General features: G+C 42.7%; 1 protein-coding gene across 2 annotated transcripts; it reads left to right on the top strand.

Annotated features, from left to right (window-relative positions):
* The first annotated feature begins 29,648 nt into the window (after positions 1-29,648).
* KIF26A (kinesin family member 26A) lies at positions 29,649-135,220 on the top strand. Of its 2 annotated transcripts, XM_030484458.1 has the most exons (17): positions 29,649-29,764; positions 30,055-30,216; positions 32,604-32,849; positions 65,326-65,826; positions 84,042-84,208; positions 103,377-103,560; positions 118,507-118,716; positions 120,703-120,796; positions 121,269-121,531; positions 121,783-121,966; positions 122,263-122,422; positions 124,441-124,603; positions 125,153-128,537; positions 131,983-132,173; positions 132,625-132,645; positions 133,046-133,196; positions 133,740-135,220. In XM_030484458.1, exons 2-17 carry the CDS (start codon positions 30,082-30,084, stop codon positions 133,913-133,915), a joined length of 6,231 nt encoding a protein of 2,076 aa, XP_030340318.1. In that variant the 5' UTR covers positions 29,649-29,764; positions 30,055-30,081; the 3' UTR covers positions 133,916-135,220. The 2 variants fall into 2 exon arrangements, with proteins under 2 accessions (XP_030340318.1, XP_030340319.1); XM_030484459.1 differs by lacking the exon at positions 132,625-132,645.
* Positions 135,221-144,179: the final 8,959 nt, after the last annotated feature.

The following is a 144,179-nucleotide window of genomic DNA, read 5'->3' as shown; positions in this document are numbered from 1 at the left end:
ATATGCTCCATTTAAAAACAAAACAATAACATAAAACTGCCTGATTTTTTTAATGTGAAGAGTAGTGTACCTCTTCACTACGGACACAAAAATTACAACTATACTGTCTCGTTATTAAATAATTGATGTTACATAGCAATAAACATGCTTTAGATTGAATAAAATTAATACGGTATTAAGTCAATGAGATCTAACATCAAAAATCAGGCTTCAAATTCATCACCTTTTGCGTGTCTTATCTGTAAATACATAAAGGTGATGTAGGTAACAAAGTAGTGTTTGTGAAAACTTTTACGATCAGCAGAAAAACCAGGCACAGACTCTTCTTCATGTGGAGTTTAGATCTACTGTCTTAACTCTTGCCTAGTCAGTAGTATAAAAGCTGATACACTGAACTAGTAAATCCCTTAATAAACTTCTCTGCAAGTGACTTTCTTGGGATTGGAATATTTTCTTCTTTTTTAATGATTCTCAAATGCAATCACTTGTCCATTCTTTATTTCTGTACCAGAATGACTGACTGTAACATATGTAGAAGCATCAATATTTTCCTTATACTTTCAATAAAGGCTCATCTGATCTACAGAAATTTTTCTAACAAACAATAACATTCTTATATTTCTAAGATATGACATCCATCTAAAGTACAAAATATACTTTCTTTTTTATTTAAAGAGAGAATGGTATTCTGGTATGAATTACTGAAATATAGGTCTCAACAGTAAAACTGAAGGAGAGGGAAGAAAACAGGCAACCATTTTCTTCCTGCATATGAGCCAGGTAAAGACAGGAAGGATGACATTTAGAAATGTGATCCATTAAGACGACTTTTAGTTAGAAGCTCATAAAGCTAAAATGAACTGGTGTGGGTCCTGTTTACAGTGAGAATAAAGCAGTATTAGCTTCTTTCTGACAAACCTTTACAGAAATACATATCCTTTTCGTATGTTATCTTGCGTAAGTTAGTGTTCCTGCAACTTTCTGGAAAATTTACAATTTGCCTTATAAATAGACCAATATCAAACAAATGTTTTAATAGCAAATGCATGAATGCAAATTCAGCATATATCTGAGAAAGAATTGGATTTCTTTTACACGTCAAAATTCCATTCAAGAACTGTTAACAGTCTACAAGTGTTAAGAGAAACTGTGTATAGGGTGCTGTGATTTAAGAAGTGACAAGAATCACTCAGTCAAGGCCAGAAACTTCAGCTCTTGATTCAGTGTTGGGGACAAATGTCAATAATGCTTTTGACATCCTGTGTTTGTCTTGTTCATCTATTACACACTTTGCTCCATGCAGTGGATTTAATAATCATAATTATACTCTTGATGATAACTTCCAGTCTTATGATGAATCTATTTGTGTGTAGTAATCCTTAATCTTTACATAGTCACTGGTCAAAACAAAATCTTAATGTTAGTAAGGAATGAAAATTGTACCTATTTGTTTCTACCCATTTGTTTCAGTTACTGTAAGCAGCTGAGTGTCTTTCATTGAAGTATGCTAGACATTCCAGGGGCAGCTTAATTTTTTTAAACATTCTGATTTTTCTCCTTCAGATTATTCCTGAAAAGATGAAATACACTCTTCTTTTTATCCAGCAATCTTCTGCTTAGTAAAGGCTTGCAGGTTAAGCAGCCATACAGAGCCATTACTGTTGCTGGAACTAGCTGTGGGTCCATTTCATAACTTCTGTAACAGCTTTAACTCCAGTCACCCATGATGTCCATGTACCCTTTCATAGCTACATCCAATTATAGTTTGTTAGGTCTAGCACATACGTGCAAGGATCATCTGCAGGTCTGTGCTTGGTATTTTACATACAGTACACACTGGTATAGCATGGTAGAAGCTGGATAAAGTGAGTTTTGCTTTTTTTTTTTTGGTGCAGAAAAGTTTGTGATATTTTTTAGTATCAGTTTTTAATACTTATTAGAACATAAAGATGACATTTCAGTTTCTGTTAGGGAACAGCAGTAGCTCCCATTCTTTTCCAGCCTCAGTCTAGTAATGCAAGTGTTCAGGCTGTAGCTTTCCTTGCCCTGCAAAGTCCCCATCATGTGAAACGCTATGCCAGGAGAGTGCACAAGCTCCTGAGAGCCTGCTAGTGTGTGAGTGTCGGAGAGGCTGCTGCAGGTCCATGACCATCCAGTTATATGCAATTTTCGCAGTGACTACAGAACAGCATAAAGGCAAAATCAGTAATATGAGATTCGTAGCTGCTGCACAAATGTTGGATTTGTTTCCAGTGTTGAATGTTTAAAATTGCAGTGATGTTCTGGGAATAAATGCTGGTTCTGGAACCTCTGCTGCCTCTCCATGGAGGAGATGCTATGAATGCCTCCTGTAAAAGTCAAACATTACATCAATTCTACAGCTTTCTTCAGTTGAAAGACAACACCCAGCTTCCACTTTGTTTCTTTTTCCTAATGATCCAGCTAATACTGCCAAGGGATAGGGACTACTTGGCCTATGTCAGCACTTCTCCAACAATGCAGAAAGCAGAGATTTCCACAACTAACATGTCCAAGTTCCTGTCTGATTTGAGTTACAGCTTTTCTTTCCTGAATGCAACCACTTTCTTTTTTACTGATGTCTGAAAACATTGAGTTGCTATTTGGAGATTCTCTTACAAAACTTTTGTCATGGAACGGCATTCTTAATTATTTGAAAAATCAGCATGTGCTTGCTTTCTTATTGTATGCCATCTTGGTAAACTGCTAACATCTGTCAAGGCTGGCTGACCCACTGATAGATTGACTGTGTATGACCAGTACTTGCTGAATTAAATCAGCTGTTCAGCAAGGTTTCAGTATCTGCTCATCCTTCTTAAATTGCTAATAACTCCAGTTCTGCTAGATCTTAACTTAGAATTACTATATTATGGTATATATTAGTTGTCTCATACAAGGATTTTGGTGTTCATTAATGAGTGATAATGAAATCTCTCATCTGGAACTAAACCCCTCCTTGAATCAAAGTTTCTTTATTTGCAGTCTTCCGAATGGTGTGATCTACTGGGCTTCTTCCAAAAAGATTGTGATCTAGTTGGAAGATTCCTCCATTTTTAAGGTGGGTTCAAGTAATGAAATTACTAAGGAGGGAAGTGTATCCCTTGTACGTAGAAGACAAAGCGCACCCAGTTGCACTTATACACAAAACATTAATGGACCCATAACACGATCGAATTCAACCATAGGTATAATCCCCTTCTCCAGGTGCCTATGCCAGTCCCTGCACAAGACCTACCACAGCAGTGTAGGAAATAAAATGCTTTTAGTTTCCAGCATCACAATTTGTTAGATCACCAAGATAAACCTGAAGTAATTGTATGATGATGGGTGAAAACAAGAAATTATAAAGAACCGATCAAATGTGCTCGGCATATGTCTTCACAAGTATTGCTGATACATTTGTGTCTCTTCCAAGTGGACTCTATCAGCAGTATAATCATCTTCTAGACTTGTAAGACTAGTCTTTCCATGATTCTTTAACAATGCTTTATGACACTGCGGTACTTGATTGCATGGTTGTAAAAACACTTTAATTTTAGTGACTCTCTTAGAAAAGCTACTAATGTAGAAAGCTTGTAACATATGTAAAATACTTCACTAAACCATACAAATGAATCTGTGGGACTCAAATGTTGCCATCTTAGATAGTTCATGAGTCAGAATAAGATCTGGTACCACCACATTTATTATTTGTGCAAAGTGTCTACCTGAAAATTACTTTAGAAACTTCATTATACATATATTTGTTTACCTGTGATCAGCTGAATGGGAAGAAGCAGGAGCCTGCATCTCAGAAGTGTAGCTGAGACAAGTATCATGAATCATAGCATCAAAATGATATGTCAAGCATAAATCACACAAAATAGCACTACTTAATGTGGCTCTGTTTGGAAGAGTTGATACAAATCTCATGGTCAAAGGATTTGGGCCTTGATGTCCAAATCTATGTTGACATTTGACCAAAATTGCCACTGACAGGAGCCAATAAGGAGGATACCAGTAACAGGAGGATATAACAAATGAGGATCATGACTCCTTGCAGGCTGCGTTGGCAAGGAAGGGGCAGTGCCCCTTTCCCCCTCACCAGCTCTGCCAAGGCTTGCCTGTTTGGGCATGCTTAGCTGGTGCATATCTTGTGCACTCCCACCAGAGTTTTGAGCTCCACACTAGCACCTCCCTCATTCTGGGATGCTGCACACCTTGAGGAAGATGTCAGCCAAATCCATGGGAAGGTGCCAGCCAACAACATCCTGGAGCTTCGCTCTGCAGCCTCCTCCATGCACAGGCACTGCCAGGCTTTGGCAACACGCGACCTGATGCGTGGCTTGTTGCACAATGAGCCAGGAAAAGGCTGAGATCATTTTCTGTCTTGCAGCAGCAATAAATATCACAACAGTAAATAATCACTCTCTCAAGTCAAAATGTTCCTTCACATGTTCTCAGCTTCAAAATGGGACCAGGAGAATGGTGGCCAAGGGAGATGTTACCTGGCCAGAACTGCCTGTTAAGTAGTGTATGCAGCATTTCCAAGTACAGCTAAGCTCCATTAATTACATGTTTATGTGCACAATAAATGTGTTTCTTCTCTAGTGCCACTGTCATAGATGCTATTAGGCTCTTGTGCTTGGAGTTCAACAGTCACAGACCCTGGTTTTAAGAGCTTACAAGTGAAATTAGATGAGACTCCACACAATGAAAGGTGATAAGAAAGAGACAAGAGAATGACAATAATGTTTCTTTACATCAGGTAGTTATTTCTACACCTTGATTTCCTATTATTTGATATAAATGATCATTTATTAGCATAGAAGGGTAATGACAATCCTGGCAATTCAGTAGCAATAGCCACATTATAGCAAAGAAAAGAATTTCAGGGTAAAGAAAAAGGAATCTTAATGGCAATCTTTTGCTGAGAGATAAGGAGTTATCACAATTGGAACAGAGAGTTGTAAATTAATCCTGTCATATGCAGGAAGCTGCTGTGCTGGGAAGATTCTCTGATGCTGATGCCTGTGCATGAATAACTACACTTGCATCTTTCAGGGTGTGTGGCTTCCTAGATACGTTTTGCTGTGGATCTTTGCGACTAGGGCTCAGTAGAAGTGGTATTTCAATGCATCAAATTCTTTCTGTAGCACCTCTGGACTTCTGATTCCCACTTAAGGGTCAGTGAGGGTGACATGATTCCTAGCACTGTAGAGGCAAGACATCCACGTCCAGCAGAGATCTCTACTGAATCCCGTAGAGCTCCGGAGCTTCAGGACAAAGATGAGTGCCTGTTACCTCTGCTGACTGACAAGAGTGTGATGTGAAATAAGTCAGTTTAATTTACTTGGACCACTTTGACCGAGCTCTCTGCCCACAACTATGTCACCATTCACCAATTGTTTGGAAAGTTCTACATTCAAGGACACAAAACCAGAAATATGAGATGTTGCTAAAAATTACCATGTCACTTCAGTGCAAAGTCACACTTTGTATCTTCAATGGCTTGAACCAGCAAATACCTAGGAAGTCTCAAAAGATGGCTAAATCATTAGTAATTACTTCCTTTCTGATGGCTTTATGGGTCAGGACATGTAATCCTGCTGACTCTGAAAAAACAGCTGGTTGGTGAATGTGAAAAATAAAGTCGGTACAAGATTTGTGATGGCTATCACAATTAAGCATTGCAATTACAAAGACATTAAAGCACACTTAGTGCACAGCAGCTAATCTTACATTCGAATTGGCTTGGCAAATGTTCAGAAAAAACTAGTGATTTCAAGCATCAGCTTCCAGGGTCTAACCTGAAACTTAATGGTAGAATAAATGGTGGCGGGCATTTTGTGAAAGTCAGGTCTTTTTATAGCGTCAGGCACTTGGGAAGTGAGGCATTCAAAATTATTGGTGAGGTCAAAATTGTGTTTGCTGGCTATTTAATTTGTATTTTTATTAAAAAAAGAGGAAAGAGGAGAAAGGAGAATTGGTTGTGAGGAGATAAAAAGCAAGTAATCATGAGACCAAACTTCCCTGAAATTTGGTAAAAATGATACAGAGATTGTTTATCCAGAGTTGATTGCAAAACAGGACTCAGTGGATTCCATTTCTCACACACACATCTCCAACTGTCATCTCGACGGCACTGCTGTGGCTCCTAAGCTTCCAGTGGAGTGTCATGGCAAAGTATAATCTACACTGGGACTGCAGAAGTACCTCCTCATTGTTTGCAATATGCTTCTCCTAAGGTTTTTTAGGGCTCCTACAGTCAGAGTTGAAGCTTCTCCTTAGTATCAAGCTCTCGATGCGGAGTCTGACAGATCTCCCAGTACGATCTGCTTGACATCTCATGTGCCATCTCTGCAACACAAGGATTGTTTTTCATGCCTTTATTTTGTTTTGAACAACTGCTGATGCACAGGTAATTGTATCCACTGATCCAGCCTGCAAAGCCCTGAGGTCCCCTTATTCTAGACCTGTAATTAAAAGAACTGAGATGTTCAACAATTAAATAAAAAATTTGAGGTAGAAACCAGAAAATTTGTACTGTTATTTACTGCTAGCTGTATACAGACACAGCTTCACTTGGAAAATTCTCCCAAAAGGGAAGAAAGTACATTAATTTGTATAATCTAATTTACACAGTTAACTTCTGGAGTGAACAAGATGTTAAATCAGAACAAGGAAAATGACGAAGAGTAGTATTACACACTAAATAGGTAGGTAACCTCTGTGGTGCTCAGGGACGATGAACTGTCTGTTTAGATAAAACACATGAAATGATAGATACAAACTCCTCTCCTGCTAAACTGATAATTCTGGATTTAATCAAAATTTTGTGCATACATTGGTGGCATTTTCCAATAAAATGTGAATTCATAGCTTCACGTGAAGCTGTTATCCATATTTAATTTCTAGCATGTCTATATTAATTTAACTACTGGATGACAAACCTCCAATCTTTCTAAAAGTTCTTAGTTGGAAAAACATCCCAACCCATCTATTTTCTCTATAAATCCTTGATGTTATTTAGGCAATAATCTTTATTTATGAGGAAGCATTAGGCCATCTCTCAAGGTGTTTATTACTGCAAAACAAGTCACTATAAAGTTGTTATTATGCTCACATGTGACATGTAGTGGGCAGCTATATTGACAAATGAGTTTGAACCAACTAAAGTAAACAAGAAGTTGCCCCATCAGTGTTTGCTATGAACATATGGAATGCTGATTTCCCAGTGTGGGAGAAAATCCACTTGCATAGGGTTTTTTCTGTTTACCAGGCCCAATAATACGACAGGTACTTTACAGAATATGCTGAACCCCAGCTCTTTGCTTAAGAAATTTCCAACTGAATTTTAGGTGAGAAAGAATTGCAGATTGGTAGGGAAATGGTGAGGAAGATAAAAACAATAAGCTGAGAAACCGTAAGCTCCATATCCAGGCTTACTTTGTGTATTGGATTTAAGCTTAGAATTATCCGATAAAACATGTTGTTGTATCCGATAAAACATGCAAGGAACAGTACTTCAGGTTGTCCCATGCCCTTGCATGATATTACCTGTCGAACAAGGTATTGGCAGGAAAGTACTGGGGCTTTTCCCCCAAAGAAATGTGGGGATATTGATAGAGATAATAATGATGGCACTTCCCAGTCATTTTTCACCAACATCATTTTTTCAAAACAGAGCCTCCTTGAAATACTATCTTCCTGTAATTGCCAGAATGTTCATGATCTTCCATGTTCTGCCATGCAAACAGCACATCCTTTTATGTTCTCCCACAAGCTTGCCCTTTATCTTTCCTTCCTCCCAGGCCAGCTCTTTGTCTCTTACAGTCATCCCTGGCTTTACGTCTCCTTTTGTGCTATCCTCTGACATTATCAGCTGATTAGTGTTTGCCTCCCCCTTCCAAGAAAACTCCGCCTGCTGTACAAGGTGCTCAAGCCACCACGTTCCATGTTACAGTGTGCTGCTCCTCTAGGTTTCACGAGTGTCATTGCAAACAGAGAGCTCTCAACATCCAGTGCGTTGAGTCCATGCCCGTGGGTAGCATATTCCTTTTGTGTTTGTGCTCCTGGACTGCAAATGCATGGGAGATATACCCGCTGCTTGCCTAACAGGGCCATTTATTGCACCATGATGCCTTAAAAACCAAGCACAGAACTACTGTAGTCACATATATGCAGCTGAAAAGAGGAGGATATAAACAATACTACTTTAACCATTAATAGAAATTAAGGACTAATTATTATTCCTTCTAATACAACTAAATTTTCCCCTCTCTACAATTCAGAACTAATTCTAATATTTTAATTCTTCAATCACCTTTTGTACCTTCACAGAGGAGAACAATTAATACATGGCTTATCCCTTGCATAGTGCTATCCGTCCATGTCTGCCTTCCGTCAGGCACCTCTGCTCTTCTGCCTTTTAAAGCCTTCAGCGTACTCTCTGAGACTCTACCTAGCTAAGGCAGGTAGCAGATGTTAACTTTCTTGCTTTTATAACTGGGAGTACATGAGTGAGAAACAGACCTTAAGATAATTACACAAATAAATTAAATGTACATTAATGTTAAATGAACATTTTTCATGCTAGTGAAATTCTAAGGGAATTATTTATACATTGAGTAGGTGGATCCCTTTAAGCCAATGAAGTTCACTCTAGCCATCCCTTACACACCCCTTAGAAAGAAACACAAGAGACTTGTATTCTATTATATTCTTCCCTGGAAAGAAAAACCAAACAAACAAACAAAAACAATAATCCCTTAAATATTCAATCAGTAAAACCACCAACATCTATTTTAAAAAAAAAATCCAAAGTAGAAGATGATTCATCCTGCCTAAACCTCACACAGGTTCTCGCACCTCAGTTCCCCTTGGCTGCCTCAATCAGTTCCCCACTTAGGGCTCAGAGTCCCTCTCTGGGGCCATCAGCCATCTGTGTCTGAACCTGGATGGGAACAGCGATGGGATGCCGGGGTTTATATATCTCACCAGTGCAGCAGTAGGTTCTGACTGGTTTGGCTGGAAAGAGCTTTTGCACCCAGTTAGTATGGACAGACAGGTTATTATTCAGCTGAGTGGTATTGTGGAGCCATGGGTGTGGGTTTGTGTTCGTCAGGGGCAGGTAAGAGTTGGCAGTATAGTTAGTGAGGGATTATATATAAAACACAGCTCATGCGATCATGCAGAGCATGTTGTGTACACCGCTGGCAGGAGTGGGAGACCTAGGACACTGTGTCATAAACCAATGACTTCTTACAGGGAGTAGAGAGCAGCCTTGCTTCCACAGATTTCCACTGATGCCAATGACAGAGGTCCCCTTTGAATTAACTCACAAATAGTGCACCCTCCTCTACCCAAGGCAAGCAAATATCCTTTTGGGAGAATGAGAAGGTTCAGAAAATCCCTATGGATTGCATTATCTGGAGGAAGGCACAAAATTAACTTCTGGGTTTGAGTCTGAGAGGGCAGAGCAGAAGAGCCAGAGCTGGTTTTACCAAAGGACTGAAATGCCTCCAGCCTATATCCGGGGAGCTTCCTCAGCATGAGTTTTGCATAGGCTCCTAGAGCAACCTGTCTGCTCCTGCTTCTGGTGCAAGCACTACATTCACACAAGCCGTGCTGGATCAGCTGCTGCACAGCCACGAGGGCTTCTCCTTCCCTGCTCCTCTGTGACGCCTTTATGGGCATTTCCTTGGGACCAGCTTGAGTCTCCTATATATTTTTAAAGAGCCAAAGATCATAGGATCTGGAGCACCAAAATTCATACACAGCATTTAGACAGTTCTTTAAACATTCAAAGCACTATATAAACATTAGTGAAGCCTCATAAGATGAGGTAGGTAAGCATTATCTCTCCTTCTCAAGGTGTGGTAAAGTGACTTGGCCAAGGCCGTAAGCTGAATCACTGGCAGAGGAGGGTTTACCATCCACATCTTTTTGAATGGTGTCTCCTGGTCAAAAGCAGCATATGGTCAGCTAACACAGGCAGCCCGGCACCACCACTGACCAGTGTCCCCACTGCCACCACGGGGAAGCCTGCTGTTAGGTTACCATAAACCTCATCCTGAGATGGCAGGGTGTGAAGGCCTTCCAGCTCACCCAACAACACAGCTTGGAAGCCTTGGTGAATAAGGTTTCATTGCTATTCTGTCAATGAAGAGAGTAAAATTGAGACTAAAACTGAAGAAGCCCAAACTCAGCGATGGTTGCTCCCTGAGTCACAGCTAAGGGTGTGATGAGCAAGTGGCCTGATTTTTGGAAGTTCAGGGCATCCTCCCTGTTGGCTGCCCAACACCTCCGAAAATCAGGCCCTTCTTCACATTTCACAGTCCTGGTTTCTTAGTCCTGCCTTTCTGAAACCAAGTAGCGTGATCTTCTCAAGGTCGGGAACATTTGGTAGCAGAAAGCAAGGCCTGAAGAGGCACAGTGCTCCCCAACAGTGGCTCCTCAGGTGCCCCACTTGGGGAAAGTGCAGAAGAGCTGTGGGGAGAGTGGGGGAAGATGGGGCAAACCCAGCCCCCTGCACACTGTGGGTGGTTTGTCACCCCATTTCTGAGAAGAAAACCCCGATCAAACCACACTCAGGGGAGCAAAGCTGCACTGAATGCTTCTGGGCTTGGGGAAGGCTACACTGCGTTACTTTCTGGAGGGCACGGCAGCACATGCCAATGCTGCCAGCCCATGCAGGAATGTCGGGTGGCTTTTGCACTTCGCCTTCTGCAGGCAACCCCCCCGCCTCTCGGAGAATACTGCCCGGTGGGGAAGGAGGAGAGCCCCGGCTCGGGGCGCCGTGGTGGAAGGCTGGACACCCGACCTCTCCGCCCCAGGCCTGCCCCGCGGCAGGCAAGGAGGGGGAGGCGGTCTCCCTCGCCAGGCGCGACACCATAACAAGCACGGAGCCCGGGCCAAGGCAGGCGTTCACACTGCGGCGACGAAATCCCCCAGAGAACGTGACGCGCCGGTTTAGGCCCTTTTTTGTGTTGTTTTGTTTTGTTGTTTTGTTTTTTTTTTACGGCTGGCAGCCAGGCGAGGGGAGCCGGGAGGGTGCCGAGGGCAGGCTGCTCCTGTCAGGAGGGCGCAGGGTGGAGCCTCTTACTCACCTCCTGGAGCCACCTCCAGCTTCGGCGAAACCTGTCGAGCAGTTTCCCCCCGGTGACAGGGCGGAGGGCAGGAGGGCGGGCGGGAGGAAACGCGCCGCCTTGGAACAGGTTTGTCCTTTTCTACCTGCTGACGTTTGGCCGCCCCAGATGATGGCTGGAAACAAAACCGCCCCGTCAGTGCGAAGGCAGCCCGGAAAAACTGGTCGTGTCAGGGGCGAGGGCTGCATTCCTGGCTGCCGCGGCAGGGGACGGCTCATCCACCGCGAGGTACCCGCGCGGGTATAAAAGGGCCCCGCACGGCGAGCCGCGGCAGAGGGGTGGCCGCAGCGGGGGCTGGCCATGGGGTGCACGGCCCGCCTGCCCCGAGCGGAGTCCCTGAGGAGAATGGCCGGGGGTTTTCTTTTTTTTTTTTTTTTTTTTTTTTTTTTTGTTCTTTTTAGACTTTTTTCTTTTATTATTTGTATTTTTCCTTTTAAAGAAAGCTTGTTGCCTTCAAGCTTTCAAAACCTCAGCGCAAGGCCAGGGGGATGTTCGCGGGACGGTGGCCATGAGTAAGTGGCGGCGCTGAGTGAGGAGCGAGCGTTCGAGGGCGGCCGGGCTGGCGGGCAGGGCGCTCTCCCCGCGGCGCAGAGGCCGCCCACCCGCCAGTCGCGCTTGTTTTGTCTCGTCCGCAGGTCCGCCGTGGCGAAAGGAAGAGCCAAGCCCGGGCCAGAAGCGAGCGGGAAGCGCGTCCCCCGACCCGCTCCCCCGCGGACCGCGGCTTCTCAGCCTCCTTGGTGCAGTGGTTCTTAACAGTTCAACAGTTCTCTATCATAATTGTGAAATGTTTAGGACCACTTGACCAGGGAGGTCCCGGCATCGGGCCGGCAGCGGCGGACAAGCGAGCCCCCTGGCGCCGCCGGAGACCTGCAGCGCCGGCGGTAGAGACGGGCCCGGCCACAAGCCACCCGCCGGAGCGGGGAACCCGCCGGGCCGGGCGCGGGGAGAGGGGCGGCCCCGGGGCCGGCGAGAGCTGCCGGGGCCGGGAGGCGAGGTGGGGGGGGGCGGCCGGGCCGGGCTGTCGGACCCGTCACTTGCATTGGTGCCCGCGCAGGGGACGGCACTGGAGTAGTGTCAGTGCAAGTACTTAAAGTTACTTCATGTACTGTGGGAACTGAGGAGTTCAGTATCTTGAAAGGAACAGGTAGGATAACTTCTGCTGGCTGTGTTTGTGGCAGGCTGCAACGCTTACTGCGTAACCCATTTATTCTCTCCTTTATTCACCACATACATTCATATGCACAGATTAAAAAAAGGAAAAAAAAAAAAAACGGATTGCCTTTGACTCTCCAGGCTGCATTCTCCAGAGGCTTCCCACCTCTCCACTGGTCATATATGCAACATACTCAGTAACAGCATGTTTTTTCTTGTTTTGAGTGCCCTCATATTTAGGACAGTGTATCCTTTATGCTGTGGTGTTTTATACTGCATTTTCCATGTATATGCTTACTGCAGGCAGTTAAAGGATTATCCGGAAGTTCTGTCCTGCGTTCATCAGAAGGATGTCAGTGGGTGTCTGGTTTTAAGACTGTTGCATTGATGGCCTGGTTTGGAGGCCCGTGGACTTAATCAAATTGGATGGACCTTATCTAAAATACTGTATTTTTCAGAATACAGCTGAAGAATTTAGGGTCTCTAAAAAGAGAAGGAAAAAAAAATCTGGAAATGGCAATTCCAAAAATTTATTTTGCTTGTAGAAGTATAGCTTTGTAAATGAGAAGTTCTTCCTACTTTGTGCTCATTCTTCTTACCCCAAGTATCAAACGGAACTGGAAAAGTGGTGGTTTAAGAAAATAAGCAAAAAACCAGTCTTGCATAGAACAGGCAACAGACTAATTCATAAAATGGAATTTTACTGCTTTAAATTTGAACAGGAAAACTTAATGAGTCTGCATGTGTGTATGTTTTAAACCTTAAAAACCCAACAAGGTGTGTATGTGTTTTCTTACCATCACTTCTGTGGTATTGTGTTTGCTTAAAAAAATATACCATCTGGCATGAACACAGGGTGCATGAGTATATTTGCAGGTAACTCTAGCCTCACTGAAGTCAAGAAGAGTTTTAATGTTGCTTGCAGTCAAGCTGTGATCTTCAGAAGAAGAGCTTACAGGAGAAATATTTGAAGAGTAGGCAAAACTGATATGTAAAAATGATTCTCGGAGACAGCCTAGGAAAAGCATAATTTTTACCTACTGCTGTAACTCAGAACAAGTTAGGCAAGGTTAATTACAGCATAATAGGGTTTAATTTAGCTGGGAATGAGGGTATGGTGGCTGCTAGCAGTGTTTCTCAAACTGCAAGGCTGGCCTCCTTAGGCAAGCTTACACAAGCCCAAGGCAAATGGAAAAACACATTTTGTCTGGGACTTGGCAAAGGTAGAACCCCCACATCTATTAATGATGATTCCTCATTTGCCAAGGCAAAAATTGAAATGCTCTCCCAAGGAAAAGATTAACAACCTGTCCCACTTAAGGGTCTGATGATTCAATACCATTCTGTCTGGGTTCTAATACATGGCACTCATTATCGCAGTCTGAGCACCTCCCAAATATTTAAAAAGAAATAGCAGTAGCGTTCTGCAGACACAGTTCTCATTAATTTTGGTGGGTGTTTTGAATCTTAAACAGAGCACAGCCCTGAAGAGTTGAAAAACTTGCAAAACACACTGTGAGTTAGATCTGCAGCTGGCTTGAATCGGCACAACCCTGCTGGCTTGAGTGGAGTTACACTGATTTACACCAGCTGGGATATGACCCAGTGTTTTTCTGTCCTGCCCCATCTCCGCTTGATAAGCCTGATCTTCTCTGGTTGCATCTAAGCTGTCCATGGGCATCAGTGGGAGCATGAACTGTATGAAGTAGGGTTTCCTATTTCCAGAGAATCATTTTTTTCATCTTAGTGCAGCTCAAGATGATGTAAATGTTGTCTTTTTTTCCCCTGTGTTTGAGTGCAGTGTGTGCTGAAAAAGTTTGAAAGAAACCTGTCTGATAGGGATAAGAAAGGAGTTCTGTTTTTTTAAGGAATAGCATCAGTCATTCTGGAAGAGCAAATCTGCGGGGGAGGTTCTGCTTACACAAAGACAAGACCTTGATGTTCTTGTACTAGGTTGTCCATGTCAAGACAAACCTCTACCAATTACTTGTAGAAACTGATGCTTCATTATAATCCATGGCTGAAACTGGGGAGTGTCATAATGTTACTGGAAGGACTCTTGTTATGTGTGTTCTATTCTGTGACATTTTAAAGGTATGGAATCAGGTTGACTTCTAACCATTGTTTTTCCTCTCAGACTGGGTGAACTCCTGATGACAGGCTTGTAGTTTTCATAAGCTGGCAGTAAGCCATATGAATGAACAAACAAACAAACAAAAATCCCCAACAAATACGCAGTGAAAACCTCTGGGCAAACAGCCCTTCCTTGTGATATTGTCTAAGTTAAGCAAAAGCCTGAGGGAAAAAAGGGAGGAGGCTCTACTGCCAAACTTAGTAAAATGTTGCCCCACAGTTGCAGAGCATGTATTTAGCTCTTACTATTAACATCTCAGATAATATTTAATATTTTGGTTTGTTATCACTGGAATCTTGGCCTTTGAATAATAACCTTTTTTTTTTTTTTTTTTTTTAAACTCCCTTTTTGAAATAAAAAGCAAAGTTTTTATGGCCAGGCTGGAAGCATAGGTAGATTAAACCTTCTGGTTCTGGACTAACCCCTGGACTAAGAAGGTGTTTCTCATTGTCTGCTCTGCCCAAGAACAGGAAGTAGAAGCACATTCCTCCCTCCCCGCCCTTTTCTGTAGGCTGCTTAATGCTTTGACAGTATCTCCTAGTTTCAGTATGCACATGAGTATGTTGTGTGGGATGCTGATTGGTCAGAGATTCGGGTGACAACAGCTAGTAAAGTACGCATTCAAATCAAATCCATGTTTGAATTAAAAAAGGTGTGTTTTGGGTTGCTTTTTCTTCATCATCTACTGAATAATGCCCCTCTGTGTAGGAGCAATCTAGATGTTGGTACTTCTCAGCTATTGAGTAATGCTGACATCACCCTTAGACATAATACTTAGGTTCTTGAACAAAAAGTAGTTGCATCTCTAGAAGCCCTTAAAATATCAGTTAAAAGCTGTTCTATGAAAAGCTAATACCAAAAAAAAAAAAAGTGTTTCTGGACATCAGTAGTGACCATTCACAGAGGGTTTATGCTTTCCTTCTGGGCTGGTACTTGCAATGTTGTTCACACAATTAACTTCCATGCCAAGAAACCAGACATCCACCACTTCAAGCATCAGAAATTCTTAGGCCTGATCTGGCCATTTGCTGTATTGACCTGGGGAGGAGGAGAAGAGGCTCACCCGCTGCTGGCAGCTTCCAATCCTATGGAGATGAATTAATGGGCATACTTTTAGCCCATGTAAATTGGCAAATGGTCTTCCGTTTCTGTGTAGCTATACCAGTTTATGCCAACTCAGGTGTGGGTCTTGAAAGTATTTCTGTCTGGAAGTGAGTTTGTGCTCAAAACTGATGATGGAGAATGCAGATAATTTTTGAAAAATATATTTTCCAAATACAGTTAATTGTCCATATCAGCAGTAGCGGCATCCCCATGAGATAAATGGGGTGACAAAGTCCGTGCTTGATAACATGCATGATTTTTTTGCTAGCTCATTTGTTTCTGGTTCCCTTATTTGACAAAGATTTAGCTGACAACCTGTGATTTTAGACTTTGCACAACTTTCATTTTAAAGTTGTTCGTAGCATACAGCAATTTATAATGGTAGCCAATGAGTGATGGTGATCATCTCATTAAGTAGTTTTTGTTCTATCTCTGTCTCATACAGAGATCAGTGATTTATATCTTGTTTTAGTTTACATGGCTTCATGTCGTGTTTTTGATAAGCTTAGGCAGACCCGTCTCTCAGATTATGTTTTCTATTGGTATCTGGGAATACCAGTAAAGGTAATACCTTTTGGAAGCACTAACTTGTACAAGCATGTCTGGGAAATTTGTGTGATCTACTGTTTGAGATTGTTTCTTTCTCTTTTTTGTGACAAATTTGGGTCCCAGGGTTGGGGGATGTAACAGTGTCTGAAGCTGGAGTAGTGTTCTGCCAGTTTACCTTTTATTGGACACCTGGATATGATTCACTTGAAAAAATGTAAAAAAAAAAAAAAAAAAAAAAGTTGCCTGGACTAACTATGGTTAGTGCAGACAAATGGCCATTCTCCAGTGTGATTCATCTCGTCACCTTAAACTGGATGGCTGAAATAAGTGAGACTCATTCTACCCTAAAAGAACCTGTTTCTCCTAGTTTGCTAGAAAGTGGGGCAGGATCACTAAATCAGCCACAAGATTTACACATTGTGGACTATGGTTACTTGAGCCCCCTTGTGAGTCCCTGCAGTCTTAGACAATGCAACCCTTCTAGTTGTACATAGCTGCTCTGCTCCATTGGTTATATCCATGCTGTTTCTCAGCTGCTAAGTTTATGTGAATCACCTTTTTTCTCGCTTCCTGGAGTGCAGCGGGAAGCAATTTTTAGAATAACGGGCACTAAAATTAGAAATAATTCTGTGACACTTTTATAGTAGCTGCATGCAGGAGTACTTGTTCTGTAGTAGTTTAACCTTCATAGTATCATAAAACAGCTGTAGAGCTGTTTTGGTGTCAAGATGAAATAAATTTATAATAATGTTTAGTTACCACATTTCATGAGTCTTACAGAGAGATATTTTTGCCAGTAGCTTTTTTCGTGACTCCATAAGAAATCAGGACTGGGAGAACTGGCTTCAAATCAAAAGCCCCAACTGGTTTTTTTGGGTGAGGGGTTTTGTTTGGTTATTTTTTTCACAGGAACATTGTGTATAGTTCATCTGGATTAATACCCAAAGTGTAATGTATCGACCCTTTTTAAATTGTAGGCAGTTTTAATCTGTTCTAGCAAATGTACATTTTGAGTTTTTTTGTTTTTCCGGGTCTTGCATCATAGCCATCCTTATGAACCTGCTTGGTGTCGATGGTTCATTAATTGCTCTGGTATTTTCATCCCAACTACCTTGTTAGCTGTTTTTGTTCCTTGCTAGCTTGTTTTGTTAGATGCTTTTTGCCCTGAAGGCTCCAGCTTCAGGATTTGTGTGATTTAGGGATAGCTGAGAATCTTTATTTAAGACAGTTCCTAGCTCTCATTGTGGAGAAGGGTTTGAAATAGTAATCTCATGACACAGAAATGCTCAGAAACTGGTAAACAAATGGAATCAAAGCCATTTTTACTCGTGATTTTTGTTGTAGGGTGGAGATTCATTATGTCCTCTTCTTTTTTTCTTCATTTTCTTAGTGCTTGGAATTGGCAATATTGCATTGTAATAAGCCTCTAAAGATGTTCTCTATTAATAGTATGACATCCAAACAGAAAGCTAAATATTTTCTCTTTCACATGGGCTCAAACTCAGGAAAACACCAGTTATTTGTGTACACTGATGGAACAGAATAAACAATAAGAAGATACTAAAACTGCTACAATGATCCGTGCGTTTGTCATTTCAGGTAAAACCAGCAATTCCTAATCCCCAGTGCTGTCTGGCCCAACCTGTGTTTTGCTAATCTTATTACCGGGTCAGAAGGCTTGTGAAGCTCAATTGGTGCATAGGAAAATTACTTTTGGTGGGCTGTTGAGAAGGGCCATTAAATTCTGACAGCAAGAGATCTGGAAAGACCTCTCCTTAATGCCTCTATTGCCTGGGGGACAGAATTCATAAGCAACTAGCTCCAGGCAATGAGGATCTGGAGAACGAAGAGGATCTTTGCATCATAGCCTTTCTCTTTGCAGTGTCTTGAGCTTCCTCCTGAATTTTTCATCTCAAAATAAGCAGCTTCCTGTGGTGTATGCACACTTCTGTGGATCATGTTCCTGGGCACCTTAATCTCTCCCATGGATGGATGGGATCTAAAAAGTGATTGAGAATTAGAAGGAGAAAGTCTGACAGGATTTTTATTCTGACTTGATCCTTCCACTCTCACTGCAGCCTGTATGTAAACTTGCCTCATGAGGCCGTGCTTGCCCTTTCACATTCACACAGCTTGATGTGGACTCAGCTGAGCTGTGCAGGTTTCTTTGGGGACCACTGTTGGCTTCATACCGCAGTAGCACATTGTCAAATACTCAAGAACAAAATGGTGGCATCCCAGGCTCCTTCTAACCAGATTCAGATTTAAAATTGTAAAAGGCAGTTGTGATCATGTCAAATTAAAGAATAGTGGTTTATTGTTTTCATAGACCCAAAGTTTCTAAGGCCAGAAGAGGGTATTCACATGACACTAATTTTAGATGGCGTATGTGAGAGGCTTATCTTCCCAGACATGTCCAAAGGGAGGACAGGACTATAGTGAGGCTCCTGGGCAGAATACCCTTTACTATAGAGGGAGTGTGGAAGACAGGCTTAAATCAAATTTGTGTCAGGAGGCAGTGTGAATGCCTTCCATTGGGATAAGCTAGTTCCCTCTCTTGCATAACACTACTAATATGATGTCCCTGGAATATTTATGGTTTGGAATGGAACACATCTTTTACAAAGACATGTGGTCCGATTGAAAAAATAAGGCAATTTCCAGACTCTCTAAAATAAACAGGAGATTCATCACATATAATAATGTTGTTCATGTCCTCCCTCCCTATTTTTCTTTCCCTAGTAAATACAAACATATTTTTCCTGGCTCTTCTTATGCATTCCATTTTGTAATAAGGGTTTAAAGAAAAAAACAGAGTGACCACACTACTTCAAAAACAAGCACTGGATTTTTACGAGTGTGCAGACTGTGTATTAAACATTTACTAGAAGAGGCCAGCATCTTGCAAAGACATGCCTTTCCAGCCCCAAAACCTAAACGTAGCTCCAAAATCCGTATTTAGACTTAATTGTAAGCCGTCTAGATACCGTATCTGTCGTGGTGTAAGATACTGCATCTTTCAGCCTGTTGGCATCCAGGAGCATGGGCATTGCCGGTATTCACTTGCTGCCCAATACTTAACTACATCTGGGCTGGTGTCAGTCTGAACCCATACAGCCATGACTTCAGATGCTATTTAGTAATACTGTAGTGATCAGGGAACAGTGTTTCTATCACTGAAGTTTCAGCCTATGAATATGGCTCCATGAAGCTATGAATTATTATTACTTGTTATGTATTGATCAATAAAAACAAATGCAGAATGTGTTTGCATAGGTCTGTATTTTTTGACAGAGAGAGAACTAACCTGGCTTCAGGCGGTTTCCTATGGAGAGCAAGTATCAATAGTCTTCCATGTACCATGAATTCCAGAAAAAGCATAGATTAAGTTATAGTTCACTTTTTATATAATGTCTCTTGAGAAAATTTCTGATTGTAATAGAAATAATAAACAAGTTGTTGCCCACCTACCTTTAAAAGCTGACTTTTCAGCAGGGCTAAGTATTAGCCCAAGAGACATTCTTTACTGCTGGTAGCAACTGTTCTGTCCTGGGACAGAAGATCATTCAGAGACATGAGAAGCGACCTCTGGGACCTGCATGCCTGTAACTGTTTTGCCACATTTAGTTATACCAGCATTAATGTAACTAAGGTAGTTAACAAAAAAATAATACTATGAGCTGACATAATTGTAATGGTGAACCATCCTCTCCTGTGCTCCTCGTCCTGTGTGAGTGGTTAGTTAGGAGAAAAAAAGGCAAAGGGCCATTTGTTTGGTGGCAGCATGTGCTATGTCACCCTCTGTGTCCAAGCTGTAGAGAACTGTTTAAGTCCTGGTGGTGTAGGCTCTAAGCCTGGTGGCTTAGCTCTTTGATTTGGGTGCTTTCAATCATGACTTTTGTGTCACTGGTGTTGACAAAATGGGAACTATCATCTTCGCAAGGATAAGTTCCAACAATATAACTGAAGACTTTTCTGCTGCTGTCACCCTCCCTGTAGCTGTGGATTTGACTTCAGAGTGGTTGGGAGTTGGCACTGAGTACATGCAGCTTTGTATAAACTGGGGTTATTCCTGACTGTCTGCTGGGAACTTAGCAAGATCTATTAAGGAGCTGAAAATAATAGGCTATGATAGGGCCAGAAGAGCTGTCATGTTGCCAGAGGAGCTGGGACCTCTTGCTGTTCATGGATAGATGGTGGATCAGCAGTGGATGGGTGGTATATCTTGCTGCAGGTCAACACGGTGAGGCACTGGCCTAGGAAAGCATCCCATCAGTGTGTTCATTGTGCTGTACTAAGGTCATGTTTCTGGGTGAGTTTGATTAAAGAGGTGAGTTGAAATGAAGGCAAGAAGGGGATGGGCATCCTGGTGGGGGAAGGAGAAGGATTAGGATGAATGTGTTAGGAAAAGGGTAGAAAAAAGAGTGCCTTAGATATTCATTTACTTTGGGGGCTATTTCAGTGAAGTTTTGACTCCTCATCTACCTGTGGGGTGTCTGCCTCTGCATGGGATTGCTACTTTTTCTGGCCTTTTCTTAGCCTTCCTTTGCCATCTATGTTTCCCTTTATTTTCCGTCGTTTCCCTTCATCTTCATCATCATCTTCCTGACTGCATTTCCAAAATCCTGTTTCATTCTGACCTCTTCCTCCACTCCCACCTGCCAGAAGGAGAAAGTAACCTTTGTTGCTCAAAGTTGTTCTATTTTTTGAGGTAACTCCCTGTTAAGGTTTAGATAGCAGAATCAGTGACCCAGGGAGCTGCATCTCCCAGTTATTGTTTTAGTCTTCTGAAGAAGATGTTTCTGAATTCTTTCCTCCCCCACTGGAAACAAACTTTTCCTTTGTTCGAATGATCAATTTGCATCTGGTGTGTGATGAATGTTTTGGCTTGATATGTTCAGCAGAGTGGCTGAAGGCTTCTCAACCGTGCAGGCAAAACAGCCAATATTTGATACAGTGCTGTATAAATAAGGGCATAGGCGAGGTGTCTTCTGCAATTAGGAGGGAAAAAAAAGGGGGAGAGATTTTGGCTTGGTGTCCCTACTGTTGTGGGGAAGATGTGCCTGTATGAAAGCGCCAGAGAGATCTTTCCTTTTTCCACATCAGGGTCCGTAGCTTCCAGCCTGGCTTTCTAGAGCTCTGGCAAAGGGAATAGGGGCATTGGAGCTTATGGTCATTCTGCCATGTCTGGTTGCTGCTGCTCTAGACAACTGCTTACTCTGCCAGTAGCTGGAGCTGGTCTTGCTCTTCATTTTCTTCGTGATGTTGAACCATCCTGGTTCAGGATGGCCCAGGAATACAAATGCAAGAACGTTGGTAAGCCCATAGCAGCTTCATGTGTAAGTGAAGTGTTTGTAGCCTGAGAATGTCTGGGTCTGAATGGGTACAGAGGGAGTGATTTTCCAGTTTAGTGAAGCATTTGTAGTTTTAAGTGTCATATTATGCAAGAACCTGTCATCACTCTTTGTGTCATAGGCTCTCCAGCAATGTTTTCCATGTGCCAGACTGATGCTCTCACACCCCCTTTCTTCCTTGTTTCACAGAAAACTGCATTAATTCTCCTTTGCCCTCTCAGGCTGTCAGCACCCTGACACTGGTTCAGGTCTTCATCCTTTCTATCTTACGACTGAGAATAAACAATATACAGCCAAACTTTGGCACAGAAGTCAAATAACTCGAAAAATACGGTTTTCTGAAGAGGTCCAGCAGATGAATTGGTTGGTCTAGCAACTTGATTTTAAAACTGCCTTTATAAAGCACTCTCATGCAGGATGGAGAGGAAGAAAAAGGAGGATAGAAAGGAGAACCGTTGATTGTCTGCTGATTCATTAGTCTGTTGTGCTACATGGTTTATTGGGACTTTATCTAAGATAATGTGCAAAAGACATGGCTGAATTCCAGACGTTGCCATGCAAGTGTTCCCCGGCCCACTCGACTTCGCTCCTTCTCGTCAGCTCTCTTGCCGTCGGTGCCTCTCCCCACTCACCGCCCGGTCCCGGTGCCGCCGGGGAAGGGGCGGGGCGGGCACCCGGCTCCCGGGCGGTTCCTGGCGGAGCAGTGCCATCTGCCGAGAGAGAGAAGCGCAGACCGGGAACCGCTGCGCTCCGCGGGCGCCCTGGGCCGCCCTGGGACCGCTGCTGCTGCTCGAAGGCTGATAAATACTTCTTGTCCTGTGTATACCTGAGGTTCGGTATTCCAGCTCAGTTTTCAGGATTACCGGTATTTTTCAATCAAAAAGTTCCTGCCTGTTGCTGTGAGTGAAATCTGCTTCGAGGAGCCACTCAGCTGCTGACAGATAATTGCCTGCTCTGTTCTTTGTCTCTTGGGGCTACTGACAAAGTAGCCCCATGTTATTTGAGATACACAATTTTCTCATTGCAATCAAATATATTTTTAAAATTGAATTTAGAAAATGGAGTCTTTCTGCTTGGTTAAAGGATTTAGCTTTGGCCAGGGCAGTAAGAAGAATGCACTCAAGATCCAATGTGGTGAAGGAAATAAAGCAGCAACTTCTCCAGTAAGGCAAGATGTTGGATGAGCTGAGATGGGATACAAGAAGAGGCCCCACTGAGCTCTCCAGAATATGTTTTCTGACTTTGTTCCTTACAATGTAACCTTCACTCTGTAGTGGGGGGTGAGGGAGGGGAGGAGGCTGTATTTCCAGGGCTGTGCTCGATATGTTCTCAAGCCACAAATTGTAAATCACAGATTCACAGAATGGTTTGGGTTGGACCTTAAAGATCATCCAGTTCCAATCCCCCTACCATGGGCAGGCACCTTCCACTAAACCAGGTTGCTAAAAACCACATCCGGCTTGGCCTTGAACACTTTCAGGGATGGGGCATCCACAATGCCAGCAAAGTGTGTGGCCAGCAAAGCTGATTCTTTCTGCTGCAACTTCCTAGATATTTCCATTTTTGTTGTGATGCAGTTTTCACTTTGACGAAAATATGGTTATGTAGAACGTGATGTTTGGTTTTTAAACTAGCTGTTTGTCACAAGAGTGCCTCGGGGCTAAACTTCGTGTGCTCCATACTGGGGAGACGGGGGGGAGGTGCCTGATGAGGGCTGGAAGCCAGGGCTGGTCTGCTCCCTCTCTCCTTGCCCTCGCACGAAGCCTTCCTTGTGCCCCGTTTGCTGTGCAGGGCACTCGCAGCCCCACCAGCCGGAGTCACTCTGGTAACGCGAGGAGGAGGAGGACACCCGGTTAATCCTCGTTTGCACCCCGCAGCAGAGTGAGGATCTGCCCACGGGCAGCGGTGGGCATCGAGGGCCTGCCACCTGGTTTAAGGCACGGGTGACTTTTATAGTTTCTCACGCTGTCTGTGTGGGCTTGGTAATGCAAACCTGTCACGGGAGAGAGCAGAACAGTCCAGAGCACTCGCTCTGCGAGACCTGTCTGGTCTGCCACCACCCATCCCTTGCAGTCCGTGGAATCCCTCTGTCAAAAACACAACCCCAGCTGATGCTGCAAGCTCTTTTGTTTTTAACATCACATACACACGCTTGCTGAGGCGCAGCGGGCCGGGGCATCTTCTCCAGAGTCCTGCTTCTCCGCAGGAGGAGCGGGAGGGGCGGCGGGGGACCGTGCTGGAGCGGGACCGCTGTCCGCGGTGCTGAACCGCCGCTCCCGACGCCCGGCTCGGCCTGCTCCGACCCAGGGAGGCGCTGCGGGGTCCCCGACCCTAGCATCACGGCAAGGGGACCGGGCTTTGCGCCTCCCCCCTGCCCTGCACAGCCTTGCAAGGGACTCTCCGGATGCGTGTCCTCGCACCGAGGGAAAAGGTGGTTCTAGACAGGCGGACAGAGCTCAGAAAAAGTAATCCTCACTCCCACTACCTCCTGAAAAAACATCCAACCAAACATTATCAAGGAGGCAGGGTGTTGGGATTTGTTTTTTCTCACTCTTCCTGTGGGCTGCTGCTACATCTGGGCAGAGGTCACTGAAATAGTCTTAGAACCACAGATCTATAGTGCAAGCAGGATACTAATGTGTCCGGGTAGGCTGTTTCGCAGAGGAGATGGTAGCTAGGGCTGAGCATAAAAGCACCTAGGGAAGTGAGTGAGGGTTAAACTGGCATGATTAGCGTGACAAGAAATTAGACAGGAGACCATGGACTGCATACTGTCTCTCTTTATGACTTGCAAATTAGAATGGAAATTAAAAAGCTTGAACACAGAGATCCCCACGCCTCCCAGACACGCACAACTGAGCAAAAGATTGTCTGCAACCGTCTTTCATTAAGTGGTGTCAGGCTTTCCTTCCCCTGACCTTCACTAGTTGTTTACCGGAGGGCTTTTGATCTCCCCTTGGAGAGCAGGGTCACGGAGAGGCAGGGGACCAAGCCAGAGCAGGCCCGAGATCAGCTCTGGGCTGCCGAGGCCAGGCAGTGACAGGAGAGTCCTTGCATCCAGCCCTCCCCTACAAGGCAGGTCATGACCTGGGGATTGCTTAAGCCGCTGCTTTGCTCGAGACTGAGAGCCACCTGAATTGCCCCAAGCACAGGTGGGACATGGTCTTGGCATTACAGGTAGCGCCGTTACTGTGATGGGAACTGAAAAGGGGTCCTGCAGGCTGGGCTGGATCCCACAGGACCACAGGGGTGGCAAGGAAGCACCAGACAAGTGAGAGCCCCAGTGTTGTGGGAAGGAGGCATCCGGGCACAGAGCTGCCTGGAGGCAGGACTGGGTTGGCCAGCCTAGCTCACCTCGGGGACAGAGAGGAAATCTGTGTCAGGGGGGTGGGGTGGGTGGGTGTGAATTTGGCCACTCTTTTCCATGAGTCCTTCCCAGCCCTTCTGGTGCAGGTGCATCCCGCCAGCTTCTTCCCTCTTGCAGCCCTCAGGCTGCAGCGGGCAACTGGGTGACACTGGGGGCTCCTCTGGGGCCCCCCGGGTCCCGAGGGTGTCCCAGGCAGCCGGCCCGGCCCTGCAGCTTCACCTGGGCACCCTCGGATCTCTGGGGTGGCCCCAGCCCCATCTGCCTGTGAACATACGCGGGGGGAGAGGCTGTGTTTGCTCTTCGCACCGGTTTCACCGATACGATCGTTATTTTCTGCACTGTCTGGAAGGGCTGAAGTTTCCCTTGATGGTCTCAACTGCCCGCCCGCAAATCAATTAAACCCCGTGCCGGCAACCAGCCCCGATCAAGATAAAGGAGAGGCCACAAGGCAAACAAACAAACAACCCAACCCCAAACAAACAGGCGCCCCCGCCGCTCCCAGCCCCCCTCCACGCTCCTCTCCCCACCTTGGCCGCGGTGGGGAGCGCCCGGGAACGCCCCGAAACCTGCAGCGCCCTGCGGGAAAACCGGCTTCTCTTCACCCCTCCGGGGAGCGGCTCCGGACACCCCCGGACTCCCCCCGCCGGCTCCCCACCGCCGCTGCCCCGCGTGCCCCGGGCGGGATGCGGCCGGCGGGAGCCGCCTCCCGGACGGCGGGGCGGGGAGGCTCCGCGGGGTCCTGGCGAGCGGCGGCCCCGGGGCTTTCCCGTCCTCCCTCCGAGGTTTGGGCTCCGCTTCGGTTGCTCTCGGGGCTGGCTTTGAAACGGGACGTGCCCGCCTGCCCTGGCCGCGCTCCCAGCCCGCTCCACCATCTACCTCTTTAAAGAACCACTAATTTTTCGTGTTTTCCAAATTACGTTTTATTTAGCTATTCATGAGCGATTCGGTGTTCCAGTGACTAGGGCTATTCCTGCTCTGCTTCCCTCCCCCTCTTCCCTCGCTTTGATGTCCTTTTGCATATTATACAAACAAGATCAAAAGCTACTTTTACCACCTCCGCCCACCTCACACAATATTTGTTAGGGGAGAAAGTGTGCTTCGGGTCAAACCACCGCCTGTTAAAGAGAGAGCTGCTACCCAGCTGAAACTGGGACGGGGGGTGGGGGGGGCACGACACCGAGTACACGAACTTTAAAGTGAGCCCTATTACCACGTTAAAGGTCTGATCGTGTCAGGTATAATACCGAAGAAAAATGTTATGTCGGACAAAATGCTTATATTTTCCTGCGGTATTAATGAGAAGCTTGCCCCGGGCTATTTCCCCATCTCAGAGGGCAGCAGATGCAGGAAGTCCTTGGGGAGCAGATCTTTGAAATTTCATCAGCATTCATGGGTGACCTAGCCTTTTCAAGCACAATGATAGACATGATAAATCATCTTTACAACGAATTCTAATTATCCTTTATGTGGCTGGGTTGCCTCTTGAAAAGCAGAAATCTAACACTTTTCCATATTGCTTCCAGATTTCTGTGAGGGTGTCAAAAGTCTTGTGCCGTCCTCCTTCCCCAGTGTGGAGTGCATTACGTGACGTTAGCCCTAAACCTGTGAGTGTGCAGGAGTCAAACTACTCTATTAAGTTACACGCTTGTCTGTATTGAACTAAATTTAATTCCTTTCCTCTCTTACCCAATGAAATTATGTGGTGCAGTGTAAGATAGGATTAGAAGTATATCATTATAGCAATTAATACTATAATGCCTCCATGATTAGTGTGCTACATTGAATTTCATGGATTTTTGCTCACTGTTGCCTAGATTTCCCTTGGGTCCTCTAGCCCAAACCATTGTATTCTTAGTAAATTAAATGTGAAATCACAGCAATATATTTAATAAATCCACTATCACCTGTATGGTGCATTAATAAAGTGCAACCTGTATGGCATCACCTTACAACCTGGGAGGTGCACACTGGGAAGGCCTTTTCCCATGAGGAGATGGAAGCTGCCTGCTGTGTCCCTGCTTTCCTGCCCAACTTTCTCTATGCTTGCAGAGCGCGCCCAGGGGAGCAGAACTGTGGGAGCCCAGCACCATTCACCCCAATGCAGAGCATGGTGGGGATGGATGTAGGCTTTTGGCTCACAGCAGGAACGTCTTGCTCTGTGGTTACTTGTGGAAGGGAACGCATTGCAATGCAGCAACCCTCCTCCCCTGCTTGGGGACTTGGATTAAATCCCCTGTCCCTTGCTGGCTCGCCCACCCAGGGAGGTTCAAGCCTTCCCCACCTCCTCTCAGCGAGGAGCGGGGAGTCTTTAAAGAGGAGCCTGTTTGAAGTGTCCCTGATGGAAATGGGGTTATTTCAGAAGTACAGTAATGGCTGTCTGGTTATCTGCAGCCAGGGCTCTGTGGCAGGGAGATAAGGTATTTATTAAGAGACCCATTTTAATGCTTGGGGATCGGTTTCAGAGGGCCCAAGAAAAATGGACTTTATCTAGTCCATTATTATGTACACTCCCTCTGCTGATGTCTTACTTCAGTTTAGACGCCATGAATAAAAGGTAATAACTTTCCCTTCAGCTCATTTATTGGCAAGACACCTGAGGGTGGTGGGGTAGGGAGATATTTGCTTTAATAGGGGTGACTGAAGAGAGACTCTCCAGGATTAGGGGTGAGGTTGGGGTTGCACAGGGACCCTCTGCTCTGTGCCTGACATTCCGGGGTATTTTAGACCCAGACCTTCCTAAGGTCCTTGCCAAGAGCCAGGGAACAGGAGTGAACTGTGGTGGGGAAGGGAGACCTGGTAGGCTGGAGGTAGCCTGGGGGCAGGGATGAGCAGGACTCTCCGTGGGGCCAGCCCAGCACGGTGTGAGTGCTTAAACTTGGGTTGGGCTGAAGATATGGCAGATGGGGACAGGGTCCTCAGGCCTCCTCCAAACTGGGCAACAAGACTTCCTGGCCTGGCCATGTTTGTCTCTGCCCTTGGATGTTTCCAAGCCTCTATCCCCAGTGCATGGGAAATAACATTTCATGCTTTGGATTCTGGTGGCAGGCACTGTTCTACCTCATGCTGAGCATGTGGGCTGAGAGCCTGTGTGAGACACTCTTTACATGAACAGCTGATGTCCACACCACTGTTTTGCTTGAACAGTTTTTCCTTCTGCCCTCCTCTTCACCCTCTTCTTCCCACCTTCTTGGTAAAGTGGCACCTTCCAAGCATGGGGATATTCTGGGGCAGGACAATGTCCCACTTGTGCAGGGGAGGGTGGTGGAAGACTTTGCATGCATAGTGCATGCAAAGACAGAAGGCTGGGATTGGGCTGGCAGGGGGTGAGAGGATGAGTCTGCGCAAGGTGGCACAAGGGCTGGGGCCCTGCATCCTCCATTCCCAGGTAGGTTCAGGAACCAGCTCATACATGGGCACATCTCTGCACTGAGAAGCCTACATCAGGAAGGGATGCAATAAAGAGTCAAACAAATCCTGGCACCTTTGCTGTAAGCATCTCACCATTCCCATCCTTCTTTCCTCCCTCCAGCAACCATCCTGTGCCTGCCTGTGACACCTGTATTCCACCTCCATCATACAGAGCCGCTTATTAATGCACCTCTGCCCTCTAACACATAAGCTCACCATTAGCTGGAAGCCCAGGTGACCTGATAAATTCAGAATAAAGGTAAGCTATGGTGTCCTTTTGTGGCAATAGCAACTTAAGACCTTCCCTTCCCTTCCCTTCCCTTCCCTTCCCTTCCCTTCCCTTCCCTTCCCTTCCCTTCCCTTCCCTTCCCTTCCCTTCCCTTCCCTTCCCTTCCCTTCCCTTCCCTTCCCTTCCCCTTCCTCTGTCACTCCCTCCCTCCCCACCCCGCAGCTCCCTCTCGACGTGCCGGCCGTGGCCGGGCAGCGGGGCAGGACCTCGGCCCAGCCCGGAGTGCAGTTGCGGAGGAAAGAGAGGGACCGGCCGCGGCGTTGCTCCCCGTATCCCCCCCCCACAGCAGCGCCCAGTGCCGATGCGGAGCCCGCGGGGGGTCGCGCTGCCCCGTGGAGCCCAGCTAAACCGATCGTTCAACTCCCTTCCACGGCGGGCGTTACCAAGCGATATAACGCTTTTGTTAGGGGGCGAAGTACTTGTTTAGCGGGAAAGTGCCCGGGCGGGGATTAGCGCTATGCTCAGAGCCCCCGGGGAGTCCGATGCATCCCGCCCGCCCCGACGGGAGGGGCCGCGCCTCGGCTGACGGCCCCGAGCCGAGAGCTCTGCGCCGGTCCCCAGGCTGGGACACGCGTGGGGGCACGCAGTGCCGCGGCGGCGAGGGGCGGCCGGGGAGGCAACCGGGGGGATGTGTGTGTGCGGCCTCTCCCTGGGGCCGCATCAGGGACCTGCTTCTGGACCCCCTGGGGGAGGAGGAACTCGCTCCCTCCCTGTTGCCCTCACCCACCACAAATAAAATCAAGCAGAGGGGAAAAAAGAGGGCGAAGCTTTTCAGAAGAGTGAAAGGCCGGATCCCTTCGGGAAAGTGCTTCACTTCTGCTCCCGCAAGCTTTGTGGTTTTATTGTTTTGGTTTTTTCCTTCCCTTTTTTTTGTTGTTTCCTTCCTATTTTTTTCTTTCCTTCTCCCCCATGTCCCCCCTCATTCTCTTTGTGCGTGTCTTTTTCCCCTCCTAAACTGACTTCACTGGCAGCTTTTCCCTCCTTGCGCTCACCCCGGAGGAGGAGGAGAAGGAGGAGGGAAAAAAAACCCCACCAACCCAGCCACTAAACCCACCCAGCAGTGGATGGGGGGAGGCAGGAAGCTCGCGGGGCGGGCTCCTGGCCAGCGGGCGGTGGAAGCCCCCTCGGTCGGCGAGCTGATGGCCGGCGGCGGGGGAGCAGGGCGCTGTCGGCCCCGCGCACCCAGCGCACCGGCGGCCCCGGCCGCGGCGCCGGGTGGGCGCTGAGCGGGGCCCGCACCGCGCCCGCTCGTCAGGCAAGGTGCGCTGGAGGGGGGGTAAAACGGGAGGGAGAGCGGCGGGGAGAGGCGGAGAGAGGCGGGAGTCTGGTGGGTCTGCCCGGCTGCTGGCTACCTCACCCCGGCAGCGCGCATCCCGGCGGGTGACAGAGTAACTCACCCGTGTCTAGCTTCTTTTCTTTTTTTTCCTCCTTTTTTAAGGGGTGGGAAGTGTTTGCTATTTTATCCTTTTATTTTTTTCTTTTTATTTTTTTCTTTTTTCTTCTCCCCCCTCCCCCCCGCTTGTGTATACAAATACATCGCCTCCGCTCAGGGAGCTGGATATTTCCAACCCCAAACTATGGCTTTTCAAAAATCGCCCGATGCCTCCAACGCCACGAGGAAAAACCCCAGCCTCCTGGAGATAGGAGCCTTGTGCTTGGACTCGGAGATCATCTTCGGCTTCACCAGCCACCTCCTGCGGCGGAAAGCCAAGGTAACGGGACCTTGCCCCGGCCGCGGGGGGCTGGGGACTGGGAGGAGATCCGGGGAGGGGCGGCTGCTTGCCTTGCCCCGGCCCGGCTCACGGGAAGGGGGCGGCCAACTTGGCGGTGCGAAGTTGTCGGCGGCCGTGCCGGGGCGGGTTTCAGCACCACGAACAGTCCTGGCGCCTCCGCGGAGCGGCGCGGGGCGGCGCGGGGGGACCGCACTGCCGGGCCCGCTCCCGCGGCTCCACCCGCGCACGGCGGCGCCCTGCGTGCCCCCGGCCTCGGGCGGGGCGTGGGGGCACCGCGTCCTGCTGTTTCCAGGAAGGTTTTATTTTACTTAGTAAGAAAAGGAGGAGGTTCAGCCGCGCAGCGCGGCTCAGCCCCAGCGCCGGCCCGGGAGCACAGCCTCTCGCCCCCCGCCCCATCCAGCCTGACACCTGGGGCCGCGGAAGCATTGTGCTGCCGTTATTCGGACACATGAAATTTTGGAGGAAGTTCCCGGACACCTTCAGAGTCCCGAGCGGGCGGGAGAAGGGAGCTATGCGCGACGCCCGGGTGCCTGTATCTGTGCCAGTCCCACTACCCGCCCCGAGGAGTGGGACGGGGCAGCCCTGGGCGTCAGCCTGCGCTCCCCTGTCTCTCTTCTTCACCTCCCCACCAAAACTTTGTTCGGGCTCTATGCGGGCAGCCCGGGCGGGCGGGGGCAGCTGCCGGAGCGTCCGGGGCTCTGCCCGCGGTGCGGGGCCCCTCTTTGCGCTCCGGCTCTCGTTGGGGCACCCACCCATTTTGGGGTGGGGGGGACGACGCCTTAGACGTGCTCGGGAGAGCCAGGGACGTTGAAGCGGCTGGGGAAGGTGCCTCTTGGAGGGGGGAGGATTTTTTACCCCCACATATATATGTTTTCCCCACTCTTTGTGCTCGGCGCTGCTCACATCCCCTCAGACCCCACCCCGCGGTCCAGTGCCACCATTACCTACCCTCGCGGTGGCGGGCAAGGAGACCAGGAGCCGTGTTTGGCATCGCTGGGGGAAGCCTCCGCCGCCGCCATCTCCCGGCGCGGCTCCCACGCGAGGTTGCCGGGTCCGGCTCCGGGTCCGTCCCGGGTGGGACCGGGGGCTCCCGTGTGCAGCCGCGCGGCGGCGCCGGCAGGTGGCGCTCTGGTCACAAGCACGGGGCGGCGGCACCGGGCTGCGGCGCCCGGGCTAGTCCCGGCGCTGCTCCTGCCCACCGCCGCCAGCCTGGGGCAACGGGACCGGGCAGCGGGGCGACAATGAGAGACAGTGGCGCATGTTCCTCTCTCTGGGGAGACAAACAGGAAAAAAAAGTCCTAAATATACGAGCCGCAGCGGCAGCCAAGTAGACAATTAGCTGAGAACGTTAATTTCTCCATCTGTCAGGTCAATTTTCACATGTAGGAACATCCCATCACGCCCACCGAGCGGCTGGGGAGTCGGCCCGGCCCCGGCGGGGCTGAACCCCGCAGCATCGCGCATCTGCCCGCGGAGGGGCGTAGGGCGCCCCCAAGCCCGCGCCGGAGAGCATCGGCCGCGGGAGCGGACCCCACCGGTCCCCTAGACCCCATTTGCAGCTGGTCTGCATCCACCGCTCCCGCGCAAAGGGCCGATGCCTGCGCGGCTTTCCCGCCCCCTGCGCTCGCCAGCAGGACCGGTACCCTCAGCCTAGCCCTTTTATTCCTCACTCCCGGGGAACTTGGGTGTTGGAGCATGAAGGAGACAACTGCAGGAGTATCCGCACTTTAGTCACACCGGTTTGGGGCTATCAGGGTCACTATGAAACGGCACCTCCCCGACCAGCAATCCCAAACCTATGCCCCAGCCCGTCCTGGCCGAGCCCCGCCGCCCCCGCCCAGCCCCTCCTCCCTGCCCTACAAGCACTTTTCCAGCTTTTTTTGCCGACGTGCTCCCGTGCTCTGGGTCCTTCCCCGTGCCGTCGTGGGGAGTTCACTCCGCCTCCCTCTTGCAACCCAAACTTCACTCCCTCCTCAACATGGGAGGCAACATCACCTAGAGCCGCAGTCCGGACGGCGGGGAACCAGCGAGCTCACTGTTGGCACCTCCGCCCCCCCCCGGCCATGGACGCTGCGGGCCGCCCGCGCCTCTGGGCACCACACCGCCCGCACTAGCGGAGCGGAGCGGGGCGCGGGGCAGGGGCGCATCCCCCGCTACCATGATCGCCGGCAGGAAGGGTCTGGGCCCTGAGCCCCGGTCGCCGGGGGTAAGTTGTTACAGCACTCCTATCCTCCGTGTTAGGGCTTCTTTTTCTTTTTCTTTTTTTTTTTAATTTTCCTTCCCCCCCCCTTTTTTTTTCCCCGCGAGGGTGGTGGGAGCTGCGTTGTCTCCGCGATCTGCGGCGCTGAGCTCTGTTCTCTCCGCAGGTGGCGGAGGGGAGCGCGGTGCGGGAGCTCTCCCCGAGGAAGAGGCCGTCGGCCGCCGCCGAGGAGGAGCGCTGCGCCAGCCGCCCGCCACCCGAGGGAGCGGGGGCCGCCGCGGGCGCCGAGCCGCGGCCGCTGGAGCGGGCGGCGGCCGGGGGCTGGTGCCGGAGCTGCCAGGCCCAGCTGGCCGAGCTGAGGAGGCAGGCGGCGCGGCTGGCCGCCGGCGGCTGCCTGCCCAACGCTCCGCCGGTAAGTGCGCCCAGGCCGTCCGTACAGCGCCGAGCAACTCTGGCCGGTCGCGGGAGGTGGTGGTGGTGAGGGCCGCGGGGGCCTGGTCCCCAGCCCAGGCGGGATCAGGTGTGTATCCCCGCGAGTTTGGGAGGACAGCGTGACGGCAAAGCCGACGATTCCCAACCCATGTGCGTTCTTCAAAAGTTCAAGGATTTCCCGTCCCAGCCTTTCTGATAAAGTGAACCTGTGCAGCTGAGTGCTCGCTCTCTGTTACAGCCGTCGGCTGCCAGAAACAGTTAAAACCCGAAGAATAGTAGCGAGTTGGGCGAGTGGAGCGGACAGCAGGCGAGCGCCGTGTGGGTGCCTCAGAGCCGCTTCAGGGGAGCCGCCTCTGCCTCCCAGCCCTGGTGACACTCTTTCGGGGATGCCGGCTCGATGCTGCGGGTGGGCTTTGCTTTCATCCTTCCCAGGAGAAGCTGCCGGTAGCAGCGGTTCAGCTCCTCCTTCCGAGGAGCCCATAAAATGCAGCTGGAAGTCACCCACTGGTGTTTGTGGCACTGGAGGAAACTTTAAGCGGTATGGTTTTGCTGGACTTTTGCGGTCTGGGTGGTTGGATATGCGTCCCTGGCTGATGGGCTCGTTCTTGCTCTTAGTGTCGCTCAGGCAAGCCAGGGCTGTGTCGTTTTCTTCCAGTTTGTGCTTCTCGATGGCCCTTTGTGTCTGGTAATGAATGGAGAAAGTGTATGGGGACGCCAGAGGTTTCCTTTAACACGTGTGTTCTAGTTGTCTGCAGTTTTTCCTTTCCTTGTTTGTTTTCTGTATATCAGAGGTCTTTATTATTCTTGACTCTTTTCCTTTAGTCAGGGCACATGAAAAAAAACTTCAAAGCTGGTACAGGTGAAAAAAAGTCTTGATAGAGTCATGCCTAGACACCTGAGGAGATACTAAGGGTTAGCTGATAGGGCAAAATGCAACGAGGACTTTGCGATTCTGTTTCAGGGCTCACAAAATGTGTGTTGGGGTTTTGATAACATTTGGAAGTAAGGTATTGTTTTCTAAACAATGCTTATCTGGATGTTTGCAAGAATGGGGGGGGTAGGGTCTGAAGAGGAAGCCAAACCCTACTGACCTTCATTTTCATTCAAAGAGTTCCTGTATGATCTACAGAATTCCCATTGAATCTAAATATAGTTTTGTTTGGAAGTGCATTGTGGAGCAGTGTCTGAATGCACAGTGAGGTTTGCATTTTCAGGCCAGATCCAAAGCCCTTTGAAATCAACAGGAGTCTCTGTTAGCTTGCTGGGTTTGGAGTGGGCTCTTATTTCTGTGGTGTAAAAGGTCACGTATCTTATCTCATTGAATTCAGGACTGCTGGACCTTTTGTTTTCTGGATTGCTGTTGAGTGGTGGGAAGAAGTTTAATTTCCCTTTGTAAAGTGCCTGTGATAGGCTGCTTCAGTGAGAAGCACAAGAACCCCTGTTGATGATGTTGGGGTGGGCCTCAGCTGTAAGGAATGGTGTCCTATCTGGGAGCAAATCTCCATCATGGGGGGAAAAAAAAAAAGCTGCCAGTGCAGGAGAGTCAGGGGGCCTTGGCCAGGTGTTCAGGTGATGAGACCTGTGAGCAAAGGCCTGTTTGTGTGGTCTCCTTCCTGCAAGTCTCAGGGGTCTTCCTTGATAAGCACTTGATGATGGGTAAATTAATCCCCCTTTTCTGCGGGGTTTCAAAGCATGTCTAGGAACATAATAAAATAGTAGTCATCACAGTGTCAGAACCTTGACAGACTTTATCGCAGAGTAACAGATACCTGGAGTTTACTTACTGAGTAGCATACGGTAGTGTTAGGTGTTTCAAATTTGTTAAAAAAATACATTTTCTAATGCTTGTGAGACCTCAAGCCTAATTGCAAGCTCAAACCCCCGCTAATCCTGGTGTAGTGGGCAGCTCCTCAGGAAGGAAGATGCAATAAACAGTCCTACTTACTGCCTTCTGAGTGTGAAGTAGGTTAGCGGGAGATAACAGTCAGGGGTTCGGCTACTCAGCTGCTGTGAATTGGCCTTGCAGTGGGAATCTGATGCAATATACTGGCAGGTTGAGCACTGTGTAAGGCTTGTGCCAGAAAGGGAGCTTGCTGCTGCTGCTGCTTATTTTTTTTCCTCTTTCTTGTTTAATTATATAACGACATCTGAAAAAGCAGCTCCTCTCTGTAGGAGTTTCATGCCTATACAATAGAATTCCAAAGAATTTCTTACAAGCTCTTCTAATGCACTGTCAAACTAAGCAACTACTGGATGAGTAAACATCAGAAGACTGCTGCTTGGAGCATGCTGCTCTCAAAGGATTTACCTCCTTTGCCATAATAATTAAGGGATCTTTCAGCACAGATTCAGGAAGATTTCCACACCTGGTTGAAAAGCCTTTGGAAAGGTGGGTGGGTGCCTCAGAGATGAAAGAAGGGCTAGTTTCCTGCTGTTGATATCTTTCCTGATGAAAGAGAGGAGGTGTATTCTCATGCGTGGGGCAGCTGACAAGGGATTGAATTCACATTAGAATAAAAAGCCAACGTACTGTTTGCAGTCTGCAGGGATAACAAATCTAATTGCTTGAGAGAGCTATGATTCATACAGTTTATGTGTTGTTGTCCTTTCAATTAGATGTATTAAAAATATATAAATAATAGAAAGTTTCGGTGCTGAGATGATGTGCATTGATTAGAGAATACTGTTAGTTGTTTGTGTCTCTTTAAAGTCCTCCAAATCTCTGTGGGCAGCTGATAACAAGATATACCTCTTTGCTTATGTTAAAACTCTTTTAACAGTTCTCCCAAGTACAAGATTTACTGCACCCTACACTGACAATTCCCTTCGTTTTAGTGCTGCCTTTACAGTTTGCCACCACAGTGAGGCCTATGTGTGAATCAGAATGTGATTTTCATCAAGCATGAATGGAAATGAGTAAAGTTTAAAATGAAATTATGCCAGATGAGCATCTTAGTATTGCAGTATCAGCATCAGTTGCTGGGTCATGTACTGAACTAGTGTAGGAGGAAAAAACCAAAACGAAACCTAAACCAAAAAGGTGCCTTGGTTTATCCCTAGTTAAAAGTTTTGTATGTGCCTTGCAGGCTGTGTCCCTGAGGAGCTGTAATGGGACAACTGTAATAGGATACAGTATCTCCTACTGCCAGGATTCTGGCTGGAGTGGTGAGCAGGTTGTTGTGCCTGGAAGTTGTTGCTGTTGGCAGCTGTGGGGCAATTCACGGGAAATGAGTTGGTGGTCTGTGTCTCACTCCCAGTTGGCAAATAGCCTTGTCACAAAACCACCACAACAATTACTGCTAATTGGCATCACTGTTGGCAGTTTCACAGGAGAGGCTGAGGACTGAATGGGGATGTAGATTAAATTAGTAATAATAATACTTAGCACCTAAAATCTTCACAGTGCTTCACAAATCCTCATTAATTAATTTGTGAGATGCCCCTATTTGATAAACCCAAACTGTAATTTCTAGAGGTATGTGTCAGAGTGAGTTGTGTGTCTCTGAAAGGAAGGGGACAGGCAGGGGCTGTCCAACATGAGAGATGGGCTCCTGCAGCTGGAAGTAAACTCTGTGCTCCCTTCTACTGCAGGCAATAGCCTTAAGCATCTACAGCCACTGTAAAATGGTTTTAGGTAATCCATTATAAGCAGAGGAAGAAAGCTCTCTGAGGAACGCACACACTGGTACAGCTACATCCACAGAAGTGTTTTATACTCGTATAAATATTTTGGTTATAGAAATAATTGTACCCAGTTATACTGGAATAAAATAATTTTTGTATCAGTACTGAAAGGAGGCCAAGTCCAGAGAAGTTCACTTTGCAAGTGATTAGCTTTGAGGATTGTGTTTCTCCCAGCGCAGGGATTCAGACACCCCATTTTACCTCTGCCCATCCACCCTCACCCCTGATCCTCCCAGTCTGAGCAGGTTATATTGTACCTACTGCCAGTGCAGGTGAGTGTCAGAGGCAGCATTAAGGGGGGCAGAAATGTGCACGTTGTCGCTTGAATTCAGCCAAGTTCTTGCTGTCCTCGTTTTTAAGAGCTTCTTTTCTTCCCTGTGGTTCCCCCTTCCCGCCCTTGCATTATCTGCACTGCATGTCACACGAGGCACACCACTGAACAGCATGCAGGGGTTCTGAAGGACAAAGGAGTGACTGTGTGCTCTTCATTGCTGGTGGAGTGGACAGTGCTTTTTCTCTGATGCCTTCAAAAATTGTCTTCCTAGTTGATTGGGTAAGCTGTGGCTGGGTGCAAAAAGGCACACAGCCCTGGTCTGCAGAGAGCCTTGGTGACCAGGACAGGTCATGCCAGGAATCATTGGAGAGAGCTAAGTAAATCCTAGCCTGACATGTCCTTGGCAGGGCTCTGAGTTACACCAGCTAGAGCGGGAGAAAGCCTGTCTTCTCTGAAAGAAAGGGGAGGACAGCAGTGGCTTTAGACTACGCCCATGAGTCAGTCTCAGCTGTGCAGATGCTGAGTGGTGCTGCTGGATTGCACTCCCACCACACCTGCTTCTGATCAAAGCCGTGGTCTCTTCGTACACCTGTATGTGTTGCATCACCTGAAGGGGAGATGAAGAACAAAGTTTTGGGAAGGGCATGCTCTTTCCTGTGGGTTTCCCCTGTATGCTAAATAACCCCCATGTGTTTCCACGAGGAGCACAACTGAGGAAGGGTGGTTTGGTAGGATGGATGCTTTCCTCACCTCCTTTGCTTGCCCCATCTCTCTATGTTAATCCCGGCTGTTCCCTCCTTGTCCATGATGACTCGATAAGAAGCAGCACAGTCTGCATCTGCAGCTGTACATGTACTGTTTGGTTGACAGCCCTGTAATACTTGGACATCTGGCTGCTGCTAGACAATTAATAACAGGTGGGTCCTGCACAGTTTCCCTCATGGACAGTTTGTGGAAGTTGTAGGAGCTTGAAGTGGGCCTTCTACCTTGATTTCAGGTGATCTGACCTGCTGATCACCTGTCAGCAGGTCAGATCACCTGGCAGCAGGTCAGATCACTGTTCAAATGCTGTTAAGGAGGGCTGGCAGTGAGGAGGATGGAAAGAAGGGTACTGTAGCAGTTTTTACTGCTTTGGAAAACCAGGCCAAGAGGACAGACATGGAATTGAGGACTGTGGTCTTGATGTGTGAGAGCCTGGTACACTTTGTTATTCGCACCTTGGCCACTCTGATGGCATGGTATCAGCAGGACTAGTAGCAAGGAGAGCTTGTGTAATCCCTGGCTGCCAGTACCTGTCTCCTCACTGTGTGTGCACTGTTGGGTCTTTCAGGAGCCTGTGCTGCACGTGGAGCAGCCTGGGAGAAAGCTGTATCCTTAGCATTTGTCTGCAGGCTCATGCTTCCCTGACAGAGCAAGGGTTCAAAGCACCTGGAGACTTCTTGCAACATTTGAGGTGCATGTGAACGGATCTAAGCTTTTAGAAGCAACCCCTGGCCTCTTGTGGAGTTTTTCTTCCTGTGCCTATTTTTTTCTATTAATGTGTCCGCTTTCTACTAAGTGGCATGGTCACCTGGAATTTGAGCGTCCTGGTGATAAGGTTGCTGAGTCTTGGATAAGTTTGGGGTCCTCTGAGGGGCTGTTATTCTTTTCATAGAAGGCCTTTCTTTTCATAGAAGGCCTTTTTGCAACTGGGTTGACATGGTTCAGGGGAATGGAATGGGAGAACTTTGTCTTTTACAGATTGCTCTCTAGAGGAATACAGTTTTCAGGGCTCTTTACAAGCACTAAATGCACCTTAAAATGTTCTATATTTAACATTTCAAAAATGCATAAGTGGAAAAGTAGTGTCTTCATAAATATGAAACTGGGCCATTTTTTGAGGTGCACATTTAATATTTAACTTTATGAGAGAGTCTCTTGCAGAGACTTGGCTGTGGAGTGCTTCAGGCTATGAGCTCAGATGTGGATTTCAGGTACGTGTGCAGTCTAATAACAGGGTTAGTGACAACACCATGTCAAACGTGTTGACATGAGCAGTTCCCTTGTTTCGGTCAGTGCAGTAGTCCCCATGCTATATGATAGGCCGCGGAAACAAATCCTAATGAGTTTGCTTTAGACATTTAGGATTTTCAAGCGTGCCCTTTTAAAATACAGGTGAGTGGGATTATTTTGCAGTTCAGATGCCGGGGGCAAGAGGCCCTCTCACTGGGGGATCTGAAGTGGGGGAGCGGTGATTGCGCAATTAGCTGAAGGTACTGCGGTCTCCTGGGTAGCTGAGGGTAATTAGTATTGCGCTGGCTCTTTCTCCAGCTAATTCCGTCAGCACCCTGCCCTCTTAGGGAAAAGGGAGGAAACACATAAACCATTTCAAAATCCCAGGGGGTGGAAAGGAGCATCTGCTCCTAACATCTGAGGTTACTTTGAACCTGTTGAAATATGTAGTAGCTGCTTTATTGTTTTTGCCAAGAGTTTCCACCTGCAGTGATCCCACTCTGATTTGTTGATATTGAGGTTGTAGGAGGCAGTAGTCATCCTCCTCTTCCCTGGCCCACAGCAGCTAATAGTGGTTGCAGCTTTGGACCTGGCACTGCAGGGTATTGGAGTGGGGATGGCTGAAACCACCAAGAGATTTTCCTTTCCCAGGACTGGGATCACCCACGATATACACAGTTGCTGCATGGGTTTCCTGCTGCTTGCTTGCCCAACCATAACTGCACTCTGTGGGTCTGAATCTTTCTTCCCACAGTGAAGCTTCACCATGGCTAGAGCAGGTGAATCTATCTGGAAATGTGTGCATGTCTTCTAGAAGATTTTTTCATGATGATGCTCTTGCCTTTTTCAAAATTGGATTACCTTCAGGAACTAGATGTATTTGGATATTGCTCACGCTGAGTATGGTAGACAGCCATATGTCCTTTTCGGAGTATTGCATCCTCTTTTTCTTTTTTTCTTTTTAAATTTACTGGACATCAATGGAATTTAATTTGTCTGATTTGTCTTCCTGTCCTCTGACTTCAGACCTGAAGTACTGGAATAACTATTTTATATTTAAGTGTCCAGCATATCCCCAAATGGAAGGCATCTTTAGGAAGGTGGAAGTTCTGTCTGTTGCTGGCTGTGCTCATGATCGGTAGCAGGCTGACTTCTTTTACAAGTGTCTACTAACTTTGTGTAGTCTTTCAGATGAGTGGCTTATAGGAGAAAACTTGGGCCTTACTTTCAGGAGAATCATGCCTCCTGCTGTCTTTGTTAATAGGAGGAATTGCATCCTATTGCAAGGGTGCAAGACTGGAATTTAATCCCTACATTTGTCACTGACTTTGTGGATGTGGCGAGGCTGCTTGATATCCATGTGCTTAATTTCTCCTTTGCCCAGCAGAGAGAAAATGCTTCCATCCTTTGTCCATTCTGAGTAAAAACTTTTTTTCTGTGGTGAGGGCTCTTTTGCTTGTATGGCATCTAGTATCACTGATTGCTGTTCCTAGTAGAGCTGACTGCTCCTGTAATATGCATAATAAGGAAGAACATATAGTAACATATAAGGGACACAGAAAACAGTGGACTCTCTGAGTTGCAACTGAACTTTCAGGTCAGGTATCGGAAACAAGGTTCTGGGCCTGGGGTTTCTGCAACAGCAGAATCAGCAAACAAAGCCGGGACTTCAGCTAAACTGTGAAGATAGCAACCGGTAGTCCTGGAGATCTGCCAGTTCACCAGGAGGGGAGTGTTGAGGCTGTGGAAGGAGACTGAAGGGGCTGTGGCATATGTCCAGGTGAAGTGGAGCTTGATTAAGTAGCAGGTATCAGGTCAGCTCAGAGAGCAGAGATTAGAGCTGTGCTGATGCTATCAGAAAGGTTTACCTGCATGCTGTGCTGTGCCTCCTTGTGATGAAACCAGACAGCTGCCTTGTGGAAATGTGGTGTGGCTTTGTGAATCGGGAACTCTTCAGTGGCTTCAGTCCCTCATACTGCTGTTGAAGTTTATGCCAAAGTGTGTTACTTATTAGTTTTTCCTTAAAAATATTTTATTTTTAAATGGAAAAAATGAAAACTTAGCAGAGGAACCTAAGAGCAAAGCTTCAAATGATTATTCCAAGCAAGGGTGGTGATGGCTATATGTCACTTTGCAGGAGTAATGTATTCTTCTCTACGTTAAGTTAAAGTGAATGTAAACTTTTGGTGTATAGTTCTTTGGACTGACTTCTTTGCTTTGAAGCTGCATGAGCTTTTAAGGTGTAGCTGGCAGATGTTCATTTTCATGTTGGGAAAGAATGTTTAACTGGATAAAAATATATCCACCTATTTTAGGCAGCATAATGCTATTGTTGCATGTTTGTTTTATCACAAAAAGTCTGACTGTTGTATATATCACCCCAATGTACAGTGAATCAGTGAAATCTCAGCTCTTGCTCACCAAAAACAAGGCTTAGGTGTGCACAATTATCCTTATTTCTGAGTCAAGTCTTAAAATCAGTCTTTGATCAGCATTCCTGGAGTTTGGCAGGCTGCTCCAAGTTTTGGCTGGGGCTGGGCCGGCATTACCGTATGTCAGTACCTGTGGAGAATTGAACGGAATGCTGGACAGCTGTGAGAAAATGATCAATTTTCATTTAGCTTTTAGCAAATCCTTCCCTAATGTTGCTGAGGGATTTTACATGGCTTGGTGCATGGGATGGGAAGTCTTCTGTACAAAACTGAAATGTGATGCTTCTGGTTAGGCTGGGCATTGACTGGTTTTCAGCATTAACTGTGAAAGCAAAGCATTAGTCCTAGTTCTCACAGCATTCAAAATGTTATGTTTAAATGTGCTTCCTGTTTTACTACAAAATACAATTTGTTACAGCATGGTTTGTGTCGCAGTCTGTGTGTATGTATTGATCAGTGATGATTGTACTGTAAATGGGCAGTGTTTGGCTTTGTGTTTTAAGTCATACTCAGTTTGTATTGTACTCTGTTGCCTTATGTTGCTCTTACTGTTTTGTATGTTGTAGCATTTATTTACTGCTTTTGGCATTCCTGCTATCCTCCTGGATCTTGGAGGACAGCAGTTTCCTGCAGCCTGCATGTAGCTTTTTCAAGTAAAATTTTTTTTGCGGGGGTGCCTGCTGCTTTTGCAACTTATGAGTAGTTCAGGGTACATCACGCAGTCCTCAGCAGAACAGTTCTGCTGAGTTTTGGAGGAGGTGAGCCTGCTGAGGTGGTTGAGATCAATGGCACAATGTTGGACTGGTGGCACACGTCTGATTCCCATCCCAAAACATGGCAGTGGGAGCTGTTGCCATCCCCAGACTGTGAGCTGTCTCCAGGGATTCTCTGGGATGTGCCAGTCTTAACAGCTGTCAGAAATATGAAGACAAGCAAGTGGCTTTTCCAATCAGGAAATCTAGCCATCCTTGTTCCAATTGCTTTACTACTTTTGGGTCATCTGTAGCGACTCTCTGAACTGCTTGGTGTCGAGTGGTGAAGGCATTCAGCACTTCCCTTGGTAGCTGTTGGGTTCTCTTTGAGTTCCTCTAGATAAAACGTGCCGGTGTTGTGACAGACCCTCTCTTTAACACCAAATTGTTTAGAGTGGAGTGTAAAAGCAGCTGCTTGTATCTACTGCCAAACTGCAGCTAGGCTGTAGTGACCGATGGAGGTCAGGTTCTCAGGAGGGTTAAGTGGCCAAGAGGCAAACCTTACAAATGTGCTCAGTAGACGTTGTTGTGGAAGTGGCTCCAGAAGCCAAGACCACTGCTAGGCCTTGGTGGCCAGTCACCAGCTCAGACTGGGAGCATCCCACATGGTCTGCTTCACGCAAGTAAATGATTTTCAATTGCAGTAAATAGAAAAAGTGGGACAGATCTGACCTCTGTTCAGCAGGTGAAGCTTGACTAATAATGCCGGAGCACCTGATATCCGAATGAGCGAAGGAGGTGGAGGGAGATAGTTGAGTGAGCTAATCCCTGGCAGCCAGGGCAAAGATGATTTTGCTTCCCATGTGGCGAGCATGCTTAGGGCAAGTGTGAAAAGCATGCCAACCTCTGCTAGTGTTGGACTGTGTGTTGTGTTGACAGAGCAGCAGAGTTGTGTTAGAGTTTTGGCCCGGATTTTAGTAAGAGTGATCAGTGAGCAATAGGAAAAGGGATGTTTGGCTGACTTGGCTAACACTTCTTAAATAGTACCCATATTGTGGTAATGCATTGGTTTTGCGTTGAAGGCATGTACGTGTGTTTGTATAGAGACCTGCCTGCCCTGCTTGTGAGAACGAGTTTTCCAGCCACAGAGAGGAAACTCGGTTGAATATCTGATGCGAATGTCACATAATCTCCGTGTGTGCCTTAATGCTGGGTGCATCATTAGGAAGAGATGTGATCCCATACTGCTGTCTGGCCGTGGGATATATGGTCCAAGGAAACAGTCATTAGTGATGAGAAATGAATTTGCTCTACGAAATTTGGCCTTTAAAGGATGGAGGTGAAGCACAACTGTCTATGCCACTGTCATTTCTGGGCAGTGCTGGTGCTACCTTTCTGGCCAGTAAGCAGAAGATGGAAGGGCTGCATTGCCCAAAATGCCCCTTTTAGAAGTGCCTTAGCTTTGATATGAACTACAGGTGCTGCAGAGCTTTTGTAAGCTATCTTGAAAACTATGCTGTGGGTGAAACATGGGCCGGGATTTGGCCTGTAACTATTTTGCCTGTAGCTTGTAATTAAACACAAAGTTAAACCCAGCATCTCCAGTTAAAATGTTCAGGTGTTAGAGTAGCTTGTTTTAACTGTGAATGAAGAAGTGAGCTATTTTGCTATCTTTCTCTGAATATTTTGTAGCGAAGAAAGGCAAATACATTTGACATTCCTCCAACAAGCTCTCAGAAGGGTAATTTTGTGTGGATGATTGAGTGGCATGGAAACACTGTAAGATATTGTCCTTCTGTGGGTTTTGTAAAGAGGAGATATAGTTGAAGTGATTTATAATATGCAGATTCTCTGCTTAGTTTCTTTCAGCAATTACCTGTCAGAATAAAGCAAAAAACATTTATTATTAATATTCGCATTCCCCATATTAAGAAATACTTCTTCTGATAGTGTTAGTTTTTTTCTTTGTATGCTCCAAAGGAGTGTAGAGTAAGACAAATGTGGTTGAGGAAGAAAAATACATGAGTTAATGTATTAAGTTTACATATTTTTTGTTTGACGGATTTATGGTTTTTAATTACACCTTCACGTCTTGCATTGGGATCCCTGGGGGCCCTTTCTGAATTTCATACTTACTTTTATAAATGTGAGATGCTTTAACCTGCCACCTTGTGCAGTCTTACTGCTGCTTGACTGACCTCTGGAGAAGTTATTTCTTATTCAAGTTTAAAATCAAAGACCTCCACAAAGAGCTAAATGATTAGAAAAATATTTATGTGATTGAGAGAGTTTCTCAACCTGCCATGTTGTAGCTGTGAAACACAGACTGTGAATGGGGTCCTCTGATGTTTGCATGGAAGGGTGGACTTCATGCTCAGGATTTGCCAGTTGATAATGAGTAGCAACACCCTGGCCTCAACTCATGGCCTTACTGGCTCCCCATGGGCAGTTTGGCATTGGAAAATAGACGTGTCTTTGGTAACAACCCTTTGGGGAGCCATGACTGGCTTCAGGGAAGAGTATTTTCAGCAATATGTTGTAATAAATCTTGCTGTACATCTCTGCCTCTGTCTTCAGTTATATATGGCACTGGATTTTCATTTCATCAGTCTGCATTGTGGTTCTTTTATTGACAGTGGAATTGAAAACCTGTGTTAACAGGTGGAAAATGAAGCCTGTTGGAGCTGTGTAGTTACAGTTGGTATACTCTGGTGAAATGAAGAGGAAACCAGACTGCAGAACTAGGTCAATGGTTGTATTCCAAATCTGTCTCTTTGTAGGTATCATTACTTCAGAGTAAAGAGTCTGCTTTTCTCCAGCACATCCAATTCATTTTTCTGCGCAGTGGGAACATAGTTACCTCTGTGCATGTGTGTAAATAATGCCAGGATCTGCTTGGTATAACTAAGACATAGCTTATTCACAAGGCAAATAGCCCAGGCTGATAATAGTCAGACTTTCCAAAAGAAATTTGCCATACACTGAGCGTGAATATTCAGCCACAACTTGAGCCCCTTTTCTCAGATTTGTGCTGTATATCCTTTTATTATTCTGGTCATGGCTGCTCCTAAGCACATGCAGCTCAAGAGGAAAATAGCTCTGATTTGTGCTCTAAGAATTTACTTGGGTTTTAGCTTCTTATTGCCAAGTCTTTTGATGACATGAAAGATATGTTGTACACAGGGCTGGCTTTTCTGACCCACCCTGAGTTTTTCACTAAGCGTTTTATGGGTTGTGGGAGAGCTTGACTCTTGTAGGGTTTGGTGCAATGAAAAGTGTGGAGTAGATAGTTAAAGAACTGCAATGCGGAATAAACACTTGACCCTGGGAAGTGAACACAAGTGAGAACACAAAGGCATTGTTCTCTGAGGTGAAGCACTGAAGGATCTCTACTTTTCTGTGTTTTCTTTTTGTGGTTTCCATTTTAATTCTTCTTGCTAGTCCAGGTTCAGTCTTATTTTTCTTTCTTCTTGCCACTGGAGCAACAGCTCCACTTGCCAATGTTGGAAATTAGTCCAGGGCATCCCCTCCCTTCTAAGTGCTGTACTACTTTCTTTGGAAGTGGTGAAAGATCTGGTACAGAAGGTCATCTCACTAAGCATAATGGTATAGAAGCGGTTCACCTGTATCTGAAGGAGTGAGCTGAAAAATGTCTGTGGTGGCTCAATAAGAAAAAAATGTAGATCCATTGTGTGAAAAATCTGGTTCTTTCTGTACCTCAACAGGATTTCTTAAGTCTGTGCAAGAGCAAAAAGTTAAGGTAATCCTGATTTTTATAGAGGTGTTAGTTAACCCAGGAGTCTCAGTTGAGTACAATACAGGAGTGACATCAGTGAGAGATTAGAATAAGCTTCCTTATCTTCAAAGACTGTTTACTTAATGGTGGGGGAATCGCTGTGTTTGTAGGTAGAGGTAGGAAATGTCCTTAGGCAGGCAGGAGCAGATAGCTTTAAACAGAGCAGTGGTGTTTCTCCTCAAGCATACTTACATTGCTTGTCTGCTTCTCCCAGCCTGCTGGCTGCTCTGCTTTTGTGTACACCAGTATGGAGGTCTTTAAGAGATTGCCAAGGTAATTTTGGATGCTGAGCTCTGAACCCAAGCGGTAACCTTATAGCTTTTGGGTTATTTCTTCCAAGTCCTGCTGACTTTGGTCTTATATAGAGTAATTATATGGACAGTCTGTAGCCTCTGACTTGTTCTTCATTGTTTACCTATATTTTTTTTCCAAATTATTTTTCAGGGAGATGTGCTTATAGGGTGTCTTCTGAAAGCATACCCTGAGTTAGCATGTCTGTCTGTGGAACGGTGGAGAGGGAAAGGAGAAGGGAGCAGGGTGTGCTGCTTTTCAGTGCTGGGCTATCAGTCCTGTGGTGTGATGTGATGGGTATGGGGCACATGTCACTGTGCAGCGTTAGCTCTGCTGCAAGTGCGTTCTGTCAGGGGAATGAGTCCTTCTGATAAATGTCCTTAACTGACACCCAAATGGTGTAACAACCTTGAGGAATCAACTTCTGTGAATCCTCAGGCATGCTTGTATTTTTATTATATTTTTTAATATATATATACACACACTGTAAGTTTTCTTTAAAATACTGGTTAGAGGTATTTTAAAAATCCCAGAGTTGAGCAGTGTTAGCTACCCTCAGATATGCAGCTGTTGCTTCTAATCACATGGAAGGCAATATGTAGTTGCTTTGGATTTTTGGAGGTTTCTTGTGCAGGACTTGGATCTTTTCTGCAGAGTTCCTCTTGACACCAGTGAAGTTACTTCTGATCTCCAGTAAAAAGAACAATTTGATTTGCAGATTGCTGTGCAAAAGCTGCTCTAAACTTACTTTGGAGCTCACTGGGATACATGTCCCGCATGCAGGTGTTTTCCATTTTTCTCATGAAAACATTCCTGTAAAAGTTGTCTTTAAAGCAAATTTGTGCCTTATTGGCATTTTTTAAAAGACAAAGCAGAGATGCAGTGTTCAGGCAGATATGTTTTTGTTCCCACCTCATTTGATGTTAAGTCTTTGTTCACTCCAGTCCTATGTCATTAATGACTCTGGAGTAAGTAGGTATGCAGAGCTGGAGGAAATCCTGTTTTATACATTCCTATTCTAGGAGAGCCTCAGAAAGACTAACAATAATCCCACTTGGTGAGGTAATGGGTAAACATAGTCAGAAATAAAAACGTGCTTACTCCTTACTGAAGCAGAAAAATAGCTTATGAAGCATAACGTGGTCTTTGATAAGTGTAGATAATCTGACCTGCTTCACTCTGTGGATTAAGGTATTAACTGGGGCAGCCCAAACAGCTTCTCATAAAGAACCTGTAGCTCTCGTTGTAAAGGAGCTGTTGGCAAACGCTAATGAGAATTAAAAAAAAACCTAAGAGCCCAGTTGTAACCCAGCGAAGTCACCAGAAAGGCTTGCCTTGTCTTCAGTGGTTACTTAATTTGCACCTGAGGTGGACGGTTGGGTTTCACAGCTTAAAGTTATCATGAGTCTGATGTGGGTGCTGGTTCCAGTCAAGGCGAGGGAAGAGAGGTAGGTGGTGCACATCAGCCTCTGGTGAAGCCTTGGGTTTGTGCTTGTCTTCATGGTCCTTTCAAGATGCTGTGGGAAAGAAAATGAGGGTATCCCCCAGCTTTTCCTTCCCTTTGCTGAGTAAGTTTAATAGAAGAGAAGTATTTGTTTTCAAGAAGAACCAGTGTTCTTGTAGGAGGTCAAATTTCTTCATCAAGTTCTTGAGGAAGTCAGGGTGGGATGTGAAGTTTTTGATCTTGGTCAGTAGATGGACAACAGGTAGAAAAATGGGATGAAATTTTGGTAGCAGATTTGGGAAACTGTTGACTTTTCTTGAGAAGAAAATGTGAAATTGTGTAATTTTTTCCATCAGCCAGCTTCCATAGCAGCATGTGTGAATACAGTGAGACATCTCAGATCAGTTTACTTGCACTGTCTGTGCTACAGGCTTCTCTAAGGACCTAGGGCAAGTCAGCTGTCATTACATTTTTAGATATACTTACCACATTTAGCATATGAATTTAGCTCAGCATGCAATTACAGACTAGTGAGTTGCATGCATATATACCAGAGCCCTCCTGCTGGTGTTCCTTATACATGCACCAGTTTTAATGTGCATTATTTTGGTGCATATACTTCAGATATATTTCTAATCTCACTCTACTTTTATGTTTTTGACTGTGAAAGAGCAGTGATCCCTTTTCTTTGAGTAAGCAGGCAGTCATACTTGTGACATATTTTAAGAGCACTTAGAATACATAAACTTACTTAAGTGCTTGTGATTTATCTTGTTTATCTTTATTCAATTCCTTAAATGTCAGCCACGCTGAACAGTTTCTAGGATTTTCCTGTCTTATTTGGGAAGTGTCAGCTGATGAGAAGGCAGCTGGTGTGCTGAAAGCATCATTCCCTTAAGAATTTGGTGTGTGGTGTGTGTAGCTGGGGAGAAAGCCCAGTGACAGTTGTCCTTTTGTTTTTTTGGCTCCCCCCCCCCATTTGCTGTCTTGCCCTGTCAGTTTAATGATGAAAGAACGCTGCAACATGTTTAGCTGTGCAATGCCTTTCAGGTCATGAGAGATACCTGAGGAATGACAGAGATCCCGTGTGCATAACTGGCTGGCACTTGGTTGACCTGAGCTGACGAGTATATACATAGTCCCTATTCCTGCCTGCCAGAGGAGCGTCTGATGCAGACAGCTGCTGGGTGTGTGACCCCTTTTGGTACGTGGGGCAAGCGTGGGCATATGCCTTCCTACCTATCTGGTGAGTGCGGCAACCTCCAATGCTTTCTGCTCTCCTTCTGTGCCTTTTGAGATGACAGCCCCACCAGGAGACCATGTCCTAGGTGGAGGGAGCTGTTGGACCCCTGATGGCAGGAGGAAGCTGGGATACCTGTGCTTATCTTTTATAGAGGAGCAGATGATCATGGCTCCCTTATGCAAACGGTGCTTCTTAGTGGAGTATTTAGGGTAAGGGAACGAAGGGGTGAATACACATTGGGCATCACAAGCTTGTAACTGCCTGGTGGAAAGTGCAAAGGGGAGGTTGCTTAAAGCATGTCCCTGTCCTAGACCCCAGTAAATGTGTTACTCCAAGATGCAGGAGGGAGGGAAATTATCCATTAACATCTGCTTTCCAGAAACACTTGAGATCAGAGTCTAATGAGTATGTATCACCTCTAGTGTACCTTGCTTGTTTCAGGTTATGTTGTGATGGCAGTCCTGATCATTATCTCATATTAATTTTCTAGAGCATGATGTATGTGATTACACCTACTGCACTCAGAGATTGCACTGCCAGATTAGAGATGTTTAGGAAATTAATAATGAGAGAAAAACGCTTAATTAAAAATGATATCAGTTTGGAAGCTCATCCATCTTCAGCCAGCTCGCTGGAAGAGAAGGGAGTCTTACACAATGCTTAGTGGTGGGAAAACACATTTGGCTTTCTATATTTTAAACAGGAAGGAACTATTTAAATGACAGACTTACAATAGTAATTGGGGCATTTACTTGGGAACGCTGGATCACATATTGTAGCTGCATAATGTTGCAGTAACACTGTATAAAGTTAAGGCAGATCTCATGTTTGTTTTCTTTTAATGATGCCTTCAGATTTTTTTTTTTTTTTAACTTATTTGGACCATTTATAAAGTAATTAGGCCCTTGTACTGAAAATAGCTTTCATATTTTGAGGTAGTCTGATGACATACACTGAATATTGGCTGTAATGTTATGAGGTTGCACACTTGATTTGTTTTCCTGATATATGCGATTTTATGTGAAATGTCTTAAATTCAGAGTCTGCAACAGAATTTTGGCTCTTCATCCCCAATGACCATTATAAAATTGCCATATGCCTAAAAATGTGCTCAGCATAACTGCTATTGCTCAAACTGTGAATTTCCTCTCATTTTATGATGGGATCCTTAGCTCAGAATAAAATTATTTTTTAGCAGTGGGAGAAACATTTAGTTGTATATGGTTCATTATAAAATGTGGTAACTTTTAAGCATTTCAAACACTACACGTGCTTTTTGATTTTTTTTTTTTTTTTTTAATGCCATCTTTCATGAACAGTTAAGAGTACCTTGTTGTCATTTTTGTTGTGATATGTCCATAAACTCAATTATTTTTCCCTTTGGTCTCACTTATAAACATGTAGAAAACCTAAGCAGATGTCAGAGAAACAACCACCTGTACACTGTAGTACTTTGCAAAGTTTTAATTGCTGCAAGGATGTTTTCTAGTTAATGGATCTGTTTATTAAGTGCTTCTATCTGTTGTCTTGTTCAGGAGCGTACCTTACATATGTTATTTTCAGACTGAATCTGTCTGTTTTATCTAATGACAGCCTTGGAGTAATCTTGCAGAAGGATGTGCTTTTTCAGTTTTGATGCCCACAGCATATTTAGCAAAACTGTTAAATTGCTTGTTGTGTAGGGCACCATGTAATTTGTGATTTCTTTGGTAAAATCATTAAATGCATTAGCGTTGTGAGTTTGGCCTAGAGCCAGCTGGGCCTATGGGTGTGACCAGTGCGTAAATATTTACCCTTATTGCTTCTGTAAGCACACTGGGGTAAGGTGGAGCATGGGCCATGAAAAATGGTAGAGGGCTGGAGCACCTCTCCAGTGAAGAAAGGCTGAGAGAGTTGGGGTTGTTTAGCCTCAAGAAGAGACCTTACTGTGGCATTAGTTAAAGGGCTTATAAGAAAGACCAAGAGTGACTTTGTAATAAGGGGTAATAGTTTTAAACTAGAAGGTAGATTTAGATTGGATATAAGGAAGAAATTCTTTGTGACAAAGGTGGTGAGACACTGGAACAGATTGCCCAGAAGCTGTGGCTGCCTCATCCCTCGCAGTGTTCAAGGCCAGGTTGGACAGGGTTTTGAGCAATCTAGCCTAGTGGAAGATGTTCCTGCCCATAGTAGAGGGCTTGGAACTAGATGATCTTTAAAAGGTCCTTTTCAACCCAAACTATTCTATGTTCTTTGGGTGGCTGCTGATGGCAGCCATTGGGTGTCTACCTGTTGAAAGATGATGGCTGTTTTTATTTGGAAGGAGAGACAGTGGGTTAGGAGGGTATGGCCAAAATGGCTCACTGGAGACCAGCAGTTCTTGATAGTGCTTGGAGCGGGGAGCTGCTAGGTTGGTGGCGAAGGGACCTTTTGTGTCTGGGAGCTGGAGGTCAGCAGCTGTGATGGAGAGTGTGGGCAGCACCCTGGCATTCCCTTTTATGCTTACCCAAGGAGAACCGGCCTTCCTGGAGGAGTGCGAAAGGAAACAGAGCCTCTTGGCAGCCACTCTGGGGTCTGTGCCGTTGTGTGTGGATGTGGTCTGAGGATGTCTCCACTTGCCCCAAGCTTACTGTCCAGAAGCAACTGCTCAGCAGGAAAAGGAGAACCTTGGTCATGCCCTTGTGCAATACTATCGAATGATACCCAGATGAGGCCACGGAGCCAGGACTGTGTCTTTTATGAGTGATATTATGTATTAATGAGAGATAATAATTGCTTCCTTGATGAAAGGACCAAACATCTGGCTCTTGTGTTTCACATATCTTTTTTTCATGTAGGTGTAATTGTTTGCTTTGTTCCTGGCAGTAAAGTTAACTTATTAATGTATGAAGCTGTTTCCAAGTCAGTGGAAAACGGCATATAAATCTTTATTACATGTGCTTGATTGTCTTTAACTCTTTATAAGATATAATTAACGTCCAGTAATCATATCGCGGTGCTGTTCCCGTGATTATGCTGGTAGGTAGTGTGCGGTGCAATTCTGGTTTTATAGACTGGAGCTAATGTTAGCTTGATTAAAATAAAGGATAAGCATTGGCCTGTATTTTTGGCCAGTTAATTTTTTCACCTTTCTGCTGCCCAGTTTCATTGCCTCCTGGAGTTCTGAGATGTGACTGCCTGCCACCAAGTAGCTTCTGATTAAAAAGCTGTGATTTTTAATATGTGGTGCTTCAGGTTGAAGTGGAGACACTTTCAGTGTGGTGCCTGCAATGGGAGGGAAGAAGCGGACTGTGGCAGGGCTTTCAAGGACAGTGACTTGGCAAAGCACTAGTGCCTAGAAATGTTTTGATCCTATTGTAATGAGTGGCTGCTAGTTCCTGTTGTTGTTTCTGTTTCGATGGAGTGCCCAGCTGGTGTATGGTGAAGATAGGATGTTGAGGCAGTGAAAGGAAGTAACTGTCAAAAGTGCATCTCCCTTAGGAAAGCAAGAATGTGGAGGCACGGGAAAACTGGGGTTTAAATAGCACTTATTTTTCCTTGGTTTACATAGTGCACTGACCGTATGCAATTTTCCACATGCTGGGTAATGGAAAGTTGGCCCCAGAGGAAGTCACTTTGTAAGTCAAGTTTGGTATTATAAAATCAATCACTGTTGGGTCACTAATTGGTGTGGAAGATAGGAATTTCCTATACAGTATGATAAGTTCATTGGTTTTCTGGCAGTGTGTGCACAGTGAGCTGTTTAGCCAACGATATTCTTTCCTGGTTCTGTTGTTAACTCAGGAAAAGCATCAGGTCATTTATAGCTACACCCAAATTGCTAATTTGTTTCTGAGTAGTAAGGGGAAGGTGGGGCGAGTTTGATGTCATGTAGAATCTACATGTGTTTTATGAAGTTTGTTTTCATCTCTTTGTGGCATAATAGTGAAGCTTGGCAGCCACATGGGAATAGTGAAGATTGATTGTTCTTGGTGTTAAGCATCTCACATCTGAGTTTATATCAACGTAAACTTTCTTCCAGCAGCAGCATCTGGCTCATTGGCAAGATCTGCAGACAGTTGTTCTGATCGCTCTGGAGATGGCCTCTGGCTGTCATGTGTCTGCCACCTTGGTCGTGCTGCTTTGTTATTTTAGCTGGTCCCACTTTCATTTATTTATTTTTTTGGCTTACCTTTGATTCTGATGAATTGCTCCTGAGATTGTGGTCTTGAATAAATCTTGCCTAACTTCCTCATGCAGGGACCTCCATGAGATGCTGATGTTAATTTATTTCAATGACTATTTGCCGATTGGAGTTGGAGCAGTAACATCCCAGTCTGTGCCTTCTGTGCAGGTTTTCCCTGTGAATCACAGCATCAGTCTTGTGAAGTAAAACACACGTCTTTGAGCATATCCTACATAATGCTATGAGACTAGAGCTGCAAGCATAAATCAAGTATTACTAGTACAGTCAGTGTGCAGGATGGTACTGGGAGTCCTGGAATCAGCCGCTTGGATTTCTCAAGCTGACTGTTGGGAGTGGAGTTTCCGGCTCAACTGACACAGGAGCAAGGAATAGTGTGTGTCAGCTCTGAATTTACATCGTCTCAGTGCTGTCCCTGTCTGTTTGATTGTATGGTTTTTATTCATACATTTTTTTACTTTAAACCCATGATTGTCTCAGAAGTACTGGGCTCGAATGAAAGTGAGTGTTTATTTTCATTAAGTAAGCCTATCGGGGTTACTACTTCTTCTGGTTGAAATTAGCAGAGCTGTGATGTGCAGGAGGCTAGACAAGATGGTAATCTTCACTGGCCTTTAATGATCTGTTGAACTGCTTCAGCACTGTCCACAATGGGAGCTGTTTGATGAACTGTCAGATTTTGTAAGGATGTTAGCAAGGCAGGATTTACACACAGTTTACTGGTTTTAAAGGTGTATTTACGTCTGTAATAGTAATAATAATAAGGCAGCTTGGGTGGCATGTATATTTTGTTAGTGTTTTATTGCAAATTTGATACATTATCTACTGCCACAAAACTTAGTGTGCAAATTTCCCCCTTCATTTTAAAACGAAGATGTTACTTAACTCATCACCCAACAACTATAAATATGCATTTCATGGGCATTTTATGAAATGGAGAGGCAGGCTAGTGAGAGAGTTAATTGTTCATTTGAAGTTAAGAGTGGGGATGTTTCAACTTAGACATACAGACTTTGCATTCATTATGACTGTTGCCATGGATTTCTGTAGGGCCCAAGTCTCACTCTGGGGCTGTAATTTCTCTTCTTAAAAGAACCCTTCCTCTGTGCTTGGCCTTTTCCAGCAGGCGATGAGGCAGTTTCTTTCCCAAGGTTCCAGATCACAAATTAAAATAATAATTTTATCTAGTACCCTCAATTGAACGGAATGTATCCTATAATGTTAGGCATTGTCTATGTTTTGTGGAATTTCTATAGAAGCAATGTTAGATACTCTAAAAGTTTGAGCCCTTTAAGTGTGACTGGTAGGAGAAGCTGGAGCCTTTCATCTCTTAGTTGTTGGTTTTAATAGGATCCGGCTTGAAGGGTTTTGAAAGTTGTTGTCAGGTGTTGGATTGCTTCTGTGTCTCAGGAGATAAGGCTTTTCTTGTATGTGTGAGGAACCCAAAAGTGTTTACAAAGGTATTTTTGCTAGCCATTTGTGGGCATGTCTACATGTATGTGTGTTACAGGCAGATACTAGCTCACTTTGACCATGTGTTCAATATGTTTATATCCTATGTCATAGCAGAGTTCATAAACACTATTAATGTGGCTTTCAAGATGCCCTGAGCTTGGGTGGAGTGGGTTTTTTTCTGCCTGTGGGCATAGCCATATTGATTTATGTTTGTAGAAGAGACACCCTAGGCAAAGGGTGTTGCTCCTCTTTGATTACAGCAGCCCTTTGGATGGGGAGAGGTGGCACAGTTTGCAGGTTTCACAGGATCACTGCAGGGCTTCTCACCACAGGGGTTGCAGGTGGTTATTAATCACAGGACTGTTGTCCTGCTTACATGAGTGTGATTTGCTGATCTGACAAAGGCAATTCTTACTTGTTATTTAGGTTGTGTAGAAAATGTACAATGCCTTTTGATGCCCACTCAGGTATTTTAAGGGTTCAAGCTTGGATATGTGCCTTATTGCTCACAATGCAGTTTAGCAATTGAAAGTCTTGTTACAAGACTGTATGATGAAAGGGTAGTAGCTAACTTGAAAAAAGTAGTATTCTTATGGGAAGCCAAAGTACTCTCGTGCAAAATGATTGATCTAACATAGGACAATTAGAAATAAGTTGGTTTGTAGCTAAGGATTATCTAATACTGTTCAGGTAATGGCTGTTAAAGACCAACAGGATCAACAAAATCAGCAACAAGACTACCTTACTACTACTAATCTTGTTCTTGCTGTGTTTCTACATAGTGTATTATTATGACACTGCTACTAGTTCATGGTCTGTGATACTGTGATGTGAGGTGCTGAACTGCTCATCTAGAGAAACTGTTGAAATAGAAGTCTTTAAATTATAGCCCTAGAACACACTGGGCTGTTTTAAGGTTTCAGGACCTCTTTGAGTAACTAGTCCTTGTTGTTCTTTGTTTAGTATATGTAGTATATTTTGGAATCTCTGTCCATTTGTCATTTGTGTGGGTATTTGGGTGAAACCATACCTTTTTTTTTTTCTTTTTCTGTGATTATTTGTTACTTCTGAAAACCTGATAGAAATATCTCAGGATCAGAGGAGCAACAGGTTTATTGCAAAAAATATTTTTTGAAAATGCTGTGAAATGTGTTGATGGCAGAGCCTCTGGAAAAATCTGGACAGATAGCCTACGGATAAGCTATGGATTAATCTTTCTTATGCCATCCTCTTACAAACACTTCTGATGTACCACCAGCAACCCTGATATGTCTTCTGTCTGTAATCTATAATGGCTAGTTTGCATTCTTTCACAGCTCCTTTTAGAAGGCTTTGCAATGAGGGGTTTTTTTTTTTTTTTCCCTTATTTATTTATTTCTTTCCCCCCTGTCCCCCAATTCTCATTTCTGAGGTCTTACTCAATCTTGATTATTACGTTTATTTCCAGAATGTTACAGACAGATAGGAGTGGTTGGACTTACACCATGTAATTTAGGCATTTCATTTGGATTCCTAAAAATATCCCATGAACCTTTAGGAAACGTAACAATTCTGTATTTTTATCTGTAAGGGTAGATTGAAAGTGGAATATATATGTAGTACAGTATAGTTAATGATAAAGAATGTTTTGGGTAGCATGGTGATGGGCTGTGAGTATTCGGCAAAAGAAGAATTATTCAAAGTGATACAGGGGGTCAGAACTAGGACAGGAGACATGGAATTAATACAGGAGTAGTGCAAGTTAGAAAACTTGCTGTGAGCAAAATAGCATGGGTTACTGAAGAATCATCTAAGGAGAACAGTATTTTGAAGTCTGTATTCCTTGTCTGTCTGTGGCACTTGAATCCAAGCAGTAAGTCTGTCTATGGATGTGTTATTCATCTTTCCAAAACTAGGATCATAAGAACATAGGGCTGGAAAACAATCTTCAGCTCTTTAAAGAGTAGTCCAGCTTCCTCCACTGAAATGGGATCACCTGTCTCTTGATCACCTCACATGGATGTTTCTCACCTGCTTTTCGGAAGCTGTCATGAAGGAACAAGATTTCTCAACATCAATCTATAGCACTTGCCAATATTCACTCACCTTTTACAGTTTTTCTTAAGGTGTGTTTGCTGAAAAGCAGCATGATTTCTTATTTTGCCTTCCCAGGTGGATATGGAATGTAATTGGTCACCAGTCTCTTTGTAACTACTTTTCGTGCACTAGGGGAATCTGCATAGTTTTCTCTCTTCTAAATTAAATAAACCACACTCCTTTGAACTTCCCACAACATTCCTGTTTTCTAAACTGCTTTTTGTCCTATGGACGCTCCTCAAATGGTTTGTCTCCATCTGATACTTCCGTGGCTGCGCTCAAACTTCACCCTAATGAGATTCTGTAGGAGAATCATTTGATTCTTTGGGCAGTGTCCGTCTCCTGCAGATGTCCCTTAGGATCTGCATATTTATCTTTTCTTTCTAATGCAAGATGGGGCCAGCAGGAGGAGGTCAATTACTTCTATGCACCAGTATCATAACTGAAACAAAGGGACAGCCATGGACTTCCATCCAAGTCCAGAGATGCTGGAGGCACTAGGACCCCACTTTCCAACAGGTAGTTGACAGCAAATTTGTGAATTTACTTGCAGAAGTTCCTCTGCTGGAGAGTGGTATTAAAAAACGCCACCCAAGAATCCATTTTAAAGAGCTGCTGTGAGATGAACAGATTTAAGATGGAGGCGGTGTCTCACACATGTACCACCTAGTAAGCAAAGGGACTAGAGTAGATTCTTCAGGCAGTGTGTGGCCTGCTTGTGGTTGAGAAGTTAAAAAAAACACTTCATCGTTCGTTTTCTATTCATACCTGCTTAAAGGTGTGTGTTTTGGTTGTGGTTTTGTTTTTGGCTGGTTCTTGTTTTGTGGGTGTTTTGTGTGTGTGTGTGTGTGTGGTTGTTCCCCCCCCCAACCCCGCCTTGTGTAAGTCCAAGCAAGGAGAGAAAAAGGGAGAACTCCAGCCTCCTACAGTACTGCTTAAATTCAGATGTAATCCCCAAATTTTTCAGCCCACAAGTCAGCTTTTGGTGAAGCAGTTAAAGTGAGGCAGTGGCACTTAATTAAGATGAAGAATAAGCATAATCCACTTTAGTTTTGGAGACAGACTGCCTAGTGTGCTAACTGTGTGCTATATGCAGCCATTTGTAGCTTGCAAGAGGAGTGCAGAATGGGCAGCCCTTTGGTTGTGAAACTTAAGTTGTTTCTGTGCCCTTCCTCAAATATTCGTTTACCAAACAAATAATTGATAAAATGAGCAAGTGAAAGAGGCACTAAGAGGGTGTGATGCAATGCCAAGCACTGGTTTTCACAGCTGATTTTAAATCTACATTATGCTAATGATGTTCATTTGGAAACTGTGTCCACTCCCTAACTTCTGCTGCTGAGTGTTCTTTTAATTGGATTCAGATGGTTGGACTGAAACAATTGTACGGTTTGTATACAGATGTCCTCCATGCTCCAAGCACTTTTTTTTTCCTATCCAGTTTTTCTAAGCCAGAGTTGCTTTCACTACGGCTGGTGTCCAGACGTTCTTGAACTCCCTCATTAAAGGTCTGTCTGATACAAATGAGCATGGTTCTACTGGAACAAATGCAGTTATGATCACTTGAAAATCCTGAAGATCTCTCCTACTCCACTGGGCTGTCTGGGCTGGGTTTCTGGTCTCTGGCCAGAGTTCATCAATGAAGGAGTCCATGTCAGGGATTACCATTGCAATTTGTCATTCTGAGAACACAGGCTGCTGCCTAAATAACTGTAATAGTGGAAACAGTCTTTTGTTTCTGTTGATGTTTTGGGGCATTTTGACAAGGCAGTATGTTTTCTCTCTAGTGGTGCTTGCGCTCTGATTTTCATCCCTATGCTGAAATTCAGAGCTGACTCATTATCTGAGCAGCCTGATTGAATTCAGATGGTATGTGGAGTGGGTAGTATCAATTTCCTGAGTAACTGTTCTAACGCTTTTCATAAGCACTTAGTTTGCTTTTAAGATGAAAAAGAAGTTGTGACTTTTTATGCAGTCTAATAGGCAGAGTTTCTATAACCTAATTTACCATGCTCATAGGCTAACCAAACCTTAGTGTTTGGTTTCAAGGAAGAAATAATTAAGGATGGAAGGCTACTTATGTTTTAAATAAATGTTTGATTTCTCAAAGGTTTTTGGTCTGAATTTCTGAAAGGCAACTTCACCTAAATGGCTATTTCTGAAAGAAATAGTCAAACAAAGGCTTTTCAGACACCAAAGTATTGTGTGTTGATGTGTATGCAGCTATTTCCCTAAACACTTACTGTTCAAAATGATAATACTTTGATGAAGGTATTTTAGGGGAAAAAAAAGGAGGGGGGGAGGGGGGGAGACACAGTAGGTGTTGGAAGACAATGTTTTCATATGACCAAAATCAGTACTGAATTTGCATTGTGAAGTCACAGTAAGCCACAGACCCTAGAGAGAAAATTAAAGGATTACTTAAAACCAACAATAAACATGCAAATTAAAAGTAATCATTTTTAAATGAAGTCATACACTATTAAAAATAAGCACAAAATTACATACTAGTTTGGATGTGTAGTTTATAGAATACACCACATCTTAAAATTGAATGAAATTAAGAAAAACATTTTCCAAAGGCATGTAAAATATCTGTTTAATTAGATCATAAAGAAAGGAGATTAAAAGTAATATTTTGTGATACAGTAATTACTGCTTTTCAGAAGTAGTCAGGTTCCTGTGTGTTGATCTAAATTTAACTGTGATAGCAGATCTCTTTGGGGTCTTTCATTTTGTTTGTGTTTTTAATTATTTTAAACAGCAACCACTACCTTTATTTTGTTTTCTTTGCACTGAACACACTGTATGGCTGTTTGCTCCAGCACTCCGCCACCTCATGAACGCAGATGTGGGAGATCTGATCATACCTTCTGCTTCTGCGAGGTTAAAAGCCAAATCATTGCAGGGGACTATACAGCAAGATAACAGGAAAGGCGGCTGAAACCACTGGGAGGTGGGTTGAGGTGCTGATGGGAGCCTGAGATGTAAATAAACCAGATTGCTCTCATTTCCTCTTTCCACTGTATTATGCATTCCAATAGCACTATTCATCTTTATGACAGACACCTATTGCTTTAACTTTACTGCGGGCCACTGAAGTACATTAAAGTGGGCAGGAAATGGAAATAAATAGAGTTCAGTGGAAGCTTCAGAATAACTAAACATGTGCAGTCATTTTTAATGTAAGGTCATGCGTTTTTTGGCAGATTTATCATTATTGTTTCACTTTTGTTAGAAAGATAGGCGCTGTTTAAAAGAGGTGCAGTGTACTTATAAAATAAGTAAGAAAACGTGCTAGAGTGTATTTTTTTTTTCTTCCAAACTCTTTGGAATGCCAAAGATGAAAAGAAAATGTGGTGGAGTCTCAGCTGGACAGAGTCAGTGGGTTATCTCTGTGTACTACCTGAGGTTGTGGTTAGAAACAGAATAATGGGATTGGAGATTTGAAGAAATCCTGCTAGCGGACAGCATGGGAGAAGGACCACAGTCCATTGGCTTAAATTAATCTTCCGCCTAAGGTAGTGAGACATTCGGGTAGAGAGGCTGGATGGAATTTGGCCTTAAAAATGCATCTGTTTGTTTTCTAATGCATGCACATTTTGCTCACTTTGGAAATGTGGCCTGCTCTCCTGCTTATTCAGAGGGCTGTTTTCAAGGACAGTAAAGTTATATTGCACTTCCCAGATATGCTTAAACCTCAGGAGATGGGACTCCTGGGGAATTCTGTTTTGTGGTGTTTCTCCCCCCCGCCCCCCAACCTTTGTGTGTTTGTTTTTCCTTGATTGTTTATATTCTGATAAGATTAGGTCAGTAACTGAATGAATTCACAACTTGGGTTACTTGAAGACTTACAGCTTGTATTTTCTCTCGCTGGAGACAGTCAGCTACTTGGAAACTTTTCTTTAAAAAAAAAGTGAAATTAACCATTAGAGTTTTATTTTTTTTATCTCCCCCCCAATACATTGAGCAGTCTCTGGTTTTGCTGTGCATAGTATGTTGATCTTCTCTGTTTCTGACAATGACTGCTGTATAATTGAAAGCAAGCATCAGCTTTCTAAGTATTTGTCAATATAGAAGATATTGGTGGATATTTCACAATGTCATGTAAGATAACTAATTTGTAAGCAGCATGGCAGAAATCTGGAAAGACAATCAAGATGAAAAATCATTAATATTGATTCTTTTGCACTGGGAAAGTACATTCCTTTCTCCCAAAGCATCCTTTAAAATGTTATTTACCTATGTCTATATTTAAGTATATATTTCAGTGTGACATTCAGTTATTCTTTTTTCTTTTAAATTATCTTTATATCAAGAATTTAATTTATTCAAATACTGCTCCAGATACGCTTACATTGCAGAAAATAGTGCCAGACAGAATTGCAGGTAATTACTGAGGATGGTTGTTGGCAATTTTACTTTTCATCATTTGTTTGTCATCGTTTGTTCGCACTCTGTGGATAGTTCCTCGCTGAAAGGATTAGGTTACAGATGGGTGGGTATTACTTCAGGGACTTCTTAAGTGAGAATCCAGATGCTTTTCTGTGTCCTCTCCTCTTAGTTTGGGAGTTAGAAGCCAGTAGCTGCAGGTAAGATTTAAAGCTTATATCTTTGTTTTTCTTGTGTAACGGAAAAAAAATAAAGCACTTACTGCTTGTTAGTTAAACAAAATATCTAAGTACAAACTTCAAATACTTGGGAAATTACAGATTGAGCTAAAACTTCAAATGAATCTAATTTTTTAAAGTGCAGAATCGTTGACAAACTGCTTCAGGTTTTTGAAAGAATTCATTTGGTGTTACATGCTTTGCAAACCTGGCTATGACTTTGGTGCCTAACCTGTAGCAGGGCTTTTCAGAGATGTTGGCCTTTGGCCACATGCCAGTTGCTTTGAGTCTGTCCGTAGTTTCAAGGGCAGTGGTCTCAGGCTGTAGTATTTTACAGTTGAGATGTGGGCTTTGCTTGTGTCCCCATACACAGCAGCATATCAGTGTTACCTGAATCTCTGAAGCCCTGCTTGGCCCTCGCTTGATTTCATGGCGGGGCAGCAGCAGTGGAGGTATGTATGTATACATCAGGGAGGGAAATGGGAATTAAATGACTCCCCCCCCCCCCGTTTCAGAAATAAAGCCTGAAGGCTTTAAAAAATCTCCAGGCTAAATGCAGCTGGTGTTAAACTAAATGGGTGTTTCGCTGTTTGCTCTAAAGAGAGCACAGTTCAGGTTTTCCAAATTTACCATCCTGCCCGGTTGAGCTCGGAAGGAAATGCAGACCATGTCTGTGTACCTTCCTGATGTGGGCAGTTTGCACGTGTGTGTTTAATCTCCAAGCAGCAGTTTGTGAACTTGCTTGTATCTGTAAGAAACACTTGCTGAAAACCAGTGGTAAATTCAAGTGTTTCAGAAAATCCTTCCTTACATAAGTGTATGTAATTATTTCATGCCTTAACCTCGCTGGGTCTGCTGGGCTCCTCAGTGCAGTTGTCCTTAGTGGGGCCATTTATTTTACCCTTCTAACAGTCTGTGGTTTGAATATCTAAAATTTTTATGTAAAAGTTAATGAGCTGAGACTAGAATGAGGGTTTTGGTTTCTGGAGTAGGAAGGGAAGCTGTGAATGTTACAACACAGTATTTTGCTTATCCTGCTTGTTCAGAAGGTAAGAACAGTATTCGGAAAGTAGGTGTGACAAAGAGCATAGTTTGTTTATGCTGTGGAGGAATAAAGGGATCACCTTTGTAGCTTGGTAGACTAAAGTGGTTTTGGAGCACCGTTTGGCATAGAGGCTTGAATGTTGTATGTTTAATTTTTGTGCCAATTCCCCCAACAACTTGCAAAGCCTTTTGTCTGGTTTGCCTCTCTGTCAGCGGAACTGTAACAAGGATGGCTTTAGCTGCTTCCCCTCCTCCCATGTGTGCATCTAATGCATTTGGTCACTCAAGTTTTATTTCTTCCCTCTGTAAAACATGAGCCTGTAACTTCCACTCTAGCCTTGTTAGGGTGCGAGCTGCTGAAGTGGGGCCTCCCCAGGACCGGGCATTGTCACCAGGTAGTAAAACCTCTTTAATGGGCTGGCTTAACTTTTAAGTTATGGTTAATGTTTTTAACAGTAACTTGTGTTTCCTCTGCCCTTCACGCCCAACCATTAGCCAGGTGTTTTTGTCACACAGAGTGGAAAAATAAAAGTAATCTAACCATACAGCTGGGCCCTGGGTGAGGTGCTGGAGGAGGATGGCCACAGATGCAAACTGGGGATCACAGAGGCTGGATGAGTAGGTTAAAAGGTTCTTTGCAAACACTAGGCAAAATACAAGCACTGGAAATGAGATGCCCTTTTTTTTTTTTTTCCTTTTTTTTTTTTTTTTTTTTTTTTAAACCAAACTATAAATAAATTAGAAGGTTTAAATCTGTGATACTATGTGCTTATATGGTTTGCTCTGTATAATAATATAAATACTTTTTTTTTGTTTGTTCCCCCCTTTAATATGGCATCCACTCTATTTCCTCGTAACTGCAAGACAGGCCTGACTCTGATCTGCCTTACACTGTAAACTGTGTTTATGGAGCTACAATTGGGGTCATTAATTTTCCCTACATCAAAAGAAGTTGTTTCTTTTAAACGGGAAGCCTGTTTCACCTAGTAATTCGCTTTAATTGCTCATTTGAAACTTTTGACATTTGATAGCAATTTAAACATTGCCAGATGAGGCTCATGCAGTTGGCTGTAGGTGCTTCCTTGAGTGCCCAACTTGCATCAAAGGAGCCCAGGGATGTGCCTAGCTGTGGAATGGGCACCCAGTGCTGGAAGGTGCTGTTTTCTGGGTCTGTTTGAATAGATGCTGTGTGTCAGCCTTGGCAAGAATTTGCTTGAAGGGCTCTCCTTTGGGAAGGTTTCTGTGTGGTGCTGTTTGTTTTTCTTGGGAGGTAGACTGCATGGCTTTTGGTTTGCCGGAGGCTTAATAGCGCTTGCAGCACTAAATCTTTCTGTATTTTAAGTCTAACCAATAGCACTTTCTGCTGAAAGGTAGAGAAAAGTTTCTAAAATATTAATTACTTTTTTCCTGAATAATATCTGTTACTTAGTTATCTTCTGGGAGGTTTGGAGGGAAAGAATTTTCTTGCTCATGAGGGTAGGCAAATGGTGTAACTTCAAAGGCATTTTTACTAGGATCTAAACCTCAGTAAAGAGACAAAAATGAACCAGTGTCTTTCACTTGATTTTTGTAAACTGGTCCACTAATGTGAATGCAATTTATTTCAGACAGCAGCAGGAGTAGCTTTCCTTAGCCTGAGAAGGTGGGGGTTTTCTTGTGGTGTGGTGTTTTGGTGGTTTTTTTTTTTTTTTTTTTAAGTCAATAAATAATAATTTAGATTATTGCAGAAAGAGCAACTTTAATGGCTTTTGGCTGCAGAATGCTGTGATACTGGATATGCTCTGAATTGTTTCTATCAACACTGTACTGTGTCTTGTGAGATAGATTAAAAGCTATTGCAGGAGTAGTCCAGCAGCTGAAAAGGAGAAATTCACTTGTGGTGCTGCTGCAGAAGTTACTCTGTGTTTTAAGGGTTTCTGAATTCACAGCAAAGGGAAATTGTGCAGTTGAAAAAAAATGAGCAAAGCCAAAGTACCAGTGCCGAGACTTCTTAAAAGAGTTTTATTGATGTGTGTTGTAATGAAAACCAGAATTAGCTAGTTTTCTAATAGGACATTCATTTGCTAGAGAACTATTGCAGCTTGGCATAAAGTAATACATTTTTTTAAAAATGAGTACTGATCTGGGGATACCCAGATCAGCATATATTGGGTGGCTGACTTACTAGCTTTGTGTGCTCTCATTTATTAACAAGCAAATTAAATATTTTCATTTAAAATAATTATACAAATGAACGTTTGGCTGTGCTGTGATTTCATTAAAACCTTAATTGTTTAGAGAGCTAAATGAGAGTGTGTGAAGTTGGGTCAGTATTACTACATGGCATTACTCTTGATAGCAGACTTACAACAGGGCTGGATTTAATCTCTTGACTAATCTTTACAGTAGCAGGCTTGGGATAGGAAGGCATTTGTGCGTTTCAGGAGGTAGAATTACCTATCTCTGAACTGGAAACACAGAGCTGAGTTTTAAAATGTCTGGGCAGCCTTAAAATGAGCTTGCAGCGGGGATGTGGGGCGGAATTACTCTGTGGAAACAAAATAGGTGTTGCTTTTAAATCAGCTTCTCAGTGTGCACATTGTCACACCTTCATACATGGCTCTAGGCTCAAATCTATTTCTCATCAAAGCAACTGTAGTGTAGGGGAATATTGCAACCATCTGGGTTGCAAAGATCAGAAATAACAGTCCTTGCTAGCAGAGGAGCCAGCTGTGGGCAGCACCATGTAAACTGTTTTTTATGCCACTTGATTAATCATTTCTGAGGGGGAGAACAACAAAATGTTTACCAGGTCATGCACTAATTTTTTTAAATGCTTTTAAAGTCTAATTTTTCCTGGATTTAAGGTGGTGGTATGCCTTTGAAATTCATTATGATAGTGGTAGGTTCAGCATCTCAACTAACATTGTTCCTGGGCATGGGAAGCACAGGCACATTAGATGTCTCCAAAGGAGAGTTAGTTAGAAGAATGAATCGTTACCAAGTACACCACAGCTCCACTGTTTAATTCTGATGATAATTTTCATGCTGGGTCTAATACAAATGAATTTACTTATGGTTTATTAATCCACTGTAACCTGCAAGTCTTTTAGGGTATTCGGGGAGCAGGGAAGGCTGAGAACTAACAGAATAGATGTTAAGTACTTCCATGGGTGGAGAGCAAACCACAGAGAACTTTTGCCTTTGTCTGTCTTCTTATCTTTCTGCATTGTTTTAACTCAGTATGGTTTTTTTTTTTTCTGCCTTTCCCCACTTCTTTAGGACCCACAATTATCAGCTTTAATTTTTGACAAGCTTCAAGTGCCTGACTATTTACAGAAAAACAGGAATGAAGGAGAGAGCAGATGTGAAACTTGTGCCACTCACTTGAATCAGCTGAAGCAGGAAGCCATTCAGATGATGCATGCCCTCAATCAAACCAGCTACGCAGAAATGCCTGACATCCCGCCTGGCACTGGGGCAGTGACCAGCATGGTACCCAGGATGGTCACACTCTCATCGCAGAGAGACCTGCCACTCATTGCTGGGCAGGTGGGCAGGCAGCCTGGAAAGTCGATGAATCTCTTCTCTGGAGCAGAGAGGAAGAAGGGACTTGGATGGTCTCAAGGCACGGGCAGTTTTCCAAACTCCAGTGTTCAAGTCACAGTGGCCCCCAGTGGTCTCAGCGGCGCTCTGAGCTCGGTCACCATCCAAGCTCAGCAGTACCTTGAGGGCATGTGGAGTATCTCCAGGGTGAACAGCTTTCTGCCTCAGTCTTGTCTAGTAAGTAGCGATAATTCAGATGTTTGACTTTTGTTTATGTCTGTGTGGGTATACAGAGATAAAGATAAAATGTGAGATGTATATGTATTTATCTTAGAGGGGATCAGCTAATGGTATTCTAAACCATGCTTGAAGAGCTGAAAAAGAGCTTTGAACAATGTTCTGTCAGAGGTCACAAGGAATTTGCTTGCCTGTCTCAAATGGTGAGATCCTTTCCTCAGATGTTTTGGCACTTGTTTCAGCTTCATGTATGTGGATGATGTTATTTGACTGTCACATACCTGGTGACCCTTTTAGGAAAACCTAAAAGGCCGAGATTGTCACACAGGAAACTCTGAGAACTTCATGGGGTTATATCAAAGATGAATTTGTCCCTCAAGTTTAGCCCTGAGCTTCGAAGGCTGTGTTCATTTCAACAGATGCTATTGATAGTCTATGATGGAGGGCATTAATCTTCAGGTTAGATGTGCTGCAAAACAGTTTGCTGTAAGGGGGGGTGTTCAGAAGGTTTCTTCAGAGCCACGTGCCTGTGAATGTATTGCACTTGGATTTAAGCATTGATGTTGATTTCCTATATTCTGTGTATATGTTAAGAACTTTCATGTGATATGAAAAAGCTTTATAGAGGTGTGTGTTACCTTTAAAAGCAAGTTCATTACGGATTTGTGGCTATCTATGGAACCATGCTAAGAGGAAGGATGTAGTGATAGGTTTTGACTAAGACTTATTCCTAAACGTAGGAAACAGGGTAGCGTGAGTAATGATGATATGTGTACAAATAGAAGTCATGGTTTTAATTTAAAGATGTGCTAGCAGATCTTGCAAGACCAGATATGTTGATGCTAGATAGCTTTAAATTTAACATAATGCCCTATGTGTTGTTATACATAAACACTGCCTAATATTGCTTGGTAGCTTCAGCTGGTTGAGCTCCAAGATTGTCAGAGATAAATATTTGAGAATGCTGCTGTGTAACGTTACTTTTACAGGGTGACTGTTGTGTTTCCTTCCCAGAAAAGGCCTGGATACATAATACCTCCTGACCATACTTCTTTCTTAAATGGAAATTTATAAATGCACATACATCCCACCTTTGAGAGGTGGGATGCACCTCTCAAATAAATACAAATACACATACATCCCACCTTTTAGAGGTGGGATTCATTTAAATCCAATGAATCTCCACTAATGTCAGCTCGCTCTCTGATAAAAGACAAAAAGGGAAAGGGGAAAAAACCTGGCCCATTCAGCTCTTCATAGTTTATGAGAGTGCTGCTGTGAGTGTTTTTCTCTAAAATACTGCTCCATGCATTAGGGATCAATTTGTCTGATGTAAGGCATTTGATACTATCTTATAATTACATTTTTAAATTCTGTGTATATTGCAGAAATGTAGAAAAAATGTGGTAAAGCTACTGGGTTAAGAAGCCTGTACTCTCTGAAAGCAAAAGTATTTCCATTTCTTTGCTCATTCCTTGTCTGCCCTCATTCTTGTCTTAAATAATTCACTAACAGCCAGCTCCAGATTTCTTCCTCCTTAACAATGCTGACTGATAGATGTGGTTTTCCCTAACCACTGCATTATTCTAAGATAAAACTGAGTTGCCTCATTTAACCCCTGTGAAGGAAAAATGTGTATAGTGCAACAGAGCTTAAGTGTGATCTAGAAATGTGCAGAGAAACTCAGTAGCCTGGAAAACAATGACCTTTAATGAAAGGACAAACACTGTTAGACTGTGAGTGTTGGAGGCTGCTTGGATGTGATCCAGGCATCTGCAAGGACAGTTCAGATTTAGAAGCAGTTTTTGGAGAGAAGTGAGGCTTCCGTTGTTTTCTTTTTTCTTTCTCCCCCCGCCCCCCCCCCCTTTTGTTTTATTCATTTAAGGTCAAATGTAGTTACTGAAGACTGTGTTGCGCATCTCTTCCCAGATTGTGCTTTCTGTGTCTGTCTGAATTCTACTGCCTCTTGTATTATTAAAGGCCTCATGTCTGAGGAAGCTATTTGGGTGGGTGAGGCAGAAAGTGCTTCCCTGTGCTTTTTCCCTTGAGGAATCACAGGTGTTGAAGGAAATAGGATTGGAGGGATTTCAGGAATCAGCTAGTATAGTCCTTGCTAGGACTGCATCCACTCCAGGGCATCCTTGTCCAATGCTCATCTAGCCTCATCTTAAAATTTTGCAAAGACTGGAATTCCCTGACTTCTGTTGGTTTTCAAGTCTGAACTTCCTTTCCTGTTAGAAAAGTTTACTTTTTTTTTTTTTTTTTTTTTTTTTTTTAAACCCTGGTAAGAGAAGTGATTTAGGTTGTTCTTTCCTGAAGCTGTGTGGTTCAGTTAATTTGCTGGAGGGAAGGGATTGCCATTCAGAGACATGCTTGAGAGGTGGGTCACTGCCAACCTCATGAAGTTCAACAAAGCCAAGTGCAAGGTCCTGCACCTGGGTTGGCACAATCCCAGGCACAGCTACAGGTTGGGCAGAGAAGTAATTCAGAGCAGCTCTGCAGAGAAGCACTTGGGGGTGTTGGTTGATGAGAAACTGAACATGAGCTGGCTTCAGTGTGCGCTTGCAGCCCAGAAACCAACCATATCCTGGGCTGCATCAAAAGGAATGTGACCAGCAGGTCAAAGGAGGTGATCCAGAGGAGGGCCACGAGGATGATGAGGGGGCTGGAGCACCTCCCATATGAAGACAGGCTGAAAAAGTTGGGGCTGTTCAGCCTGGAGAAGGCTGCATGGAGACCTCATAGCAGCCTTCCAATATCTGAAGGGGGCCTACAAGGATGCTAGAGAGGGACTCTTCATCAGGGACTAGTGATACGGCAAAGGGTAATGAGTTAAACAGGGGAAGTTCAGGTTAGATATAAGGAAGAAGTTCTTTACAGTGAGGGTGGTGAGGCACTGAAACAGGTTGCCCAAAGAAGTGGTAAATGCTCCATCCCTGGCAGTGTTCAAGACCAGGTTGGGCAGAGCCTTGGGTGACATGGTCTAGGTTGAGGTGTTCCTGCCCATGGCAGCGGGGTTGGAACTAGATGATCTTAAGGTCCTTCCCAACCTAAACTATTCTGTGATCCTATGAAGTTGGAAACGGGACTTAGGCTTAAGATCAAGCCAGGAGAGAGCTGTGGATATACAGAATTTCAGAGTTGTCTGTCTTTAATAACATATCCCATCTTCTTATGGGGCAAAGCTGATCTGGCTAGAGGAATTCTGGAGAAAAAAGAAGAATTGCAGTAGAAAGGACATCATTGAATGTACTATTTATTGTGTGTAATGTGTCTGCATCTTGGAATCTTTGGCCCCCGTTTATGCAAGGTACTGTATAAATGTAGAAGAAAAAGGTGGTCTCTTTCTTGGGGATTTTACACTCTCGGTTATTATGCAAGTTATTTTTACCATCCTATAAATACCCGTTTCACTGGGAATCTGTACTTTTGTCTTGTTTCCTTACCAAAGGAAAGACTCCCAGTGGGGGTCTTGAAACAAGTGTCAAACTCCCTGGTAGGAAGCTGTTAACCAAGCGCCTTACCTCTCAGTGATTTAACTCAGTGCTGCATACAAAGTGAGCATGATTAGTTTTCTAAAGAGGGGAAGACAGGCACAGGTAAAGGCTGGGCTTCGTCTCAACTATTTTCAGCCACCAAAAAGGTGGATGTTTATTCTAAACTAATTACTGAGCCTTCCTTTGTAGTTGTGGGAGAGCAATAGGCACCTCCAAGAGGTGCTTTGTCCTTCTCATCTTGGATGTCCGTCTCTGCTTGCCTTGTCTGATGAAGGTGCCTGTGGCTTTTGGCGGGTGCTGGCAGAGCCCAGGTGGGTGACGTGGAACAAACCTTTTCACGGTGGCTGACACAGGGTGCCATGTGCCCAGTGCTTTGTCGACATGAAAATACAGCCCCAGAGTATGGCTGTCAAACCTCAGGAGACCTCATACCTACAAATATTTCTCCAGGATCCATATTTTTTTATTTATGGTTAGCTTTAATAGTGACAGTAGTGGAATTATCTGCGGAGATTAAAAATATGACATGATTTCTGCTCTTCTCATTTTCCTCCCCAGACTCGCATGTATTACCTCATAATGTCACTTACGGTTGCAAAAACACTTCTGGGCTGAATGTTGGGGGTCAGAAGTGCAGGACATCATAAATTTTTAATATATGTTTGGAGTTCAAGTGTGAAAATCCATTGTATAGATTATAAATTTTTTGAACTGGGATATGTCTTTAAAGCATAGTGTGGGTGCTGCTCAAACCAAAATAATAACTGTAGGCTTTGGGAGCTGCGAAGAGGAACAGTAATTAAGGAGGAAGGTCCAGGAAGGGGAAGACTAGGATTGCAATGAAGGTGCAAAAGGTGAGGATGTAATCAGCTGCTTTAACCAAGTGGCCTGTTGTGAAAAATTACAAAAAATAATCCCCAGTAGCAGTGATAAGTAGTCTGACCAGACAGCAAGCTCTCTAGAGGGGGTGAGCTGGTGTAACTCTGGGTAAGACAGCTGATTTGTAGTGGCCAACTTTAAAAAATAGTTTTATATTGATGTTTTTAATTCTAGACCTGACAAATGAATGTAAGGTTACTACTCAAATGAAAAAACATGTTAGCAGTGCTCAGCGTTGCCATTCAATTTAACAGAGAAGCAGAGAAGTGAGGAGAGTTCAGGCTTCCTAGACGTGTTGGAATCTGGCTGAGAGGCAGAACATTAAAACTGCTGAAATGGTACACCTATTATAATTATCTGTGTGTATTATGGAAAAAAGAGGTCTTACTATATGCTTTCAGTTGACTGTGTTATTAGCATGGACTGCTATGTATTGCATTAAAGTGGTAAAGTAGCCATGCCATGTGCTATAAAGGTATCACAGTGAAATAGAGCTTGTTTAGCAAATTGCTTTTTCTTTCATCTTATGCAAAATGAAATCCTTGCCATGCTGTATTTCTAATTTGAATATATACAACTGGTACTGGTTCTAAGGGAAAATATTTTGGCTCTGTGAATCTTTATGAATTTCCAAGTTGCTTTAAAAATATATTTAAAAATGCACCATTAGGAAATTGGAAAAATTGGGCACTGGAAAACAGAAAGTGACTTAAGTAAAACTTTTAAAGCATATTTATTTAAAATTGTAAATTTATCCAAAGACCAATGTATGTTCCAGAGAATTTTAATACATTTAAAGTTAGGTTTAAGTTTATGGCCTGGTTCAGAGAGGGAGGGTTCACCTGCAGCATGTGCAAATGGGTGCATATACTTTAGACTTAAAGGAGTTGTGTTTTGTTTTTATGTGAGAAATCTCTACTTCCTAGGAATGCCTTCTGCTTGCCCTAATCTAAACCAGATGGCTTCGTCTGAGGGTAGTTCAGCCTCTGTTTACTTTCCTTAAATCCTCCGTGTTTATAGCGAGGATGACTTACATTTTGCTTAAAAAATGCAATAAAAAGCTGACTGTGGAAATCAAAAGAATGACAAGATTTATTTTCCAGCATTTTTTACTTTGATAAATGTCATTCCAAATGGATTTTAAAATTAATTTTTAAAATCCTCTTGATAGCTTTCTCAGTGACCTTTTATTAATACGATGCGTGAAATATAGTTTGTAAAGAAACAATTAAAATATAGTGCTTTGACCATAAATCATGTCTGTGAGACATCTGAATGACTGCGAACTTAGGACACTTTTCAGGCTCCACGAATAGCATCTTGATTCTGCAGAAGTCAGAGCCAACCCCAGACAGGTGGCAGGGCCAGGGCTGCACAGAGGCTTTTCTGTTTTCTGTTCAGCTTTAGTTGTTTTGGTGTTACTGCTCTTGTAGAGGAAGTACATAAAGGAAAGGGGGTGGCAAAAAAAAATAAAAAAATCTCCAAAGTCACTCTCTGTAACAAGTCTCAACAGTGGAGGGAACCTTTTTGATCCAAGTTACTAAGTGCTTTCTCATACCAACCTAATTTATAGTCCCCATAGAAAAGACCTTTCCTGAGACTGTTGCATCTTGGCTGGGCAGTAATGCCTTTCATTGCACTTTTCTGCCTTAGCAGATGCAGAGGGAGGGGTGTGATGTGGGAGGATGATGCTGCTACTGGTGCCATGCATTCGGAGTCAGCAAGACGTGCCCCAGCAGCCAGGTAGCAGGCTCGGTTAGAAAGTAAGCCTTGGACACATAGATAAAAATGCAGCCCTCCATTTAATGTAGTTGCTAAGGTCTTTGTGCTCTCTTTTGCTGGATTTCCCCCAGTGTAGGATGCTGAAGGTGAAAATGAGCTTGCTTTTTAATGTATTCCCAGGTATTAGAGTGATTTAGGAAAAATGTTAAGAGTTGACAAACAGGGTATTGGCTACAAGATGGAGATCATGGAATCATAGAATAATTAGAGTAGGGAAGGAACTAAAGATCATCTAGCTCCAACCCCGCTGCCATGGGCAGGGACACGTCGCACTAAACCGTATTGCCCAAGGCTCTGTCCAACCTGGCCTTGAACACTGCCAGGGATGGAGCATTTACCACTTCTTTGGGCAACCTGTTTCAGTGCCTCACCACCCTCACTGTAAAGAACTTCTTCCTTATATCTAACCTGAACTCCCTTGTTTAAGTTTGAACCTGTTACCCCTTGTCCTGCCACTACAGTCCCTAATGAAGAGTCCCTCCCCCGCATCCTTATAAGCCCCCTTCAGATACTGGAAGGCTGCTATGAGTTCTCCACGCCACCTTCTCTTCTCCAGGCTGAACAGCCCCAACTTTCTCAGCCTGTCTTCATACGGGAGGTGCTCCAGCCCCCTCATCATCCTCGTGACCCTCCTCTGGACTCGCTCCAACAGCTCCATGTCCTTTTTATGTTGAGGACACCAGAACTGTACACAATACTCCAAGTGAGGTCTCACGAGAGCAGAGTAGAGGGGCATGATCACCTCCTTTGACCTGCTGGTCACACTCCTTTTGATGCAGCCCAGGATACGGTTGGTTTCTGGGCTGCAAGCGCACACTGAAGCTGGCTCATGTTAAACTTCTCGTCAACCAACACCCCTAAGTCCTTCTCCACAGGGCTGCTCTGAATCTCTTCTCCACCCAACCTGTAGCTGTGCCTGGGATTGCCCTGACCCAGGTGTAGGACCTTCACTTGGCTTGGTTAAACTTCATGAGGTTGGCATCAGTCTACCTCACGAGTGTGTCAAGGTCCCTCTGGATGGCATCCCTTCCTTCCAGCGTATCAACTGAACCACACAGCTTGGCATTGTTGGCAAACTTGCTGAGGCCGCACTCAATTCCACTGTCCATGTCACTGACAAAGATGCTGAACAAGACAGGTCCCAACACCGATCCCTGAGAGACACCACTCGTTACTGTTTTCCAACTGGACATTGAGCTGTTGACCACAACTCTTTGTGTGTGGCCATCCAGCCAGTTCTTTATCCACTGAGTGGTCCATCTATCAAATTGATGTCTCTCCAATTTAGAGACAAGGATGTCGTGCGGGGCGGTGTTGAATGCTTTGCACAAGTCCAGGTAGATGACGTCAACTGCTCTGCCCCTGTCCATCAGTTCTGTGGCTCCATCATAGAAGGCCACCAAATTGGTCAGGCAGGATTTCCCCTTAGTGAAGCCATGTTGGCTGTCACCAACAACCTCATTGTTTTTCATGTGCCTTAGTATGCTTTCCAGGAGAATCTGCTCCAAGATTTTGCCAGGCACAGAGGTGCGACTGACTGGTCTGTAGTTCCTTGGGTCTTCCATTTTCCCCTTCTTGAAAGTGGGGGTTGTATTACCCTTCAAATGAACATTTGCTTAGGTGAGGGTGTGGATTGCATCTCTTTGACGCTTCGGCGATATTACTGGTTTTACACTTGTGGGACACGGTAACTATAAGAAGGACTCAGACCCTCTTGTGGCTCAGATTACCACTTGAAAGCAGTTCTTTTGATCCTTCACCCCTCTAGGCTAAGCAGTTGTTATTACAGCTTTCACAGGGAAACAAGTCCATACTCGCCTTTGTTGACAACTGAAGTCAACAGGCAATAATAAAAAATGTTGGCCCAGACTTCACCTGTACTCATCAGAGGTAGGTTTAAAACAAGCAGACTTCAGAGCTTGTGTGAAAATGATAATCCAGCAGATCTACCTTTGACCCACAGGTCATTCTGTCATCCAGCAAGTGTATCATAAGCTACACTAGGATGAAAAATCCCCTCCTTTTTTATCCAAAATATTTAAATTTTCTACTCTTTCCTTTGAACTGGTTTTTAAGGGATGGCCTTTTCTGTTCACTTAGCTCCCTTCAGCTCTTTTGCTTCTTGCTGGTCCAGTTATACTGCACATGTGCTCCACTTTGAATTCTCTAGTGAACTGACTGTTAATCAATGCATCCCACACCACCCAACATTAGGAATCACCTTACAAGGAGGCTCATACTTTTTGGCTGGAAACATCTCTCCAGCATTTGAGACAGACTCTATATATCTGATGTAGAAGTGTTTTTACGAGGCTGCTGTTTACCTGCACTGGCTATGTTGGTTGTTAAGGATGGGCTGCAGCTCAATAATGCCATTTGGTTTCAGAGGTTAATGCAGCAGGGAAACCAGATAAATTCTGCCTGAGCTGAGACCTTGTTCGTATGGAGGCTGATGGAGAGAAAGTCTTTTGCAGTGGTCTCTTTATACCACATGGAAGGAACAGATTTGCATGGCTGGATGCAGGTGTGGATTGCTCAGTTGTCCTGCTTGTGTGAAATAGGATTGGACATCGAATGTTTTTGGGGAAGCGCTTTGAATTTAACATTTGTACCATAGGCTATGTACTGGAATGATGGCGTGATGAGGTCATGGGCCTGCAGGTAGTCAAGCTGTGTGCACAGTGTAAGCATTGCCAAAAGCATCTCCTGTTGTTTTGTGGCATAAACGGCTGAGCACGTGGCACATATTGGTGCTCTTTCTTACTTGCAACTAGAATCACTGAAATGACCTGGGTGGTAGTTTCTGAAAGGAGGTTTAAAAAGCAACAATAGCAAATGGATCTACTCTTCTGTATTCCAGCACTTGGGAGAGAATTTATGATGTATAGATAGAGTTCATAGATGTTTCAAGTATTTCATATGTGTGTGTTTAACAGAATGGATTGCCACTTTACTGAACATAGCATCAAATCAGCTCTGTTAATTGAAAAAGATTTTTCACATTATTGCTAATGATGTGACACAGTTTTGTTAGAGATGGCGTATAAAATAGCGCTACTTGAAATGACGTTAATGTATGCATTGAAATTATTTTTTCCCCATTTACGTGCATTATTGATTTTATTTCATCGTTGGGGAACTAATGGATTTATAATTAGAATACAGTCACTGTAATCAATGGTGAGATTTAGACTTATAAATAGAACTTTAAAACTACGATGAGGTAATGTCCCAGTGTAACAAAGGATCAATAATTAGAGGTTTACTTTGAATCTGAAAGTAGAACTTGTAAGATTCAAGTGTGAAACACTTCTAGGGAAATGAGTCCATATAAATTCTTGTACAAACTGATGTGGTTAGACATTTTCCAAAGCTGACCTATTATTGTTACTACTTTTGTTTCGTGCCCAAACACTTCTGAGTTAATTCCTCTGGATTTGCAGAGCTGCCACTATCTCAAAACTGAATGAGTTTGGTCCTTTCTGATACCTTAGTTGAAGGAAGCGTTCGAAACGTGCTGTAGGCAGGAATCCATTGCTGTGATTTTGGTGTTGTTGGGCAAAGATAATGAATTTGCTGTTCAGAATTGCCCCCTCCCGCTTCTCAAAAGTGATGGTGGTAAAGCTGGGCAGGGCAGTTGGCTGTTGTATGAGAGGAGATGGCAGTGAAAGAATGAAGAAGGGGAGAGTGGCCCTTGCGATGCCTGGCTTGGGAAGGATGTGGGTTTAGTTGGTTCATTCAGAGTAGCTGTGGAGGCATCCCCGAGTCTCACCATCCACTCCTGATGACTCTGAAGTACTCATGGGGGCCTATGGGAATAGCACAACTTCCTGTTATTAGTTAAGCTAAGGAAGTCTCTAGTGAAAAGATTGTACGGGAATGGTAAGACCATTAGAAATATCCTACTGGGTCTCAGCCAGCCTACCTAGCCCAGGGCTGTCTCCAGCAGTGGAGCTGGAAATGGTGTTTAGGGAGATCTGTGGAACTTGGCTGTTTAATGCAGTCTGCTCATACTCCCCAGCATGCGCAGTTGGGAAAGTCTCAGGGACACATCCCTTTCTGTTCCCTTTAGTATCTGTTTATGGACCTTCTGTCCAGCAATTAATCTAATCCCTCTCTGACCCTGCTGATACTCTCTCCCTTCACAGCCTTGTATGTCAGCAGGTTTCCTGAGTTCATTATTCCAGTGCAAAGAAGAACTTGCTTTCTTTCAACTTACCCACCACCTCCAAGACTTTGTAAACCTCAGTTAGGCCTCCCTCATCTTTCTCCTCTCTGTCATCTCTCTTCCTGATGCAGCTGCTCCATCTTCTTGACCGTTTACTTGCTTGTCTCTGTCATTTCCCTTACTCCACTGCCCCTCTCTTGAGATGCACCTGGTAGTCAATATGTGGATGCACTCCTTGTTCTTTGCGCCCTGCCTTTTTGTTTGGTTGCTTCGTTTCTTGATTGATTTCTTCATTGCTTGATTTCAGGGCGACTGTCAATGACCCTTAGGTCTTCTAAGTTGTAGTTGCAAGTTCTGAGTTCAGCACTGTTTAGGATTCATTTAGGTTATTTTCCCCTAAATACACTGTCTTATCTATGTTGAGTCTCACCTGATGCTTCTTTTCCCACTCACATTTGGGAAGTTCTTCTGGAGTTCCTCATTAATATCATAGCATTTGTCTACTTGAAAGAGGTTTGGGACATCTACAGGCTTACAGATTTCGCTATAGTAATGGTGAATCATGACTGTTTGTGTGTCTGGGTTATATGGTTCTCACATGGGGAGTAAACAGCAGGTCAGCAGGGAACAGTCACAAGGAAAAAAGAGCAGCATCTGCACAGCTCCATCCCTAATTTGGGATCTCAGTGTCCTTTAACAGTGATCACATGGTCAGAGTTGTCCCTGTGTCTTCAAACTTAATGCTGCTTTGTGAGCTTGCCTGTAATTGGATCTTGTTCTCTAGATTTAGGTGTACTGAAGACCCAGTTTTCCCTTCAGATAACAAGGGCTTGTACCTCTTCAAGAGAGATACTAGTCAATGGGTGCCTTGCATGTGGTAGCTGTCAGGCAAACTGATCCCAAGGGATGTTCTCTTTAAAGTAGTTAGAGCAAATATATAAGCAGTTCAAGCATGATTGAAATAGAAATTAGCTATGACAGTCTCCGTCCACCTTTGCTATTATTTGATGACATTGTATGTCAATCACTATAATGATATAATGATGATAATAAAATGTAATTCTGGGGAACATGATTATTCCATTTTGCTGAATAGAGAGTAATCAAGGTGAAGTGAGATTTTGGTTGAGTTGCCTACAGTTGTTGAGAAATTTTGTTGCGGAGTCAGGAAGGTGACACAAGTTCTCCTAATTCAAAGCTCTGTATGTGTCTTGTGTTTTGCTGCTGTTAGATGCATCTGGCTTGTGGAAATCAGTCCTAATGGAAAAGCATTTGTCTTGTAGGAAACCCAATCCTAAGCTGACAGAAATTTGCATTACTATGAGCTTGTTAATGAATTCCTTTGCTTGCTCATATCAGCCTCTGACAAAAAGCAGGGATTCAGCTGTATATTTGTCCACTTGAATAAACACCCTGAGCAGTAAATAGCTATATGTTTTGGTTTTGGAGGCTGTAACTGTTGTAATACATGTCAACAGGGAGGGATCTGGGCAACACTTTCTGATGCTTGCCTGGAGGCATTAGGAGAAACAGTTTCTCTAGCCTGTTTTTTTTTTATACCCACTGCATGTGAAAAGTCCCAATTTGAGAGTGTTTATGTGCAACTGGTTCTATGTTCTTCTTGATAGCCTTTTTCATATCCTCTTGACTTTCCATGTGGTGGGTTTACATGTGCAGATTGTGTGACTGGTGGTCAAATAGCTGTGAAGAAGGAAAAAAAGGGTATCACTTGCTGCCTCTCTTGGCACTGGTGTCCAGAGTGGAGTGTAAAGTAGTGTGTGAAATAATGAGTGAAGTGTAAATAGGTCCATTGCTACCTGGTGGCCTCTTTATGCTACCAGACCCATGGCTGCAGAGGCCTTCTAGCCTGAGAACATGGGCAGGCTGAAGAAAACAATAGATGTTTTGTAGATGAAGGAGGCCTGCCCAAAACCTTAATAAATTTTTTGGGGGCCAAGAAGTAAGGATTAGGAGGGATCTGGGTAGACTGAAATCAAGAACCCCTGGTCAGAGGGGAACAAGCTGCTGCTGCTTCATCCTTGTACTGCCAAGGACATCAGCACTGGATGCAGTTGGGTGCATTTGCCCGACAGTTGAAGGATGAGCTCGTTCCTGGACATGAAGCACAGACTGCTAGTGATTTTTGGTAGTGAAGATCCAAACCTGTTCTAGTAATTCAGATATTAATCCAAAAAGCAAGGGCCCCGAGGTTGTCTTTGGATCTCCTATATATTACTTTGCAGTCCATGACAGCAGACAGACCCTCCTATTTCTATTTAATTCTACTTCTCTGTGATTTTTTAACTTCTGCCTCATCTTCAAAGATCAATGAATTAATGCCAGGCATTGGCAACTCTTGTAGCTGAAAACCTGTTTTGGGGGAAGGGATATTATGCTCTGCCTTTGATTTACATTGAACACGAGATGCACATAAAGTCTGAAACTACAGGTTTAGGCATTCTTGTTACCACATCTCAGCTACAGGTTATAAAATGACTACAGTAGTCTATTGTAGTTACAAAACGCCCTAGTTATTTTATAATAAGTCCTGGCAGAAACATTGTCAAATTGCAGTAAAAGGTTTACCCAGAACACGTTTCACTTCAACCCGATGTATGTGGCATTGTTAACTTTATGTAATGCTAGTCAATCAGGTGGAGACATTTTGCATAGAAGGGATGTGCAGGACTTACTCATGCTTATGGGAATGTAGTATGAGCATTATCCACATAGATATTTATGTCACATTTGTTCCAGTTAGTAACAGTAGGTTGTAAGAGTCTTAGCCTGAATCATTTAGGGGGAAAAACATTGTTTTATCATATGCAAACGGTGGATTTAATATGTTGCAAAATCTTTAGATGAAGCACTTTTTACAATTTAATTGGCTGTGACATTCTTGTCTGAAAGGGGAAAATAGTGATTTAAAGTACATACTCAAAATTCTGTCTGCCTGCCTGCTAGTCAGAAAGGGGGAAAAACAGCTTGGGAAAGGTAAAAAAAAAAAAAAAAAACCAAAAAGAAAAAAACGGTATCCCAGTACAGACTCAGGCTTAATCTTGCCTGAGCTTCACCTGCAGTTTACTCGTGAAACCCTGTTGGATGCATTCATTATGGGACCAATATTTTGAAATAAAATAAATTGTATTGAGTTCTGACTCCGGTTACACAGATATGTGTCAGACTCATTGACATTTCTGTAATTTTCTCCATTCCCTCCTCTGTGAATCTGTTCTTGATACTTATATTTAGACATCATATCTTATTAACTTTATTTTGTAGCTCTATCCAACCTTCTGGCTTTCTTTTACCATGACAGTACTATCCAGGGATTGATCTATTTTTTTTTCTCTAGATTTTTATATTCCCATGTTTTTCTTGCCTGTTGCCAGGCACATATTTTGCACATGTTATGAAGTGGCATCACCTAGCTTGGCTCTTTTGGATCCCTGGACAAAGGTCAATATCCAGAGAATGGAAATACTCAGGAAACTGGAAACATTATGGCTTAGTTTTTGGCTTTGCACTTCGAACTTGTAAAGAGCTTGATAGGGTTGTAATTGTCCTTCAGATGGTAATGGTGTGACAGTGTACTGTGTACCTGGAAATTTAATCTGTGGCCAACAATGTAATTTTTGACTAGTCTGCCTTGTTTAAACCTGGACAGATGTTTCCTGCTGTTTGGTCACAGCAGGGAACCTGTGTGCTGGAGATCAGGATGAGGCAGGGGATGCTCCTGCTCTGCCCAGCACCCCTCTGCAGCCTGAAGATGTCAGGTTGCTTCCATCTCTTCCTGCCCTCTCCCCCAGCCTTTGGCCATCTTAATTGGGAACAACTCACGCTCTTATTGCTTATTGTGGCTCTGTCAGCCTCAGCTTTGTGTGTGGATGCTGCTGGCCAAAACACAGCATGTCTAGCTTTGCTCCCATGTCCTCAGGACGGGTGCTGGGACCTGGTACTGAAACCCTCCCATCCATGATGCAGGCATTGGTATGAAGCGCCAAGACATTGGTTGTTCCTGGATGTGCAAAATGCCTGGTGTGATGTTTTCAAGTGTTGTCCTTGCTGTGCTCTTACTGGTACCAGTTTTCGTCTAACTTCAGAGAGAGTAGAGGATTAGCTGGTTTCCAGAGGGTTAATGGCTTTTGTCCGGCAAACCTTTGCTTAGAAAATTAACAAACATTAATCTCAGGATGCGGGGGCCTATGACACTTCAAATATTCAGTGCAGTCAGTAACACTTTATAGTGACAAGGTTGTGATTTCTGCATTTGATCATGAGTGATTTATGAAAATTTAGTGAACGGTGAAGCACAGTTGCCTCTTGGCTGCAGACTGGAGTCCTCTCTGCGCAGACTTGCATGACTTAAAGTCATGCAAAGTTGCTCCCATTCCTCTAGAGAATTATATTTTTCACACGCAATCCCCAGAAGAGCATGGCTTGAGTTGAGGGAGGTACATGAAATAATTCCTACATTTGTTTTAAAAACAAAGCCCCTTTATCTTATTCATACCCTTTCAGCACCTGTAAGCAATATAAACCAAAACCATGGTGTGACAAACCAGAGTGCCCAGGAGGGTCCCACTACTTGTCTTTGGTTTTCCTGCCTCAGGGAAAATTGACTTGGACCTGACAAATTTCATCATACCTGAGCCCCCCTCATCAGCTGAGAGACATAGCTGTCTCAGGGATTGCTGAACATAGTTTTGCTGGAAAATCCTGTTACTTTGGGTGGTGCAAGCAGTCCTTGAAATCAATCCTAAACTTGGAAGAACTTTAGTGCTTTTTCAGCTTCTTGCCATATAGAAAAGCTGATGTGCTTAAGAACACTAGTTGGGTCATTGAGGACTTAATGAAAAAGATACAGATTGTCTTCTGCAGTAGTCTTCTGATGATTTAATCTTGCACTTTTTTCCCTCCTTTGCAAGAATCAGTGCCTTCTCCTTGGCTTCCACTCATCCTCCTTTCGTGCACATACAGAACTGAGAATAAAATTTCCAAATTTACCAAGAAATTACAGTTTGAGTTCTCAAAAGCATCTAATGTGGAAATGGCAATTTACAGACAAGCAACTTAGATACGTCGGTTTGAAAAGTACCATCTGGTATCTGAATATCAGGTTTGATTTGGATATTTCAAGTTAGATGTCTGATATATCCACAATAATTTGTGTCTTAGAAACGTAGGCTTCTAAGTTCTCATAGAAATAAAGTGGTGGAAAAGGAATGTGTATTAGACTTTGCTGAAATTGTAAATGTGAATAGCTTTTACAGGAATTGATAACAGATTCCAGTCAGTTCTTACAAATTTGCTACATTTTGCTGTAAAATTCACCAAAGTTTCATGCTAACTGTAGATTTCATATTTAGCTTTCGATTATGCCATCATTTAGATTATGCATTAGTTAAAGCACAACTGATTAGAAGCACTTCGCTTAAACATGATTTTCTCTGTTTCAAAGTCCTGTTATCTATAATAGCCCCTGTTGAAAGCGAATGGAAAAATGTCTTGGGAATTCATCTTGACCCTGTAATTTTTAATCCGAGACAACAGCTCACATGACAAAGGGTTGTGATTGTCTTCCTGGCAGAATGTAGGGGAGTATTCAAACACTAATGTTAGCCTGCCAGTGATTGCTGGTTGGGTTTCCTTCTCTTGCTGGTCATCATGCCACTGGCCACTCTGCATGGCAGCCTTATGATGTGCCAGTTTGTGAGCCCCACATACTGCCTCCAAAGCATCTGGTGTAGATTTCTTATTCTGTAAGTTGCTAAGTCCATAGTAAGCTCTATTTATTATTAGCACTTTGTGTCAGTTCATGTAACTCAGAAGTTCAGGTGTCACACTGGATTTCCCGCACTCTACATGTTTTTCCCCATGCCATATACTTTCTGTGACTGGTATAGGTCAAGACCACACATTTGTTGCTTCATTAATGATCAAGTACCTGCTTTATTGACTGCCTTGAGGTCCTCATTACTCTATCACTTAGTTTTAAGCAGTTAACCACATAAGCAGATCTGATCCTTGTCCAAACATCTCTGTTCCTGGCTGTCATTGCCAGTAAATTGTGGATAGGACAGACAGACTGCCTTTTTTAAGCATGTGTTCCTGCCATACCATTTCTTTGTCCCAGTCTTGATCTCTAGCAGTGCTTGGTCTCTGCCCTTCTGCCTGCATCTCTAAGAAATTTGATCTCATGAGACATCTGTATTACAAAGTGAAGGGTTTTGCAGAGGCTTCTAGCGTGAGTAGTTTTGCTAGGATTAAGTTAATTTCTGTGTTAATCTAAGTTAATAAGTGAATATTCTTCTGTCTCTCAGCTTCAGATCTCTTAGGTGAGCTCTATAAAAGTACTTTTTGTGCAGCAGTCTGTGGTAGAGCATGTCAGCCACTCCATAATACTGATAATAATATTTAAAGAGCAGACCTTCAAAAGAGCTGGGCGCACTTTTTTCTTGTTGGCTTTGCTGGGAACTGGGAATTCAGCACTCAGCCTATGGGAATGAGTCCACATGAAACTCCAGACAGCCTTTCATGCGCCAGTTGAGCAGTACTTGGTTGGCAGAGTTTTATTTTACTTGGTACCTAATAACTGGGTTGTCTCAGTTCTCATGAGAAAAACTTAGGGTTGTCAGTGTATGAGAAAATTGAGGGTGTGTATGTAACTGGGTAGGTCCTCTTACCATGTCTGCATATCTGCAGTTGTAAAACATGATCTATGACAGCACAAAATTTAAAATTTGGTGGCATCCCAGGAAGTACTTAATTGTGTTTGTGCTCCATTACAAGGCTGTCTCCTTTTCTGGAATTTATTTTAGCTAATTAGTTGGAAATGTCAAAGTAGTATTTCAGATGACAGAAACATCATATATTATCATACATGAAGCAAAGCAATTAACTCTTTTGACAAATATTTATTGTGGTGTCGCCTTTAATTAAATCTTCAGAACTCCTAGACATAGAGCAGGTTCTTCCAAAAAGGAGGCCTTCCCAGCACTGTCAATGAGCATTTGACTGATGAGGCTTAATTGAACTTGGTGCTTAAAGAGTTGGTGGCCTAAACACGAAGATACCAACACAACACAATTTCACAATACAAATGTCTGATATTTTGGCAAAATCCTGAAACAATCGCCCTTGCTCCCCCCTACCCTTCCACAACTCTGCCATAGATACCGCAAACGCATTATGCTGGAAAAGACACATAGAATCATAGAATAGTCAGGGTTGGAAAAGACCTTAAGCTCATCTAGTTCCAACGCCAACACATCTCCAGTCACTCCTTCCACTGGAACAGTTTAGAGGAGAAAAAAATGCCGTGCACTTGTGCCGCTGAGATAAATAATGCTGAAAAGCAGGGCTGTGTATATGTTTTCAAAAAATAATTTTTTTTAATTTAGTTCTTGGGGTTATTCATGTGGAAACATCTTACAAATGTGACTGGTTAGTTCCTCTTAAACAGATAGATATTGTAGATGATGTGTCGCTGAAAAATAATTCCTGACAGTTACAACTGAAGCAGATAAACAGTTCTGGCAGCTCCCAAATAACATTGTAAAACAAAAGGGTTCTGCTTATCATTTTCCATTTCTTCATGCCTGTCAAACTATTTAACTGTGCATTACCCGTCACAAATGGTCTGTGTGTTTTCCTGCTCATCTCCTGTGTTCATGGTTTTTACCTTCTCTGTAGCAGGACCTGTGCACACTTGTCCAGCTGAAACACTGCTCAGCTGCTGCTGATCTTTGCCTTCACCCTTGCAAAGATGCTCTTTGGAAGTGCTGCATGAGGTTTCTCCCTGTCATGGCCATTCAGCAAGTGTATTAACCTGTACATATGTTTTATTTTTTTCCTTTTTTTTTTTTTTCTTTTTTTTTCCTCTCCAGGCAGAAACAGCAGCAGAAAGTGGCCGAGATGGTCCCAATGTTCAGATCAGCTCAGGGCAGCACAACTCTGACACTGCAGGAGCAGGTGGCTCGGCAGCCTCACAGAGCATGGTTGCGCCAGCTGGGGTCTCGGCAGGTACTTCAGCTGCGGCGTCGTTCTTCATAAGGTAGTTTTTCACCTTTCTGATTTCTGTAACTGCTCATGGGTCTTCAAATGTTTGTGAAATGCTGTTGAATCTTTGCCATGGGTACAAGTGCATGTGGTGCTGGTTGCTGAGAGGTGGAGTTGGTCACCTGGTTGTGACTGTGGCTTTCCACTGCCTCTGGGGAGCAGGGATGTGATGGTGACACCCCCTTTCTCTCTGGAGACCTGAGCAGGAATCTTGGTTGACTAAAACTCTAGAAAACGTGCGTTGGTCTTTGCCTAGTCCTTAATGGCTATTTCCACCTGTAGTGAGTCTGTTATTCTGTAGGTCTCCTTAGAGCAGAAGCTGAAATAACAAGGTTTTTTTCACTCAGATATAAGTAAAAAAAGTTAGAGTGTTATTCAGTAGCATGGCCTACGTGTGCAAATACATTTTTTTTCCATAGTTGGTAGCAACAGTTGAAACAGTTTAAGACACTCTTCTTTTTAGCAGTAGCCCAGAACAATTTTTTTTTTAATTCCTCCCCCCCCACCCTGGGTCTTATAACAAAAATGATGTTAGTTTAGCTTGTGAAATGTTTGTTGTAATTAGCAATGTTGGTTAAATGCGATAAGCTGTCAAGCAGATGGTGTTTAAAACAAGAAAATTCAGGGCTTTGTACTTGCATTCCAAACTCCTTTTTTAATTCAGAACTGAACATGTTTTGAGATGATATTGAAAAACTTATGTCTGTGGATGGAGTTAAAGTCAAATTTATGCACTGAGTGCTTACACGATGGTAATTGTATTGTTTCCTTGATCTTTAAAATGCTTTGCACCATTAAATAAATGATGTTTTCTTTAAGTTGAAATCCAGCCTCAGAAGAAGCTCAACTTTTCAAGTCCTGTTTTTCAGCAGAACATCGTACAATGAGTCTTAAGCATTATATTCCTACATATCACAGTCTGTCTGTGCACAAGAGGTTGGGAAATGACTGCCCCAAGAGAGGTGTGTCTAAATTAGTGTTTTGTCTCTCTGCTATGTGCTGCAGGTTTAAAGTCAGCACAGAGAAATGGTTGCCTACAGAGGATTATTTGTTTCATTTTAAGATAGGTGTCTGAAATCAGTGGGAGTGGAGGGGAAAGTTTAAGGGGAAAAGCTCAGGCATCTCTGTTCTTGTTTAGTTACCTAAATAAGGACAGATGAATCCTCTCCAAAGTACCTAGACTGAACAGAAGCACAGCTTTCATTACAGTATTTCATACTGTGGGTATGAACAGTGCGATTTAGCTTAATCTAAAATAAATCTTGGATTTATTTTAGTGTGAATCTGTATGTCATAAATATAAAGACTGACTTTCACTGGGGAATCCAGAAAATGAAATACTGTCTTCGGAAGAGAGAAAAAGAAATCAATGCCTAATAATCTGAAATAACCCGCAAAATCTTCTCTCTCAGTGATGCTTCTGTCTCACTGGTCAGCAAAACTCAGTTTTTGTTTTGTTGTAAAGTGATTATCACTGGCTTGATTCAAAGATTCTTGAAGTCAGCAGCAAGACCATAAATGACATCATTGTGCATTGGATCAGGCCCTCATTGCTTATCATGAATCTGTCTTTGCCTTGAGCAAATCAAAGTTTTATAGCTTTAGAAGCTATGAGCTACCTAAAACATTTTAAAACCCATTAGTACATCGCTTATTCCTTACCCATGTTTCCTCTGAAAAATTGATTCTCCTCAATTTTTTAACTAAAAAACAGGGCTGGTCAAATTTTTTTTGCACAAAGCACTTCTGTTTCTTGTGGTTGTTGTTAGAGAGACTTAGGTGAGAAATAAAGTTTTCCTTTAACAGTTATCAGTTACCTAAATTAGCTTTGTAGCATTTTCATGATCTTTCATCACACTGCTGATTTATGTATTTCAGCATTCATTTCTCAGTATTCCAGTGCCCAGCTAAGAATTTCAGGTTCCCTAAAAGCAAGCATTCAAGAAACAAGCTCAGTTACAACTGTTATTAAAAAACAAACTGAAATGCAGAAAATCTCGCACAGTCTGAGTGAGATCCATTATTGATCCCTGTCAGTCATAAATATGTTGAGCCTCGGGTGGGTACCATTGCATAGACCTGGCCAGGCTGCTCCACCACCATTGGCATTTAACCTCAGGAGAGGCTCCCTCTCCCAATGCTCCTTCTTCTCTTCTGACTCCCTCCTGCCATTGGGACTTTATGAATCAACGTTTCCATGCCGAGTTTCCCTCCCTCCCTCCCTGCCCTCAGATTGTGCAGTCTGCAGCAGGAGAGGAGAGGAAGAGGAGGAAATCTTAAAGGATGAATGAGACACATGCTGGCAGAAGCTGAGGTGGAAGCAACTTCTCCAGGGGCCACAAGTGTTGGGATACCAACAATTTGTTCAGTACTGATGAGATATCAGGCTTCTTTGCTTCAGCCTTTCCAGCCCTGTCTCCTCTTTTTCCCTTTGCATCATCCAGCCTCAAGCATGTTGAAGAAGGTCATCGCTGCTTGAATCCTTTGGAGCAACATCCACTTCTGTCCTTCATCTTCCTGTTCAGTTAATCTTCTCTCAATAAGCATCTAGAGATGAGAGAGGAGACATGGCACTGTTGTTATGCTCTAGTCCCTATTCATTGTATTTGCTGATTTTTTCCTTACTGTGTTTCTCTCCTCAGCCACTTAAATTCTGAACTTCATAGTCAGTGTGTAACTCATGCTAGAGTGCAGAGCCTGGCACATTTTCTTCCTTGTTCTCTACTGGAAGAAATGCAATTAATACCTTGATAATCACACACACATTTATTTCTTCAAATCATCACCCTCTTTTCGACCAAATCTACTGAGTACCTCCATCTTTTTTTTTTTTTGTAAAATGGACTGTGGTTGGGACTTCAGCTTGGGAAGAGGGCTGTTTTGTCATAGAAATAAAGTAGCTAGGCAAAAATATGCACGAATGTTAACATTCAGTGTATTGGGATGCAGGGTTAGTTACTGGAGCCTTCATAGGGTGCTTGTGCAAACTGCATCCGTGATTTCCTTAGCAGCAACAATGCTAGGTACAGATTTTTGTCACATGAATAAAGGATTCCAGTCTTGTTCTTCATGAAACAGCATTAACTGTTTGTGCAGGTTCTAGCACAATTAGCTTTTGGACTGTGGCATGGTTTCCTGGCAGCAAATAAATGTCTTTTCACATTAAAACTAGTCTCTGTTCAGTGAAATAACACCATTTGACTCTTGCTTGTGGGCTGTCTTGTGTCTGGGAAGGGGTCTGTGCAGGTTTTTTTGGTTGGTTGGTTGGTTGGTTTGTTTTTTACTGTAGTATGTTCCTCAGTGAGAGTCATAGCTTTGTGTTTGTGTCGTGGTAAGGTCACATACTCAAAAGACCATACAGAGATTTCATGTCTTCAGCTGGAAAGTAATAACTAAGAGCTGCAGCAAAATGTTTACCTGGTGATAAGATGTAGCCATGGTTAAAAATGAGTATCTTTAAGATAGTCTTTGCAGTGAATATGTTGATTTTGTTAAGTATATGTGCAGTCGAAATCTACATATTCATCCAAAGCTCTTTCTCATTTGAATGTCATATTTAGTTTCTTCAAGCTTAATTATATTCTGCTTGAAAAAAAGTATTTTATTCATTACCTAGAAATGCAGAGTGTCTAGCATGGAAGTGCTAAGTATTCAAAATCAAAGCCGAATATTTGAGCCAGCAGACAGAAGCATATTAAGAAATTCAATCAGTTTTAAGCTTTTTTCCTCACTCTGATCTGTCATAGAAGGCAGAAAGCATTGACTAACATCTGACTGTGTTACACAAGCCAATTGCCAGACATTACTCCATGTTCCTGAAAGACCAGAGGATTTAGCAGAAAATGCAACATCTCCTTAGGTCACTGACAGAATAAGAAAGCCAGAGCAAAAAGCACAGCTGTTGGGCATGGATGGCTGTGAATAGGCTTCCAGTTGACCCTTACACTACAGAAGTTTAATCTTGCATTCTTCAGATTTAAGAAGAATGCAGCTAGGCTTTGTTCCTTTGGTGTGGCATGAGCTGTGCCTTGTGTAGTGCTCCACACTTACACCTGTTTCCATTTATTGTTATTATTACTATTTTTTTTTGTATAAGGAACCTGAACAAACTTTATATTACTTAGTGAAAATATGTGAGAGAGGTGTAGGACCCTTCTGTAGTCTATGCTTGCAACTAAGTAAATATTAGCATACTGTGGTATAAAGCTGTAATAAGCTGTTGGGGTTTTTTGTCACCTGGACACCTGGGGAAGAGAGGAAATTTCCAAGAATAGGCAGAAGGGCAACAAGGAGGAGGAGAATGGGCATGCACTTGGAAAGAGGTTAATGGGCTAGCTGCCAAAAGAGAAAATACTACTCCCCTGAGAGGAGAATCAAGGCACCTGAGAAATCAAGCCATCACCATTAACATGCCGTTTCCACCTGTTGGTGGCTGTTGACAGTGATGACAGCACTGCCTGTGCTGCTGGGTTGAGGGTACAGTGTTCTGGTGAGAGCATGGGTGTCTTGTCTATGTGAACAAGGGCAATCTGGAAGAAAGTGTTCAATGCCAGGCTGGATGGGGCTTTGAGCAACCTGGTCTAGTGGAAGGTGTCCCTGCCCGTGGCAGAGAGTTGGAACTAGATGATCTTTAAGGTCGTTTCCAACCCAAACCATTCTGTGATTCGATGAAGGTTTGAGCAATGACAGGACAGCTAAGGGGAATCAAGGGAAAGCTGTTTAGAAGAAAATATAATAAAAATATGTATAAAAACAAGAAACCCTGAACAATGTTGAGCAGAAGACAAACTGTATTAAGTAACCCTTCTTAAATTTTAATCTTGTTTGATGCTGGGTTGTCTTCACATCTTTTCAAACTGGTTTGCTCAGAGGTTTTCTCTTGGGACTGCTGCCTTTGAAGCAGGGAAATAGCTGTATAGTTGCATCTACTTTTCCTTCCATCCACCTGCTTTTGTTTGATGAATTAGTCTTCCAAACATGGCACTCACTATGCACTCAATAATTTTCAGGGTTCTAAATTATTTGCAGTGTTGCTGGGCTTTTCTAAGTTAAAACCATTTAAGTTAATAAATCACAGTGGTGAATCACACCCATTATCTTTCCACTCTTGTTATATTCCTACATGTTTGTGAAAGCTGTGTCAATTTAGACATGATATAAAACATTACAAGATATGCTTTTTACAGGCGGCTTTTCTTAACAAGATATATAATCTCTGAGTAATGTAATTGAACATCTTAAGAGTTAAAATAAGTATAGTTTTCAGGATAGATTCAGGATATGCCATCATATTTTAATGTCTGTGAATTGTGGATTACAGAATCTAATTATTCACTAATGAGCAGTAATGGTACATATAAACTAAGGGTCACTAGCCTATTACAGGCACCTGATGGTTCACTGATAAGCATTCAGTCATTAGATTGACCATAAAATATAGTCAATAATTGAGGTTACTCATAGTGCAGACACCTTATCAGCTTTAGGCATGGTGGGACAGCTTGTCAGTACTCTGTGTCCTGATTGTGCTGTGACTGAGCATATGATTAGGGTATTGAAGCAGTCTGTATCTAATGAAACTGCAGGAAAGGCATAGCAATATTAGCACAACCACTAAATGACTAATGTGTTTTTGTTCCAAGCCTCAGACACTTCAATTAGTTCCAATAAACTCTGATCTAGTGTAGTGGTAGGCAGAGAATTCAGATATTTTGTGTACAAGCTTTCTTTAGTCAAAATTTGTAATGTTTCAGGGACAGATGAAATCTGTGTGGCTTTGAATGAAAAACGATGGAAATAATAAAGACTGTCAGTGCCATTTTTACTTCTTTTTTTTAAGTTTTATTCTTGCATTTTTTAGATTTAGAATACTTTCTGAGACAATGCCTAGTGCCTGATTTAAAAGATGAAGCTGACAGCAGCAAGTTAGGTGTCTACATATTCTGCTTTAAGGTCCATTCATGTAGTTCATGTAGGCTTACGCATATACATCTAACCTTAAAATGTGTTCCTAAGCATTTTGTACCATATTGAACACTAGTCAAATAGTCTAGTTCTTGAAGGCTTTTGTAGAGATATTGATTTTACTGTGCTTCAAACTGTTGCTGAGAAAATAACCTCAGAACCTATTCTTTTATGATTTTTTTTTTTCCGTGAGGATGCCTTAACTTTCATAAATTATTTAATATGATGAAGGATGCAAAATGCCTTTTGTCTTTCTGAACTGCTATTCAGGCTTCTGTGATGCGACCTTGGAAAGTAACCATAGAAACATGTTAAAAACATCAACAGAAAATCAGTAGTTTGGTTTGACAGTGATGCAAATTCTGTGAAAGAAGATTATGATGTATTAGGAACACTTGGGGCATATATTACTGCTAACCTGTTAAACCTGATTATTCCATGACTATCAGTACTTTCAGAATTTAATGCAGGGGAAAAAAAGCACAAAAAACCCCCCCTTTTTTTCCAGTTGCCATGTTTAAAATGTTTCTAGCTAAATTCAGCCTGTCATTCTCTGTCCTGTTAAAAGCAAGAATTATATTTCTGCTAAGCTTATAATGAAATTCACCAGTTCTCAGTATTTAATAGCTGTAAACTTTTGCCCTGTACCCTGCTGGGATGCAGTGGTATCCTACTTTGTGCAGAACTGGCACAATTTAAATCTCTTTGACAGATGAAGTGGATAACTGGGTTATGAATAAGTAGTAGTTCACCAAGAGGTGAAGAAAATATGTGACTCACTGGATCCAGAGTTAGGCCTTTTTATGCTGACCTGTGGTAGTTAAGCTAGTTGAGGATGAAAGAGAAGTCTTGCTATAGTTACAGGTCATCGTAATAAATTCTTGGTGAATGATGGGTCAAGGGAAGAAGCAGTGTCACTTGTTAAAACTTCCTCATTAAGCATAACCCACGCCCAAGAAATCCTGTGTTAAGGTGATGTGGGAAATTTAAATTTTAATTAATTATCTAGGAAAGTGGGTACCACCTCTTCCCAATTAAGACTGCCTCACTGGCAGATATATCCAAAATCCCGTGCATGGATTGTTCCTACTTCACAGTGTTGTAGCAGTATCACAGGATGTGTGGGGCTCTCTAGAAACGTGTTGGCTTTCTAGCATTAACGCAGCTCGACAGTGTCTGGTGCATCAACCCTTCTTTGTTAAACGCCCCGCTTTCTGTTGCTGCCACTTTGTTGCTGTTGGAAGCTGGTTAGGAAGGTGGCTGAGCAATCTGCAGCTTGGGGGCAAGCTACAAATGTGCAGATGAAGTGGAGCATCCAGTGTTTCAGGGAGAGTCAGATATATAATTAGCCTTTTCCCCTTAATGAATCCCTCCTCTGCTAGAGAGTCGGGTCCCTGCAGAGTCCTCCCCACTGCATAGTGCTGGAAAGGGGGATAACTTCACAGCCCCCTTTTCCTCTCTGCATGGAGCTGGGGAGAGCAAGAAAGCCCTCATGCAGATGTGTAAATGGAGACAGAGTGGGTGCTGCTGAAAAGCTTGCCTCGTCTTGCTGGTGCCGTACCGCGGCTGCTGGAATGTGGTTGCTATCTGTCCCCAGAGAGTAAACACGTAGCACAGCGCTATGCGGGGACAGGAGATGGGGCAGAGTATGCAGCATTATGCAGTATTTTGTATCATCTTAGGGCAGCTTAAGCTTTCCTAGTTGCTGTGGCAGCATAATACTGCCTATAATTAAGGACACACAAAACTGTATGCTTTAGGTATATCCTGTTTCATGTTAGCCTGTAAGGAGGATAAATTAGAAGATAAGCCTGAATTTAGTAGGCTTTGTTCTTGGAAATAGAAATGACTCTCAGGACGGCATGTTTAAGAGCAGAACATCATTACTGGTAAAATTGCTAATACTGCATCATACATTTACATAGTGCTTTATCAGCATAGGTACACCAGACTCCCTGCTGTGAACAGCTCATCCATGATGACTGTGAGACTGATGGGGCAAACAGAGATGAGACACAAAGCTGTAGTTCAGCAAAGGAAGGAGGTAAAGAAATTGGAGTAGCTGAGGAGGCAGGTAGGATTTTTGGCATTGCACTGCTGAATTGGAACACGCTGAAAGCATGAAAAACGCCCCAGAGACCAATGGATCTGTGACCAGGATGTGGCTATTTAATTAGAGGGGGAAGGCACTAAATGATCAGACAAGGTGGAGAGGATTTGAGAGGTCCTCAAAGGGAATTGGCTGAGAAAGAGGCCAAGACCAGGTTTCCAAGACCAGATGAAGCAACATTTGGCATCTCGGAGTCATTGCCTTAGAAGACAAAGCTCCCATGTATAGAGGGTTAGGAATCATGGTGTGAACCAAAGAGAGATTGTGTGAGGCATCAGTGTCAGACAGAGAAGCCTCACTTGGATAACACAGGCCACAGGGGTTGTGTTGGGAGTAGGTTTGGCTATGCTGGGGGTGGCAAAATGAAAAAAGGAGGGAGCCTGGTGCCAATCAGATTGGCAGGAAATATGAGGAGGAGACAATGAAAGAGGGGTCAAAAAATGGATCTGATGATGTGGGGACCTCGTGGTGTGGTGGGGATTTTGGAGAGGATGTTCTAGGTTTTTACTCCAGATTCATAGTAAAAGCAGAATTCGGGCACAACAAAACGCAGTGTTTCTTGCTGACCACATGACTTAAAGATCTTTATCATGTGAGGCCGCCCCTAGGGAGGGCTGATTTTTGTCAGCCTTGAGTGCCTTGATGGATAGTAATACAGGAGGTCCTGGAGCACCAGAGGCAGTCCCCCCAGGAGACGTTGTGACTCTTTGAGCTCCTTTAGGTGGTTCGTTGCAGACTGCTGCTGAAGCAATTGGGTCTCAGATTAGCTCTATATTCTGAGACATTCATGATGCTAAGGAGGGAGAGCAAAACAGAATAATTTAAAACATGTGCTCACAGATATGTCAGAGGGGAGAATTTGTGCCTTCAGAGACACCTAGGTTTGTATAAATTTGTGGGGGTAAATGATGGTCAGTAGAAGGGATTTTTAAACTAGGGAAAAGCCTGAAATATTTATGGATAATCTTGACTGGAGTGATGCAGGTATTTCTTTGTCCTCTCTTTGATCTTCTGCTTTCCTGAACTTTAAATTTTCTCCCTTTATTTAGGATTTTTCATATCATAAATTCTGTATTTTCTCATTCATCTGTAGTTGAATCCGCTTGATTATTCTGTTTTCCTGAATATATGGAATCTCATCTTGTCTAGCTACCAGTCTCTTTTTCCCTTTGGTTTCTTCCCTTCTTTCTGCCCTTCCTGGTTTGCCAAGAGGACCACTTCTGCCTCCCTCCCAGTCTGCCTGTTTTTTTTGGTTCCTGAACACCAGTGCTTGCTCTGACTCTGTTATTTGGGGCTTCTCAGCTGTTTTGCTGCAGTGGGGATGGAGCATTCCATAGGTAAAATGATAACGGTGGCTTTCCTGTGGGGATGTAATTTGACAGTTTGCACCTGTTTGCAACTTTATTAGTGACTTTCAGACTCTTCGAATAACATATTTAACTATTTTAATACTTTGTTAAGACAGATAGGCTGAGGTGAAATAGTTAAATCAGACTGATAGTTGAGTATTTAGTTTTCGTGGCTGACTTGCAGTCATGCAAGTCATACATGTTAGACTTGCAGTCTAACACTCAGTTCGTGGTGTGTAGGATATGGTTTGCAGGGCAGATGGACTTTCAAGTGACACTGTCTCTATTTTGAGCTAGACTGCTTTGCTTGCTTGTGCTCGTGGCAAAATAAGACATCTCACATTATCATTTATAACAAAAATGAAATGTCAAGCCAAAATAATGCAGCAGCACTATAGCTGCAGTGTCTGATCAACTGCAGGATTACTCTGAAGGTACTTTAAATTCTCTGTCAGATGGCAGTGAATTTTGGCTTTCTATAACTTCCCTCATCCTTCCTTCTGGGTGATGGAAGATATTTCTTTTGGCAGGACATTTTAAAGACCTTTACCAGTACCTCATTTGGCATCAGTTAGTGCTGCTCCTGGGGTTGCTTTCTGCTTTGCTGGGCTTTTCGTGTCCTCAGAGGTGGAGCTCACTTATTAAGAAGCACTGCGCTATGGAGTTTTTACTGCACGGAAATGATTCAGTGGAAGTTAATCAGCATGAAGTGAATCCAAAGGTTATTAGCGAAGCCTGTTGGAGTCGAGGGCAAGCTTCAGAATATTCTTTGATAATGTGTCTTGAGCAAGTCTTCAGGAGTTGCTTATTTGTGCTGAAATTTGAAGTTATCATGTTTGGGTCAGAAGTAGTCAGATCTCTGCAGTGATGGAAGAACATGGATCTGACATTTTCCTGCTAAGTGCTATTTTAAATGGTGCTGCAATTTCAGCCTATTATATCTGAGTGGTATTGTTTCAGAACTGATGTCAGTTAAATCACAAGGAATGCTGGGCTTTAAGAAGACCATGTGTCCCTCCTCTGTTTAAAAATACTCATTGTGTGGACATACCACTTCTGTACTTGGGTGATTTCCACTGCATCATTTAGTGCTGTCATTTACCATTTAACTTGCTAACAGTAGGAATAAGTAAATGCCCCCCTGAGAAGTTATTTGCTTGGCAGTATAGGTGTCAAGCCTTTGACTAAGCATCTGAAATAAAACCCAGCTGAAGCAAGAATGGATCCTCTGTGGATTTTCTAGATATGCACTAAAATGTGGAACTGAGGGAGCTGGAGGTGATGAGAAAGGTATGTCTGTGGGGATGGTGTGTTGGGGCAAAGGAAGGTAACCTGAAAACATAACCGGGGCTTTTGTGGTAAAGAAGGCTTTACAGTCATAGATGCTAACTTATATTCAGACTGCTGTATGTGATCAGGAATGTAAAAATACTGAATTTCCACTTGTTCAATTCTTCTCTTTCCTGTCTGATATTTGCCTGAATCTAGCGCTTCAGATGAACCCACATTAGCCATGTCCTGTACTGTATCTCTTATCCTTTCCATTTGCAAACGTGCCTATTTCTTCCCTGGAGCAGCCTGAATGAGCAGAATGCTTTTGCTTTTCATACCAGATTGTTTTTGATGAATAACATGGAGTTATCTTTTGTAACAAAAATTATTTATTGCCTAGTAAGTCTTTTGGATACTGGCTTTTTCTGTATACCAGGAGCTGATATTACAGGGCAAATTTTTATATGATTTATCTAAGTAATTACCGTAATAATGAAGGGCTAGTTAGCACCATTGTTTATGTTTCATTATTGTAGATTTAAAAATGTCTTTATTGCTTTTTCTTGATAGAATACAAATGAGACTAGAATTTTATTTTGCAAAGCCTGACTCATGACTCTGTCTTGCTGGCAAATAAGTCCAACTTTTTGCCTAAGAAGTGTGCTTAGATTGAAGTGATTCTGCCTGCTTTAGCTCAGTTAGTTCTTGGAACAGAGTGGTGAAATATTGCTGGCATTCAGGTAGCTATATTTTCAATACATAGCTATCTATGCAGTGTGCAGCCAGGGAACTGACATATTTCTACATTAGGTGCTGACAGTCTTGCTTACATAAAGATTAACCTACACAGGTTTTCAGCAGTTTGTCATATGGTACAATTATAAACAGCAAGTATGGAAGTACAGCAGTATGTTCATCTGCTCTTGCTTTGTTTAACATCATTAGTGAACAGAACTGGAAATGGTATGTGGCAGGCTGCGGTGACTAGCTGTTATTCTGATGTATATATAAAAAAGTCAGTTCTGGAACCCTGGTCCTGGCTGCTGAAGCAATGTTCTTTGGCCAGAAGTGTCTCTTGAATCTGAAGAGAATATAGAGCTGACGTCAATTACGAAAATTTTGTAGCAGCAACCTCAGAAACTGCAGGTTTGGGACAGCAGAAAAAATGCTTGAGTGTTAAGAGTCAGCGCTTGTGAAGATATCTGCCCTATGGTGTTTCTTAAACCTGGGGAAAAATTATGGAAAAGAGCTGTGAAAATTCTTTCTTGGATTCCTGTATGCAAATCGCTTGAATGCTTGAAGATGGGCTTGGTTGTTTTCTTCTGTTTAAATAATAATGTGTAGCTGAGCTCTTGGGTCTGTACAGCATGAGGACGCTCTTCTGATGTCAGGGGTACCCTGCAAGTTTGTTTTAACTTGTCCTCTTCCAGAGGTCTTTTTGATCTTTATCCCAAAGTGGCTTTGCCTGGTCTTTCTAGACAGTGCCTGAATTCAGGTGAGTCTCAATTATGGCTCACTGATGCACAAAGCCTTGATTCCATGCTTTACGAATAGAGTAGGGGGAGAGCAACAAGGATGATCAGATATCAAGGAAACTTGACCTGTAAGGAAACATTGGAAGGATTGTGACATTTTAATGTGTAAAAGAGAAGATTAGGGTGCGGTAGTGGTCTTCATACAGGTAAGAGCTGCTGCAAGAAAAGGAAATAAGCTCCTCTGCATGTCTGGTGGTGGTAAAATAAGGAACATGAATTCCAGCAAATCACATTTATAGATTTTTTTAGAGACATGAGGTGTGAATTTTCTAATGGTAAGACCAGTTAAACACTGGAATTGATTGCCTCAGGAGGCTGTGGACTGTTTTCACTGGAGGTTTCTAAGAACAAGTTGGAGAAATATATATTGGAATGTATTAGGTAAAGTTCGTTCTACCAGGGAGTGTTGGGAAAGTTAAGATAATGTCTTAAAATCCCTTCTGGACCTATCTTCTCTCATCAGCTGTGAGCAGATGATGTTCCTAACATGTCAATATATCTTATTTTTATTTCTGCCATGCTGATTTTAATAAGGGATAGCAAGAGAAAATTAAGAGGTCACTTAAAGTGAGAGGCTGAAATTCAAGCCTGAATTGTAAGATTATGCTAAGTGCAAGAGGCAAGGCATGAACTTAATCTCATATTGGAGATTCTTTCATAATGTTGGCTTGGTAGTATCCCCACAATATTAGTTGTGCTTTGACATTTTGAAATGTTTCAGAATAATGGTTTTCTATTGAGAGTTTATTACCATCACCCATTATAAAAATGACATTGTTCAAGGCTGTGCATTGTGATCCAGATGAACTAATTATTTATTGAGGAAGTTGAACCACCGAAATAAGGAACATTAATTGTTTGTTCTTCCTGGCAGTGCTTCTTAACAGCATTGCTGGGGCAGCTAAGCAAACAAAGGTTTGGTGCTGTACTTGTGTAATGGTACTAACGTGAGGAAAGCTTTTTATCCTCCTGAATATATATACACATCACAGAACCTAGTAAGCTTGTTCTAGGGGTAAAGAACCTCAAAATTTAACGTATTTTATAAACTTTGTGACTCCTTGGATTAAATTTACTGTAGAAATACAGATAGTGCCTGTCCTTTCCAAACCTTCATGACAGATACAGACATTCCCAGTTTTCTCTTTAAAAATGTCTCTTTCTGAACCAGATTTTATCTTCCAAATTGAATACTAGCTAGTGGGAATGAATACCCTTTTTATTTTTAAGTTTGCTTGAGGTTTCGGGTAGCAACTGCACGGTTTCATTGTACTATCTTTCTAATTTTAGAACTACAAATCAAACAGTAATAGTGATACTAAAAGTAATAATGTCAACCCAAGTTTATTGTGTGACTTGCGAAAGGCTCGGGACAGAGTGCTGGAGGGTGTATTGTAGGACATCCGTCTATTTCTTGTTTGTATTGACGAGTAATTAAGAAACAATAACTGGAACTGCAGATACAATGACAGACTGTGACTTTCCCACTGCTTCTTTTGGAGCTGGTTTGCAGTGGGAAAGACTTGGGCTATTGGTTATGTGGCAGAGGAGTGATGGCTTGTTAGGCTGGGAAGTGGGAAAGTTTGGACAAGTCTTGCTTTAGAGTAAACTGATTCCCAGCATAAACCTGTGTCCAGAATTTTGCAAGCTTTGCAGAGGGATTAGAATCAGGATAAAAATTGCTCCCGTGATGCCTGTCAAGGTCAAAACGAATCTCTTGAGTAACTGTACCCTTGAGTAAACTCTGAAGTTCAGAATATTTAAGGCTTGGACTGTACACTTCTTAGGCCTTGACCCTTTCAGTGAAGCCCTTAAACATTCTCACAGTATGAATGATGACAGTGATCTCGGAAAGACAAGGCTGGCTAATAACACTAAAACTGTAAATATGTAATGAGTCGTGCTGAAATGAATGTACAGGAGTTTTCTTTTGTTGTTTTTTGCCAGTGGAGCCTAATAATGGGGAGCAGAACTCCCAGTTTCTACTTCTGTCTTGTGGTGGTTTGTCCATAAACCCACCATGTCAATGAAATCCTATATCTATTACAGTTGACCCATTTGTAGTATGTGTCCCAGAGTATATTTCATATTACTCTTCCTTCCAAAGCTTAATAAATTCCACAAAGTGTTAAGCAAATTTTTATAATTTTGCATAACTACGAAAGTTTCAAATCTAGTTTTCTTTTTCATGGAGAAATTATGCACAGAAGGAACACTGTTCTTTAGGTATTTAAATTGCGCTGTTTACTTTCACAGCTATAATGTGCAGAACGTGTGCAGTGAGCCTAAGCTAGAAGTAGCTTCCTGAACATCAGAATACCTGAAATATCATGTTAACTATATAGGCAGAATTTCACATTAAAAATTGCATGGTTCTTTAAATGGGCAGGCTTTATAGCTACTGTTTTTGCACAGTCTTATTCCCTAGATGCTGAGCATTATGTAATTGATCTGGCCATGGTTTTCCTCACTGGTCTCATCCGTGCATGGCAGAAAACCTAGTAATCTATAAATTGTGTGGGGGAAAGAGCAAGTTAGAGACTGTCCCTTGTCATTTGATATTTAAGTGCCCCTGCATGTGCCATATATTAGTTTTAGTTTCCACCGTGACACCTAGCTATGAGAAGAGAACTCTCCAGAGCATCTTAAAAGACATCTTCTATTAAAGATGGAAAGAGTTAGGCAAAATGCAGACAGTAGATCTCACAGCCGGAGGTAAAAATAATATACATCAGTGTGTCTTATGCTTTAATGGGAAGAGAAGCGTAAGTGTGTGGAGCTTATTTTCCATTGCAAGAATGTATTGTAAAAAAGTGCTTGGTGGAGGTGGAATGGGGAAAACAAAGGTAGGTGGAAAGCATACATCTGTGTCAAAGCTGTGACAAAATGCTTGGAAAATGCCCAGAAAAACAAATGATTGTAACACTTAAGTTTTGCACAGTATTCTCTGCTGGTCATAATTTTCCCTGTGAGGAAACAGAAGTTGATATTGGAGAAGGTCAGATGGCTCACTGTGGTGCTGAGGATGGATGCAAGGGCTTCCTGTGCAAGACTAAATTTGAGAAAAAGAAATAAATCAGGAAATAGGCATGGAACCCAATTAGGCTCCTACAGAAAGTGATGTGGTATAAGCCTGACTTTTGTCTTTCTAGTGCTAGGCAAAAAGGGCCCAGTTTATAACAGCTTTGCCTTCCGTCTTCATGGCACAAATTCCCCCTGAGAAAAGGCACGCTGGATAAAAAAAGAGAACTGGAAACTTAGCTGTAAATTCAGTAATGGATTGTTGGACAAGGACTGCAGAAAATCCAGCTCTCTGGAGTGTTTCAGAAATGGCTTCCTTTAAGGACATGAATTTTACTGAAGTGAGTTGTTCAGTGAAGTTGGATTTTGTTTAATTTAGTTGGGCTCATGTCCAAAACAGCTTGGCCTGTATTTTGGCCTGATAACTACTTGGCTGGTATGCCTCCAAAATCCTTTGTTGGTGCTGCAAGAAGTGCATAAGGATTGATGAGTCCTTATGTGGTGCTGTTTGTCTGGACCAGTCCAGGAGCCCAAGCAAAATGTATGAAGGCTTCTGCTCAGCTGGACTTTGTAGTAAAGAACTGGTTGTACTTTTTATAGGGGCTGAGGATGACAATTACTTCATATTTAGAGACTACAGTTTGATAGCGATGTTTTGTTTTGCCTAAATTGTCCTATTCTTTCTCTTAAGATCGTTAACTTTTCCCTTTTAGGAAAAAAATTAATCAAAACAACAACAAAAAAAGAGAAAAAACCCAACCCAAACCCAACAAGCTGTTTGATACTGCTGTACAAGATGTCTGTGATGTTCCAACTCCAGAAACAACCTCATTTTAATGTTGGGCAAAGTAATTCTTGCATTCAAACGCAGAGAGATTGTAATTAAGCTTTGTGCACTGCTACCTGAGAAGAAATGCTTTTTAAGTATAAATCACACACATCGTTATTAGTGCAGTTGGCCTGTTGCCCGTCAAAGCACTGATTATTTTCTACAACAGCTACTGCAGTTCCTCTCTTTTTCAGTTTCCTGTTATCTTGTATGGACATCAGCAGTTCCTTGGCCAAGTTTCTTAGTAAAATCGTGGCACTCCAGACTCATAGGAAGAGGATTTATCAGCACTGTAGTAGTTAATTGCTTTAGCTAGCATATGGCACTGTCCTTTGAACAGTGGAGATGCAGAAAGTGTGTGAATACTGTTGTAAGTGAATCACTTTGAAAGTTGTTCTGTCTTGGTGGGGAAGTTAAAAGAACTAGTAATCGATTTGGTATCTTAGATCTGCCTTTTTCCAAAACTGTGTTACTGAGCTATTTTGAGAGATGCTGTACTTTATAAAGGCTGAATTTTCTGTTTATTTGTTTATATGTTTTGTCTAGCTCGACCTTTTTGGGTGCATGTACTCACTGAATGTTAGCGCTTAGTTAGGTGCTTGGATACACAATTCCTGAATAAATTTGTCCTTTGTATCTCATTCTCTTTCACGTATCTTTCCCAGAGGAGCTCCTTCAGCCAGATCTATTGAAGGAATAATTATTTCTTCAGGATTTAATGTATATCTTGATTGCACTTCAAACACATTCACTTGAGGAGTTTTTACATTTTTATCATTTCAACAAGGGATCATAGCATGTAAACAAAAGTAAACATTATCTTTCATATTAATCAACAAGATGATTAAATAAGAGCCACAGTTGTTAATTGGTAGTTGGAGATAGAGGGTAATGACTGTCTGGAGTTCTACAATGAGAGTAGCAACAGGTACATCCTCTTTTCTGCACAATAAAGCTGCATGTAATTTAGGAGGCGTTATGGTTTTAATGTGCAGCTGCAACCATAGAGAAGTTGTGCAACTGTTTGCCTGGTGTCCTATTTCAGGCATATGTTTTCATACTGAATGAGGTATTAACAATGGGATTTGAGATTTAGGCAGTTAAATCAGATCTCTTTGCCACCAAAAACCCGAGGTTCTGTATAAAGCCATGCTTGCAATGTTTTGCTTCACTGTGGGACATGTTTCCTGCTGGTTTCAGGATGCAGTAGGAGTCAAAAGCTGCTGCTTTCCTCAGAGGCAAAAGTCCAACTTGTCCCTCACAAGGCAGTGGCTTCTGTCTCCCTCTGAGTTTGGAACTAGAGTCTCATTTTTTTTACTACATGAGTCTTTGTCCTTTTCTAAATACTGCAGTGTTTATAGAGGGAGAAGGAAGCATGTAGGGGGTCTGCCTCTCTAGATGTTGAAGGAGTAAAAATGTTCAGGAGTTTAACACACAAGTTTGGGAATGTAGAGCATAGGACTGGGAATTTTGGAGATCTGTGTTGAGAGTGCTGCTCCCTGTTCTGGCTAACTGTCTAATCTTGACCCAAGTGAGTAGTTTTGCCTCTCAGACACAACCAGTTCGTTGTACTGTAACTCATATGAATCCTGTAGTGCTGCTGGAAGAAACTGTACAGCTGTCCTGCTCTCAGTGATCATTTTTGTTTCTAACCTATTGCAAATATAAGTAAAAGAAGAGTCGTCTTCTCTGATCATCTTTCTAAGCTGACTCAGCCTGAGGCAAGGTTAGATTTACCCTGAATGAGGTATGACCGCAAAGCACTGCCTTAGTTTCTCCATATGTCTGTTGCTAGTGCCAGTTTGATCTCACTGAAAAGTACTTGGAGATCCTGGGCTAAAAGGTCTGATGAAAATATAAAGTAGCCATTGTATAAAGAGACTTTTTGTCATCACGTATTTATAAGCTAATTTGTCCAAAGGGGCAAGCCTATATATTGCAAGCATGGACCAGAATAGTGATTTGTCCCCAGAAGACCTGTTGGTATCAGTAGCATGGTCTCAGGTTGCCCACAGATGCTGACAGTGTAACACTTTACATTTTGCTGATTTAACAGTCATTCAAAGTAATGTTAAAAGATAGCATGTTAGTAGATGCTTTTACAGTATATATCTGAGGGTGGCCTACCTACTGATAGGATCAGGATGAGGTCACACCAAACTTATTCACGTGGCAAAGCTCTTCTTGGATTTGACAAAGCTGAGATTTCACCCTCACTGACACCCTCAGCTGCCCAGTGTGTGCTCACTAACACATATATTTGTTCTACTTAACTCTGCAGGGTGATTTATTTATTTATTTTTCCTATGTGGGCTGTGATGTAGAGTCAAGTTTCTCTTTTTGTTTCTTGCTATACTGTTTGGTATTGCTAATGGGGAATAGCAGAAAACCTGATTATGTTCCTGTTCTTATTCACAAGGAAGAATGTTACAATTTTAATTGTGTGTTTTAATTTTTCCTTCTTCATCTTTTATGTTTTGAAATTCTGCATTTCAGAAGCAGGATCATTATTCAGAACATTAAAGCATGTCTTTTTAATAGCTTTCCCTTTTAATGTGAAAGAATGGAATTGAGGAGGAAAAACCAATCTGTCTTGAAGGAAATTCTCTGTTATCTAAGGATTTTCAGTGTGGCCAACAAGAGAGGATCTTCAGCTCAGCTGACTTGGAGTGTTATCCTCTGCCCTGAGTAACTTGTAGAGTACAAAGAACCACTTTCATAATGTTATCAGCAGCAAAGTCCATCTGGTCCTGCCAGTGGCAAGGGGATTATTTCAGCTTTTTATTATGTCAGTGAGATTTTAGCATTTTAGGATTCAGCTGTCAAGCTGTTGGGGGAAAGAGGAGAAAGATTATAATCAAGACTTCATTGGGGGAGAAATTAACTGAATATTCTGCCAGTAATTTTTCTACCCATATTTTCTTCTATTAGTCTCCTGATGGTTTGTCCTTATGAAATCAGATGGGAATGCAATGACTTGATTTGTTAAACAGGTAGTGATGACAATGAGCATCTGTTTGTCTGGTCCAGATTCCCATTAACACCTAGTAACATTGTCCTTTCTTGCTATTACTTTTATACAGAGCAGCACAGAAGCTTAACCTGTCTTCGAAGAGAAAGAAATACCATCCGCCCCTGCCACACACACACGACTTCTCTATTTATGCTACTAACTTTAGTGGCATCCTGCAGCTCTGTCCTCCCCCAGCACCACCATGCCTTCTGAGAGCTGTGTCCAAAATCAAGGACAACCCTGGCATTGGAAAGGTAACTTTGGATTTCAGTTTTTAAAAATAGTTTTCTAGCTGAATTTTAACAGGGCTGGAAGTTTTCAGCCTAGAACAGGGTTGGATAGACTCGAGGGGAGGATCTTGAGATAGAGAGATAGCTACATCCATTTGAATGTGCCTGAGAGCTGATATCTCTTTTTGACTTTGGAAAGAGTTGGCAGGCTCAGAGCAGATTCAGTGCTGGAGTGTTGGCTTCCTTGAAGCCAGTTAACATCACTGGCAACATTGGCAAAGGTTGTTTTGTCCTTGCCTCTGTTAAAGTAAGAGACAAATTTTCCTAATTTTCCTTTGAAATCATTGGTCCAGAACCAATGCACATACAGGCTTTACCTTTGGCAGAAGTACTCTCTGCATTGCCAGCAAGGCTCAGCCGCTAGCACTGTCTGTCTTCTGACGTTAAGGAGATATGCTGAGGAGCCTTTGTTTCCCTTTGCTTCACATGTTATTGTAAATCAGGAGTATGGAAATGAAGTAGCAGGATAGAAATAGATGTCTTTCCAACTTAGGAAATACAGCAGCTTTTAAATTGTAAAATTTGTGCTAATTTTATTTAAAATTAAGATACAACCCAACTATTTAGAGCTTTATTCATGTTTCTGTTTAATTGCTTGCACAGCTGAGTCTGAATACTTACTTACATAGGTTACAAGAGATTAGTGTTTGAAGATAGAATTGAAGTGTGTAATGTGCACAGGAGACCTAAAACATGCACGTTGAGTAACCATAAAAGTCAGCATTAAGATAAAGAGATTGTCAGCCTAAATACCTATAGCTGACACTGTTGCTTACAGAGAATATTTTGTATTTCTTAAGTCAGTGAGCTTGTGCTAAATGGAAAACAAAGGAGTAACTGGGGCTACCTTAAGCAGATGAAAACTCACAGATGAAAATGTGGTTTGTTCTGGTTTTGCAGTGTGTTAGAAAAGAGGATGTACTATTAAATGGTGAAATACAGCAAACCTGGCACAGTAGTTTAGAGATTCCCAGGAGGAGGAGGGCTTTCTACGAGATTTCCAGGTGGAAGAGCCTTTCTATGTGTGTGTTTCAAAGAGTCCATTTGTTGTGCCTCCTCTTGTTCATGAGGATTAGCATTTGGCCATGACACCAGGAATAACAGGGAGCATGACATTTCTAAGGCTCTTTGCCTTAGGAAGACCTTTCGAGCATGCTTGTATCTCCTTGTGCCTGCAGCTCAGTAGAACTGTCTTTGCACCTCATTGCACTGTGTGCCTGCAGCTATCTGTAGCCAAAAGACTCCAGCCTTCTTCCTACACTTTGAGGGTGGCTGGTGGAGCTTATCAGCATGACTTGTGCCTCATGGAAAGCTCTGGTTTATCTTTTATCTTCAAACAGATCAACATCTAATAAGGATCAAATTTCATGATCCTAGGTGGCAGGAGATTATATGTCTGGGGCCATGTGGTCTCCTGCTTTCTTCATTAGTGAGCACAGCAAAGGCCTTTCAAAGGAAGAGCTCTAACCAGAATTGCAAGGGGCATGGCAGGACCTTGAGCAGCTATGCTGCTCAGCCGTGTAAACTTCTCCTCCAACATGGGATATATATGTAGCATGCTGGCAATGTGGTATTTCTCCCCTTCCTGGCATACTACTCCAAGAATTTCCAGACTTTTCTTAAATGTCTCTGTTGTTTAGCTCTCAGCTGAAAACATTACTGATGATACTGTTTGTTTGGGCCCAAAGTCCCAGCCGTGTCCTTCTCACTGTACTTGTTGACCACAACTTGGAAGAATCCTGTGCTGTACTGGAGAGGTTAAGAGCTCTCTGCAAATTGTACCAGCCCTCTAGTTCTTGAGTTAAGATCTAGAACCATCCAACTGGCGATGGCGTGTGCTAGTTAGTAGTTTTGATGCTTCTCAAAAAATAAAAGTAACAGGGCATCTTCAGTGACCCACAGTTTAAAACATGCGATACTTATTAAATGTCTCTCTTACCCCATTCCTCTTTTGCAACCTCCAGCAATTTAGCTTTTTGTAAAAACTGTAAGTCAGCACAAATGAAATCTCATATATTTTTATTCTTAGAACTTGTGGTCAAAGGAAAAATGTCAGTCCTATATAGGTGTTCTTTTAGTACTAAACACTCACAGTTTCACCTATCTGAGCAATGCCAAGTAGCTTTTGGTAGCATTTAGCCCACTGTGCGGTAACATTCTCCATTATAATTTCTTCTTCACCAGCTTCTGCAGATCAAGATTTAGGAAGCTATTATCTCATTATGAGGATGTTAGGAATAAGGTAATTGCCTTTTGTCCTCACAGCTTTAAGTATTGCAGCAATTGAAAGAATGATCAGCAAACACTGGCAGATGTGCTGAGGTCCTCTGCTAACTTCAGTCCCTCTTCTAGCAGCTACTTACCTTACATTCCTCCTGGTCCTTTTCCTCGGCTTTTTCTTGCAGCCTGTACAATAAATAAATATGAGATATACATAGAGGACAGAATCAGTGATGGATTCCAGAGTCACTTTTTCTTACTGCATCTGTGGCTAGTGCTCTCCTTGGTTTGTGTGATCGTTCCTAGGCCAGTGGTATTCCTCGCCCTATTATTACTGTGTGGTTACAGTGGGTTAAGCAGCTGGTGGGCAGCCTTTTTCTCCCTCACCTCCTGGCTTGCTGCTGTTTTGTCTTTCATGGTTAGTTATGATGTGGAGGACTGGTTCTTTGCTGGTTTCTGCTGTACAGGTAAGAATTTAGCAGTGCTTAATTCCCACCTAACTTGTCTTTACTAAGCTGAGAATGACCTATTGAGGACCAGCCCTTATTCTCAGGAGAGGATGATTTCTCCGGGCACAGATAGTTAAGAAAGCTTTAATTATTTTGAAAATCTGCTGAAAGCTTGGAGCAAAGTACATGTTGAAACATTCCAATATGACTGGCTTTCTGTATTTCCCCTGCAATGGTAACTCTTAACATTTTTTCCCCCACTGATGCTTAAGGTTGTCTTTTAACTGGTATTCAATACATTGAAAGAGACACAGGAACAGAATGTGGAAAATGTAAATGTCAGTTTGGGGCCAAAAGTGAGAAAAAAAAAAAAAAGGGCTCCAGAGGGAGTCTGGAAGTATAGTGTCTTAAGGCTGACTTTCAGACCAGACAACCAGTCAAAGTGGTTGAAACAATAATAAAGATAGAAATTAACGGGCAGGAATTAATGTGATATAGTAGGGATCAGTTGATGAAGCTTTTACAGGTGGAACACATAGGTTAGCGTTCTGTGGAAGAGTCAGCAAGCATTTGACTAGGGTTGGTCTGGTTGGTAAAGTGTATTTGGATTTTGAAGAATCTTTTGACAAGTGCGCTGACCTAGGTTTCTTAAATATCCCTAAGATGTCGTGTATTCTCTAATGGTTTAATAATGGGTAGGAGACATGAGGGCAGATTTCATACTGGAGCAAAGTTAGCAGTGGTGTCATATGGAGGTCTGTGCTGTTCTGTGTCTTCCTAAATGGTTTGGAGGTGGTGAAGCTGTGTATTCAAAGCAGCCAAAGCTAAAACTGACTGTGAAGACTTGGAAAAAGATGTCATGACACTGAAATTACTGGGTGAATGAGGAGGCAGATGAACTTTCATATTGATTAACACAAGGTAATGTACATAAGAAAAGGAGCTCTAACTATGCATGCACAAAAGACAAGCTGTAAGGAAATCAGGCATGACCGTAACCCATTTTACCAGTCATTGTGGAAGCTACAGCATTAGGTTTGTTATCATGAGTCTGAGCTTCTAAAGAAATGCTTTATTGACTGTTCAGGAGGCAAGAAGATTAAGCATCTTTAGTTTTAGGGAGTCTCTGACAGTATGCGACATAAATACATGTTCCTTTTCAGGCTCATAATGCTTGTATAAGTCACTCCTTGATGTTTTTTTTCTTTACTGGCCTTCTTCCTTGAGGTAATATGTTTAATAGAGGATGGTAACAACCAGAGAAATATAAAGATTTTCTCTCCTCCCCCATGTATATATCTCTAAATTACCTTGTCAGAGGGAAGCTATTGCTGTGGCTCAGCGAGGGAAGGGCTGCATCCCAAGACCCCAGCACAGAGAAGCAGCAGCAGTGTGTGTTTTGATACTGGTACAGACTTGGACCCCAGTAAGCCTAAACCTTTAGAATAAAGACTTCACCAAACAAATTAACATCTGTGTGTGAATTTCTACCTTCCTTATTTGATATGCACTGTCAAAGCTGCCCTACCATGATTGTTGGTTTATCCCATCAAAGAAACTTGCTTTGGCTAAAGCAGCAATTCAGTGGAGAACTTCTCCATGCATTAAGCCCTTTTCATTGGTTTCTGTGTTGAACACATGAATAAGAGTTATTCTGAATTGGGTGAAGGGACAGTTGAATCTGAGGAACTGATTGAATTGAGCATAGGCAGCGCCAGGACTATGTGGGGTGTTTCTGTGGTGTTTAGAATTGTATAGGTCCTGTCACTGGTTGTGGGACCTTGTCTTGAACTTGGGAGCTTTTTGGACATCTGGGGAAGGGGAAGAGACTTGAATTCTTGCTTTTTGTAAGCTGTGCGGCTGTAGCAAAGGCAGTAACTGTGCATTGTGAAAACTGCTGGAGGAGGCAGGAATGTGAAAAGATGGTGATGGTGAGTTCTTGCACTTGAACTCAGTTATTGATTATTTGAGCCCGAGATCTAAATTTGTTCTTTATCTCACATCATCATCTCCATGTATATCAGACAGTTCTGCTGTGGTGAATTTGCTATATGGCTTTATGGTTGAATACATTTGTTGTTAGAGACTTAGTACAGCAGATAGGCTGTATATATCTTTTGCAATTTCTATTTATAGTATCTCATTGTTTCAAGTACTCTCTTGGAAGGTGGGAAATAAATGCCTTACTAATTTCTTTCACATTTCACAAATACTAATTTCACCTTACAATAATTTCAGTAGGAGTGTGTGGACTTGTCCTGTGATACAAATCTTTAATTAAACATTTTGCCTAATTTTCTTTATTAAGAGTGCAAAATGTTACGTATTTTCATGGGTGTTTGTAGGGTCTGTCAATATTCAAGAATATGAAGAAGTGTGTTTTGGGTTGGTTTTTTTGTGAGGTGTTTTGGGGTGTTTTGTTTTTTTTTTTTGGTAGTGGTTTGAAACTGTAGGTCTGTCTGGGACTGGTGTTTCATGTAATCAACAATAATCAAACTCCCATGCACAAAGGAAAATCCCACCACCAATGCAAACTGGATACCAAAAGGAGTTTTGCTCACTACTGATAAATGTTACATAGCAAATTTCATACCTTTCTCTTGAATGTGCCAAAAACATAAGAGTCCAAATCATTTAGCTGGATTGTACTTAAAAGGCAATGATCCAGTACAGTATGATTCTTGTAACCAAATCATTTTTGTGGTCTCTCTGGGTGTTATTAAATTTAATGTCAGAATAGTAGGAAAGATGTCTGAAAGCCATTTAATACTGTCACTGGTAAGAAGTTAGATTATGCTCGATTTCTGACATTAATGCGCTACTTAAGATAATTTATCATATTGTGGTATTAAAAAAGACATCCTTTTTACAGTGGCTGCTGAGTAGCATTCTAATTTGCTATTTTTCTTTAGCATGGTAGGAAGCCTTTTTCATGCAAAATGTTTTTTCTGGGGTTCTATTCAGCTCATTCTTTATAATACTGCATCACTTACAACAGCAACTTAAAGTGCTTGTCTCTTCCAAGGATCCTGTCAATTTTTTATCTTAGAATGACAGCACCCTCCTATGTGAATCAATTGAAGTGGAGCATTTAAAAAGAACCTGTTTCTTGGACAGGTATATATATACTGGTCTCCATTTATGTGTTTTAGACATTTACTTTCATTTATGCTTTAGCATGCCATAGCTAAGGTACTGCTAATATGATTTACTGATCATGCAGGGTTTTCTTAAGTGTGCTGTGTGTCCCATTCACTGTTTCTTATGATGGTTTGATGATGGATAACAAATAGGGACTTAATTTTGTCATCTTTATTGCTGCTTGTTTCCTAATGACTAGAGTGTTATTTCTGGTATAAACCATATATCATACTAAGTACTCTTCTATCGATATATGGTAGTCCTGTGTCATCCAAGGTACCTACATCCCTGCTAAAATGCCTTGAATTGCTTCAACAAAAATGTAGGAAAATTAGATAAAAAATATATAAATTCTTCTACTTTGTTTTCACCTTGAAAAATTAAGTAGTTTTCTTCATGTCTTCTGGGAGTAGAGATCAATTCTTCTATAATAGAGTACAATACAGAAGTGACTTTTTTTTTTTTTCTTCCCCCCTTAGGTTTTCCCAGGGGAGATAGATGGTCTATGCTAGCGTGGCAATTTTGCATGTAAATTTGCTATCCATTGGTAGTGGCAGTATACGAAGGGCTTCTAAGAACTACCCACAGTAAACCAATTTAGCAAGGGTTATATATCTGTCAGTTACAATTAAATCCATGAAAAATATTGGCTCTGAACTAGGACTTCTGTAATTTGATTTACAGTGTAGTTGAAAAATAAGTGATTTCATTGGAAAATGGTCTTTATTCAACTGAATGTGAATTTGTTATAATTTCTTGCTGAGAAATCTTAATTCAGAATGGTGGATGTCTAAACATAGTTATTTAATTAACCTGCTGTTATACGCCATTTTGTGAACATTGGACAAAATTAACTTCCTGGCTGCTCGATGCCTGTCAAAGATTTGTGTTTCCAGGGAATATTTAGTGCCTGTTCAAATTTGATATAATGACATCTATTGCTGAAGACCAAATTGCTTGTTCATTTAGGGATTATGATACTTCAGTAATGCAGAATATGACCAGCATTTTTAAAATGGATTCCAGTGTAGTCCTAGGACTTTGCCAAAAAACAAAGTCAGAGTTTATTTTCGTAAAAAAAGCTTGAGCACATTTTTAAATTTTACAAGCTTTTTAATTCATTCCTTCTATTTTTTCCTTCTCATTCTGTCTAATTTGAAACTTGACAACTATATAAGCATCACATGCTAACAAAGCATCACTGTAAACACATGAACACTGTGCTTCCATTGATTTCAAAGGAGGTACCATATGTTACAGTTATGCCTGTACTAACATACTTGGCTGGGTCAGGGTCTTAATTTCCTCTGCATTCAAAATGCCATAGAGTCTAGTCGTTACTTAGTGAATTAGTGGAGTCTTCTCTGTCTATATGTCTGCCCCAAATTGAACTGTGTAGTATTTGGCACCCTTCACTCTACTGCAAGATAAATTACCAACTTTCTGAGATATATATAGTATTTTTTGAATTCGTTGCCTAAAACATGTAGTAGAGGTCTGTGATAGTCTTGGGAACAGAATTCAAATCATCTGGTTGTTTATGCGTGAGACAGTCTTCCCCCTTTCTTTGATCTTAGAGTTGATAGCCCTTCTGTCTCTTTTGATTATGGGGTAATAATCAATGTGAACCTGACTGTCTCAGTCTCCCGGCTGTTTCTGTCTAAAATTGTGTAGGATTGTGTCATTCTCTCTGTTATCACTTGCTCTTTTCTCTACAAATTCAGCCTTAGATGTGATTTCTTCTGGGATGACGCATGCCTCACTGGTCTTGGAGGAGTTTTGTGTTCACTGATGCATGGCTTTGCCATAGCTTCATTCAATTCAGCATATCCAAAATATATGGGCTGTATTAGACAAAACTGCTAGCATGCCCCCGGCCATCAGTCTCACATTCATGTATTGCTGACAGAAAGTTGCTTTGAAATTTGGGTTTCACAGTTTTTTTGGTTTGTCTCTTACTATTTCCTGCTTTCTGGCACTGACATATGCTTGATGTTCTGCACTGTCTTGACCAGTCCTGAAGCCAGTCCGTTATTTTGGTTGCTCTGACTCCCCTGTCCTGTTCTCCTGAGCTCCAGCTGGTTCAGTATGCAAGGTGTGTGTGTTTGGAAATTATGAGTCTGCACGAAGGGGGGATATGGGGCTGGAGATGGTCACAGCATGAGAACAGTGACTGCCATGTGGCAATGGGGCGAAGGACTCTCCTTGTGACCCTTAGTGTGAAATGGGGTAGACAGTAGCAGTGGAAGAGAAGGGCCGCAAGAGGAGGAAGGGCTGGTACCAGGCAGGATGTACATCACTCAGTTTCTGATATATTTCAATGTTTAAGTCAGAATTGTTAAATATGCATCTAGATTTGGCTTTTATAAGGGTGAAAGATGTCAGGGGTTAGAGTTTTGGCTCAAGGCTCAAAGAAATTACTGATATTTCAGTGCACTATGTGGATCTGTGTTTCTATAGCGTTCTTATCAGATGTTTTTAAAACTATGGGGTTTAGCCCCAGAGTCATCCACATAGCCATTGTCCTCTGCACAGGGCAGTTGTTTGGGTTTTTTTTCTTAACTCTCTTATGTTTTTCAGCAGCCTGCCCTTTTTTTCCATTAATATTCTTTATGTGTGCATAAAACCGTGGTCTGATTTTTGCTTTTATGCTTCAGCATCCATCCACTGGCTTTGCCGTTACATAGCTGGAGCAAATGAATTCTAGCTTGCAGATGTATTCTTTGATTATTATGAAATCCTTCTCCCAGCCTTGCCAGTGCAAATTAAAATTACACTTATCATGCTGGGTGCATGGGCCTCTAACCTTCTGCCATGCATTTCTAGGGCTTTTCCAAGTTATGTACTTGTTCGTTTATTTTTTAAATTCTTTACCTTTTTAATGGCATATTAAGGATGTCTTTTCCCAAACATTTTTGGTTTTAATCAGGTTTCCTTCAGCCATTCTGCTGACCTCCTGGTTCCTCCAGAAACATGAATTTGGAAAGTTCAGGAGTAGAGTGTTAACCTTCAGTGTACAAAACCCACCAGATTAGAGTCAGTTAATTAATGAGGTACTTCAGAGGTCTGCATGATTTAGGCTGTCTTCAGGCACTGAGAAAAATGTTAATGATGTGAAAGTATTGTGATGTTTGTGTTTCTTTTATTTTTATTTGCAGAAATTGAACTCAAATACTCTTTTTCTATCAACATCATAATTGAAATGGAGCCTTTATGCAATATTCAATGTCTATATGAATGTCTATGTACAAATCCTTGTATTCTTGATAATGATAAATTTCCACTTGCAATTCTTTTTCTTACTCTGCATCTTTCTGTGACATTAAAGAAGAAATATGCAAAGGTGGTGGTGGTGGCAGAACAGGAGTTCTAAAAATCCCCAGGCCTAACAGGAAGAATCACCCCATCGCAGGAGGGATGTGCCATTTTAGCTGTCCCTAAGGAGTCTAAAAGTGCTCAGGACAGAGGTTCCCTGAGCCTGAGATGACTTTTCTGGAATCATCAAATATGTATTGTCTTTGGGTTTTTTTTCTGTGCCCCTTCTCCCTTTCACCCTTTCAGCTCTCTCTTCTCCCCTCCCCCCCCTTTTCTTATTCTTTCAGACCTGTCTTATTCTTCCATTTCTTCATTCATTCTCCTCTAAATTCCTTCTCTTTTATTTCTTTGCTTTGTGTAAGTGTCACTAGTAGCTGGTACCACTGCAGTTGGAACTGACCACCAGAAACCTGGCCATATTGTTGAGTAACTGCCCACAGAGGGTGTGATCCTGAGTGGCTCTGAAATTAATATTATTGTACTTAATTCTAGTAATTCATTTTCATAAGCAACTAAAGGCATTTGAGTGCAGTGCAGATATTGCTGTGTTGCTCCCTAGTTACAGGCCAAAGTAAGATTTACAGGTTCTCAATTTTCTTGAATCCTTCCCTTGCTGCAAGCCGTTGTATCTGGATGATTTCCTGCACCGCATGTTGCAATCTCTACAGGTGAGTGTATGCCTTTTGTATGAGAACTAGATAAAGAGACTCAGGAGAAGATGAGTTAAATTGATCCTTAAGGCAGGAACCATGCTGGCTCTATAGTATGCTGCTTTTTCTGCAGTACTCATCCTGGAAGAATACTGGGATCAACTTCAGAGCTGAGAATATAAACCTGTCACTTAAGACTGGTCCTGAAGCACGGTGAAGAAGTGTTAGAAGAATAAGCAGTATAACGCACAACCTTTCTTTCCATACTTAGAACCATGTGCATGCACCCAGGATCTGTCTGCACTTAGTTTTTGCTGTTGCGAAGGGATATGTTTGGGTAATCTTTGTGCTTGTTGTTACTTTCATGAGCTTTCCAGCTTCATTTCCAAGTGAAGTCTGAGTCTGGCCCAGCATTATGAATGAGTGTGACACATTATAGTGCTACAGTTTCTGGTAGGCATCACTTATAGATACATTTAGTGGGCAGAGAAACTAAATTTCAAATCAGTGTTTTTCTACTTTGCAAATCAGCTTTCATATAGAAAACAGTAAAAGAGGAACTCCCTCAAGCTGCTTTTCTCTTCTCCCTCATATTTGTCTTGAAAACTGACTTCCATCGTAAAGGTGACCCTTGAAGCCTGTTAAGTTTGGGATCTGATCCGTTATAGGAAGCTATTTTACTATCTTTCTGCTTCAGAGAGGTGGTTCAAAAACCTGATTTGTCACACAAGGTTTTTCTGTGGGCAAAGCCATCTTTGTGTAGGGGGAGCAATGCTCTGATGGAGGTAACTTGCTGTTTAGGTCAGGAGCAAACCAGTTTTCCTCTTATCCAAGCGCTGGATGCTATAATCTAATAATAGGTGGAAGAGAGAACAGCAAGGCCTGTTTAGAGAAGTGCTTTGAAAACAGCATGTATTTTAAAATTCGTTTTAATCAAGTGACCCTGAAGTGGGTATTTGTACTTATATATTTAGGTTTCAGTTTTGGTTTTTTTTTTTTTTTCCCAAGGGAGGTTATTTTTCTGAGCACCTTGGTAGCATGTCAAGGTTGAGCTAGCAGGCTAATACACAAAGCTGTCTTCATGGAGCTTTTGTGGGGAAACAGCCTTGAGTGTGTCACCTCTGATGCACTTTGCTTTTGAAGCAGCTTTTTCATTTATTCTAAGGTTTGCTTATTTTATGGGACTGTATTTTCGTATATTCGTATCACTATGAAAGGAGAAAGAAAAGAAAGCAGTGAAATTAGGGGACTGCTTGAGTCAAAAGGTGGAAGAATCTGCTGCTACCTTTGGTGGAGCCTCCTGTAGTATATACTGGAAGGATTGGTTGTTTTTTAACCTCTTTGTTTGGAAAAAATGTTGGGGAAAAGCTTTTATAGCCACTCTGTGGAAAATATTATCTCTGAAGATGCTAGAATAATTGCGCAGGGGTGCTTGTGTGCAGCTTAGCCTCTGTTGAAGGGAGGAGTTGGAAAAATGAAGCAGTTGAGGAGCTAAACAAAATCTTCAAATTACCTACCCTTCCCAGCTGATAAAGGAAGGGACAGTTCAACCTGGTGCTTACTGCTGTGCCCACCCGTTTGTTGTGGATCATCCTGGCTTGGGCACTACATTTCACTGCACCACTGGGTGCAGGCGTGTATGCCGTCACCTTTTCATCTTGTCTGGTGTGAAGGGCAGGGTGGCTCAGCCTACTCTGCAATTTGTGCATGCAGTTTCCCATGTTGTGCTTTGCTGAAGTAATTTTTCAGCTCTAGTTCTTCCTTTGCCATTATTTCTCTGGATACAGGAGTGATGGGGAAGTGCTGACTGCAAAGAGCCCTTTTTTTTTTTTTTTTTTTTTTTTTTTTTTTTTGTAAAGACACAAAGAATGTGTCAGTATAATAAATGCACACCGTTTTAATGACATAACGTTCATGGAACGTATTAAGTAGAAGTCAAGAGTTCTGGCAGATTGAAGGTTAAATTTAGCAACAAAAAATTACTGAAAGGGAGGATCATTCTTTATCAGAGATACACGTTTTCCAACCCAGCTTCCCCATGCTATATCCAGCTCAGGGCTAGAGATAGTCCTGCCTCATAGAGTCATAGAATAGTTTAGGTTGGAAATGACCTTTAAGATGAGACCAGCTGTTAACCCAGCACTGCCACATCGACCACTAAACCATATCCCTAAGCACCACATTTACACATCCTTTAATACCTGCAGGGATGGTGACTCCACCACTTCCCTGGGCAGCCTGTTCCAATGCTTGACAAACCTTTTGGTGAAGAAATGTTTCCTAATACCCAATCTAAACCTCCCTTGGGCACAGCCTGAGGCCGTTTCTTCCTATCATAGAATCGTAGAATGGTTAGGGTTGGAAAGGACCTTAAAATCATGTAGTTCCAACCCCTGTGCCATGAGCAGGCACACCTCAACCTAGACCAAGGCTCTGTCCAACCTGAACACTGCCAGGGATGGAGCATTTACCACTTCATTGGGCAACCTGTTTCAGTGCCTCACCACCCTCACTGTAAAGAACTTCTTCCTTGTATCTAACATGAAGTTCCCCTGTTTAAGTTTGAAACCATTACCTCTTGTCCTATCGCTACAGTCCCTGATGAAGAGTCCCACTCTGGTACCCTTGTAGGTCCCCTTCAGATATTAGAAGGCTGCCATGAGGTCACCACGCTGCCTTCTCTTCTCTAGGCTAAACAGCCCCAACTTTTTCAGCCTGTCTTCGTATAGGAGGTGGTCCAGCCCCCTTACCATCCTTGTGGCCCTCCTCTGGACTTGCTCCAACAGCTCCATGTCCTTCTTATGTTGAGGACACCAGAACTGTACACAATACTCCAAGTGGGGTCTCATGAGAGCAGAGTAGAGGGGCAGGATCACCTCCTTTGACCTGCTGGTCACACTCCTTTTAATGCAGCCCAGGACATGGTTGGCTTTCCGGGCTGCGAGCACACACTGCCAGCTCGTGTTCAGTTTCTCGGGGACCAACACACCCAAGCCCTTCTCCACGGGGCTGCTCTGGATCACTTATTTGCGCAACCTGTAGCTGTGCCTGGGATTGCCCTGACCCAGGCACAGGACCTTGCACTTGGCTTGGTTGAACTTCATGCGGTTGGCATTGGCCCACCTCTCAAGTGTGTCAAGGTCCCTCTGGATGGCATCCCTTCCCTCCACCGTGTCAGCCGAACCACATAACAGTGTCATCAGCAAACTTGCTGAGGGCGCACTAAATCCCACTGTCCATGTCACTGACAAAGATGTTGACCAGGATCGGTCCCAACACTGACCCCTGAGGGACACCACTCATTACCCGTGTCCAATTGGACATTGAGCAGTTGACCACAACTCTGTGTGTGGCCATCCAGCCAGTTCTTTATCCACCAGGTGGTCCATCCATCAGATTTATGTCCCTCCAGTTTAGAGACAAGGATGTCGTGTGGGACAGTGTCGAACGCTTTGCACAAGTCTGGGTAGATGATGTCAATTGCTCTGCCCCCATCCATCAGTATCCTATTGCTTGTTGCTTGGGAGACGAGACTGACACCCACCTTGCTACAACCTCCTTTTGGGTAGTTGTAGAGAATGATAAGGTCCCCCGCTGAGTCTCCTTTTCTCCAGGATAAATAACCCCAGGTCCCTCAGCCGCTCCTCACAAGACTTGTGCTCTAGACCCTTCGCTATCTTCGTTGCCCTTCTTCAGACATGCTCCAGCAGCTCAATGTCTTTCTTATATTGAGGGGCCCAAAACTGAACACAGTATTCAAGGTACAGTGTCACAGTGCTGACCTCTGACTCATCAGCTAGTGACTGTTCTCTGTGTTTGGAGAGTTCACCTGCTAGATTTGCAGCAGAGGGGTTGCTATCTGTCACTTCCAACTCAGGTCCAAGTGCTGTAAAAGGAGCAGGTGTTTGTTGGTCAGTAGTAGCACTGCAGCAGATGAAGCTTCTGACGGGTGCTGTGGAGAGTACAAGTGTAGATTGTTTCAGTTGAGCTGGCTGTAGTGTATTAGAGCCGTGCAGGCTCTTCACCCACTGAAACTAGATGGTTAACACTGGCGCTGTGAAAGTAATTGGACAAGGAGATAATGCTGTTGTTCAGCTTATTATTGAAGCATTTTATACTGGCCATGGGAAGTCACTGTGACTGAACACTTTTCTTATATTTGATCTGCTGGGCAGTGTAGAGTTAAAGGTGCACCTGTAATAGTCATTTACTTCAGTCCAAGGTGTATAAAACATGCTGGTTCTGACCTGGGAGCATTTCAAAAGGATAAATGATTGTAAGTGGGTGTGAGGCAATATTTCACAGTTTGTCAAAGTAAGAGTTTGATTTCCAGGAAGCTTAAAAGAAGCAGGTGTGCAGCCTTTACTGAACTTTCATGAGATACAGTCACTTGGTTCCCACAAACTGCCTTGGAAAGCACAGCTAATATGTCTGACTTCTCCAAAAAAGCTGTCTTAAAATACCATGTGTAGGAAATCAGCATTTGCAGTGCTGCAATAGAAATGTACTTTGTGATTTGTTTCTTTTCAAGCTTTTTGACTTTTTAATGTGTTTTTTCCCTTCCTTTCTTTCCCATTAAATCTGCAACTAACCACCCAGGAGCCTAGTAATGACAGCATAAAGTCTACTGAGAAAGTTATAAGAAAAGCATCTTTTATTAGAAGAATGTGATCAAGGAATTTAAAGTTTCTAGATTTAGTTCAGTTTGAATGCACTAGCTGTCTGAGCCTTGTGTAATTCAGACTGATTTTCAGAGTGGATCAGTTTGTGCTTCCAGTCACACTGAGTACTTGAAAGGTAGAAGGCTAGAGTTCCCTTTTCTTTAGGCATGGTATTACACCTACAGTGGATTATACCCACTGCAGACCAGACATTTGCAAATTGAAACCATAAAACTAAAATGGAGTCAATTCAAGGGACAAAGTGCACCTTTTAAAAGCTAGTTCAGTGAAGACCCCAGGGTGGAAACCAGGCTGGAAAATCTGGCTGTGGTTTTATCCCACGGTTATTCTGACACATCTAAATATTACAAATGAACGTGTCATGGGAAGGGGAGTGGGCTTGGGAGGAATGCTTTGCATGCATTTATCTGTAGCTGGGAACTCAAGTTGTTGTTTCCTTCTGAATTCTTGCAGGTGAAAGTGATGGTAAGGATTTGTCCCTCTCAAGGAGCACATGAAACATCTGAATCCATGTCCTTCCTAAAGGTAGACCCACGAAAAAAGCAAATCACATTTTATGATCCAGCAGCAAGTGGGCCTTCCAATGCAGGTCACAGAAGAGGTGTTGTTGCTGTCCCAAAGATGTTTGCCTTTGATGCTGTTTTCCCCCAGGATGCTTCGCAGGTACTGAAGTCACTTGCATAAACCTTCGGAGTCTTCTCATGGCCGCTGCATTTGATTGCTGGAAGAGTTCTTTCTGTTTCTGGGGAATTTTATTTGAATGGGTTGCCTTAATGCCTGGAAAAAAACCATGGTGATTAATAGACAAGTGGGTAAATTCTAACATTTTCGGTTTAGTAGAGATGTAAAATTAAGGAATAATAGCTGGGGAGATGGATTTGCTGGCTAAATTATCTTCCTGCATTTTTCTTGTTAGAGAAAGACACACAGCCAATTTAAAATTCGCTTTTCCGTCCAGTTAGGTTTTAACCCATTTGGTGTCACTGAAATAAAGTCCTTTCCCACTGCTTTCAATGGCAAATGAACATGTGCTTAACATTAAACTAAATGCTGCTGTTAGGAGAAGAGATAGAACTAACCCTGTGGGATTGCTATACTGAAACAATTAGGGAGCTTTTATATTTTCCTTGCCTTTCCAGTTTGTACTGTTTGACTGATTATTTTATCTTGATGGTTGTGCTGCTGATGGTATATGCATTTCTTTGGCCTGCAAAATGGTGTATTTGGACAGTAATAGCCTCAGACCTGGGTTATGATACTCAAATGGGATGGCTAGTATTTGAAAGGATTATGGGCTGCACTATATTCAGTGAAATTGTACATATGGACACCTGAAATTTCCTTCTGGGAAAAAATCTTCAGTTCAGAAAAAAAATTCCTAGAACAGCTTTAGAAAGAACAATAAATTCGGGAGCGTATGAGGAGCTACTCCAAGTTTGAACTGCTGGAAAAAAATAGGGTGAAGAATACACCACAAAAATCCAAGGTGAAAATGGTACATTAATGTTGAGAAAACATGACAAGACCTAGTTCAGAATCCCACTCTCAGATATTTTCCTAGGATTTTGTTTTAGTTTTTGGGTCCCAAACTAGAGATACGAAAATATCTATTAGGTCCAAGTTTTAGCCAAGCACTAAAGATAGAGGATTACCTCCCGCATACATCAGTGCCTAAAGCAGTGGTAGCCACATCAGGAGGCTGTTTTTAATGTCTTACATAAGCTCAAATGGTGTCTTTGTGCAGAAATATTCATCAATGATCTTAATATTAGTCCAGAACTGGAAGTGGCTTTCTATTACTTATGTTGCCAGCCCTGCTGCAAAGTGGCTGGTCATAGCCTGCTTCTCTGCTGGTTTTGGCGCCAGTCCTTAACATTGTTGACCCCTGGTTTGGGCTAGGCTCTTTCAGGTCTTTGTGGTGGGCCTGTTGGGTAGCCTGTTTGTGGTGTTTCTCGGTGACATTGGCCAGTGCAGCCACTTTTGTGCAGGTGTCGTTGCTTGTGGCAAGCTTACTGCCATGTACCTGTAAACAGAGCCTTATCATTTCACTGTAGTTATATATTTGCACCAACCCTCTCCTCTTCCCCAGTTGTTGTACTTAATAGGTCATCTTATTGTGCATGTGAAACCGTCCTTGGTGTGGATAAACTGGTTTTAGTACACTCAAATATTTTAGCAAGTTCTCTTTGATGATGATGATGTTTCCCCTGGCAGAGGAAAATGTGATACTATGAAATCTTATTCAGGGATCTTAATGCATTTTTTCCAGTATGTATGTCTTTTTAATTCCTGTGAGCACTCTTGAGTAGCTTAATTTCAGTGGAGTTGCTACCATTGCTGAATAGCCTTGGCTAAGCTATTATACCAGCAGGAAGCCTGGTTGGATAGCATTCAGTTTGCTACATTAGTCATAGAATCAATATTCCAAGAGAATTGGCTTAGTAGAATTGAAAACTATTTTAGGCTGTGGTAGCATATTTTATTATTTTTTAAGGTAGCATAGTTACTAAAATAATAGGACTGATGCCATTAAAATGGGAAGAATATTGCGCCTCAAAAATATTGAGTCATTCATTTAATTACAGAAGAATAGTAAAAACCGTAGCAGTATATGCTCATTTACTTATTTGTCTCCAATCTTTCTTTCAGGCTGAGGTATGCTCTGGAACAGTAGCAGAAGTAATCCAGTCTGTTGTGAATGGTGCAGATGGTTGCATATTTTGCTTTGGTCATGTCAAGCTTGGTGAGCTCCCAAATTCGTTACCATTAATTACTATGTCAGTCTGGTAATTACATGCTGTCAGCTCCTGGAACAATAAACCTGGAGTATATGAATAGATTAGAATTTCTCTTTAATTAGTTTTGCAAACTTATCATGGTTTATTTCTAGACCGTGATTGTAAGTTTTAATTTGAAAAGGTAAAACGTAACATCAGATTAGCTTAATCAAGTTTATATAGGTGCATTGTGATGAAAAGCAAAAGATCAGAAATGTTTTTACCATTAATTTGTTGTGGGTCTGAGTTACAAAAATTGCAAAACTAACTGAATAATTAACAATGGATTAATAGTTAAGTATTTTGCATTTTTGCATCTGTTCTTTCCCGTTATCTGTGTGACACATGACATTGCTTGTAGTGTACAGTGGTGATATGAAGAGATAATGTCTTGTACAAGAAAGGTGAATTAAGTTCATGTTTGTCTTTTCATTCTAGGAAAATCTTTTACCATGATTGGTAAAGATAACTCCACTCAAAGCCTTGGTATCATCCCCTGTGCAATTTCTTGGCTCTTCAAATTAATCAATGAACGTAAAGAAAAAACTGGGACTCGTTTCTCTATTAGAGTATCTGCTGTGGAGATCAGTGGCAAAGATGAAAACCTGAAGGATTTGTTAGCTGAAGTAGCCACTGGCAGCCTTCAGGATGGCCAGTCTCCTGGGGTTTATCTGAGAGAAGATCCAATATGTGGAACTCAGGTATAATGAATATCACAACATAGATTTTTCTGAGCTTGACTTTCTTCTGCTTTCTATTTCCTTTTGTCTGACAACAATTATGACAACTTTAAGACAGTAAAAAAAAAATTATTGCTTTTAACTTTTAAGCGCTTCTCCCATGGTGTACATATTTGTTTCCTTTAGTGCCCTAGAGATTTAGCCAGTTCAGGAAAAAATAATAAAAAAGGATGCCCCTGTGCTAATTAGTCATTTTCTTGTTTATATTCAAGCTTCAAAACCAAAGTGAGCTAAGGGCCCCAACAGCAGAGAAAGCTGCCTTTTTCCTTGATGCTGCAATTGCTGCCAGAAGTACCAGCAAACCTGAATGTGAGGAAGAAGAGAGAAGGAATTCACATATGCTCTTTACTCTTCACATATACCAGTATCGCATGGAGAAGAGTGGCAAAGGAGGAAGTATGAATCTTCTTACCATATTGTTTGTTTTTAAATGGGTTAGTTTAAACAATAATTTGCAATAAACTTAAAAAGAAAAAATGAAGCGAATCCTCAAGCCAGTCTAATCACCTTTAACTTTGGTAGCTGTGGCTAAAGTCTGGTTTCCTTTCTATTAATATTTAATTTAGTCATTATCCCATGCTGTATTCATTATTTTCCTCATTTGAATACATTTTGAATACGAAGTTTGGCTCGAGTCCATGCAAGGAATGTGATATACAACTGTTTCCCCCCCCCCCCTTTTTTTTTTTTAGTGTCTGGAGGACGCAGCCGGTTGCATCTCATTGATCTAGGGAGCTGTGAAAAAGTGCTGAGCAAGAGCCGAGATGGAGGAGGCTCTCTGTGTCTGTCTCTCTCTGCCCTGGGCAATGTAATTTTGGCCTTAATTAATGGTGCTAAGCATGTGCCATATAAGTAAGTGAATTATTATCTGCATTATCTTAAATTTGTGGCTGGTGTTACCTTAGCAATGAACTGTATCAACAATTTACTCTTTACCTAAGGTGAAGTTAAAGCAAGTTCTGTTGTCTTTTAAGGTCACAGAATCATAGAATGTTTTGGGTTAGAAGTGACCTTAAAGATCATCTAGTTCCAACCCCCCTGCCATGGGCAGTGACACCTTCCACTAGACCAGGTTGCTCAAATCCCAGGTTGCTCAACCTGGCCTTGAACACTTCCAGGGATGAGGCATCCACAACTTCTCTGGGCAGTTCCAGTGCCTCACCACCCTCATGGTGAAAAATTTCTTCCTGATATCTAATCTAAATCGCCCATCTGTCAGCTTAAAGCCATTCCTCCTTGTACTATCCCTACATGCCCTTGTAAAAAGTCCTTCTCCAGCTTTCTTGTAGGCCCCCTTTATGTACTGGAAGGCTGCTAGAAGGTCACTTCTATATTACGGATACATGTTTCTGTTCATCTACCTGTCTGTATATATACATACACACAATTTTTTATATGTTACATAACAATGAGAAATGCTTAATTACATGGCCAAAAATTATATGCATGTTGGTATATGCTTAAGTTCGCTCAAGTATTGGGGAGGGTTTGATTGTTGAAAAAAACATGGGAAAATGGCCAAAACGTTTTCTTTCCTTCTACCTCCTCTTTGTTTCCTGGGTTTGGAATTTGGACTGATCTCAGCCAGCTGGACCTTAGTGTACAATTTCATCAGAATTTCATAGGATTTTCTCTCCTTTTTCCAAATTTACAAATTATATTGAAATTTCAGAAAATACTAGAAAGTCTATCAACTATTGTCATCAAAGGTTTTTTTTTATGTATGCCTTTTTGAATGCTACAATCTTTCAATTAAAAAAAAAGACCACCATGTTGCACATTTGTTTATCAGAAGCAAACATTTAGGTGTGTTCCTTTGTGGAGTGTTCTTGACAATAATATTGTGTCAAACACACCTGTTGGGAGCCCAGCTTAAAGACAACACCCACATTGTAAAAACCCGTACCAGAACTCGGCCTTCAGTCCTGAAATTTAATTGCTGCTTGCAATTAATCTTCATGCATTATACCTTTGTGCTGTTGTTATCAATCATGTCATTTCACATATTTATCTAGCGTTGCATCTCAAACAGGTGTTTATTCTCTCTGTATTTGGAGGAAGAGTACTTTCCTCAGGCTAGTTGCTAGGTTTGTGGATAGAGGATGGATGGGTTAGAATAGGGAAGGGTAGATGCTCAACTTTGACACCTGCCATGCTTTAGTGAGTAGACATGATGGTAGTTCCCACATGTTGGGCCAGCTCAGGGGGTGATAGGAAGCAGCCTCCTGAGAGCACTGGGGAGAGATGTGTTGGAGACCAGTGGAGGACAAAATATCACTTATCTTGTCAGCTTTGCCGTCCATGATGGAGGACTTTCATCACCAGGAAAGCCTTCAGAGAGAAATTCTGCTTCCCATTTGCTATGTCAGAGCAGACAACCGCAAGCAGAATGGAAACTAGATGGGTGCCACTGATAACATATTTCTGATGTTTGTTATATTTGTTTAGAGATTTCTTACCATTTCTGTTGACTTACTTTTTAGTACTTACCAAAACTGTTTGCATGGAGCTCACAAATATTAGCTATCCAGTTATGAAGTCTGCTTAGCTAAAAAGCTCATGAGCTTTTTAGGTAATATGAGCTAAACTTGAGATAATTAAACTAGTTATCAATCAATTGTTTTACAGTTGTCCAAGTAAAAAGTAAAATTACTTATTATACTGCAAATACATAGGCAGATAAGTAATTAAAATAATGGTATCTTTGTACATTTTAAGTGTGGTCAAATAATAGGAGCATATTTCTTATCTGCACGTACCATACATGCATATATCCTATGAAAGTGAAAGCACAGCTTATGGTGTAAAAATCTGTAAAAAAAAGATTGTGATTTCTTTAAACCATCCTGTTGTTCTCATTTGTTACACAGGGACAACAAGTTGACAATGCTATTGAGGGAATCACTTGGGAACATCAACTGCAGAACTACTATGATTGCGCATATTTCTGACTCCCCAGTCAATTATGCAGAAACTCTCACCACCATTCAGCTTGCATCACGGATCCACCGAATGAGGAAGAAGAAATCCAAGGTTGGTTCAAACATGCAGAAATTAATTCATTTGAAAATGAGTTTTCCTAACCTCTCGGTGGGGGAACATGGGATTTCTCAGCGTTAAGAAGTAATACAAAATGCATAAAAGCTCAGGAGGTGAACTGACAAATGACTTGGCACTGAGCCATCATCCCACCCCCAGTCCTTAATCCTGAAATTCCCTTCTTTTTGTTCCAAACACGTATTCTTTCTTTGCTTATATGTGGAAGTATCTCAAAAGCTCCTATTCATATTGATTAAAAAACAATAAGGAATAGAATACTGTTGAGGAGAAAGACAATGCATAATATTTAATGGAAATTATCTGAAAAGGTGTGATAATTATATTACTCCTAATATAGTAAAATCTATGTAGCATGACCTTGTTATTTTAATTCACACTCAACATTTTCAGCTAGATTAACTTGTGATAGTATACAAAAAGCACAGAGTATATAGTAAACGCGGCCTTTTAATCAATTACATGTACATATTTATGTACCTATATATCAATATTAATAACATCTGCCTTATTGATCATGTACAGTATGCATCCAGCTCATCTGGAGGAGAGAGTTCATGTGAAGAAGGACATGTCCGCAGACCGCCCCATTTGCGACCCTTCCACCCACGAACTGTTGCCCTTGATCCTGACCTTCCTGTCCTGAGTATATCTAGTGATCCGGATTATTCCTCCAGCAGTGAACAGTCTTGTGATACTGTCATCTATGTTGGCCCCAATGGTGCAGCGTTGTCTGACAGGGAATTGACAGATAATGAAGGTCCTCCGGAGTTTGTTCCCATAATCCCATCCCTAAACAAGAAGAGAAGTAAAGACAATTCTGCTATTGGTAGGAGTTCTGATAAGGACCATTTTAAATGCAACACTTTTGCTGAACTGCAAGAAAGGTTAGAGTGCATTGATGGTAGTGAGGAACCCATCAAATTTGCTTGTGGAGAAATTTCTGTTGTATCCAATTGCAGTCCAGTCTCTGGAAGTACAGAAAATGCACAGTCTAAGCTGATAAAGGAAAAAATATCTTCTCCTTCTGGAGGATTTAAGAAACCAATTCCACAAGAAACTGCATCTCCCAAAAAAGGACATAACCTTCCTTACCAGGCTGTTGCGCCAAGGGGTGGCAATGGCAATTGTCATGAAAAGAGCGCACCTTACTTGAAAACAGAGCTTTCCAAGCCACAGAGCAGAGCCGACCACAAAATAGTAGACTCAGTACTGGAGGGGGAGAGAGAGACAATCACCGATTCCCTGCAGTCCTCAAGATGTAGCCCTTCGAGGAACACAGAGCAGAATAAAGCCACAGCTGAATGTGTAATTAAGGAAAAGTCCTTGTACATGAAAAGAACCTTGCCAAGCCCAGCACCTCCACCTCCGCAGCAGAAAGAGGACATAGTAAGCTCCAAAGCTGAGAATTTGGAGCTGGACAACAGCAATGCAGTTCGGACTCCTCCTGTGGGAATGAGCAAGCAGATGGGAAACAAACCTGAGCAAAACCCTGTAGGAAACACATTCTTAGTTGGCAGCAATGCCCAGAATCAGTCAGGTGCGATAGAGGTACACAGCTTCAGGTCAGCGTTCAGAGGGAAGTGTTTTGACCGGGATATACTAACCACCACAGTAACTTTGCAGCAGCCTGTTGAGCTGAATGGAGAAGATGAGCTTGTTTTCACTGTGGTGGAAGAGCTGTCCATTAGTGGGATTATGGATAATGGAAGACCATCCAGTATCATTAGCTTTAACAGCGACTGCTCCCTTCAGGCCCTTGCATCAGGTTCAAGGCCGGTCAGTATTATCAGCAGCATAAATGATGAGTTTGATGCTTATACCTCACAGGAGACTTCTACTGGTGTAAATATTGATATTGTTGTGCCCTTTGCTAAGGATCCTTTTACCAGCAGTAGACGTTCCTCCATCAGTTCATGGCTTAGTGAAGTCAGCATCTGTACCATTGAAAGTGATGGAGCCCAGTCTAGTGACAGTTTTGTTGCACAGTCATCTTACAGCTGTAATAAGTCCGAGGAACCCTTCAACTTGGATTCATCTCATTTATCTGTCCCCCTGAAAAGCGCTCTGAATGACAGTGGGTTTTGCTTCTCTGAACTGGACAGTGAGAGCTTGAGTTCTAGCAAGCTGTCCTCAGGCATTATCAAAAACCCTCAAACCTCTGAAACTACCAAAGCATCTGAGATAAAAAGTGCTTTTTGTGTCACTGATCAGCCCATAAAAATAAAACTTAGTAATTCTCGTGATATGCCTGTGATAGAAACAATACATTCTAGTCTTCCTAGGAAAACAAAAACTACCTCGTCTCCAATCCACAATAATACTGTCCTCAGCTATAAAGAGCTGCAGAATCCACATGGTGTATTTGAAGATCCCTGGCTGTTGCGCACTGATTATCAGTTGGAAGCAAAACCTGCAGACTCACTGCTGTCTCCAAAATCTCATGCGTTTGGTACTGAGAACCAGCCAGGAAAAGCTGCCCAGTATTTTGACGCATCATCCAGGCCAACAAAGTCGCAGACTATGCTTGCCTGTTCGCAGAGGGTTGTGGATGGTTGTGAAATGGCCTGTAAAACCTCCAGCGGAGCTGCAAAGAAGTCAGAAGTTGTGATGAAGATGCCACAGCTGAAGAGAGGAGCCACGACGCTGGGAGTGATGCCAGTGTCACACGCTAACAGTACTTTGTTGGAGGCTGTGACCAGAGGGAATTCGGATGTTCCCTTGACTACTGGCAGCTTGAAATCATCACTGGGAAAGAAGAGTGCACCACAGAAGTCAACCATGTTGGCTAGGCCAGGTGGGCCAACACCTCCAACACCTCCTGTACGCAAATCGAGCCTGGAGCAGAAACCTGTTGGTCTAGGTAATGGTGGGGGAAAAGCCTCCAGCCTTGACTTTGCCAGAGCTGCCATGCTGAAGGCTGAAGATGAAGCAGATTTGAGGTTGAAAGCTGGGTCTTTCTTCAGCGAAAGTGCCAGCAGCAAAATGAACCTGAAGGGCGACCACTCTTTGCCTAAGATGACATCCAGCTTAAAGGCAAAGGGATCAAAGAGTGAAGCTGTGCACCGTTACGGGAGCCACATGTCCCTGGAGAGATGCGACAGCCTGACATCAGTCGGATCCAAAGCAAGTGTGGTGAGGGAGAATGGGAGCACCAGCAACAGCCGGGCAGGCCGCTCTGTCCCCAGACTGGGGGTCCCCCCTGTTGCCTCTGGTGTGGGTTTACCACCACCCTTCACTGCCTCTGTGCCTGGTAAAAACAGCCAGGGAAAACCCACAGCTAACCAGAAGGTACAAGCGAGCGGGAATAAAAACCGAGGCCTTTCTGCCAGCGGGTCAAAGTCTCTCAGTTCCTCTGTGAAGTGCCTGGTGCAGCCCGCAGGGAAGGGCTCTGGCATGGCCCCCAGTGGGAAGACAGCCCCCCGCTCCGTGCAGCCTGTCAGCAGCAAACCCGGCCGAGGGACCATCATGGGGACCAAGCAGGCCATGAGGGCAGCCAACAGCCGCGTGAATGAGCTGGTGTCAGGCAGCTCTGCCAAGGTGGGCCACTTCCGAGGCTCCACTGACTCTGACAGCGGCAACGACAGTGGCATTAACCTCAGTGATGAGAAGTCCCAAATCCCAGTGCTGCCATCTCCATACAGCAAGATAACGGCACCCCGGCGGCCTCAGCGGTACAGCAGCGGGCATGGCAGTGACAACAGCAGCGTCCTAAGTGGGGAGCTGCCACCAGCCATGGGGAGGACAGCTCTGTTTTACCACAGCGGGGGCAGCAGTGGCTACGAGAGCATGATTCGGGACAGCGAGGCCACTGGCAGTGCCTCCTCGGCACATGACTCCATGAGTGAAAGTGGGATGTCATCACCAGGACGGATGAGGAGCCTCAAGTCCCCTAAGAAACGATCAACAGGTAAGAAACAAAGGGGAAGGTGGCCAGGTGTCCACTCGTCCTCCGCCGCATCCCTGAGGATGGTGGGTTTTCATGGCGTCTCTGACAGAGGAACAGAAGGTTTGGGGGAAGCTCAAAGTAGGGAGGTGGACTGAATGCATTCACTTGCATGTGCACATTTATCACTGTGACAGCAGCTACTTGTCATTTATTTTACTTCAAAGGTGCAGGTGTGACACAGACGCTACAGTGGAGAGGGCAGGAAAGGCACCAGGTGCCCTGGGGTGCTGGCCACCTCCCTTGGAGGGAGGAGGCAGCAGATATCTGCCTGCAGACGGGATGTTCCTTCCTCCCTCAGGAGGGTTGGCAGTGAGCACTGCACCAGGGTGGCCCAATGAGTGTGTTGGGAAGAGTGCAGGTGCTGGGCGGGCGCTGATGAGTTTTTGTGAGGATCAAGTGAGTGTCAGAAAAGACCACTGAGAGAAGGGCAGTGAGGAGAGGAGGAGCTCTGCTGCCAGGTGTCTGTGAGGGAATTTCAGTGAGAGGGCCTGGGACTATAGTTTGGAAACATGTGAATAGGCCTGGAGGCGAGAAGAGTGTGAATTAATGAAGATTGCTGAACGTGCATTAGATTACCCAAGGGTAAGACTCAGGGGCAGAGCAGTAAGGTGTGTACGTATGATGTAACGACTCATGGTAATATTTTGATTGCAAAATTATGTATTGCACTGTAATAGTTTTTTTATAAAGAAATTTAAGAGTGTACATGTAGATACTGTAAGCAATAGGAAAATGACTGGGGGAGCTGTTCAGAAGAGGTGGCTCTGGCTTATGTACTGTGCCAAGTCAGGCATGTCTGACCACACTGGGCAAAGGTGGATGTACAAGAGCCAGGTCATTCCTGCTCTCCGGTGCCTTTCCTTATTGCTTTTGCAGGTGGTGCTCATGTAAATGCCACTAGTTGTAGCCTGCTTCAAAATGAGGTTCACATGACTGCTGTTGAAGTCTTCATTTTTATTGATTTAGGTTGAAGTCCTGTAGTATTTTAAAGAATCAGTGGCAATCGGTGCCATGTAGCTAATGAGCAACAGCTTCATTCAGCAATCTAAGCATATTGAATGTTGGAAATACAGTAGGAACTAATATCAGCAATGCACTGAATCTGAGCTTTTGGCTGGAAAGTGGTAATTCTTGCAATCCCTGGAGACACCCGTGATGCTCAATTCTGGCAGAAAAACAAATGAGTGAAAGTGACATAGATCTTGCAGTGCTTTGGGGTCAAAGCAACTGAGTTGCTTCAGCAGGTGATAAATCATTTTGGAAACTTAGTGCAACATTCACTGCAGTTCTCTTTCCATAGCATATCAACCTCTTAAACCTTTCCTACAAATCAATATTAACAGCTGTATAAGTTGCACACATTGAGAAGGCATTACCCACTGATGGATTTGTATTTGGTTTTGCCCCAGGAAATGCTTATAAGGTCTGTAAAATGACGAACTATTTCTTTTTACAATTGAAAGTGCTCCATGTCAGTAAATTATGTATTACTTTTTTGGAGTGCTGTAGACTTTGAGACAATAGTGTGTTTTGTATGTGAAATGAGGTTTTCTAGGAAGTTCATAAAATATTTCTTACAAGAAGCATTTGGTGCAGAACCATTATTAGTCTACAATATATTATAATCTTCAAAAAGTGTTAGAGATTCTTGGAGTACCTTATGTTACTCCAAACTGCGTTGAAATAATGCAGTTTCTGGATTTAAGGACAGATCCTACTTCCATACATGTCACTGGAAACCTTGTCCCCTTATCCTTCAACTTAATCTTTGGAGAAAGGACGATGACCCTGGCTGGTACCGTAGAAGAATATGAAGTTCGTCTGCATCTGTTCAGTGTCCTTTTCAGAAGGATTCTGCTGTCACCAAAGTGGTTACAGGATTGGAGTTACAGCAGGCGATTTCAGCAGGCAGGGCTGTAGTGGTGATTCAGGCTAAGTCAATTGGGGTTGTGAGAAAGACAAACAGGTGTTGTAGTAGACTCAAGTCTTCCCCTTTTCAAAACATTCCCATTGTGATTGTTCTTGTTACTCAGAAATTAGTAAGGATTCAAATAAGAATTAGGAATGTTTTTCTTAAGAATATGTACCCTGCAGTAACCATTCTGGTGTCTATGGCAGTGTCTTGCTTTGGGGTTACCTGCTGGGATTTCATCTCCATTTCATGTTGATGTTTGTGACAGGGCTTACCTGACAGCCTTAACTTGTACTTAACTCTCCTGTAGAGGTCTCAGCCCAGAAGTTAATCTGGCAGCACTGCCCCCTGAGCAGCATAGTCTGTTTGATGTGCTTACTTTTGTAAGAAGACCAGAAGAAGTTAGACTTCTTACGTCTGAGTTGGTTTTCAGTAAGACCAGGAAATTAGGCACTAAATTTATTGTCACCAGTCACCCAAAAGCTCCTTATACTTACTGCTACCATATGACATTTCAGCTTGTTTCTGGTGGCCTTCAGCCCTCCTATATGCCTAGGGATTGGACTGCAGCCTTGTTAACATTGCCTGACCAGCTCTATGCATGTACTTATCCTTGATGCATGTAGTGTAAAGGTTAGCCTTTTAGAGAGTTGAGAGAGACTTACAATTGTAAAAAGTACTGGACACCAAAGTGCCAATTCTTGTATACAAAAGTACCAGCATTTTTGAAGGACATCAGTCAGTCTCTGCTTCATGAAACTTGAGCCCTAGCAGGTGCATCAAGGAGGCAGTATGCTGTTTGTCTGTAAATGTGGGAGAGCCCCTGTTGATGAATTGGTGAGTTTTATCATGTTCTGAGCTTCTGAGTGCTGGTGCAAATCGATGGTGATACGTCTTGACATTAGAGGTGGCTCAAGTTGCAGCTTGGTTTGTTGCTGCTTTCTGAATGCCTCCCAGTCCCACAAAGTCCATTGAAAACTGCTGGTATTTAGCACCTTAAAGCATTGGTAGTAGTTCTGGAGGGAACTGTTTGCTCTTTGCAATGAGGTAATACAATGAGAAGGATCGTAGATAACTTTGCTTGATTTCATCTGGAGGAGCAGGAGATTTCCAGATTCATCTGCCATTATCTCTATTAGTTTGAAATAACTGTCTTATTGCCATTGTAAGGTAATGAATGCCATTGTAGCCCAACAAAGAAAAATTAATCCAGGTTAATTATTTTGCAAGGGGAAAACAAATAACTGATGCTCAGACATATGCTTTGGGAGACAAACGGCTGTTACTCCCATCCAGGAACTAACCGAAACATACTTTGTCAAGGTAGTAACTCAATTAGCAGCCTGAGGGTATTTTACTAAAAGGAGAAGATGAAGAAAAGCATTTTTTCTTAAGTATCCTGAGAACCTAGATCTTTCTTTCATTCACTGCAGTACATTCTGCAGTCTGTTAGTCTCTTAAGAGTCTGAGGAACGTTTATCTTCTGTATTTTAGGTCTCCAGCGTCGTAGATTGATTCCTGCTCCGTTGCCAGATGCTGCCTCCCTAGGAAGAAAACCCAGTGTCACTGGCCAATGGGTTGATCTACCACCTTTGCCAGGCACTTTAAAAGAGCCATTTGAAATTAAAGTTTATGAGATTGATGATGTGGAACGATTACATCGACACAGACAAGAGGAAACTGAGGTCAGCACATATTTTACAACAACTATAGACAAATTACAGTATACAGGCAGAGTTCTTGCTCGAATGCCAGAATGGTATTCAGGAAATTGATTGCAATTAAAGCACTATAATTATTAATTTTACAATTCGTATGTTGGGGTACCCTTAACACAGAAAATGAAAATGATTGCTATCTAAAATTAGTTGTGTCTAACATGACTAATGGTGTAAATGGAAGCTACCAATGAATACATTATGAAAAGACTTTATAATCTTAGCCTGGCTGATGAAACCTTACAGGCTCCCTCAATGACAGGGTCATTAACTCTTTATGTAAATGACAGAATTCTATTAAGTCACAAATACACTGAGTTTAATTTACTTGTAATTGGAAAACACTTCAGCTAATTCTATTTTGGAAACTAGAATTCTATATTCTTCTGATGCCTTTTTTCCATTTCTTTCATAATAGCCTTTCCAGGATGTTGAGAAGGTAGGAATGCTTTTAAGAAAATAAGAATTCATGTGTTTGAGGACTATATATAATTCTAACGTTATTATTAGGCTGTGTTTATCATTTGTACTGCTGGAAAAACAAAATTCCTCTACAAGCAGTAGTAATTTCAGAATGTATTGAGAAGTTTGCTAATTCAGAGAAGCGCAACAAATGCTTAAGTGATGTAGCATGCTGTTCCTTTAGATTAGAATCTATTAATGTAAAGTTCAAAGAAGAAAATCACCCAAAACCCAAAAGAGCCACCAACCCCACAACCAAACAAAACAATCTACCTGCTAACTCTTACAAATAGGGAGGTGGGAGCATTTGTGTCAAACTGTTGAAGGTCAGCTCATAAGAGGGAAATGAATAAAATGGCCTTTCTGTGTCTTAAAAGGGTCTGATGTATTTCCATACCAAGCTGAAGATACTAGAAAGGCGCCAGCAGCGAATCAGAGAAGTAAAGGCAAAGCATGAATTTTTGAAGGAAGAGTTGGAAGAGACAAAGTGCAGGTTGATGATGGATCCAAATAAATGGAAAGATGACTGTAAGTATTTTTCAAAAACAGCAATAATGTAACATGTAACATTTTCAGCATGTGAGCAGTCCCAATGAAAAAGTTAAGCACTTGGTAAGATATTTTGCTGAATTGAGCCCTAAAGTGGTCTGTGACTCTGTTCATATTTCTGTGATATGGGATTTGTTCAGTGCTGAGTAGGACTGAAAATGAACACCCCCCGCTCCCCAAAACCGATTAGAAGAGAATGTCAAAACAATGTAGAGACTCACTGTGATGCTTGTTAATATTAAATAGTTACATAACCTTTTATTATCCTTCCTTCCAAAGGAGGAATGAAATGTTTCCATATCCATGTTACAGCTGGGAAACTGAGGCATGAGATTTGTTTACAGTCTGAGTGCTGTGCTTAACTAAAGCCTCAAGGTAGAGTTTTGCATCTGCTGAACAAAGTGAAAAAAAAATTTCTTAGTTCAAGAGAAATAAAATTGTACTCTACACTATTGGCTCCCTTGTGATAGAATAATGTTTTGTGATGACCTGTTTCTCTCACTGATTTTTTTTGTCTGACAGTTGAAGTGGATCCTGATCTTGATAAGGAGTCACAGGAGTATCTGGAGGCACTGGAACAAGTGACAGAGGAACTGGAACAGTGTGTTAATCTGTGCAAGTCACATATCATGATAGTGACGTGTTTTGATATTGGAGTAACAGATGCACAAGATGGAGTAAGGGAAGTGGAGGTTTGAAGAGAGGTTTTGCAAGGGACTGAAGGAAGTGAAGCTGGATCGTCTGACATGAAGAAGTAAAGAGATAAAGTAGCTGGGAAGCGAAGGAGGAAAGGTGAAGACTTAAAAAGCAACAATGAATGTTATAAGAGAAAGAAACAGCTGAGAGGTGGGAATGTTCATAACTCATTTGGTGCCTCAACGTGACCTGAACTGTACAAAGATAAAAGTAGGATCAAGTATTGCTTCTTCCAGAGGGAAGTGAAGAAATTTAGTACAAAACAAGATCTATGTTTCTATGTTAATTAACAAACAAACAAACATACAATGGAAGTGCCTTTAAAGTTAATTTGATTTTCATTTTTGTATTGGGTGCTAGAATTAAAGCCAGCAAACCTGAGCAGACCACAAAATGTATTCCTACGAAATATTTTATACTGTATAGTGTATTTATGACTATATGTAAAAAACAACATTGTAGCAAAAGCAATAAGTAACTTATGTTTTTGTACCTGAACTTGCCTTCTTGTTTCATAGAAAAGCTGTTTTATGTAGCAGAATTAAAACCTGTATTATAATTGTTTTCTTGATTAGGGTTCAAGATATTTTTATGAACATTTATCTATTGAAAAGGAGTATTATGGCATTTGGAGGTGATTGTTTTACCTCCAGGTTTTGTATTATTACTTTTTCAGATCAAAATAAATGTTCGTTTTCCATTTTATATATACATATATAGATATATATTAACTGCTTACCTACTTCCTTGGTTAGTAACCTCACTTCTTACAGACCTGGTCTTTTTGGAGTTGTAAACTTAATGTGAGGAAGTCTACAAAGGGCACTGTGGTTTGTTTTGGTTTTCTTTTTTCCTCTCTGACTGCAGGAATTGAGAATTATGTTTATTACCAAAACCATAAAACAAACAAAAAGAACAAAACATTTTTGTAAATGTTACGTTAGGTCCATATTTTTATATAGTTTTGACTATAAATATAGCATTTGCATTTTGAACTTTTAAGACAAATAGTATATCTTTTTACAGTTTTTCTAAGGAAGGCAAACCCTCAGGATCAAGTTTATACATGCTGCATGAGATTTGTGCTTTTTTGAAGGAGGCCACTTAAGTGTGGAAACTATTGATAAACTGTTGCCAAACAAATACTTTTGAAAAGGTTTAATAGTGTATGTAATACCACATTTCATAATGAATCATATTTTCTAATCATCTTCCTTTTTATGGTTTTTTCAAATCCTTTGTACAAATATGTATTATAACAGCTTGCTTCAGTTTTTATCTGTGAATAAAAGATACATCTATTGTTATGATTGCTTCTTGCTAGGTATGTGATTTTAATGTTTGGAAGAGATAGAATGGCCTGTGGTACATTGTGTTAAATGTCATATTATCTTATCTTTTTGCCCAAGAGATATAACTGGGAATAGAGTTTTGACATTAGTCATCATAAGCCAATTGGGAAAGAGACAAAACACCAAAGGGTAAAATAAATAGCGATGATAATACTTATATTCTCTTAGCACTTCATAGTTTACAGAACAAAGACCTGCGGCTCACATACTTGTTTTCCCTGATGAGACAAAGCAATTAAAAAGAAAACTTTAGGAACTAGGATCGAGCCCTGGGCCCCATAGGTCCATCAGAGCTACATTTCTTTCTGTCTGACACTGCTTCATGTGCTTTCTGGTTAGACAGTAGCTGTGCTTGGTCCGCATCTCCCAGTGATGAGCTGGCTGGAGTAACTCCAGGAAGATTTAATGCAAAGCTAGTGCTTCTAATAGACACCATCTCAAGTATTTTACAGCTATTTGGCCAAATGGCCTGTAATGTGTGAATTTTTCCCCTCCCTCTTTTTCTCTCCTAATGCAGCCCTAACAGCATGGCATCCAAGCACTAAGTTCTCTAACCCTCACAAGAGCCCTGTGAGAGGGGGGCAAAATGCTTTCCTCCTCATTCTGCAGCTGGCGAAGTGGGAGAATGAGAGCAAGGGTTTGATGTTTAAATATCTTTGTGACTTCGCATAGGTTACAAAGGATGCCATGCTCTTACCTACCTCTCTGTGATTTATCCCTAGAAAAGTGTGCACCATGTTTACTTACTGACATTTGCACTGCATTGGGTTCTCTGTGGGGCAATGTGGCATCTAGAATTTCTAGAGGATCCCCTTGCTGATATCCCTGAATACCAGATATATTTGCTAAATTGTAAATTCCTGCTATATTTACTTTCTGTATGTGTGCATAAAGTCACAGTTCTTTTAAAGATGGACTCAAAACCATATAGTGATTCAATACATTGTGAGTTTTTTTCAGAGCTAGGATCAGATAAATAAGTACAGTCAAAATTAAAATGGCAGCAGTATGCTGAGGGACAAGTATTTCTTAGCAAAGGGGAAAAACCTCCTAGCAAGAGGGCCAAAGGAGAATATAGTCATGGGGAGCTCTGCGCTGTCGTGTTAGGTTTTGCACTGGTGCCATTACACTGTCCTCTGGAGATGCACATCTTAATGGTGCTGCTGCAAGATGAGTTGACCTGTGGTAGGCTCTGAGCCCTTGGCACACCAGGGCTGGGCTCACAGTCTTTTCAAGGTGGCCTGTAGCCCTGTCTTGCATGGACACAGGAGTTTTTGTTTATTTGCCAGTCACTTCATCTTCTCCTCAGAGGTCTTCATTGCTTCTCCCTACTCTGGCAATATCATAACCCTCTGAAATAAAAATCAAGCTACTAATAGTCCATCCCAATTTTTACGAACCTGACGATTTATTTAAATATCCTGCTGTATAGTGTTTGCTGATTAGGCCTGCATCCTTTGATACTTCATCCTTAATTTGCAACTGTGGCAATGTTTGCCACAAAGTAGCAAAAGACACATTTCAGGGCTGCTTAGTTCCATGTCAACATGGCAATAGCATGCATATTGAATGCATTTAGCCTCTGGGTTGGTGACACAAAGCAAGCCCAAGATGCAAAATAAGGTGAGGCACTGATGGGTGAAAGAACAAACTTCCCTATGCAAATGCTGTTCCTTATTGCAGTTGTGGATAGTAAATTATCTTTCATATCTCAAGACCTCAGAGCCTTTAATATTCCTTTATCTTTTGTTACTTTCACAGTTCCATCCGGTCAAAATTTATACAAATATATGCTTAGTTTATGATTCAGGCTTATTTTGCAAAAGGCCTAATTATAGAAGGTTACAAATGATAACTGCAAAATTAAGCTGGATGCTTTATTTCATTAATTTGCTATTGAGATTTAATGATTTAAAATAGCCATTAAATTGCATACTTAAAGATATGATCTTGTTGAGTTTGTTACGGTATCAAATAAAACCCTAGAAACTCACTGGTGTTGAACTTGCCCGAGTTTCTTTTGGCAGGGCTAATTCACACTAGAATTTTTTCTCCCTTGGTTGCAGATCTTCCCATGAAATCTCTCACCTCTTCCTTGCTGGGGCAAACCCCTTCTTAGGTCCCTTGATGGCCCAGTTTACCAAGCAGCTAAAAATCACATTAATTTCCCAGCAACAGGAAAACATGTATTGACAGCTGCTTATTTTTTTAAACCAATGCAATGGCAACTCTAAATAAAGCCTAAAAATTGAATTTCAGGAAGTGGGACATAAATTCCATTTTCCTCAAACCCCACCTCTTACCAGGTTTCACGAATCAAGAGGCCAGACATAAGCTTGCCTGCATGTGAGGGTCAGGGAGAGGAGAGGTCCCCACCACCTCTCCCTGGTCAGGCATCTTTCCAGAAAAGATGAAGTATGGACTGGAACAGAAATCCAGTGAGAAAGCAGAACTCTTTGTCTGGTGACCAGGGACTTGGAATTGAGGAGAACCTTGTATTCTGGACGTGGCCTCCAAGCTTACTTTTGCATTTTCCCATCCAATGGTCATGGTACAATACATAAAACTACTTCTGGGAGATAGGATTTCAACTCACTTGTCGGAATTTGCAAGTTGGGTGGATGAGCTGAAGGGGTCAGTAGCCACCCCCATAAGCTGTGCTGTGGCTAACCATGTACTGAGCAGTGTACATCTATGTGGACATTGAACATTGTTGTAAGTGTTTGGAAATGCAGTTATTACAAGTATAGATTCCTATGAAGAAATCAGGTGGTGTGCAGGCAGAAACTCATTTAATGTACATGTAAGACCTTTTTCCTTACAGTGCTTCTGGTCTAACCAGTTCCAGCTACGGCATTTCTAGAACATGAACTGCAGTATCGATACATCACTACTAACAGAGACTGCAATAGAAATATGAGATTATTTGTTCTTTTCTCAGCATGCAGAAAGTGTTTCATTTATTTCTATTTCAAGGTACCCGTGTATTCTGTTTCTAGTTATAAATCCACCTTTTCCAGTCACTTGCATTTTATTTTTAAAGTTATGTGTGGAACGTAACTCCTCAGGCAGCTGTTCTATAGTGTGGCTATAAGCAGGGTTTAAGGCAAAAATGTTAGCTATAAGATGACCTCTGTATCAGATGTCCAAGCTGGCAGAAGTGGACACAAATAAAAATGGTGCTGCATTTGGATGCCAATTTACTAGAGCACTTAGGCACCTGTTTAAGCAAGCAAGTAAATCTGGTTTGTATCCAGAAAAACACTCCAATTTTAGCTTATATCTCATTGACTTGGCTTTTTTTGCTCCAAGGCTTCAGATGGTGTAAATTGCTTTAGCAGTGGTTCACTGGTGTTATGCTGACTTTCACCAAGTAAAGATCCTGCTGAAAATATTTTACTTACCAGTGGTATTTGGGAGAAAGGAAAGAATAATTCTGTCGATATTCAATGATATCACAAGTGCAAATTAGATAGCAGAAACTGCCTCCCAGTCTGCTCCTATACGTAGCAGAATTTGGCTTGCAGAAATCTGTTTGTGGAATACATAGAATAAGACTTAACTTTTGACAGTGTACATTTTCAGAGAGATTTACTATCAGACCTGCAAGTGAATTGCCTGATGGTGGGGTGTGTTTGCCATGACAGAAGCCTTACAACAGCTTATGTAGGAGCCCATTACTTCACTCATTATTTCCCTTCCCAAGATTCTCCTTACAAGCTGGGGGGGACAGCAGGAGCATGATGGCAAAACGGGGAGAATCTTTCAGAGCAGCGCACACAGGGACTCCAGGTGATGCCCACTTGCCCAGTGATCTGGTTTTACCGTCTTTATATGTCTTTTGCTTCTGTCTGTTGCATTCAGCTTATGACAGGTCATTCCTGGATATATTCCTGTGGCTCCTGGATGGGAGGAAAGGGCAGCTGCCACTTGGCTACATCTCACTGGGCCATGGAGAGTAAAGAGATGCTCTTACACCAGATACAAATAACATTTCTGCCTTCTCCCACTGCATGAGCACTTATTCAGTAGCATGATTAACTTGCTTTACTTTTTTATTAATATATTCTACAGAGATTAGGAAATTATTCAAACATTGATGGTAAGGAGGTTTCTCTGAGACAGCTGCTGTTTGGTTGATTTGTCTTCCAAGTGGACAGCTGAAGTCCTGGCTCGAGCTGGTACAGCTTCATTCTGCAAAGGTTTTGCTTCATTGGTTCACATCCCATCCCCGGCAGTGTTCAAGGCCAGGTTGGATGGGGCTTTGAGCAACCTGGTCTAGTGGAAGGTGTCTCTGCCCATGGCAGGGGGGTTGAAACTGGATGATCTGTAAGTTCCCTTCCAATTCAAACCAATCCATGATGTGTTTATTTCTTTAATGTAAACACTTCTGTGGGAGCTTCCCATCAGGTCTAGCAAAGGAAGGCAGCAGCGCACACTGTTTCCTGGTCTCCCTGGGATGTCTGAAAGAGCTTGTCCTGGCTTTTGAACGACTTGGCTTTGGAGCTTTGCTATTGACTTCAGTAGGAGAAGAACCAGGTTGTTAGTTAAACTCCTGGCATTGCTGGTGTTACAGCAATATTATGTGGCCACAAGGAGCAAACCTTCAGTCCCAAGGTAGTGAAAAAGCTGTATGAACCTGTTTTGCCTCCTTGTTATCTGACTCTCCTACCTGAGGTCAGTGGATTGCCTTAGATTCTGCCCTTCAGAGGGTCAGGGACCTAATCAGGGCTGCGGAGCTCCTGACACAGCTCACGTGACTGTATTTAAAGCATATTTTCATTGATCTGACCTTGTATGGGAAATACCTTTGGAGCTCTAATGTGCTGCTCTCTGGGAGGCAGGCATAGGGCTCCAGGGCACAGGCAGTCGAGAAATAAGCAGACATTTTAGAATTTGGCCTTTGACTGGAAAAACCGACTTTTAAATATTGGCTCACTGAGAACTTTCCCTGCGTGTGTAACAATGACCCTCCATTTGTCAGCACCTGGCACAGATACACTTACAAATGCTGCTTGTTTTGAAGGGTGCCACTCATTTTGTTGTACATTACCATCTAAATGAGTTACATTTCTACCTAAAGGCTTCAGTCTCATGGGGCTAAGTGCTGTACAAACACAATTTTTTAGTCTAAATAGGGTATGAGGGGGAAGGACTGGACTGCTGTGTTTCCCTCCAAACTGAGCATGTAACAGTTCTTAAAAATATGTCTCTCACAATGTTCTTTGCTGAGTATAGAGCAAAACTTTCAGCCGTAGCAGCTGAAACACCGCAGGCAGGCTCTGACAGGATGCCATTTTCAAACTGCTCAGTTTTCAAAGTGAAGACATGTTATTTGCTTGTATGACAGGAAATGAGGGAAAGCAATGCTTTCCCTTCGGCTTTTGGGGAGAGAAACAGGAGGAGGAAAATATAATAGTGTATACAAATACATACCTAACAGAAAAAAATACTAGTGCCCAGACTGTGCACTTCTTTGCAAAAGCTGTGCATTCTGGGCAGGAACAAAGTGGTGGAGAAGACTGAGGGCAGCCATGTGCTGTTTCCCTGTTTTCTCCTTTTCCTAGTTCTTAGTGTTCTGTAGGGCATCATATATTCTTCTTGCTGTTGCCTCTTTGGATGCTTCACTTGATCTCTGATTTGCTCTTTGATATCTAAAGTATCTCCACCTTTTCTTCCAGCCTTTCTTTACTAATATTCCAGTCATAAATGCAGTTTGCCATTAGGTGTTGTGCAATGGGAGCTGGCCTCTGTCAGAAGAGGATACAGTATAAGAAGATAAGGGTTGGTAAAGGAAAGCTGCCTGGTATTAAAACTGGGAATGGAGTTTACGTCTAGGGCTTAAACACTCAGCTGTGTTTGGGCCAGTGAGGTTATATTTAGAATTGGGCCAGCAGTATCAATATGCTCATCAGAGACATTTGTTGGTCATCTTCATATATACCAGATGAGAATTTCTTCTGCCTGAAGTTCACTGAGCTATGCCTGTATTTGAAAAACTGAGCACTTAACTGCTCAGTCTTGTGTCAAACTTTCACTACACTGTTGGGTATAAACATTAAGCCATGACAATTACTAAGTCCAAGTTCAAAAGATAGAACTTCACACTGCTAGGATTTTTTAAGATTTTTCTTTTTAGGCAACAACTGAAATAATGCATATGCGCCACATATCCATACTCCAAAGAGCACCAGCAAGATAGCTACCATTTGCATGGGATTTCTCTGTAAAATATCCAGAAGGCTGCTGTGGGAAGTATTGAATGTGTAAACCAACTATTTCTCTTGGTATACATGTTCAGAGCTTATCATGTTGCCTTATTAATCTACTGTTTAGAAAAAAAACCAAAATGGATCAGAAAGCTGAAGTCTGTTATATTCTTGGGGTGCCTTAGAGCTCTCTTCAGAAGCCCCGTGGCTTTGGAAAAGTTCCCTTCTCCAGTTTGGATGTTGAACTTACTAGATGGGGTTGTCTTTGATAGACAGCTGACCCAACACAAACGAAGCTCTGAAATAGCATCAAAGTATTAAACTTCAACACATCTCATTTACTTTTTCTTTAAAATCAGAAACAAGGAAAACTATTCTGATTAGGATTCTTCTGTCAGGAAGGATTTCCAGATGTACTGAAAACACACTGACTGGTTTGCCATAGGAACTAAATATCCCTTTTCAGGCATGTAAATCCTAAAAGCAGTTTTGAAAGCTTCATAAAATTTACCTCTCCATGGTGCTCATAGTATAGATGTGATATTTGAGTCATTGATGCTAGAAGATCAGTTGATATAATACATAGGTCTGTATATGTTGGTAATATGGCCAGGAATTTCAGCTCTGTATGCATCAGGCTGTGCAGTCCTTGCCCTCCAAGGCCTTTCCCTATTAGTAGTGTTAATAATCAGGCTGGAAACGAGCACAGCAGTCTGACAGCACCAGATGCAAACTAACTGGGAACCTTTGGAAATGGTAGCGCCCTGCTTTCCCTTCTCTGACACTTGCATATGCACAGCTAGTTAATAATTTTCCAGCTGATGGTAAGTGGGAAGATGTAGGGTTGCTCCCAGCACTCTAGGACCCATGTGAGTTGTTGCATGCATTTCAAGTGGCTTCCACTGTGTTGCTATTTACACAGAGCTCTGGATACTTTGCAAGGGGTGATTTAACTGTAATCTCCCACAGCAAGAAGCTGTACAGGCAGTAGTTCTGCTATTTGTATATAAGTGTAAAATGTGGCAATACTTCAACAAAGCCAGCGTGGTTTTGTGTTTACAAATGTATTGCATCAGCCTTGCCCTTGTTGTGCTATCGTCTTATCAGAATGAATGACTGATGCGTTTTACCAGCCTGCAGTGCATTGGCACATACTCTTCTAAGGGACCTGTTGCTGCTTTTCATTTCTGGAGTGCACATGTGTAGGCTGCTGAGAGGGTCAGTGCGTGACTGAGCAGCTCCACTGGTTGACAGAAGTATGTGGCGCAACCAGACTATAATTCAAGTTCTTTTGCTAGTTCCCAGCCTCTGAAAAGTCCCAGGTCTAGTTTCAGCAATGTCACAGATGTCAGTGCCAGTGGGGCAGGGCCTTGTGGGCTACCTGGAAGTTTTTGTCGTTACTGCACAACAGTTGCTGTTTCTCGTAGCTTAAGTTTTAAACTACCTAATATTGATACGGGATTTTTGTTAGCATCTGCATGCATCAGATGATGATCACTCCTATTGTCCAGAAGGACGTGAGAATGATGAAGAAATAACAGATTTCACTGTGTGTTTGGAACAAGGAGTGGAAAGGCTGCAGTCTTTTTTTTTCAGCTCTTCTGCATACAGATGGAGGAGTGGTGACCATGTGGAAGTACTCAGCTTTGTACCGTAGCCAGCTTAAGTGACGATTTGACAGCCCTGGCAGTGTGCTGGTGACTCACCATACTTAGTAATCCAACAAGAGCTGAAGATTTGCTCTGTATAAAGTCAAATTGCTCTTTTTATTTGCTTTATGTTGATTTTTGCCTTTTCTAGGATGCGTGATGAACCAAGGACAGTGGTAAGATGTTTTGTAGCTTAGCAAACATTTTTTTTCTCTCCATTTTGTCCAAGCTTGAACTTGTCCAGAGGCCTTTGAAGAGAAACACAGTGTGCTTTCTATGTTGGGTGTTTCAGACATGTTCTGACTGCATCATAAAATGACAATAGGAAAACTGCAGAACTACAGCAGAAGAGAAGCTGCGGCTATTAGTAACTATCTCTGAGTTTATTGTTCTCCCTTGGACCGGTACCATTGCCAACCCTCCCCCCTCTCCCGCCCCACCCCAGTACTAGACTATATTAATGCAAGAGATCTTTGCCCCATGGTTTGCATTTCAGGCTGTGCATGACATCTGGCAAGAGAGTCAGAGAAGCGCGGTTTCTTACAGACTTGTGAACACTTCCTGTCCATCCCCTCCTGCTGAAGTTGAACTCCTGACACGTTCCCGGTGACAAACCCTGCAGACAAAAGGCATCATATGATGTGGCTAGTGCAGAGCAATTTGCATGCTGGCTGTCTGGCCAGTTGCTGCCATAGGGACGGCGTGATGCCTGACTTGCGTCTGCCCTTCCCTTGGTGGAGGAATTAATTTCCTCCTCTATCTCGCTGCCAGTTTTCATGAAACCCTGGGGGAATGTAATTATCACTGAGATTTCTGCCCTTGGTCAGATTTGTTTGATGTTGGCCAACCCTCCTCCCAGTTACTGGGGAAAAGGGGGAGAGTGGAGAGATGTACAGTGTACAGTGCTATTGAGTAAAAATTGCTCAGCAGTTAGAGGAGTTTCTATCTACACTATGAATCGAAATAATTTTCTTTCAAAGCTGAGCATAGTATTAAACCAGAAATATACACAATGAAGCTACACACTCCTGAATGATTCAGTGACTTCCAGTTCTA

This window comes from Strigops habroptila, chromosome 4 (genome assembly GCF_004027225.2).
Source record: "Strigops habroptila isolate Jane chromosome 4, bStrHab1.2.pri, whole genome shotgun sequence".
Classification (NCBI taxonomy): domain Eukaryota; kingdom Metazoa; phylum Chordata; class Aves; order Psittaciformes; family Psittacidae; genus Strigops; species Strigops habroptila.
The sequence above is the reverse complement of the archived record's forward strand: the minus strand, read 5'-3'. Positions and strand labels throughout refer to the sequence as shown.

What these genes read in the sequence shown, in the direction of transcription:
- KIF26A (XM_030484458.1), top strand. Translation starts at nt 30,082, where the DNA reads ATGGCTTTTCAAAAATCGCCCGATGCCTCCAACGCCACGAGGAAAAAC. An exon ending in TTCTGCCTCAGTCTTGTCTA is followed by an intron (nt 65,827 to 84,041) that starts GTAAGTAGCGAT and finishes TTTCCTCTCCAG; the next exon opens with GCAGAAACAGCAGCAGAAAG. An exon ending in GCGGCGTCGTTCTTCATAAG is followed by an intron (nt 84,209 to 103,376) that starts GTAGTTTTTCAC and finishes ACTTTTATACAG; the next exon opens with AGCAGCACAGAAGCTTAACC.